Source organism: Pongo abelii, chromosome 12 (genome assembly GCF_028885655.2).
Source record: "Pongo abelii isolate AG06213 chromosome 12, NHGRI_mPonAbe1-v2.0_pri, whole genome shotgun sequence".
Lineage (NCBI taxonomy): Eukaryota > Metazoa > Chordata > Mammalia > Primates > Hominidae > Pongo > Pongo abelii.
In genome coordinates, this window is record NC_071997.2 from 126,023,200 (window position 1) to 126,167,378 (window position 144,179).

Consider the following 144,179-nt stretch of genomic DNA (forward strand, 5'->3'; position numbering starts at 1 on the left):
ATGGAAAACATAAAGCAAAACACCATATAGACTGAATTTGAATTTACTGTAATGTTAGAAGTCCTTATTTCTCCCCTTTAAGAGAAATTAACATTTGAATATTTTAAACATTAAGGCCTTGCAAATCCTCACAGTGCATTAGGTGGTGGGGGTGGGGGGGCGTGGTATGTGAATAATAGTGGATAAAACAGCTGAAAATGTATTTAACATAGCTTATAGTTTTATTTCATTTTACATTACATTCCTCTTTGGGGAAAGAAAAATACAGTTTCCCTCAGCTAGAAAAAAATTCATTCCAACTCAGAAGATTCAAACTTCAAATTCAGATTTGGTTTCAAATAACACTGATTCACTGATTGAATACCTGCTGTATATCAGACAGTGTCCTTGGGCTTTCACGTATGTGACCTTTCTTAGTTGAACTCTCTTGCTTTTTTTTTTTTTTTTTTTTTGAGATGGAGTCTTGCTCTGTCATCCAGGCTGGAGTGCAATGGCGCTATCTTGGCTCTGTAACCTCTGCCTTCAGGGTTCAAGCAAACCTCCTGCCTCAGCCTCTTGAGTAGCTGGAATTACAAGTGTATGCCACCATGCCTGGCTAATTTTTGTATTTTTAGTGGAGACGGGGTTTCACCATGTTGGCCAGGCTGGTTTCGAACTCCTGACCTCGTGATCCACCCACATTGGCCTCCCAAAGTGCTGGGATTACAGGCGTGAGCCACTGTGCCATGAGGATCAGCAAAGTGCACTCATGTTAAGTAAAAAATTTGTTTGATGTTTATGCTGATTATATGAAGGTCATCATAGCTTAGATACAATCAAAACCCATGGGGAACAACTTTATAATTCATTTTTCTCTTTTCTTACAAAAAAAGTAAATAGGTAAAATGGAAAATAGAAGACAACCTATCCTATCCTGGATGAGACACGCACATATTTAAATTGAATTATAGACTTAAAATTTAAGTAGGAATATTTTTTTTCTGAGAACCAAAGTCACAAAAACCAAAACTTTCAAAATCACCAAGTCTCGAAAACAGATTATGAAGCAGCATTTTTGGATGGTGCTTAATGACATCAGGCAACGTTTAAATGCCACCTAGTGAGCAACACTGAAATTGCAGCTAAATTAAAATGACCTTTTATTTGCCTGGACAACAAAAATTTTCCATGATTTTGCTTTTTTGAAATGATGATAGGAAATTATTTTTTAGGCAATAAGATACTAAGTGATATCAACAAACTGCATGGGATATTTCCACAAGGAGAGGATTTTGTTCCCTGATCTAGTTTACGTGACATTTTCCCTCATGCTTGCTTTCTCTGAGCTGACTCTTCTTAAACTGACCTAGATGGTACCTTATTTCAATTGACTCAGAGTTCATTCAAAAATATGATATGGTGACATGGCTTCACTGACATGAAATCCAGGCACTCTCTCTACTCTTGCTCACATTCTTCCTTACCCAAGTTTCCAGCGTGATTTTAGGATATCTTATGCCAACCCAGTGTACCGTCACTTCTCAGAAATGTAGGGCCAACCAGCTATTCAACTACACTCCTATTCTTTTGCTTGACAGCCTCATATGGCCAAATGATAGGCAAATAAAGCAGTGCAAGCACTGCCCCCATGTCAACTCCATCATCAAATGGAAAGCGCATCTTGGTTTTACTCAGGATCTTTGAAGAGAAAGGGAAACAACAGGTACCACACACATAGGTAGCCAGCATTCATGGAACAGCCACCGTGGGCCAGGCTGCACCACACCATCTTTCCATGTGTTATCTCTTTCTAGGGACTTCTTGAAAATTGGTAGGATTATCATATCATATGTTCTTGGAAACATCTGTTGGCTATTTCTATACTTCACAGTAAGAAGTACAAGACTGCAATGGCATAAAGGCAAAAAAAAAAAAAAGCATTATAACCAGCAGAAATAATTGAGGCAGATACTTTGTAATGTCTCAGATGTGAAAACTGGTATCTGGATATTTAGCAAAAAATATTGACTCTGTCAAATGAACAAACCTGGAACAAGAAATAGCTTCAAAACGGAAATATAGAAATCACAGTAAACATTGTTTAAAAAAATCAAATCCAAATTAAATATTGCCTCCACAGATATCACTAGAGCTTATTTCTTACAAATGCATCATTGAGCTAAATGTCAGGTCCTGTGTATAGAGGCCTTATCTAAGCTTTTTTGGGGTCATTATTCCTGTGTGTATTCCTTCTTTTTAGCTAAATCAAACTCAAAAACAGAAGTGCTGTTTCAATAACAACAAGGTTATAAGCCAATGAAGTAAAGTTAATGGTTTTCCATTGTCTCAGGATTTGCTATCTAAGTTATTCGTGTGTTCAGTGACCACAGGTAATCAGATGTCACGTGCAGCAGAAAATCAGGTTTTCAGCCATTGGGAAATACCAACAGGATAGTATTGCAGACAATGGCAGTCACTCTAGGAGTTTTCCCACTGGTGTGTTGAAGTCTCGTTCCACTTTCCGCTCTACCAATCCAGCTTCAGATCAGCCTTACTCCATATGTATTTTCCTCCTCGCTTCAGAAACATCTTTTCATCAAATCCACTGAATTTTATAGCTTCTTCTACACCAACATCCAGGATGGACTTGGAAGGTTCCTTCCGTCCCTTTCTACAGTTCAGAAAGCGCATCTAGAAAATTCATAACAGAAACTGGTAAATTTCCATGTGATGAATCCTGTAAAACTCTATCTAGACTATTAATCCCAAATAGCTTTTGATATTCCAGTCATGTCGACAGATATTTTTTGAAATCTGTGGCTGATATTGAACCCCTTGGACCCCATCTCTCTACTCAACCAGCTCATGATCTGGTGGAAGAGGCTGGGCTAAGCACAGTAGACACCTAAGCGCACAATAAACAGAATGATATGCGCCCCGCATGGGCAGATGTAGTTCCACTGGGGGAAGGGGTAATCAGGAGAGGCTTCCTCCAAATGCTGACATCTGAATTATGTGTTGAGATTTTAAATTGGAGGGAATGGTATCATAAAAGCACAGAAGTGTGATATATCATGATGTACCGGGGAAATGGAGTTAGACGGTGTTTCTGGAATAGTAACGATGTGCATGCATCAGTGCATGCATGCATATACGTAAATATTAACAAAGGCTTGTTTTGAGAAATGGAGAGAGGATGAAAAGAAAGGTGCTGCTGAGGCAGGCAGGTGCCAGATCAAGAAGAGTCTTCCATGGCAGGTGCCAGATCAAGAAGAGTCTTCCATGACCTGCGAAGGCTCTTTGTTTTAATCTTATTCCATCCATTTTTGTTTGTTTTATTCTGTCCTATTCTACTCTGTAGGCAGAAATGATTTCTTCACACTCCTTATGACCTACACTGAATGTTTCATAGGAGCTCAAGTGATACTTGTTGAAGCACAATGTTATTCAATTGGTAAAAGCAAATTTTGGTTCAACGATGTGTTTTCCAAATATGTGGAGACCAGCGAGTTTGTTGAGGGATGCTGGTCAAAATCCCTAGACAATCATAATAATTTCCACTCCAAAAATAAATTGTTTGAATTTTCCTCTCTACCTTGGACCCAGAAACTGAATATTTCCTTATCACCTTTTCCCTTATGCTCTATTAAGAAAGGTTATATTGTTAAGAAATGAAATGGGTATAAACAATGATTGGTTAACTTGAAAATAACAAAATACCGGCTGGGCATGGGGGCCCACATCTGGAATCCCAGCATTTGGGGAGGCCCAAGTGTTAGAGACCAGCATGGACAACATGGCAAAATCCAATCTCTACAAAAAATACATAAAAATCTAGCTGGGTGTGGTAGTGCACACCTGTAGTAACAGCTACTTGCAAGGCTGAGGCAGAAGGACCACCTGAGCCCAGGAGGCTGAGGCTGCAGTGAGCCAAGATTGTGCCATTGCCCTCTAGCCTGGGTGACAGGAAACCCTACCTCAGAAAAAAAAGAAAAGAAAGAAAGAAGAGCAAACATCAAAAGTGACAGTAAGCATTTCTCCAACAAACAAATCCAATTTAAATATCGAATTCAAGGTTGTTGGAGCTCATTTCTTTAAAATATGTCTTCAAATGGAATTATTTGTCCTTTTCTAGGAAGAGTGGCAAAGGTTATAGATCTAGAAAAAAAAAGACAGAGGAAAGGGGAAAGTGATTTGTTTTTCAATTTTGAGAAGGGTAGGTTTCCCTCTTCCTTTGGAAGGCAGTGGGGGTAGGAATAATATCAGTGGTGTTTGGAGCAGAAACATAAGCCTCTCCTTATGAAAGCCAAGGTTTATCAATCAGAAGACAAGCTGGCTGTGCCTGGTTTGTCCAAGATAATGAGAAGAGTGATATGGCCTTCCTCCAAAGTAGGCTGGATGCCCTATCTCAGGAGAGCCTCCAGCCCAGGACTACATAACAGACGACTCTGTTGTGTGTGATAACGGGTTCAATGTGACATCCACGGATGCATAGCTATATGGCAGAAAATATCACATGGTGCTCAGTGCAAATCAATGCTGGGACCTGGGTTCAAGCTTATTCTGTTCCAGTGTTTAGCTCCACATTTGATCCTGTGAAGTGAGGGCTCTGGCATAACAATAATCACTGACTATCAAACTGTGAAGTGCTAATTAAGAAGGACAAATAAGTACTAGATAGTTATGCTCATGGAACTCAACTCTGCCATCGCTGCTAATTAATTAAATGTTAATTTTATAACTCATTGGAAATACTCACATATTCATCCAGAATAAGATAGGAGTCTTTCATCTGCAAAGGAGAAGTTAATACAAATTTAGTTTCAGGTGCATTTCTCTGTATGTGAGCGCAACTGTCCACCTGTAGTGTTTGCATTGTATTGTTTTGGATCTAGCATTTCTCATTTCCCTTGAGTTGCCTTTGGCATGGCCCTCGCAAGACAAGGCTCTGTTTGTGTGCATTCGGTTTTCAACAGATCACAGCAGGCCTGTATTCTCTGCTCTTTGCTGAAAAGGTCAAACATCAGAACCTTCATCCTGAAGGCTTCCCTGACAGTGAACTCCAAGGCAATTTCCCCTTCCCTTCACACTTTGGGAGAGCCCTTTTCTTCTTTACGTGATATTTCCAATGACTGTGTCCACCATGTATCTAATTGCTCCCTTTTCAATGTATAAAGCAGAACTCTCTTGAATGCTATTTTTTGGAACTAAAGGGTGGATTTACCTGAGGATTTTATTATTACCCTAACATTACTTATAAATAGTTCTGACTTCTATAGGTATAGAGAAGCTGTACCTGCACTGTTGATGGGAAGGAATCCAGGCCTTCTATACCTATCCTTGTAGATAGGAGTCTGTAAAATGTTTTCTGTAAAGGGCCAGATAGCAAATATTTTCTGCTTGGCAGGCCACACAGTCTGTCACAACTAATCAACTGTGCTTTGCAGCCCAAAAGCCACCACAGATGATACATAAGAAAAATAGCTTGGCAGAGTTCCACTGAAACTTAAATTTATGGGCCCAGAAAACCAGCTTTTACATAATGTTCACAGGTCACAAATAGGATCCTTGTTTTGATGTTTTCCCTCATCAACTCTTAACTTGCATCCTGTACTACAACAGGTGGCAGGCCAGACCCATCCCTGGGGCCAGCGTTTGCCAACTCCTATGCAGGGATAGGAGCAGACCTGCTATTGAATGTCTAGTGGGGTACCAGTAGCATCAGCATCATCTGGGAACTAGTTCAAGGTGCAGAGTGGTGGGCCCACCTCAGACCCACTGAGTAGGGGTCTGCCCTTTCACAAGATCCCAGGTGATTTGATGAAGTTTGAAACAAACTGGCTAAAAGGTTCGTAGGTTTTGGGGTCATCAAAATTCAGATTTTGCCCCTGATACAAGTCAAGTAAATGAGTACCTACCACTCGGCCTCCTGGTGTATACAATGGGGATGATACAACCTGGCTCATGAAGCATTAGTGAAAATGGCAATGAGTCAAAGGGTTAACAGTCCCTCTTACAAAGGAGGTACTCAACCAGATTTTCTTTGATGTCATATTAACTAATTAAGATGGAGTTTTAAAAATCAAATAAAATAGTGCATAGAGGAAAACCTCCTCTACCCCCTTTCTCTTCTTTTTGATGGTCATCCTGTCTACCATTCTGGGATTTTCTCATTTGTGTTCACTTCAACATTACCTTTTAAACTTGAACCATTTACCTAGAGCCTCGGAAGTCTAAAGCATGAGGAATGAATGTCTGCTCTTTGAGTTCCTAGCCTTACTTAAGCATATGGGGTAGAGATTTTCCTGTATGTGTATTTTTGGATGGCAGATGGAGAAGCTGTTTTTAAAATAATAAAACTAATACTTAAGTTATAAAATTTTGAAGTTCAAAAAGTTATAAAGGTGAATAAAACTACTCATAATTCCACTACTCCAAGATAACCAAAGGAATATGTAGAGATACTTTTTTTTACACATTAGGATTAAACTTCAAATTAATTTTGCATATTGTTTTTTATCTGTACCTACTATTATATTATCAGAATTTCTCCTTGTCACTTAAAAATTTTTGGACTATGCTTGTTAGTCAGTGTAACATTTCATTCTGTGAACCTACAGATTTACTCATTCTCTGTATACTGAATGACAGGCTATCTTTATTTTTTTTGGTATTATTCTTTTTTTTTTTTTTTTTTTTGAGACTGAGTCTCGCTCTGTCGCCCAGGCTGGAGCGCAGTGGCGTGATCTCAGCTCACTGCAAGCTCCGCCTCCTGGGTTCACGCCATTCTCCTGCCTCAGCCTCTCGAGTAGCTGGGACTACAGGCGCCCGCAACCACGCCCGGCTAATTTTTTGTATTTTTAGTAGAGATGGGGTTTCACCGTGTTAGCAAGGATGGTCTCGATTTCCTGACCTCGTGATCCGCCTGTTTCAGCCTCCCAAAGTGCTGGGATTACAGGCGTGAGCCACCGCGCCCGGCCGGTATTATTCTTAATACTGCAGTAACATATCTTCACATAAATATTTCTCTACTTCTGTGAATATTTCTCATGTTTTAAGGTAGAATTTCTAAATTCAAATATGTGGCTATTTTAAAGGTTATAAAGTTAGCAATTCGTTTTCTAGGAAAGTTGCAATAATTTATACTCTTGCTAACAATATGAACTTGCTTCTCTTACTGCAACTTTATGCTTCATATTTTATTTTGTATTTCTTTGAATATAGACAATATCAATTGCTCTTAAAATGTTTATTCACCATTTTTTTTTTCTGTAAATTATCTATTTATGCTCATTGGATGTTTTGCTTTTTTGGTGTTAATAGATTCTTATTGATTTAAATAACTTTTTATATATAATACTTTATTTTATACAATTCAGTATATCATGTTAACATACTTCACTTTTAATTTTATGATATGTGTGACATATTTTTAATTTTATGGATTCAATTATACTATCATAATTTTTTTAAAGTTTGTATCTTTCATTAATAAGCAGGTTCCTTATTAATGGATTTTTTTTTTCTGTAGCTTCTGAGAACACATTTTTAGATACCCAGCTTCTAGTAATACCTGAAGCTCCACAATGTAGACATGCTTTGGCCAACCTTGTTTTATCTGTGTATGAAATTTGTGCTAATAGGATGGATCCAATTGTCATTACATTAGAAAACTAAACGGGAAACATTTCTTCTACATTCTATGCAACATAACAAAATTTTACATAGAGATTATTCAACTAAATAAAGTGATAATGTTGATATCAATAGAGTGGCATTCGTTAGTTCTTTCTATGTTTAGGGGCTATGTCATGCATGTATGACACATAAGGACATTATATGAATCATATAGCAGGAATATCTACATGAATCTATATACAATTGTATCATCTGCAAAGTACTACTCTATCCATCGTGGATACAGAAACTGAAGCTCTCTAAAGACCCTGCAGCTAGGAGGTGGCAGAGCCAATGGCAGCCCTCAGCCCTATCTGCCCTGACATGGCACTCCTCCCATTTCTCAACACCGAACCCTCTAAAATAACAATGTGTGGGGTCCTTGGCTGAGAGACTTCCCTTTTGGGAATCAATCTGAATGTGTGATGATAAAGAAAACAACTTTTGCTTTATACAACCTTCTGGTTAGATTCAGGCACCAAGCAGGACACTTCTTTGTGGCGCTCCAAGAATCTTTCAAATTCTTCATCATCAATAACAAATCTTTCTGCTTCTCTTAGAGCATCTTCTCCACAATTCTCACCCTCAATTAAGAGGCACTGGAACACCTGAAAGGCAATGGTAGTGTTTGCTTTGCAGAGAGCTTTCCATCGTGTTTTCCCCCAAACCTCACTCCCCCTTTTCAAGCTTCATCTCTTCTGAGCAAAGAGACTTGATGAGCTAAGGAACATTCTAGAAAGATATTACTTTGGGGAAATGAAAGCTAGCCCTGAAATTTAGGAATATGGTGTCAGAAGCACAAACATTCTTAAAATATAAACTTTCAAAAACTTGTCTAGATTATGTTTGATTGAGTCACAATATTTTCAGACAACAAAATAATGGGTACTTATTGAAAAAATATAAACTATAAAAGAGCATAAAAATAAATCATGTGTAATCCCATAACCCAGAAAAACACATTTTAAAAACATTGTTTTCTCTGCTGATTTTTAATATATTCTTATGAAGGCCTCTAGCATATGTCTGTTTTTCATGTAGTACTTAAGAACAGTTTTTCAAAATCATTAATATTCTCTTTCAACAGTCTTTTAAGTAAACAAATGTGTGTGTATGAGTGTGGACAGTGTATTATTCTATACATACTACCATCATTTGAAAATAAAAGTCAGTCCTAGAAAAGGCAAGAAGTGAAGAGACTTGCCCAAGGTGACAAAGGGTGACAGCCAACCCAACACAGAGCCAGGACAAACCCAAATCTAAAGGGTTTCCATGGAAAGGATGATTCTACACAGAATTTCACTAATATCATCATCTGAATCACTCAGATGCCACTATAGTCAGATGAGAAGAAATTGTCAACACTTCAATGTTGCCTTTTTTGCTCACTCTTTATTTTTCCTCTTCTTTTTTGCTCCTCGGTCTTTTGATATCTGCCTCCACCGGCCCCTGGTCATAGGATAATTTTGCTATTTGCTTTCATGGTGTCTTCCTTAATAGACTGTGAGCATCTTGGGAGGGGTTGTCACCCATCCCCATGCCTCATCCAGGCTCAGGGTAAGGAGAGGCCTGGCAGGGAGGGAGTGCCCTCCCATGTGGGTTTGAATCATGAACAGACTTGACTATCAAAGAAGACATACATCACAGGCATTTTTTTCCAGGGACTTTGACTCCAGAATCAGCCAGCTAGACTGGAAGGGCTTCTGCAGGAGAAAAGCAAGCCATAGGAGCTGGAAGGGGAACAATATTGAGGGCGTGGGATGGGGCATGGGGGCGTAGAAGAAGCCCTCTCCTCCCATGCTGCTGGAGCAAGCCTACAGGCCACAACAAAGCCTCCCAGTGAGTAATCGCATGCCCGGTGCTGTTGTCCCAGGGACACGGCTGGTGACACCTTCCAGCCCACAGCCTCACAGTGGAGGAGGCAGCCTCAGGAAACTAGGTTCTGAGTGCAATGTATGATTGGACTAAGAACAGGCACCTGATCCAGAAGCATCAATTTACATCAATTGGAAGCCTGCATACATCAATAATCTGGTTTTCCAAACAGGCAGAAACTAGCCTTCCACCAAAAGAGTCAGGATCTTGATGGCAAATCCACAGTGAATCAGATGAATGGAAGCCAGTGTAGGAGTCAAAATATCTGAGAGAAAGGCCATGAGATAGGAGAAAACCAAGCTGTGGGGAAAAAATACTTACACATCTGAAAAAAGGACTCCAAAAGAGAACAATGAGGAAGACAGTAACAGGAAACATGGGGAAGAGGAGAGAGGTGGGGACAGGAGAGGAGCAGGCAGGAAAGTCAATATGTCTAAGGCAGCTTAGCCCTCCAGCTGGAGCCTCCGCCTTCCTGGTGGATCGCGTCCCTGTTTTTCCTATCAGACCTCTCTCTTTAGTTTTTCTCCAGTTCCTTCTAGACCTGGGAATGTGGCTGATAATTCATGTCCTTATATATGTAACCAAAAGTTCAAGCTCAACATACCTATTAAAAATTTTTGAAAGTAGCATCTCCAGCTTCCCCTAACCCATTTCCAAATATTACAGGACAGCTTCAGGAAAATGATAGAATATCCCTTTCCCTCCTCCCTAACTCTATGTGGAATGCTGACATGGGATTTAAAAAAACAGCCAAGGCAGCTTTGAAGGAAAAGCTGTTCTTTGTGCAGGCAAAGCCCTCTAGTCTGGATGTGCCTTTCTTCTTCAGGTCTTTGCCACCTACGAAAATTCATTCCATTTTTCAGAGCATAGCCAAATGCTTCCTCCTATATGAAGCCTTCCACTTAAGCTCAGCCTGTTTTGCCATTTCACGGTATGGTAGCACACATAGCTTTCTATCATGTGACTTTTCCCACATCTTTTTGTGTGTTTGTGCTAGCACTGAGCTCTGCATCTTATCTTTCATTGCACCGGGACTGCTTGTTAGAAATACATGTTGTGCAAGCCCTCCCTGCTATGCTTGCCTTCACCACAGACCCTGTTTCAGGGCAGCAGATATGAGGCCCAAGAAGCTGCTTCTCAAACAGCCTCCTGATTTGATTCTGATGAGCAGTCAAAGGTAGAAAACTGGGATTTCAGTCATGCGTGTCTGCACAGAGTGGGAGCTGCACATGTGGAGCTGGCTTGCATGTGTGTGGACTTTAGGCTTTTAGTAGCTGGTAGTGGGGCCAGCCCTAAAGCATGAATCTGGGAATAAAGGTCCCATTTTGCTACAACTTGGGGATGACTTTGCCCCTAATGTCTTCTAGAAATTCACTGCATCAGAATTTATGAGGAACCGGTATCTGTCCATCCATAAGCCAAGAGTTTTAAAAATAAATTTAGACTTTCTATGAACATATTCTTCCAAACATTTCCAAGCACTGAGCATATTTTTTGATGTTTATCCTCACAATATTTCCAAAGGAAATCTTTTCAAGTTTTCAGAAAAAGGAAGTAAGGCAAAGAAAAGTATAGTTTTAATCTAACAGATCTGAAAGACCAAGAACCTGACTTCTGGACTGGCTTACGAAGTCCAGAGTTCTCTTGTATCAGTATTGTTTTCAGTTTAATTGAAAAAAGTCATTCCTGCATGTTTTCTTGAAGGAAAACAGCAAAAGTGATCTTGTGTACTTACTTTCCAGCGGATGGGGTTTAGTGCTTTGATCTGTTCCGTCATGTCCTCTTCCACGTTGAAACGATTAATGACAGAATTTATCTTGAAAGCAACTCTATAATCCCTACACCATGTTCTCAGCTTTTGAAGGTTTTCCACATGGTTCTTCTTTCCTTGGCCACGGCCAATAAGGACATTGACTTCCTCGTCAAAGCTGTCACAGGAGATAGCGAGAATGTCCAAATACTCACCTGAGGGAAAATGATCATCTTTAAACTTTTCTATCCAAGGACCAAGCCCCTCGGGCTATTTAGATCTCTTGTGATAAAATATATCTTGTTTAAATTTTTAAAAAGACACTTTTCCTTATACCCACAAAACTCACTGAGATATGAATTTTACTTTCTTCTTGTGTCAAACTTGAAAAACTATGTATGTAAAATAATGATGCAAATACTTAGTTGATTATTTGAAAACTCTGCACATGTATGTGTGTGAGCACTTACTGATATATTTAAATGAGGTTTTTCATTTATTCCTGCATACAAATTATGTAATTTCTGAGGCAGGTAGATATATTTGGATGCTTCTAGACTTATTTATGAACAATTATAAATTTACTTCTTTTTCTTTCCATCACACAGATAAAATTGCTCTGTTGAAGATCCCTAGTATTTTTGCTAAGTTCATCAGCTTCTTCTGGACATCTCCTTGATAGCTGGCTTATCATCTAAATATTTAGAGACATTCTATGTGATGTTAGAGACAACTGTGTTAGATGCCAAGAAAACCAAGAGAAAGGGAAGCCTGGTGTGGGAATAAAGTGTAAACAGACCCCTCCTTGCAACATGGTATGTGAAGAGCTGTGATAGCATATCGTTTTGGGAGCACAGAAAGTGTTCACAATTACCTTCGCTTTGGTTTCTGTCACACTAGTTTCTACTCCACCTCTCTTATTATCCCTCCAATTTCCTCTGCTCCTTCATGCTATCCACTTATCTCTTAAGTACAGGTATTCTCAATGGTTGAGCCACTCCTTGCAGTTGATTAAGTCTGAGTTTTCCTAGTTTTGTGACTTTTTAAGAGCTGACTCTTTTTCTTAAAATTACTTTCAAATTATAGAAGCTGGAAATTCCAAAAACTCTTTAAGCAACTATCCTCTAATATTATAAAAAGAGTCATTTTAACTCCCATTTTGGGCTAATTTTATTTTATCCATATGTAACATATGCCCTCAAAACATCTAGCATAAACTGGAGCCAGAATAAGGCAACTGTCCATGATTTAAAACAACTCAAAATGTTCTAAAAATTGATCTCAAATAAATTCCTAATGGCATATCACATTGTGAAAAGGCAAGTAACTGAGCACCTGATCTCCAAACAGACCAGAAATTAAGTTCAAAACCAAAAACAGAGAGACTTATCAGTTATACTAAAGACAAACCTAGTTGATTTCCAAGTCATCTGAGGATCTGTAAGTCAATTGCTATATTCTGCCCCCTTTCCAACTTTTGCTATATGTTCATGATAACTATCCTCCTGTCCTCAGCTTTTCCTTGCCAAAGCTCTTGGGAAGAAAGATTTAATGGAGAGATCTGTTTGCTCAGTCCCTACATCTTTCCAGGAAAACCTGGAACCATAGTGGAATCTTGGCCAATTCCTGCATATATGGTGACTACAATATTCTGTATATCATTGGTGAGGTGTATAAACCTGGAGCAATGGGGCATGTTGAATCAACTTGTCAAGACTTCTCAGGATTGTTTAACAAGATCCATGATTTCCTTGGTTGCATTGTTGGGGTCCTGAGTTTCAGTTCCAATAGCTGGTTACATAGCAGCATGTGCATGAATGACTAGCCCTGTATAAAGCCTCAGACCCTAAGACTCAAATGGACCTTCTTGTGCAAAGACATTCCAAATATGACCCTATAGTTCACTGCTAGAAAGAAAGTACAACCTGTGAGGCCTGGGCTGAAGAAGGACTCAGAGCCTGTGTCTGGACTCTGATGATATATGTCTTTATCCTGCTGTTTCTGTTCTGTATCCTTTACTCTAATAAACCCTAACTGTGAGTATAGCTGGCTATTGAGTTTTGGAAGTCCTTCCAGCAAATTACCAAACTTGTAGAGGTTGTGGGGCTCTAAAACAGCTCTCTTCATCCACTCAAGCACATAGACCCATCCTTGACCCATTAAGCCAGAGGTGGAAAATCAGCAGCTTATGGGCCAGATAGGCATCTATATACATTTGTTCCTCACAATGCCTAAAAATATTTCTAATTATTTGCAAATATTTATAATTGTAGAGTTTTGATCTATGTTTAATAATTTGAGGATCATACAAATTCTCTTGCTGCACAAAAATCAATGAAAACTCCTAGCTGGCTCTCCACTCATGCACTATAGGAATAGGGCGCGATGCTTCCCGTTCTCCGCAGTCTTCATGCTTTCCTATTGTCTCCATGCTGCTGACAATGTCTTTTCTTATATGCTTCTAAATTCACTAATTTATACCACTTTCTCCCACAAGCCTGAGAGATTTGACCTGGACATGCAGTACTGTCCCTACTCTGCACACCACAAGGACATCCTGGACAGCTGATCTTGGAGGAAGGGCATTGGCTGGGTACCCACCCAGAAAACCCCGCCAGTTAGTCTCCATCACACTGCTTCCTCAGTTTCTTTTTTCTCTCTCTGAGTATGGTTCCCAAAGTTCACTTTTGAATCTCAGACCCCCTGTGTGACAACATTTTGTAGCCTTTATACAGGGCTAGTCATTTATGCACCTCCCTTCACTACCGTTTTGGTTTTACACACTTGTAGGCCCTTCCTAATTCACCTGCACCTGATACCTTGACTCTTCTCTACCTGCTTAACCCTTATCAGATGGACCCTCCAACCCACATCCATAGCGTCCCTCCCCCACAGTCCATGTCTGCACCATCACAGATGGGGTATCAGAGATGTCTCAGCAACATCCTCAACAGATTATAAATGCAGCTTCCCTTTGAAAGACTTCAAGGCTCCAACAGCTCATACAAACAAGAACAGAGAATTGTACTGTAACAGGTTATACCTGTTTCCCAACATGACAGTCCATATAAGAAGAGCTAATGTTTACCAAGCTCTTGCTAAGTTTTAAGAACTGCTATATGGACATGACATCTGCAGAAAACTGAACTGTGAGGAATCTCAGCAGCCTTAGAATTCAGCGGTTCTTAATCCTGGCTACATGGTGGAATCCCTTGGAGCCCTCCACTTTGACCAATCCACACACCACGAGGTTCTGATAAAATTAGTCATGGATCCAGTCCAGTCCCAACAGAGATATTTTATTACAAAGCTGTCAAATGTGTTAATTTTCCTACCTAGTGTCTAAACTAAGGCCATAGATCTTGTATTTGCTAAATTGCAATGTACAAGATAGTCATCTCAGTAAAAGGTCTGTTATCTAACTTACCAAACTTGTTTACTGAGAGCCCTAAGGAACTAAAATTGCCATAACGCCGTGCACAGCTTGAAAAGCAATCAGAGTAAGCAAGATTAGTTTTTCCTCCTTTCCAGTTCCTCAGCAGGTCTGGCTGAAGGCCCAGGATGGAAGGAAATACAAGAACCAACAATAACAATAGCAATAGGGAGAGTTCCATCCCATGGAGCGCACCATAATTCTGGAACCACCTCTCCCGGATCAGGCTTCCATTGCTCACGATGCTCACGCTGGGCAGCCGCAACTCTACTTTGCAGAACTTCACCAACTTGCCCAGGTATTCTCCCCGGTCTTGAAGAAATGGCTCTCCACCTGAAAAGTTGATCTTCTCCATACCTGTGCAAGGTGATAAATGAATTTTACCATTTCACAAATATACATTATTATTTTAATAGCAAAAGTAGTATTTTCTCAATGTAAAAAAAAGAAATAAAACTTTATCATTAATTTCCCCTCCCCCAACCCTAGTTCCCAACACCAATCCCACCCAATGGGAATAGCATGTGTTTAATTCGGGGTCTAAACAGGGATGCAGGGAACTGGTTACACAGATGAATAGAATTGCTCAGACACCAAAGGGTACAATGAGGCAGCACCAGGATTTGCAAAGCAGAAAGCCACATCCCTGCCATGTGGCGTGACTGTCCACGGGCCAGCTGCCAGCCTGGGAATGACACTCCTCCTCACTCTGCGTTTCCCATCCCCACTCCTTGTCCTGGATTCTGCATTGCCCTCTCTCTTGGGCTACTCCCTTATTTTGGAGAATCCCTTTACAAGCTTCCTGAAAAAAAATGTAAAGCAGGAATTAAAGTGATACTTGTATGCCTCAAAATGCATTGGTGATCAATTGTTTGCCCAGGTATCACATTCTAGGTGAAGTCATTTTCACTCAGTTTTAAATGCTGTTGTTCAGAGGCCTGATAACACCCTCATTTGTACTTCTTTGTAAGTGCATGGCTTTTTCCCTCTCCAGAAGCTTTCTTCCTAATGTTTTGAAATTTCAAGACAGGGTGTCCTAGGAATCTCTCTCTATTCACCGTCTGGTCACCTGGAAGGCCTCAATCTCAAATCATAGCTCTTTATGTTATAAAGAAAAATCTTCTTATATTATTTGCTTGTTCGCACCTTGTCTCAATTTTTACTTTTTCAGCTTTCTGGAACTTCTATTACTGGAATATTGGAATTTTTAAATTTAACCACTATTTTCTTATCATCTTCCTTCCTATGTCTACCCTGATTTTTTGGTCTCATTTTGGTAAGACTTTACCTTTTTGTCTTTCTATTAAGATTTTAATTTTAGAAATGCCATTTTTCGTTCCCCAGATGCTTCCGTATTCTGACTATTCCTTTCCAAGCATTCTATTCTTGTTTCATATATGCAATTCTTTCTCTTATCTCTCTGCAATTACTAGTTATAGATTTTTTTGGAAGTTTTCTTCTTCCTACATCCTCTCTGTGTATTTGTTTTGGTGTCTGCCTCTTCTTTTGATGTTTTTATTTGTTCATTCAAATTTCAGTGTGGCACAAAATAGCAGAATGGAATTTCTGTGATGAAGGGAGGGGCTGGTCCAAAGGAGGGTTTCACTACAGAGAGACAGAGAGGGAAACTGGTTTATTCATAGGAAAACCTCCAATTGCTAATATCTTTGGTCTTTACTCTGGGGTCATTTTGTTTTCTCAGAGAAGAAAACATGTCTCTTGCATGTGTTACACACCTGCCTGCTTGAATTCTAGGAGGATGGGGTCTATCTGTTACACACCTGCCTGCTTGCATTCTAGGAGGATGGGGTCTATGTGTTACACACCTGCCTGCTTGCATTCTAGGAGGATGGGGTCTATGCGTCACACACCCGCCTGCCTGCATTTTAGGAGGATGGGGTCTATGCGTTACACACCTGCCTGCCTGCGTTCTAGGAGGATGGGGTCTATGTGTTACACACCTGCCTGCCTGCGTTCTAGGAGGATGGACCTTTGCGTCATACATCTGCCAGTCTGCATCTAGAAGGATGGGCCTGTGCATCATACACCTGCCTGCCTGCATTATAGTAGAATGAACCTGTGCAAACCTCTTTCTTGTCTCTCTTAATCTGTATCTGGCCTCACCATACATCACCCAAGGTAATATGGTTAAAGCTTTCAACCCTTAAATAACCCATGGGGAAGGAATTATTATCTGGTTTTTAGTGCAAGAATTGAAGGCAAGAAAGGTTAAACAACTTGCTGAAGATCATAAGGCTAGAGAAAAGTAGAGCTAGGGCACATGCCTAGATTCCAAAGCCTAGAGTCTTTATAAGTAGAGAAGCCTCCAGGCTGGTGTGCCTGGAACAGTTTTGGTTTATGGTAGACGAAACAATATCTGTGAGTGAGTTTTAGTGCCCCCTTTCACTCTCAGATGTCTCTATGATTGGACAGTGAGGCATTATATCACCTCACCTCCCTATTTATAATCCATCATGCTGGGAGGCAGTTTGAGTGACACTCATTATAACCCGAAAAAACAAAACAAAACATAATTACCTAACAAGTGTGGTGATGTAGCGGCAGATAAACTGGAGAAAGTAAGACAGGGTCCTGGCCAGTGGCACAGAACTGCTAACAATTTTGAGGAGTATATTTAGAAGGGATGGAAGAATAACAAAAGGGAAGGAATAGAATTTAGAGGCATAATTAAGATCTTAGACAAGGAGTAATTTATTTACAATAGTGTTAACATACAGGAGTGATCGTATTACAGCCCAGATCTGATGCTCATTATTTTTAACTCTATTCAGTCTTTCTGAATAGAATTTCAAAACAGTCTAAAAGCCAGGAAAGTAAATAATATATTTTAGAAGCATCTTTAGCCAGAATAGTAAATTTTAATTTTAAATATAATATATAAAAATATATATTAAAATTTAAATTTCAATGTGAATTTAAACCTTTAATTACCACTGACAGAGCAGGAACACCATCATCTCAGACAAACACCACCACTTTAAGTTCCAGCTCCCTTTCTAGCCTCATTCATTTCAACGAAATCACTTCTCTTCTAACTACAAGCAGCCAGAAAGAGCAGACAGTAAAACACAGACAAGACAGCTTGAGCACAGAGGGAGGTTGAGGGGAAGTCTCTTAGGTAACTGCCAAACTTCACTCTCATACAATGGGTCCCAGTGAAACAATGGGCCTTAATAAGCACATTAGTTTCTCTTCAGTGTTCTAAGATAGGGAAGCTAAAAGCAGATTCAGGGTGGGTATGCCTGCAGCTGAAGGAAGATAGGGAACAGACACACAACTCTCCCTCCCAGATAAGCACAACAAAGAGAAACAGAAGCAGTCCAAGTCTCTAATAAACTCTCCCACCCTAAATCCTTAAAACTCTTAGTCTGTAAGAGAGTGGGCTCTGAGTTAACTCAGCCAGAAGCCCCTCTCAGGTTTGTTTTCTCTAAAATAAACCTGTCCTTGACTGTGGAGCCACCTTTCGTGTTTCTTTCCTCTTTCTTTAATTCTTACAACCAAAAAAATAGTTTTCCTCCATTATCTAGAAATCTCTCTTACAGGAAAATACAACCTGCACTATCCTGTAAGCATTTCAATTAACTTTGGTTTTACTTACTTAAACCGAGAGGTTATTATATAAAAGTATTAATTATAACTATTAATAATAATTTATCTTTTATGACAAAAATACATGAACATTCACTTGTTTGTGCCTTGTACCAACTTTTGAGATTGGTTTATCAGTTATCATTATTATCTAAAGATAATTTTAAAGATCATGGAACTGATACTCAGAAAAGCTAAATGTCTTGACAAATCCAGTAAATGTTAGAGCAGAAACTCAAACCCTGGCTTTCTGAATGAAAGTAGTAATTTCACTCGACATATCTCCTTATTCACTCACTCATGCATTCATTCATTTATCTAAAACATTTCTTAAGCCTCTATTACATTCTAGACATTCTGTCAGGCATGAAGACACACAGGAGGGTAAAATTCAACCTTGGAATGCAATTTCTTTGAGGAACTAGACATTCAAAAAAAACTGAACAAAATAGTACATTTTAAAAGCTGCAAGACATATTTGTAGCAAGTGCTATAAGCTCATAAGTGAAAAGTAAAGGGCATAATTATGGCTGCAGAGGATCAAGGAGAATTCAAAGGAACTTTGAAAGTTCGCCAACAAGATTTGAGGACAGACATTCTAGGAAGAGACAACAATATGACCATCATTTTAACGATTTTGATGTTTGGAGAAAATGAGTGTGACGGGCTGTGTCTACAGCAGAGGGGACCCAAGCCATCAGGGTAGCAGAGGCTGAGAGCAACATTGAACTTCCCAGGGACCTTGACAACAATACTCATAAGAAGGAGAGTTAGGAGTTAAATCACCAAAAGTACACTTTAAAATAAGATCAGGAGTTTTCAATGGGGCAAGCAGAGACAGTGAGTTGAATTACAGTAATCCTGGTGAGAAATGATAGGAATTTGAGTTAAGCCACACTGGGAATGGGAAGTCAGGTTCTCATTTGAGCAATCAGCTTTGGGTAACTAAGCCAACGTAACGTGGAGCAAAGAAGTCAGATCCAATATAGGACACACTGTATGATTTCATTTATATAAAGTACAGGATCAGGCAAAATGAATCTGTGTGTTAGAAGTCCAGCAAGTGCTTACCAGGGTAGTGGCTGGAATGCAGCATGCACTTCTGGAGCTGGTGATGCTTTCTCCCTGAATCTGCAGGCTATTTACCTGGCTGTGATTGCTTTGTGAAATTCATCAGGGTGCACATCCAGAATATGTATAATCTGGTGCATGTATGCTATGCTTTCGTTAAAAAGTTAAACAAGGAAGGAAAGAAGCTAGAGATGTTGCTGAAGTTACTAGTTGAGAAGGTACTCTAGGAAAGACAGGAAGACAAGGACGGAAGAAAGAACAGATCTGGAGTGGAAGATGTTATATTCGAAGGTCACGTGCTGAGTTCTCTCCAAGATGCTGCCAGGCACTAACGTGGTGATGCTCAGTAAGCATTCTTGAGAGATAAGTCCTTGACTTATTTGTTAAAAAAATTTTAAGGTTTCCTATTAAAATAATATACATAAACTCAAATATAAGATTCAACTACTGCCATTTTTATGTCAAAGTTTTTGTTTTTGTTACCAACTTTCCTAATTATTAATAACTGTTTCTGGAAAACTCAAATTCGTTAGTGTTGTGGGCAAACTCACAAAGTAGTACAAACTTCCCAAACCACCTCTTTCCAAACACTGAGTGTAACAAGGACCTGCCCTTTGCATAGACCCCTTCTTGCTTCCAAGTGGCAGGAGGGACAGGTTTGCTCCACAAGTCCCGTTCCAGCCCAATTCTGTGATTTAGGAAGGACTAGGTGCCTACTCCAAAGTTCACTGAATTATTTTCTCACAGGACAACCTGCTCACTGTGCAATGGTAAATGGTGACCTCAAGTTTTGGAGAAGCTCCCAGCTTGTGTGTGCCCCCAGCCCCTTCTCGCCTTACCACACTGCCCAATGGTTGAGAATCCTGATTTCTGTCTGGGACCATGGACTCACCAGCTTCCTTAAGCAAAAGCAATCCTCTCTTTGCTTCCTCAAGGGGCAGCACAAAGGATGTTTTGGCTGTGTGGAAACAGAAGCCGCATTTGTAGTTGCACTGGCGAGTGAAGTGATAGTTGACGCTGGTTGGGGTGGCGGGCAGAGGAGGGTCCTCTTCCTCCTCTTTGGTCTCATCTGGCTCTCTCAGGACCAGCTGCTGCTTTGTCCTCTTGGTAGCTAGCAGCCAGAAGGTTGCCCTCAGCCAGCAGAACAGTGGGACCAGACTCCTCCACAGAGAGCTCAGAGGTTGCCTGAACACACTCAGGAGCTTCTCAGCAAAAGCAGCAGGTGTGAGCACCCACATTGTGGCAGATGCCTGGAGCAGAGCAGTCCCTGTATGCTGGGGACTCTCTTTATATAGGGATGGAAATCAGCAGTCTCTAAGCAACCTGTCATTGGGGAGCAGGACACACCTTCTTTGACTAACACTCAGCTGAGTTAGAGTTTCGATTTTTCCACATATGAAACTGAAAGTTGAAACAGGGCCAAGACTGAAGACTAGAGATCGGGGTGAGCATTCCTGGTTTCTCTATCACGGCTGCCTCAGTCCGCTTGTATTATAACAGTCTCTCTAGCTTGATGTAGTTACAGATGAGGATAGCAGTCTCTATCAATATCTAGCTCTCTGTCTGATAGAGATAGACACAGGTGCATTAATCAGCACGCTTTGTACTTGTTGCATTGCTTTCTCTTGACATAGCCAAGTAACAGTTTTTGCTCCATCATAGTGGAGGGGTTTCTTTTTAAAGCCAAATAATAAACAGACAGATTGACTGGTGGAGGATGAGTACAGGATCATTCACCTCAAGACCCCTTTCAGATCACAGTAAAAAGGCATGGAACAAAATTGAATTTAGGTCTTATTCCATTAGCTATTCAGCCTAATTTATGCAAGGTGACAGTGTTAAAATTTAGATATTTACGTCTTCCTGTATTTTGATATTATTTTTTATAGATGTTTTTAGTTAGAGAAAATCCAATGCTTTTCTAAGATGTTTCCTAATTGGTGAGAATTACTGCAACTCATAATTTATTTATCTTTACAGTTTTCTTAGAAAGCCTTGTTGACCTTTTTTACTGAAATCTTCCTTTTAGCCCTCTTTGATCAGAACTGTGTGTATGTGTGTGGTCTTGTGCTTTCGTGACACCTGTAGGAAGTTGGAAGAGTCCTAGTAGCTGAACTTCCAGAGTCACAAATCATGTAGCTGGGTGACTCTGAGTAAGCGACTTTATTTCTCTGGATTTCCATTTCTTCATCAGCAAAGCCATGTATCTCATGCGATTTTTGTGCAGAGTAAAACTGCTAATTTTTGTGAAGAATTCAGAATAGTGCCTGGCAAACTTTTAAGTGTTCAGTTAGGGTTAGCTCCTGTTATTCTGATACTGTCATATTCTGAATAAAAACAGAAATGACTTATTTTACTTAAAAAAAACATTAAACATGTTTAACTTAAGATTTAACATCTGCAAAATTGTACACTTAATGATTACCAAATATTCAACAGTAGATATATCTCAGGTCCTTGAAATCTCAGCCCAAAGTTTCTTAAACTCTCATGCCATGGTCTTGCACAATTGAAAACCACTTTTGGCTAGATCTCACTTCTTCATAAACATGTGATCATGAGAGGCATACAAGTACCTGTTAAATTTGAATCAAATTCTTTTGGGTTAACTTGGTTCCCCTTTCTGGCTGAAGCAACCTTTGAAGTCTCAAAGGTTAGGTCAGCACAATCCTAGTGGGGGTCTCTTGCAGGCATCTGTTAAAATAGGCTAGGAAAATCTTAAAGAGGTGCCAAATGCTTAGCCCAAACATGAGGAGGATCAAGACTTGTAGGGTGGCATGCAGAAGGAACCCTACTGCAGGAGAAGCCAGCTGGAAATATCTGGAGATCAGAAACTTAACCTAGAAAGTCCAGCCAGGAAGCTTTCTGAAGGTGTTTTTCAGAGATTTGGCTAGCCTTAAGATCTTAGATGTTTCAAATTCAACCTGCCTGGAAGTATTTACCCTTCAGAAAGTGGCAGCAACAGCACAAACATCACTGTGTGCAGGGAGGAGATAGTCTAAAGCAATGTGTTTGTCTAGGACCATATGAGCAAGGGAGTCTATGGACCTCTGTGGAACCCTGATGGCCTGGGTGGTAGAGCAGGCAATCCTGTGAACAGTTCAGGAAGGGTTTCTGATCATTTATGAATTCCAAGCAGAATCTAGTTTAAATTGGGACCCGAAAAACCTTCCTAATCTAGCTCCTTCTAGGGTTAACCCTTCTAGATGAATTATATCCTTGAGAGTATCCACAACTATTATCTTCATAATCTGAGGGATTATCATGAGTGTTGGATTATAGCTGTTAGAGAACAGGGTAGGTAGTGTTGGGGATAAGTGAATAGATGGGAATTTGGGTAAAAGCTATTTCCGTAGCCAAATCTCCAGGTGAGGATAACTCAAGCATTATTTCTCCTTTCTGGGAGAATAAACTATGGGCCTGGAATGTTTCTAAGAAGTCCCTGCCTAGGAAGTGTGTGGAAGCCCAAAGGAAAAACAACTGCCCATGATGGGTACTAGTTGGAAAACAATAGGTGAAGATTAGGAACCATCATAGGTTGGTTGGCTACTCCAATCATCTGGATGAATTCAGAACTCCGGGGAGGGTCCATGGAAAGCATGCTGGGGTTAAGAATGGACAGAGTAGCCCCAGTGTTGACCAGAGCTCTGATGAGTTTTCTCCAATCTTAATACCTAATTTCCCTAGTTGAATAATTCGAGTAGGGGAAATGTCCCGAGAGGCTCTATAGTTTTGCTTGAGGGAAGAGGGCTGGTAAACTTTATCAGGATTTAACTGTATCCAGATATTGTAGGAAATTAGGAGAACTCAGGATCCAGTCCAGTCTACAGGTAGAAAACCAGAACTTGAAAACAGTGCACAGGGCTTTAACCTAATAGTAGGTGCATGTTAGTTTTTCTTAAGAACATGACTTTTTCTCTCCACATTAATCATACAGGAACTTTCAGGTTTTAGAACCTCTAGAGGCTAGGAAGCCAAATCAAGGCAGGCTTTAGATTTTACTTAGGGTCTTAAGGTTCTTGGGCCTACCAGGAAGTGACAAGTTTTATGTATTCATTGTAAGGCTAGGAACTCTTGAAGTCAGGCATGTTATGACCCTTCTTAAATATGACTTTTCAATCAAAGCCTAGTAATATAATCAGTATTTCCAATAGTATCCTGCTTATAAAGGGAGAGCAGATTTTTACTGAACTTACAGAAATAAAATAAGAATGCTCACAAATAGTGTCTGAATTTTGGAGGACTCAAGTAGGGAGAAAGGCAAATGCTTCCACTTTTGTTCATAAAAGTATACTTCACCAAATTATTGCAAACTATAGCTAATGAAAGAAAAATTCCTTGAATCTGAAAAGAATATTTAAGTGTAGAATCAACATTTTAAATAAAAGTCATAAAATTATCCTTATCAATTACTTACTTTCAGTTAATTAATTTTGCTTTCCTTAATTAGTAATTTTGGGCTATAGCTGATTGCAAATGCTTCTAGAGAAGAATTTAAAACAATAATTGTGGATGAGAAAAATCCAGAACAGCTATGATCAAAACTCTGATGAGAGTTTACAAGGAAATTGTAAGAAATAATGTAGAAATAATTGCAAGAAAATTTAAAAGAAAATTTAGGTATTTTTCTGGCATACAATCATTAAAGAAAATAATCATACTCAAGACTGATAACACATATTATGATACATTAGTCAATTCTTGCACTGCTGTAAAGAAATACCCAAGATTGGGTCATTTATAAGGAAAATAGGTTGAATTGGCTCATTCTTATGCAGGCTGTACAGGAAGCATCATGCTGGCATCTGCTTGGCTTCTGGGGAGGCCTCAGGAAACTTACAATCATGACGGAAGGAAAAGGGGGAGAAGATGTCTCACATGTCCAGGGCTGGAGCAAGAGAGAAAGATGCTGGGGCAGGGGGAGGTGCTACACACTTTTAAACAATTAGATCTCACAAGAACTCACTATCCTGAGAACAGTACCAAGTTGATGGTACTAAGCCATTCATGAGGACCTGCTCCTGTGATCCAATCACTTCCCACCAGGTTGCACCTCCAACATTGAGGTTTACAATTTCAACATGAGATTTGGTTGGGGACACAAATCTAAACCATATCATATAACATCTCGTAATTTTAAGATCTCATGCAATTTGGAACACATATTAGTAACATATTTATATAAATATAACTTAAAGGGAGTTAAACATCATTTCTTATTTGATATGCTTCCCATATGATTTGCCAAATAAGCCTAATCCTTTAGTATCTCTACAAGATCAAAAAGGCTTAATTTAGGGTTTTGATATTGAGGAAACCTGCCAAAGATGTCAAAAGGTTAGAAATACTTGATTAACCAGAATCATATGTCACTGCTAAATAAACAAAGTGATAATCAGAAGACTTCAAAAAGAATACAGATTTACATGGATGTGAAAACCCTAAACTTTTTAAAGTTCAGTTTCCCTAAGTAATCAAAAGCCTAATAAAAACAACATGAAGCAAAGGAATTATCTCAGCAAAACACAGACTCTTAGTTTACTAGGCCAGTTACCTAATAGGTAAAGGGGAAACAAACCTCCTTTAGTATGATTGCTTCTCCTTATGGAAAGCCCATTCGCATAACCTGAAAGTTAAACCTGATGCGAAGGGTATTTGAATTTAATCAGGCACAGAAAGAATGTATCCAGAATTCCAAGCATATACTATTATAGAGAAATGTAAACAAGAAAACTAGTACGTTGAACATGGAAATCCTTGGTTCTTAGGAACAGCATAGGAAGCTTCCTGGTTACAGAGAACAATTCAGACACATTAAGAAAAGCCAAGAGTGTAAAATCAAGTTATAATGAAGGAAAACTTTGGTTTTCTAGATCTTCAAAATAAACATTTTGGCATCAGGCCATGACAGCAGTGTTAGAACCAGAGAAAAAGTTACAGGAGATGACGAAAAGGTTGAAGGAGATGGTTATCATTGTGGCCACGCAAAAAGAATTTACCTTTTCAAGGACCAAGAGAAAGAGAGCTGCATTTACAACCTGAAAACAGGAAAATTATATAGATCTCAGGAGGAAATGTGCCAGAAACAGAAACTGTTTGTAGTTTACAGGATTACTATTAAGGGAACAGATTTGCAAATTAAAAATTAAAACCTCTTGCAATTTTACTAAGAGCAAATCAGTATTTTAAGAAAACCTTGTTTTAATACAGGAGATCAAATTTTAAAGTTATGTATCAGTGTATTTTTAACATCAAAGTTTAATCCTGAGAAAGACGCATATACGATTTCTTTTCAATTGTAGCCAACCTGATTGCACAGAAAATTGCTTTTATAAACTCTTTTCACGCAGCTTATGATTTACTTAGACCTTTGATGACATGCTTCGACTTTCTTCTCTGTTCTATACTTCCTCTTTCTTAAATAACCAGTCATTTTACTGTAAGACAAAAATTTATCACACAAGGTTCTTTCTCATTTCTCTTTTCTTTTCAAACTTCCTTATCAAAAACACATTCTTCCCTTCTCAAACACTTGCAAACAGAATGCCCTCTGCCCTAGTAGCTTAATCACACACTTTAATCACCATACTATTTCTTAGCAACCCTAATTTTCAGTGAAAATCTGCCATACCAACAATCCAAGAATACACATTTTACAATTTCAAGAGACACAAGCTTTCTAACAGAACATCTTTTTAATATGAAAAAGGACATTTTTACTAACAGATCCAAAGAACTCTTGTTCTTCTGAATTAAGAAGCCAAAAGTATGTAAGCCTAAACTCATATTTAGCAATAATGTCTTAGTATTATCTTATTTCTAAATGATCTAGATATGCAATGAATATTAACCATTTAATTTAGCTCAGAAAAATTCTATAGCTGTAGTTACTGAAAGGATTTGGAGAAGCCTTCCTAAGTAAACATATTACAAAACATAACCATTACCAAAAGTTCATTTAAAAACTTTTACCCCATCTGCATCCACCCCATCTATTCATTTTTAATAATTACACCTGGAAAATTTCATGATACTTCAGGCAAATCTAGCATAATCTCAAGCTGTTTTCTATCAACCAACTTTATACTACTGAATGGCAGGCAAGTATAATAAAATTAAAAATCTTAATGTTAAATCTACGCATATTTTTCTGATAACTCAAAGACATAGCCATTCCCATCAAACAAACATTAGACTAGTCTTATCCACCTAAAAATTACTAAGTGATATGAACTTGAAAGCATTTTGACTTATTTGCTTAATTTATGAGTACCCATTTTTAGAAGCCAATCTGGTAGACAATATACTAACAGACATGTATACACACACACACACACACACACACACACACACAAATACAGGTAGGCACAAGTAATGATCTTTTAGCTTTAATTTTAAAACTTGAGCCATGAGTCAGGTAAAACCCCCTTGTTTAGAAGACAGTTAGATTCAACCAGCATTTCTGTAAATAAAATAAGTTGAAATGTATCTGTCCCATGTAGCAAAATCCCTTACCAAATTTTAGAGAAAAGAGGGTGGCAAATTTACGTCTCAAATACAGAAAGAATTTAAGCTTTCTCAAGAAGGAGTCTGTGTGTGCTAGAGGAGGATTAAAATTAATGCCAGAGTAACATAAATCACAGGAATTCATCACAGGACAAGAAAACACACAGATGAGTCTAGAGAAATAGTTTAGAACCTTTTCTTAAAATAACTAGGTGAAAACCTGAAAGAGGAAGGAGGGAATGAAGGATAAAGCTGGTGAAGAAAGGTGCAGAAGACAGGTAGAGCAACAGGCAAGGCAGCTAGTGGAAGAATGGTTTCAATGGTGTTTCTACAGCTTTGGTGTTGGTCCTGCAAGCACTAATCTTTCTATTTCACTAATGTGCTCACTCACTTTGTAGTTATTTTCCCTAGGAGAGGTGATGACTGCCTTGATTCCATTGAGGACTTTCAAAGTGCCTACTGAAAAAGGCTTCCCATTGTCTCTGGCAGGTTTGGTATTTTCTTTTTTCCAGTTGTGTGTGTAGACTGGCAAGTTTTGGAATTTTAAAGGATTCCCACTTTGGCCAGTAAAGTTTCAGATTATTCTGGGTAATTTTTGTCCAGAGACTTAGCTAATTACAACACCTCAAACCATAATTTTGGCTCATAAACCCAGCTGGAGTGCCAGAAGGCAGCTGACCAGATAGGAAGAACTGAAAGCATGGCCTACTCATTGCAGTGACCTGATAAACTTGTTCCTTTCAGTGCCCTTACTGTGAGCATCCCCACAAAACCTTACAGACTGGCATAGCCTGACTGAGAAGCCCTTCCTAAACCCTGGGCCAACAGGGAAAGTCCTCTCCAGGGTCTGGATGGAGGGAACTGGCTGGAAAGGCTCCCTCCTAAACTTGGGGTCAAGAGGAAATGTCCCCTTTGCAGTCTAGATGGGGGGACTGGCTGAGAATGCTCCCTTACCCAAGCCCATGGCTAAAAGAAGTTTCTCTTTGAGGTTCCAATAGATGGGACCTATGGGGGAAAAATAGTCTTCGAGACCTCATCCAAAGCATGGAAGGTATGAATTCAGGAAGACTTACCAGAGGACCTCTCGACCCTCATTCCCCCCACCTCATGGTCCCAAAGTTGTAATCGTGTTTGTGTGTCTGTGTATTTACATGCATGAAATGAAATATCAAAATACTCTAAAATAACAGTGAGTACTGTTCCTTGAAATTATTTGAGACGACTGAGCTCAAGGACTTCTTGGAGGCACAAATGAGTTGGTTAAGGACTGTGCTGGGAGAAAAATCAGGATTCTTTTCTTATTCCGCTTCTGACACTATAAATGTGAACAAAAGTTCTCTGAAAAGGAATATGGAAGAAAGAGATTTTATTCCAGTGAATAATTTGCACCAGCCTTCAGTGTGAAACAGAGGTGTTTTCCAGAGAACAAAAGGAAGTCCAGGGTTTTATAGCAAAAATCCCACCTAGGGTCCCAATCAGGTATATTTATGCAAATGAAGGATTGAAACTCACTTAGTCCTGATTGGGTGACATGGCTGCATCCTGATTGTTTTATACAACTGAGCTCTGATTAATCAATACCATTGTGTTTTGATTGGTTCATCCAGGAGAGCTCTCAAAGCCCTAAAGTTAGAAAGGGTGGGCTTTCCAGGAAGTCACAGTACTTGTGTGACCTCTAGTCAGCAAATGGCTACTTGGCTTTATTTTAAATTCAGACCTAGTTGGCCACTTGGGCTCCGTCTTGAAGGACTATTTCTGTTTCACATTTGTTCACATCACAAATTTGTAGGCCTGCTGTTCCTATCATTGTGGTTGTAATTTCCAGTTCCCTTATGACGAATGATATTAAGTATCTTTTCCTCTGTTAGCCATTTGAATATTTTTTGTGTGTGATGTGCTTGTTCCAATCCTTTGCCTATTAGGTTTCCTGCACTTTATCATTAATTTGTAGAAATTCATGGTATATTGTACACTTTGTTGGTGACTGTACACAGTTGTTGGTTGCAGACATCTTCTTTAACCTCTTTGGCTTTCCCTTTCACTCCTTCATGGGCCCAAAGTTGTATTTGTGTTTATGTGTCTGTGTATTTACATGGATAAAATGGAATATCAACATGCTCTGAAATAAGAGTGGGCTCTAATCTTGGAAATTTTTTTTTCTTTTCATGAGTGTGTATGTGTGTGTGTGTATGTGTGTGTGTGCATGTGTGGATGTCTCAAGACCACCTTTATGCTTGATAATTCACAAACAGGACTCATAAGACTCAGGAGCATGTTAGACTCCCATCTGGGCTTTATTCCTCTAAAAGGCTGTAGAGCAAGAACAATAGGAAAAAGGTGCAAGTCAAACAGTCTGGAGAGGGTAGCCAGAAGCTTTTGAGTCCTTCACCACCTGAGTTGCACAGGGTGTGCTCCCTCCAGCAGTGAACTACCAGGACGTGTTTGAAACCACTGGCCAGGAAAAGCCTGTTTGAGTCTCAGGGTCTGCCATTATATGAAGGGCTAGACACGCAGGCACATCCTGCCATGTGCCCAGCTATGGTAACCAAATCTCAGGACCCCAACAATGAATGAGGTGCACATCGTTAATCTTGACGTTTGTGCAAAATGATCGCAAGCTGGCATGTCATGGAGTATTGCTCCAGGTGTACATGACAGAATCACCAACCATTAATATAAAGAGCCTCTGGAGGGTCATCTTTCCAAAGTTTGGCCCAACAGCAATCATGGTTTGAGGCTCCTGTGGAGACATGCAAGGGGTGAGCAGCTGGACCTGTTATGGCAACTTTTCCCTCAAAGGTAGCTGTATCAACACCATTTCTTTGTGAGAAAACCAACTCCATAAGACAGTAGAATACTCTTCAAATTGTAAGCCCACAAATGTGCTAGAATGAATTTTTATTTAAAAAAGAAACAGAAGGTTACGCGGGAGAGAGCTTATCTGTTCCTTGATAACTAAGTGATCTCTGAAACTTGCTCAGTGCTTTTTAGCCCTTTCATTAACTTCTAGCCTAGGATTTGCATTACAGAGTTATAGACTCAACATTCTATCCTGGGCTCATTTTATTAATTCTTATTTTCTGAGCTCATCATTTATTTTATAATATTCACTTTTATGAATGTGGAATTGTTTGTAATATTCTCTTTTGGGTATCCTTTTGAACTTGTGGTTCTATCATCTCATTTATTCCTATTCTGATTTGCATTTTCTTTCTTTTCCAATTGAATTAAACTACCTAGAAACATATCTGTTTCAACATGTTTTCAAAAACTAAGCTCTTTTTCAAAGTGTTATTTTTTCATTTTATTATTTATTAATTGCTATTTATATTTTTAATTCTCCCATTCTGTTTCTTTTTTTCTTAGGAGGAGAATGGCTAGAAAAGTTTCACTTTCTCTTGTTTAATACTTTGAGTGTTGAAGATTATGGCTTTTCCTATGATACAGCTGTGCTATTCATTCATTTAAAGACACCTCTTTGAAGTATCTACCCAGCCTGCAGCTTCTCTCCTTTCCACCTGCAAGGGTGGGTGGCTACAGGCATGTTTAGTCAATATAAACATCCAGCTGTGGCTCTCAGAGTCTCTGTCCTACAAATTTGAAGGGGCTTGAAAATCTAACAGAAATTTTTCTTTATGAATGAAGATATATCTTCAACATCTTCAACACTTACACAATATTGACTAAGCCCAAATACTGCAGTGTTATTAACTTTACATCTCTTTGTAGGGTGAAGGTAGCTGAAAAATAGAGAGGAAAACTTAAATTAAAAAAAGATAGGATGCTTCATTTAGCAAACTGTGTGTCAGGTTTTCTTTCATTTGGAGGCTCAGAGAAAAGTTAGGAAGAAGCTGGTCTTCCTACTTACCCTCAAGGTGCTCAGTGGTGGGAAATAGACTGGCAAGTGACTGTGGAGTGCCAAGGTCCGAGGATACAAATAGCCTTGGTGGGGGACACAGGAGAGGCTACTAACCCAGATATGTGGGGAGTTATAGGCTATATCATGTCCCCCAAAATTCATGTTCAGCCCTAGTCCCCAGTGCCTCACAGTATGACTGTATTTCAAAATAAGGCTTTCAATAGGTGAGTACATTAAAATGAGAACATTATGGTGGGCCCTAACCCAATCTGACTGGTGTCCTTCCCAGAAGAGGAAATTTGGACCTTCAAGGAGACGCCAAGGATGCAAGCACAGAGGAAAGGCCCCATGAGAACACAGAGAGAAGGAGGCCGTCTGCACGCTAGAAAGAGAGGCCTCAGAAAAAGCAAACCCTGCTGGCAACTTGATCTCCAGCTTCTCTGGCCACCTGAACTTTGAGAAAAGAAATTTTCTATTGTTTAGGCGGCCCAGTCTGTGGTATTTCGTTATGGCAGCCAGGATAGACTAATACATCCAGAGAGGTGGATGGCATAGGGAAAAGGTCAAGCAGACTTGAGGATGCAGTACTGTCTTAGAGAACAAAACGGAGTGACTGGAAGACTCTTACGTTCATATACTACATACACATGAAACCACTGGGACATGCTAAATGTCCAAAAGTGAAATTCCTGATAGAGAATAAAAACTATTCTATTCTCAAAGAGCTAAAAAAATTTAAACTCCTAATTCTTCTTAGCCTATTAACCCACACTCCAACCACCTACCTATCTGTAGTTCACATTTGTTAAGACTTTTTTTTTCAGAATTAAACATAATCCCAAGTTTAAGTCCAAGACTATTAAGACATTAAAAAAAAAAAAAAAACTGCTTTCAGCTCATCTAATGTTTTCAATCTTTGTCTCAATTCTATTTTTTTGAGAGAGTTTCCCTGGAGAATATTGTCTTTTTGTTTGTTTTTGGTTTGCTTGACATCATTTTTAAAAGGCATGTTAATGAGTAAACACAGAATAAAATATCCAAATAACTGGGCAAACACTGTTACACTGTCAAGCAGTTACACTGTTAGGCAGCAACAGTGCTGATGCTGGACTGTGGCAGGCAGAGGGTGCTATCCTGACACACTTCACCTTAGTGCAGGAAACTTCAATTTGGTGGAAGAAAGGCGATTTCGAGGTGCCAATCTGGGCGACACTTCCCAGTTAGAGAGTCAGCAAAAGGGAGAGGGCAATTCCAAGAAGAGGGAAAAGCTTGTGCACAGGTAAGTGTGTGCACAGGTGAGTGTGTGCAAAGGTGAGTGTGTGCACAGGTGAGATAAGATACAGGAGAGGCAAGAGCCAGAACTGCGCCCTATTCCCGCAGGAAAGCAGCTCTGCAGGATTAGAGGGGCGGGAACGCGTGGTCAGAGCTAGGAGTTGAGGTCCGGGAGGGGGCCCATGGTCTGCAGGGCCTGGTCAGTCATCCAAGGGCAGTAGTGCGCCTGCAAGTGGGCGTTGAAGAGCCAGTTACACCGGGAAGGGACTTCTCTGTCCCTCTGTCCCTCGCGCGTGCACCCCCGCCCCCCTCCATGCACCCGGCATAAGCCGCAGAGGAGGAACTCAAACCAGGGTCGGGGACGCCAGCCACCCGCTGAACGCACACGGAGCTACCTTGGGGCCGACGGCGCGGGGCCTCATTCGGTGTCAGCCCCGGGAAACGGCGCCTGGGGACCGCGCAGGCCAGCGGAGCCGCGCACCTTGGGCCCCGGGGCCGAGCGTCTGCTCCCGAGCGCCGGCCGTTTATCGCGCAAATCTCGCGGCGAGAAGGAGAGGCCGGAAGGGCGCCCCAGCCCCAGGGCTCCCGCCCCGCCGGGGCCTCAGGCTTTCGTTTCCCCGCAACGCTTCGCTTTCGTTTCCCGCCGGCGCCTGGCTCCCTCCGGGTTTCGTTTCCCGCCGGCGCCTGGCTCCCGCCGGGTTTCGTTTCCGAGGCGGGGCCGAGGGCGGTGTCGCTGAGGAGCCCATGGCCTTCGCCCGCCCGCTCCTGCGCGGGCCACTGTCGGGGCCGCTGCTCGGGCGGCGCGGGGTCTGCGCTGGGACCATGGCTCCGCCGCGCCGCTTCGTCCTGGAGCTTCCCGACTGCACCCTGGCTCACTTCGCCCTAGGCGCCGACGCCCCCGGCGACGCAGACGCCCCCGACCCCCGCCTGGCGGCGCTGCTGGGGCCCCCGGAGCGCAGCTACTCGCTGTGCGTGCCCGTGACCCCGGACGACGGCTGCGGGGCCCGGGTCCGGGCGGCGCGGCTGCATCAGCGCCTGCTGCACCAGCTGCGCCGCGGCCCCTTCCAGCGGTGCCAGCTGCTCAGGCTGCTCTGCTACTGCCCGGGCGGCCAGGCCGGCGGCGCACAGCAAGGCTTCCTGCTGCGCGACCCCCTGGATGACCCTGACACCCGGCAAGCGCTGCTCGAGCTGCTGGGCGCCTGCCAGCAGGCACCACGCCCGCACCTGGGCGAGTTCGAGGCCGACCGGCGCGGCCAGCTGTGGCAGCGCCTCTGGGAGGTGCAAGACGGCAGGTGGCTGCAGGTGGGCTGCGCACAGGTCGTGCCCGCCCCGGAGCCCCCGCTGCACCCGGTGGTGCCAGACTTGCCCAGTTCCGTGGTCTTCCCGGACCGGGAAGCCGCCCGGGCCGTTTTGGAGGAGGTAAGAGTTCTGTCCCTTTCCAGCTCCCAGCGTGGCATCTGAACCCTTCAGACCAGAGAACTGGGCCAAGAGGCTGGTCTGTAAAGCCGGTTCTTGCCTGGGTGGTTTGTTTATTTCCGTTCACAAATCAGGTAGGGAAGGTGTCCTGTATGCCAGGCAACTCTTTTAAGATTCTTGTTTGCAAGGATCTTCCAACCTGACGTGGAACATAGACCTACACCAAGGCGCGCGATGCTTGCTGTAAAAGCATCCCAGCAGCAGTACAGAGGGAATAAAGAGGCTGCCGGGAGTGAGGGAAAATAATGTCAGCTGGGAAGTAATTTTATTTGCTGATGATCACCATTCAAGGATCTTGGGGTGAAAAAGAAAATGCATGAGTTTAGGGGGTTTAAGAAATTTAGACTTAAATAGTGTTTACCTGCCGACTGACTGGCCATGAACCTTGCGCAGGTTACTCAACTACTCTAAGTTTTGCCCTTTGACATGTACAATTCCCATCTTGCGGTATTGTCCTGATTAAGGAAACATCTGACTCACAGCAGGTACTCACAGAAAGAGACTGAAAATTCTTTTTGATCGCAGGCTAGGCAGATGTCTTCCTGTGACACAGATGACCCCTGAGGATGCCCCATGGATCTTGGGAATATTTTCCAAGCTTACGGGACAGCGTTGTGGAGCAGTTAAGAGTGCAAGATCAACCACGTGTATTTAAATTCAAACTCTGGCATTTATTAACTGTGTCACTTTGAGCAAGTTTCTTCAACTCTCTGCCTCAGTTTCCTTAATTCATATGGTGGGAATAATAATAGCACCCCCCCTCCCCGCCCCAGTTCAAAGCTATCACGGAGATTGGCAACTGAATACTTGTAAAGCACTTAGAAGATTGCCATGCTCAGAGCAAGCACATAAGTAAGTGTCTGAGCCTCGCTCTGAGATGCTGTGAGCATGTAGTGAGATAATGCGCACTGAGGAACTGGGAATTCCCAGGGGGACGCTGCTCTGCTGGCTTCCTGATTGCAGTGCTTGGCTCTTTATCTCAGCCTCCTGAATGGCTAGGAGAGGACATGCTGCAGATGAAGACTGCTCTCTCCAGCCCACTGTGTAGCTGATTTCCCATTCTTGTGACACAGTGTTCCCAGCGGGCCTGTAGTTCCATGGTTGCTGTGTCACAGGACATTGTGATGATGTGCCTTGCCTGGCCTTTCTCAAAGCTGCTCAGTGAAGGCTGCAGGCCACCAAGCGATCCAGACAGGGACAGCTGTTTCGAGCCTCGGCTACTCAATATCAAATAAAACACTCCAGTCCATCCTAGCATTGAAATACTCTGAATTCCCATGGCCTAGCACAGTGCTGAGTATTAACTTAGGCCTTATTAGCATGCAGCAATATTGTGCTCAGCAATTTAGGTGTGATTTCTGCAAAAGCCCCCTGGCTTCATTGCTGATGGATAGATGTTGTTTTGCAGTGTACCTCCTTTATTCCTGAAGCCCGGGCGGTGCTTGACCTGGTCGACCAGTGCCCAAAACAGGTCCAGAAAGGAAAGTTCCAAGTTGTTGCCATCGAAGGACTGGATGCCACGGGTAAGATAATATTACCTTTTAGTTATAGGCAATGACACTAACTGATTAGTTGCAGAAACAGAAATACTTCTTGCAAAGCCAAACTTTATATGGAGCCTCATGTGTGCCCCTACTGTGTGGCAGGCCCTGTGCTAGGCAGGCGCTGGGATGCAGAGATGAATAAGACCTTCAATATGAAGCAGCATGATGTGTGGGCGCGGACCCTCAGTGCTCTGGTGGAACACAGGAAAGGCACTGAATCTGGCCTCTGGGGGCTTTGTCGGGTGGAGTGCATGGTCAGGGGTGATACCTGGATTGTATTTTAAGTACAGATAGGAGTTGGTCAGGTGATGAAAGCAGGTAACATCCTCCAGACAGAAGAAATAGCATGGGCAAAGGTGCAGGGGCTTGAACCAGGGTGGTGTGTCCAGGAACCGCAGGCAATTCAGAGATTCTTCTGGAGCAAAATGTGGAAGAACTAGGAAATGGAAGGAAAAAAAGCCTTCTGAGCTGTCAAACTGAGGTCAGAATACAATGTGTGCTCACATTAGACCAAAGTACAAAAGGGGAGACATGCTGCTCCTGTGGCCCAGGACACACTGAGGAGAGGGTTGATGTTGGAGAACTAGCATCCAAGTGGTTCAGCACAGGAGTTTCTCCTCCTGTGTAAACTTGAGGAGTACAGACTTTTAATAATATAAAAGGCAATTTTCATATAGAGGCACTTGTGTACCCAGCTAGGGAGACGTGGCACAGGTGATGGCCCATGTTGACCATCCTGGCTCCATGCGAAGGATCGGGCCATGTCCTGGCCTTCAGGGAGACCAGCTGTCATCACTCAAATGTACTGGCTGTGCCCAGGACCCATCATAGTTTCTTTCAGCTGCAGAGGGAATTGTAACACCATCAGTCCTTCAGCTGATGTGTTTCGTTAATCATTTATTTTGCACCCCCAGCTAATTTAGATTTGGTGGGATTACAGGAGACATAAAAATTCAGCCTCAACACAAGCATCCACACATACAAATGTTACAAGGAGGTAGCACAGAGTGGCAGAAAGAACACAGGCTAGTGGTTCTGTCTGCCCTGCATTTGCGTCCTGCACCAAGGCCTGTCAGGAGGGTGAGTTTGGGTAAATATGTTAACTTCTCCAGTGCTCAGTTTCTTCATCTGTAAGATGATTAAATAATAACTGTTTTGCAGGGTCACTGGGAGAATTAGGAGTATAACGTGCTGAGTACTTGGCTCCTAGTAGACACTGAGAAATGGTGGCTACTGTTAGGGTCTGTCCTGACAACCCAAGAAAAAAAGAAAATAGATAGTTGGCAATAAAGTGTTAAGTGTAGGATAGAGAAACTTAAAAATAAATCGAAACAGTAGGCGCTCAGAGAAACTAGTGCACAGTGTGCTGGAGTAGATCATCTTCTCATCACCACCTGTCCTGAGCTCCAGGCAGCAGCTGAGAATTGTGAGATGGGCTCTGGGAAGGGGCTAATCTGTCACCCGAGGCTGTGCAGGGGGGAGTCAGAAAGTCAATGAGGCCTAAGCAGTGCCTTTGAGGAGAAAGCTGAAGCCTAAAGCAGATACAAAAGCTCTAAAGGCCAAGCCCAAAGGGGCAAGCACAGGAGTGAGTGGTAGAACCAGGGCTGGAAATTGGAAAGGGATTGCACAGAAGTGGAAGCAGGGTGTGAAGAAGGTGGAAAGAGAGGAGGGGTGAGAAGAGTGGCTATGGATGCCAGGTGTGGGTTCATCAACTATAGACAGTAAGAGGAGAGAAAGTCTTCAGGGTGGGGGACAAGGTAAGAGGGTGAGCAGTAGCTGGGCTGCCGGGAATAAAGTCACACGTAAAAGGGGCTCTTGTGTCTAGACTCCCAATATCAGATTTGATCACTAACCAGAATTTTTCCTCCAGGTTTCCTAATACCACACAGAGAAATCCTAACTTCCTATGGGTCTACAGCTTTTTATAAAGAATCCTGTTATTTAGTCTACTCATTTCATTTGCAGTTTGAGAGAATATCTGTGCTCTTTCTACGTCAATATTAACTTTTGGGCTGTGGTTAACATGTATATACTTTGTGTATGACCTGCAGGTAAAACCACAGTGACCCAGTCAGTGGCAGATGCACTTAAGGCTGTCCTCTTAAAGTCACCACCCTCTTGCATTGGCCAGTGGAGGAAGATCTTTGATGATGAACCAACTATCATTAGAAGAGCTTTTTACTCTTTGGGCAATTATATTGTGGCCTCTGAAATAGCTAAAGAATCTGCCAAATCTCCTGTGATTGTAGACAGGTAGGTATAACGATGCCTTGAATTAGGCATTTTCTCCCTAATATATAAGTGTGTGTGTGTGTGTGTGTGTGTGTGTGTGTACGTACATGTATATGCCAGGAAAAAATTGTGTTTAAGTCAAACTGTATTATGATAATAGGAATTCTGCTTATGAATTGTTAATTACCTATACCAGGCACTGGCATTTGCTAGAGAATTACATATATAATACTAGTATCTGGAACTATAACTTGGGTAGGTAAATGTTACATGTTATTCCCAGTTTACTGATGAGAACTATAGATCTCAGAAAGGTAAAATAACTTGCCAAGGTAAGCTGGGAATAGCATACCAGGGACATTAATGACTCTATACTTTCAGTCATTCATTTGTTCGTTGGCTTATTCAACAAACACTTATTGGACACCTCCTGTGTGCCAAAGACTAGTCTCAATTCAGAGGATTCAATGATAAACCAGTGTATTAGTCCATTTTCATCCTGCTGATAAAGACATACCCAAGATTGGGCAATTTACAAAAGAAAGCGGTTTAATGGACTTACAGTTCCATGGGGCTGGGGAGGCCTCACAATCATGGTGGAAGGTAAAAAGCATGTCTCACATGGCAGCAGACAAGAGTAGAGAGCATGTGCAGGGAAACTCCCGTTTTTAAAACCATCAGACCTTGTGAGACTTATTCACAATCATGAGAACAGCATGTAAAGACCTGTCCCCATGATTCAATCACCTCCCACTGGGTCCTTCCCACAACATGTGGGAATTCAAGATGAGATTTGAGTGGGGACACAGCCAAACCATATAACTCCACTCCTGGCCTCTCCCAAATCTTATGTCCTCACATTTCAAAACCAATCATGGCTTCCCAACAGTCCCACAAACTCTTAACTCATTTCAGCATTAACTCAAAAGTGCGCAGCCAAAGTCTCATCTGAGACAAGGTAAGTCTCTTCCACCTATGAGCCTGTAAAATCAAAACGAGTTAGTTACTTCCTAGATACAATGAGGCTACAGGCATTGGGTAAATACAGCCATTACAAATGGGAGAAATTGACCAAAACAAAGGGGCTACAGGCTCCATGCAAGTCTAAAATCCAGCTGGGCAGTCAAATCTTAAAGCTCCAAAATTATCTCCTTTGACTCCATTTCTCATCTCCAGATCATGCTGATGCAAGAGGTGGGTCCTCATGGTCTTCGACAGCTCCATCCCTGTGGCTTTGCAGGGTATAGCCCCCACTCCTTGCTGCTTTCACAGGCTGGTGTTGTCTGCAGCTTTTCCAAGGGCATGGTGCAAGCTGTCAGTGGGTTTACCATTCTGGGGTCTGGTGGACAGTGGCTGTCTTCAAACAGCTCCACTAGGCAGTGCCCCAGTAGGGACTCTGTGTCGGGGCTCCAACCCCACATTTCCCTTCTGCACTGCCCTAGCAGAGGTTCTCCATGAGAGCCCCACTCCTGTAGCAAACTTCTGCCTGGACATCCAGGCATTTCCATATATCCTCTGAAATCTAGGCGGAGATTCCCAAACCTCAATTCATGACTTCTGTGTACCTGTAGGCTCAACACCACATGGAAACTGCCAAGGCTTGGGGCTTGCCCCCTCTGAATCAAGAGCCTGAGCTGTACCTTGGCCTCTTTTACTCAAGGCTAGAGTGGCTGGGACACAGGGCACCAAGTCTCAAGGCTGCACACAGCAGAGGGACCCTGGGCCCACAAAACCATTTTTTTCCTCCTAAACCTCTGGGTTTCTGATGGGAGGGGCGGCAGCAGAGGTCTCTGACATGCCCTCTAGACATTTTCCCCATTGTCTTGGTGATTAACATTTGGCTCCTCATTGCTTATGCAAACTTCTGCAGCCAGCTTGAATTTCTCCTCAGAAAATGGGATTTTCTTTTCTGTCACATTGTCAGGCTGCAAATCTTCCAAACTTTTATGCTCTGTTTCCGTTTTAAAACTGAATGCCTTTAACAGCATCCAAGTCACCTCTTGAATGCTTTGCTGCTTAGAAATTTCTTCCACCAGTTACCCTAAATTATTCTCTCAAGTTCAAAGTTCCACAGATCTCTAGGGCAAGGGCTAAATGCCGCCAATCTCTTTGCTAAAGCATAACAAGAGTTACCTTTGCTCCGGTTCTCAACAAGTTCCTCATTTCCATCTGAGACCACCTCAGCCTGGATTTCATTGTCCATATCATTATCAGCATTTTGATCAAAGCCATTGAACAAATCTCTAGAGAGTTCAGCCTTTCCCACATTTTCCTGTCTTCTTCTGAGCCCTCCAAACTGCTTCAACCTCTGTCTGTTACCCAGTTCCAAAGTTGCTTCCACATTTTGGGTCTCTTTTCAGCAGCACCCCACTTCTGGTACCAATTTACCGTATTGGTTCATTTTCACACTGCTGATAAAGACATACATGAGATTGGGCAATTTACAAAAGAAAGAGGTTTAATGAATTTACAGTTCCATGTCGCTGAGGAGGTCTCACAGTCATGGTGGAAGTTACGGCACATCTCACATGGCAGCAGACAAGAGTAGAGAGCTTGTGTAGGGAAACCCCTTTTTAAAACCATCAGATCACATGAGACTTATTCACTATCATGAGAACAGCATGGGAACGACCTGCCCCTGTGATTCAATTACCTCCCACTGGGTCCCTCCAACAACATGTGGGAATTCAAGATGAGATTTGAGTGGGATCACAGCCAAACCATGCCAATGAGATAGATAATTCCCTACTTTCATGGAGCAAACTTAACATTATAGGAGAAGAAAAGTACCAAGTGAACAAATACATAAAATAATACATAAGATGAGGTAAGATAATATCAAAGCATGATAAATGCAAGGAAGAAGAAAAATCAAAGTAATGTGCTAAGAAATGGCTAACTCCCCACTAGATATGGTTTAGGAAGGCCTGTCTGAGAAAGCACCATTAGTCAGAGCCCTGATAAAAAAAAGCCAAATGTGAAAATTCCTGGGTATCAGAAAGCACTGTGGAGAAAGAAAACTACAAGAATGAAGCTAAAACTGAAATAAGCTAATGTATCTGACAACTAGAAAATTTTCTATGTTCTGGAAACATAGTAGATGAGGAGGTGCTTTGTGGATGAATGGGAAGAGGAAGGTTGGGGCAGATCTATAGGGCTTGTTGGCCATGCATAGAGTGGATTTTATTCTGAGTGCACTGGGGAGCCATTAGAATGTTTCTGATAAAGGAGAGACATAAACTGATTTATACCTTAAAAATTCACCTGTAAGAAATAACTTTAGGTCAGGTGCAGTGGCTCACACCTGTAATCCAAGCACTTTGGAAGGCTGAGGTGGTAAGAGTGCTTGAGCCCAAGAGTTCAAGACCAGCCTTGATAACATAGTGAGAACTCATGTCTATAAAAATTTTAAAAAAATAGCTGGGTATGATGGCACCCACTTGTAGTCCCAGCTACTTAGGAGACTCAGGAAGGAGAATCCTTTAAGCCCAGGAGGTCGAGGCTGCAATGACAAAGCAAGAGGATGACAGAGCAAGAGGGGCCTTGTCTCAAAAAAAATCCAAAAAACAGTAAGACAAAAAACACAAAAAAGAAGAAAAAAATAGCTTTGAAAATACTGTAAGAAAGGGGAAAGTATACGACAAGCAGGTCATACTGAACTTACATCATGATGACACAGGGATGAGAAGATTATAGTCACCGTGAGATTCCATTTACTCCCATCTGGATTTCATTTTACTCTCATCCAGTTGGTAAAACTACTGTAATTAAAAGTTTCCTCATATGATATTGATCAGTAGAAACTCTCATATGATGCTGGTCAGAGCATATCATATGATACTAGCATAATCACTTGGAGAGCAGTTTGAGAAGATGCAGTAAAGTGGAAGATTGCTCCTGCCTACTGAAGAAACACTCACAAAAGTTTCTTTCAGCTTCCTTCATACTGTTGCAAAATTTGAAAAATCTAAAGCCCATCAACACGAGAAAGCATAAATAAATACCAGCATATATACATAAGGTGAACCATACAGCAGCAGCGTAAATATGTTGTGCAGTGCATGAGAGTGCATGCATTATAAAACTGTAATGTTGAATGAAAATGTCAAGTTGCTGAAAGATGTTTGGTAGAATACGTGCACAGTTATCCATACTGCAAAGAGTAGAGAAATGAAAGGATGTTGAACAGCAGATTTAAGAAAGTTGTTTTTGGCCGGGCACAGTGGCTCACCCCTGTAATCCCAGCACTTTGGGAGGCCGAGGCAGGTGGATCACGAGGTCAGGAGATCGAGACCACGGTGAAACCCCGTCTCTACTAAAAATACAAAAAAAATTAGCTAGGCATGGTGGTGGGCACCTGCCTGTAGTCCCAGCTACTAAGGAGGCTGAGGCAGGAGAATGGCGTGAACCCGGGAGGCGGAGCTTTCAGTGAGCCAAGATCACACCGCTGCACTCCAGCCTGGGCAACAGAGCAAGACTCCGTCTCAAAAAAAAAAAAAAAAAAAAGAAAGAAAAAAAAAGGAAAGTTCTCTGGGAAGTAAAGATAAATGTGGTTGATAAGGAGTTCAGAAGGACTTCGATAGCGATTGGATTATTTCTTAACATTTCTTGAATATTCATTTTCTCCAAAGATTTACTTATTTTTGTAAACATAAGCAATTGCATTTAAGTATGGCATAGTTGGTAAAGAACATTAATCATAAATGTAAATCTCAAGGAATTTCAAGAAGTGAACACAGTCAAGTCACCGGTACCCAGATCAAGAATGAGAGCCTGCCACAGCCCCTACACGCCTGTTCTGCCCACACCCAGTCACTGCCCATTTCCTCCCCAGGGGTAGCAACTGTCCTAACTGCCATAGCCATATATTAGTTCTGCCTGTTCTTAAACTGCCTACAAATGCAACTATTTGTTAGGTATGGAGTTTTATTTGCATCTGACTTCTTTCATACCACATGTGTTTTGAAGATTGGCCTGTGTTGTTCTGAAGTAAATTTTATGCATTTTTGGTGCACATATGGATGCAGTTCTGTTGCATAGGTTCCCAGGAACAGAACTGCAGAGGCATGGGGTTTGTGGTTGTTCAGGTTTGGTAGGTGTTGTAAAAAGTATTCTAAAGGGGTTGAAAGCATGTTGAGTCTCCTTCCCTCCCCACAGCAGTATTTGCCAATTCCCTGTGACTAACAGCCCTGTTGACATTTAGTATTGCCAGGCTTTAATTTTGACTCCTCTAGCTTTTCCATTTGTTCCTGGTGGGTAAGCTGGTCACTGAAAAGCTGATTTGTCCTATCTGGACACAGAACTACTACTCCTTTCTTGAAAGTATATCTTTTTCTGTACACTTTTCTGTATGTCTGAAATATTCCATCAAGAGACCACCCTTACTGTATGTGGAGAATAAAGTGTGTGGTGGGGGAGGGGCAAGAAAGGAAAAAGAATCAGCTAGAAGGCTGTTGCTGCAGTCTAGGCTGTGATGGCCCATGAGTAGTTTTAACCCTGGGATGACAATGGGGATGGCAATGGGGATAACACAATAATAATTTCAAAGTTGGCAAGTTATGTGGAATCTTAGGATGAAATGAGAAGGATATGAAATCTTGTTCCTTTGTGGGAAGGCTTTGCCTGGAAAATGTTTTTGCCCTATTGTTAACATGCCTGATGTTATCATATGTGGTATCTGTATTAGTTCTTTCTCACACTGGTATAAAGACATACCTGAGACTGGGTAATCTATAAAGAAAAGAGGTTTAGTTGACTGACAATTCCACATGGCTATATGGGAGGCATGGCTGGGGAGGCCTCAGGAAACTTACAATCATGGCAGAAGTTGAAGAGGAAATAATGGCAACGAGAGAGAGAGAGAGAGAGAGAGAGGGGCAGGGCAGGGGCAGAGGCAGAGGCGAGAGAGCAGGGGGAAGTGCTACACATTTTAAACACCCAGATCTCATGACAACTCACTCACCATCACGAGAACAGCAAGGGGGGTGTCTGCCTCCATAAGCCAATCAACTCCCACCAGGCCTCATCTCCAACAATGGGAATTATTAGGTTGGTGCAAAAGTCACTGTGGTTTTTGATATTATTCTTAATGGCAAAAACCGCAATGACTTTTGCACCAACCTAATACACTTTGGCATGAGATTTTGGTGGGGACAAAGAACCAAACCATATTGACATCTTTTTTTGATACAGTCCCCTTTATTTCAAAGAGAAGGACTAAGGTTTTCCTAGTAGGGTATGACTTTCGAGGTCTATTATGTCCTAGGATGCCTGCGGGTCCTGAAGCAGCACTGGCCACTGTGTGCAGGCGGGGATTTCTGCACTCTGTCCCCCGGTTTTCTGATCTGTTAAGTGGGGATACTCATGCCCCCTTCCCTGCCTACTGTCAAGAGTTGTGATGAAGAGTCAGTGAGTGGATGTGTGTGGAAGTGCCCTGAAAATAGGAAATTGCTATTAAAATATAAAGCATTATTATATGAGCTGTGTATAATGTGTTGGCAAATTGCTTTTGATTTGAACTAATGTGGCTTCCATGATGGCAGGAGTGGAGAATACTAAATAGTGGGAAGCGTCTGAAATTGATGGGCTAAGGGTGTGATTATTTAAAACAAGCAGCCGTATTGTCGTCAATGGGAGAACTCTGTAGGAAACAGGTCCTTAATTCTTCCCTTGATTTGTCTTCTTTGTGTGTGTGAATTGTCTGCAATTTAGTTCTTTAAAGAAATGCTGCATCACCTTGTCAGATGAAAAGAAAAGAGCAGTTATTTGTTGTCTTTGTGGGTTTTATTCATGTTTAAAGATTTTAATGAAATCCATTTTAGACAGTACCATCATCTAGCTGAAAAATATGAGAGACAGTAATTTTTAACGGGGACTGTGGTTAAGGTTGGAGTCTTAATCACCCCTGTTACCTTTAAAAATCTATTCTTGCTGGTGATTTTTCTACAATAAAGAAGACTTTAAAAATAGGATAATATCAGTCTCTGTATTCATAGTTGGGTATTTAATTCAATGAATCTGGAGCATGTGCTCACCATTGTGTAAATTATAGTTTAAGTACCAGAAAAAGAAAACTGAGACCCTAATTGGCTTTTTTTGAGCTTGAGGGACAAAATCCATCTGGCAGAGAGAGTGAAAGTACAAGTTTGTGAGTAACAGGAGTTGGGTAAGTAACACATAGGAAGGTGTCCAGGCAGAATTCACAGGAGCTGGCAGTGGCCTGAAGCTCTCAGAGCACACTTTTGGAGGTGAACAAGGGCTTTGAAGGATGGATGGTGTTGAGATTATCAACTCCCAACTGAATTTTTTTTTTTTTTTTTTTTTTTTTTTTAGATGGAGTCTCACTCTGTTGCCCAGGCTGGAGTGCAGTGGTGTGATCTCGGCTCACTGCAAGCTCTGCCTTCTGGGTTCACGCCATTCTCCTGCCTCAGCCTCCCGAGTAGCTGGGACTACAGGCGCCCGCCACCACGCCTGGCTAATTTTTTTGTATATTTAGTAAAGATGGGGTTTCACCATGTTAGCCAGGATGGTCTCGATCTCCTGACCTCGTGATCCGCCCACCTCAGCCTCCCAACCAAGTGAATTTTTTACTTGTGTCCTTTTCAGTGCTGTCCTGTGTTCTGTTATCATAATTTGCAATGATCTGGCTTTAGTTATAACCAGTGTCTGATAAGAATTAGATATTTATCTTATAGTAACAGTGTGATACAGTTTTTTTTAAGCACTTGTCTGTATTTGGAACAACTATGGAAGGAAAACAAACCTTGCATGATCTCTGTGTTGCACATAAGGAGATGGAGGCTATATTAGCTTAGATGACTTTTACCTACATCTACAAAACAAGTGGGGCAGGGGGCACAGGCAGAACGATGTACAGTTCAGGTAACACAGGGAATTTACTATGTGGATACCACTGTGTACTTTTCACTGTGGAGAGGAGTTCAATTCTAAAATGATCAAAATTTTAGGATTTTAAAGAATTGGGCTGGGCATGGTACCTCACACCTGTAATTCTAGCACTTTGGGAGGCCAAGGCGGGTGGATCACCTGAGGTCAGGAGTTTGAGACCAGCCTGGCCAACATGATGAAACCCCATCTCTATTAAAAATACAAAAATTAGCCGGGCGTGGTGGTGCATGCCTGTAATCCCAGCTACTTGGGAGGGTGGGGCGGCAGAAATGCTTGAACCTGGGAAGCAAAGGTTGCAGTGAGCTGAGATCATGCCACTGCACTCCAGCCTGGACAACAGAGTGAGACTCCACCTCAAAAAAAAACAAAAACAAAAAACAAAAAACAAAGAATTGAAGGTGGTAATTTGAAAGTACAAATGAGGAGGGGCCCCTGGGTATCTCTACGTTGGAATGTTTATATCATAAATATTTATTGTGAGTGATGGTCCTTTTATATTGGATCTGAATTGTCCATTTAGTCCTTTAAAATTGGAAGATGGCATGAACAGGGCAAGAGTATAATAAACTATGCTGATAAATGAAATCGTTCTAATTCATTTATTCATTTATACACCCAAATAACATTCATTCATTGCATATCTATTATGTGCCAGACATGCATTACTAAAAAATATTTCCCACTCAAGAAATTACCTAATGGAGGAGACAATAGATATTACACTTATAACAAGTAGCTCTAATTTGCAATGGGGAGTTTTTCAGTAGAGTCACGTAGAAAGGGTTTTGAGAGCACAGAGGAGAAAACAATCAATTCTGCTTGGGGGCTTCCTAGGAGTCTGAAGGGAGAGGAGAGTTTTGCTGGCTGAGAAGCTCAGTCTCACCAGAGGAAAAGGTAAGCAGGTGCAGACTAGGAGGGATGTTCTATGTCTTACCAGAAGACCAAGCATTTCCTGTAGGTAGTAGGAAGCCACTGGGCATTTTTAAATAGAGACCGATTTGACTTTTGTTTATGGTAATAACTTTGTTTTCCTCCCCCAAAATCACTTTTTAAAACAGCCAGCAGGAGCGACTGACTTGCTTAGGGAGGACTTTCATGGAGCTGGGCAGGGCGTATTTGTCTCCCTGTCTCATACTGAGGCACCATCATCAGACTGGATAGTTGGGAGAAACAAAGAGGCTTCTACCTCAGGGGTCCCAGAACGTGAATTTCATTGTCAAGTTCAAGGTGAAAACAGCGTAGGAACTGACATGGCCTTTCCAGGATTTTAGTCTGCCAAGACACAGCCCTTAAATACAAATGAACTGCCAAACAGGTTCATTGTCCCCATCACCCTCCGTCCTTTCATGGAGGAACGCGGACAGCAGGACCAAAAAGATGCGATGACAGAGGGGAGGCCATACTAAATGGTAGTTTGAGATGGGTCAGTGGAGCTGTGTGAAGAACACACTGCATTATTACTATTGCCAATTTTATTTTTTAAACAATATTGTATAACTTTTTCTAGTTTATAAAATTTAATTTTATTTAACTTATGCAATGCTAGAAAAACTTCTGTAGAGCCAGCCCTGGTTTCATCATTCCCGGCTGCTGATTTTCAGATGCTACTTTGACTTCTTCTGCAGACGGAGAACTCACTACCCCATTCCTTCTCAGGTACTGGCACAGCACAGCCACCTATGCCATAGCCACTGAGGTGAGTGGGGGTCTCCAGCACCTGCCCCCAGCCCATCACCCTATATACCAGTGGCCAGAGGACCTGCTCAAACCTGACGTCATCCTGCTGCTCACCGTGAGTCCTGAGGAGAGGTTGCAGAGGCTGCAGGGCCGGGGCATGGAGAAGACCAGGGAAGAAGCAGAACTTGAGGCCAACAGTGTGTTTCGCCAAAAGTAGGTGTCCCGATGCAATGTGAGCGGCAGGCGTTCCTGAAGGGAGATGAACCACTGGCACTGGCTTTAGGATTGTGAGGAAGTGATATTGTTTCCAGTTTTCAAACACAAGAGGCAACATCCTCTAAGTTACTTCAGCCCCTTCCAATGGGCTTGTGACCACAGGGCTGCAGCATTGTTGTCTTAAAGCAAAGGTCATCGGACTAGGGATCAGAGCCTGCCACTGATCCTGGCTGTGCTAGGAGCAGCTGCACCTGGGTAGACAGTAAGTGGCTCTGTGCCTCAGTTTCCCCAGTCATAGTACAATCACACAGAGCACTAGATAACGAACTCATAGTAATATTTACCTATTAGATGCTTCCTGTGTGTCAGGCATTTTACTGATGTTATGTCATCCTTGTGAGGAAAACATTAGCCGTATTTTACAGTTTACAACTTTAAGGCTCAAAGGATTAAGTGATTTGTCTAAATGTACATAACTATTCAGTAGTAAAACCGGGATTAAAATCTTTCTGATTTTGCAGCCAGTGTTTTTGTTTTAATTAGAAAGTTATAAACATGGCGGCAGAAGAGAGTCTGGCCAGGCCTCCCGCCTCATGACTGAGTATGAATCAGTTCTACACCACTGCCTTTAAAAACTGAAGCAGAAATATTTTCTCTAACTAAACAATGATAGCCCTGTTATCATAACATAGTAATGTTATAAATAATGGTAGCTGCTGTGGGTAAAGATACTATGTTAAGCAATTTACTTGTATTAATTCAATTAAACTTCAGTGAACATTTGCAAGGAAGGTACGGTTTCAGTCTTCATTTTGCAGAACAGGAAACTGAGACACAGAGAGGAGAAGAGATTTGACCAATTCACTTGGCTAGGAAGTGGTCAGGCAGAGTTGTGAGTGCAGACGATCCACCTCGACACCCCTATTTTAACCACCGTGCTATAAGGATTCCATAAAGAAATAGGCACTAGTCACTCTGTATACACTTGAAGGCTAGCTAGCATGGAAAGGATATGTAGGTTTCTGGCAAAATATTAGAAGAGTCCCATGCATATATTAAGGACTCTGGCTTGTATGAAAATTATTCAGGGCACAGACTTGGGGGAAATTTGCCACTGAACAAATTACCTAAATTCTTTGAGCTTCAGTTGCCTTCTCTGCAAAACAGGGATGACAATAGTCTTCCCTCCTAAGGTTACTTTGAGAATTAAATGAGAAAAATCATGCAAAATGCTAATGCTTGGCAGAAAACAGGTATTCAACAAGTGCTAGCTATTAAACATTATTATTCATTTATTATTTATTAAAATGCATGAACGTCTTCTGTGGGCAAAGCTAGTTACAGTGAGATAAATGACATGGGAAGCTTGCTTCAAGCTATTTATACTATGGTAGGAAAAGAACATTAATGCAAATAGCTGTGTGAAAAAGTAGACCAACTCTTTGTGTTTTGCCTGTCCCCAGGGTAGAAATGTCCTACCAGAGGATGGAGAATCCTGGCTGCCATGTGGTTGATGCCAGCCCCTCCAGAGAAAAGGTCCTGCAGACGGTATTAAGCCTAATCCAAAATAGTTTTAATGAACCGTAGTTATTCTGGCCAGGTGCCATGTCTAACTAGATTAGATGTTGTTTGAAACATCTACATCCACCATTTGTTATGCAGTGTTCCCAAATTTCTGTTGTACAAGCATGTTGTGTGGCAGAAAACTGGAGATCAGGCATCTTAATTTTACTTCAGCCATCGTACCCTCTTCTGACTGATGGACCCGTCATCACAAAGGACCCTCTCATCATGTTCCAGTGAGAGGCCAGTGATTGCTTTCTTCCTGGCATAGTAAATATTTTCTTGGAACATGTGTTTCACTTAATCACTACCAAATATCTGGAAGACCTGTCTTCCTCAGACAGCACCAGGTGTACAGAAGCAGCAGAGAAGATCTTCCAGATCAGCAGGGAGCCCCCAGCGCCTCTCCATCTCCTACACTGGCATGCTGATGAGATCGTGACGTGCCCACATTGGCGTCTTCCACATCTGGTTGCACTCGTCATGATGGGCTCGCTGCATCTCCCTCAGTCCCAAATTCTAGAGCCAAGTGTTCCTGCAGAGGCTGTCTATGTGTCCTGGCTGTCCAAGGACACTCCCGCAGAGCCATTTTTGGGTAAGGAACACTTACAAAGAAGGCATTGATCTTGTGTCTGAGGCTCAGAGCTCTTTTGATAGGCTTCTGAGTCATATATAAAGACATTTAAGCCAAGACGCTCCAACTGCAAATATACCAACCTTCTCTGAATTGTATTTTGCTTATTTATATTCGTTTTCTTTTTTTCTAAAGTATGGCTCTGAATAGAATGCACATTTTCCATTGAACTGGATGCATTTCATTTAGCCAATCCAGTAATTTATTTATATTGATCTATACATAATATGTTTCCTCAGCATAGGAGCTATGATTCATTAATTAAAAGTGGAGTCAAAACGCTAAATGCAATGTTTGTTGTGTATTTTCATTACACAAACTTAATTTGTCTTGTTCAATAAGTACAGTGGATCTTGGAGTGGGATTTCTTGGTAAATTATCTTGCACTTGAATGTCTCGTGATTACATATGAAATCGCTTTGAGATATCTTTAGACAGAAAAAAGTAGCTGAGTGAAGGGGAAATTATAGAGCTATGTGACTTTAGGGAGTAGGTTGAACCAGGTGATTACCTAAAATTCCTTCCAGTTCAAAGGCAGATAAATCTGTAAATTATTTTATCCTATCTACCATTTCTTAATAATACATTACCCCCAAAATAATTCAATTTAAGGCTTTATCAGGTTTGCATATAGAATCTTAAATTCTAATAGAGTTTCATGTTAATGTCATAGGATTTTTAAAAGAGCTATAGGCAATTTCTATATAATATATCTATGTATATTAAAATGTAATGGATTTCATTTGAAAGTATTTTAAAGCTGATAAATAGCATTAGGGTTCTTTGCAATGTGGTATCTAGCTCTATTATTGGTTTTATTTACTTTAAACATTTTGAAAAGCTTATACTGGCAGCCTAGAAAAACAAACAATTAATGTATCTTTATGTCCCTTGCACATGAATAAACTTTGCTGTGGTTTACTAATCTATGCTGTCATCCTGGGTACGTATTGATTTGTCTGAAAAGTGCTTTCTCAGTTCCCCTTTTAATATTGTGATGTAAAGGAGGGAAATTTTGGTGAAGGAAGTTGAAAGGTGTGAGCTGGCAGGCTAAGTGGAATTTGTAGTCAGAGTGCTTTCAGAGAAAGGAGAGGGCTATTGTTTTATTTTAAATATCATTTCCTCATTACAAATATTAAAGATATTTTGTAATGCATTCTTTGTATACCTGGACCTTTTATATACTGATAGGTATATATGACTTACGAGTATTTGGTAAAATAGCACCTCCTACCCTAAAACTGATGGCAAGTAATCCTTTGCTTGGCTCTGCTCATCGCAAGACGAGCTTTGTTTTTGTTCCTGTGATAGACCATTAGTTACCCCAAAATTTATTCTTTCTTTCTTCCATGGTAATGTAATATTTAGCTTGGTACATGGGTGCCAATAATTCCTAGTGCATTTCCAAGCCTCCCTTAACAGCTAGAGGTGGGCGACTGGCTAGTTTCTTGCCAATAGTATGTGAGCAGAAGGAATACCTGAAATGTCAAGGGGATATTATCACTTACCCCTTTAACTCTTCATATCGGCTGTATTCAGAGGTGATAGTGAGCCGTCTAAGGACCAAGAGATGAGGATGACACTAAAAGGAATTAACTTGCCTTAGGTAAATAGCAAGGGAAGGGTCCCCAGAGAGCCCTCGGCCCACCGGTCAGTGCCTCACCCCACATAATGTGAAAAGCAGCCTGGGGAAAATATCAAGCTGCAGGCACTGATAAGGAAACTAGCATAGGTTGTTGTGCCTGGAGACATGCCTACGGCTTTACAGATAGGAGAGCCTCTGGCCCATTCGGATAAAAGCTTGCACAAACCTCTGGCTCACTCAGATGAGGGAACAAGTCCTGGCATAAAAACGACTTTGTCCTTTGTATAGTCAGCAGGCTCCCAGGAAAAAGCTTTTTCTCTTTTTGTGTGTGTGGGCACAGTGGGCTCCAGTGAGTTCCAGTGGGCACTTTCCTTGCCAGTTTTTGGACTGTGAGTCTAGCCTCTGTGAATCATAACTTCAGCCCCTGATTGGTCCCAGGCAAAGGTCGTAGGCCAGGCTTTCTGATTGGTCCTGGGCCAGGGTGCCTGGCCAAGCTGAGTCACGCCTTCTCCAAGACAGCCGGTAGACTAAGCACATTCATTCCCCTTTCCAGCGCATGAAACCCCCACAACTGGCCTCATAGTGGGCACCCCATTAGAGCCCCCGTCTCTGCTGGCAGAGAGCTTTCTTTTTTTTGCTTATTAAACTTTCACTCCAACTTCACCGTTGTGTCCACACTCCTTAATCTTCTTGGAATTAGGACAAAGAACTCTGGATATTATCAGACAATGGGAGACTGTTACATCTCAGTGCATTGGTAAGACTACAACACATTTTGATGCATTGGCCAGGAAGAAGGGAATTCATCAGAAGGATGATTAAGAGTTGACCTTTAACTTTCACCCTTTATTTGCATTTCTGAGGCTTCTTGTCTGTTCCAGTCTAGTTTCCTTTCACAGAGGGCCTAGCCGTCATGTGGGATTGGAAGGTCCCAGGGCAACTGAAGGTTTCTCGCTGGGGCTACCCCTCAGTGTTATCTGAAGGCCCTTGGACTAACTCCAGTCCCCTACAGCCCATCAGGGAGTCAGCACAAAGACTTGCAATCTTTTCCTATTGCATTTTCCTTCTTTCTTCTTGTGGCTATCATGTCTCCAACCTCTTCTTTCTATGCAATGTTGTGGGTGTTTTTGTAACCTAGGGATATAACCTTGCCAAGCAGAGTTAGTTGGTGTCTTAGTAATCAAGACTGTAATTCAAAGAGTTGTTGTTTTTGTGATTTCCTGGAAATAGGGAATTCAAGACTTCAGTCTAAATTTTCACCTAGTAAGGGCCTTTCTATCCCTCAATAATAGACATTCATGACACCATATGGGAGGATCTTTCACCCCGAGGGAATATCCTTGTCTCCTTTTGGGTTGTTTTTTTCTCCATATAATAGTTCAGCATTGTCCAGTTAATTTAAACAGTTCTTTTTTGAGAGAAGTTAATTTTCTTGTGGGGGCTTGCTATGGGGGCAACCTATCAAACCCCAAATCTGTCTTTCTAACTTTTCCCTGAAAAGAATTTGGAGTCAGAGTTTTTACCTAACATTTCTAACCCTACAATGCCTCCTAGTAGAAAGGAATTTTTCTCCCTGGGGAGCCTTATCATCCCTCTGCCCCAAACTTCTTGTTTCCCAATTCTTTTCCCTTTTATGTTCCTCTATCAGTGATCAGACCCCATGTCCTATTTATAGACCAAAAAAAAAAAAAAAATCTCCACTTTCAACAGCTGGGAGGTAGCCATCCTGATAAGACAAATCTTAGCTTCAATACTGTCCCCATCAAAGGAATAGCAGCCATTCAATTCTTACGCTTATTTGAGGCACCTGTTCTGCATTCAACTACAATGGGATTTTTTAAACGAGGAATTTTATGTTTGGAAGTTAATCAGTCCCATTCTGTGGAATTCTGATTTTTCACTGGGGCCATAGCAAGGGAAGCCACAGATGGTATTAGGACATTCCCTGCATTAAAGAGTCTTGCCCAAAGCCAACTACTACATAATCTCTCTTAGGCCTCTTGGGGTACCTTGGGAGCCTTTTGGGCTGAGTGGGTCTAGGAATCCAGCAGGGTGGAAAGCTAGAGCCTTATGCAGATGAGCATGACTAGTCCTGCCCTACTGGCTCCTCTGGATCCATGGGTGAAGGATACGCTTGCATCCATGGGGCGGCACCCTATGATGGCTGCGGGGACCCAGAGGAGAGACGGAAGGAGAAGAGGAATTCCTTCTCTCTCTTTCCCTCTACCCTGGGTAACGCAGAAAGGAGGAAGGGGACTGAGGGATGCCTTGTCTCCCATCTCTTATTAGATGGGTAACAAACCATCTGCAGTCTGTAATCCCCTCGAGTGCATTCTGAATCACTGGAACTCCTTTGACCCTGAGGCTCTGATGATAAAACAGCCCATATTCTATTCTACAAGGACATGGCCTTTTTACCATCTTGGGGATGAAAAACCTGGCTTTCTGAGGGAACTCTTTTTTTATATACTATTCAACAACTAGATATTTTCTGTAGGCAGGAGGGTAAATGGTCCAAAGTTTACTATATACAAGCTTTCTTTGCCCTGCAAGACAACCCAAATCTTTGTAAGCATTGTACAGTTGACCCCACACTCTTGGCAGCCATGTCAGACAAGCCTACAAAGGATACTTCCCCAAAATCAGAGAGTCAAACCCTTTGGGGAATCCTCAAATGCAACTTCTGGGTGCCTTACCTGCCTCACTTATTCAGGGCTCCCAATAACCAAATCATTAGTTCCTCTGGTTATGCCACTTAAGAAATTCCCAACTTTGGACAGGTTCTCTGATGACCCTGATAGATGTATAGAGTCTTTCTAAAATTTAATGTAAGTGTTTTATCTTACATGGAGAGATGCTATGCTACTTTTAAGCTAAACCCTAACTGTTTCAGAAAAGCACCAGGTGTACAGGAAGCAGAAACATTCAGAGATGAACAATATATCTCCTATAGCCAGTCTAAAAGTCTGGAAGGGAAGAAATCTAAAAGAAGGGAGGGCAAAAGAGAAAAAGAAGGTGAACAAGTAGCAGAATATTACCAATAGGGAGGGAGGCAGTATTCCTTGAAAATCCCAATTGGAATGCCAGTGATCCTATAGATGAGTTGAATAGAAAACACTTTTGGATGTGCATACTGGAAGGCTTGAGAAGGACCAGTACCAAACCTCTTAATTATTGTAAGTTGTCCATGATAGATCAAAAACCAGATGAAAATTTCTCAGCCTTTATAGAAAGACTGAGAGAGGCATTAGTGAAACATATCTCCCTATCTCCTGATGCAGTTGACGGAAAGCTAATCTTAAAAGACAAGTTTATTACCCCGGCAGCCCCTGATATCAAAAGGAGTTGCAGAAACTGGCCATAGGTCCAGATAGTACTCTAGAGAACCTCTTGAAAGTGGCTACTTTGGTCTTTTACAATAGAGTCCAGGAGGAAGCCCAGGAGAAGAAGAGGAAATATGAGAAAAAACAGAGGATCTACTGGTCACATTAGGGGCCTATAAAATCCACAATCCCCTAGGTGCATTTGCTAATCACTACCACTGTGGCAAACTGGGGCACTTAAAAGGGGTTGCCCAGACAGCAAGAAGAAGCCACCTCAACCCTGTTCACCCTGTGGTGAAGACAACTGGAAGTCAAACTGTCCCTGGAGACACAGGTCGCTAGGTCCCGAGCCAGTCTCCCAGATGGTCCAGCAGGACTGAGGGGTCCTGGGGCTCAATTTCTTGGCTTCAGCAACTCGAACTGCCATTACTATCCAGGATCCCTGGGCGATTCTGGATGTAGAAAGGAGAAAGGTAGACTTCCTTCTAGACACCAGAGCCAGCCTCTCTGTTCTCCTCTATAGTCCTGGCCTTCTCTCCTCCCATAGCACAACCATGGTGAGCATCTAAGGAAAGTCTTTAACCCAATATTTTTCATAGCCCCTCAGTTGTAGTGGGGGGAATTGCTATTTACTCATGCCTTTTTAATCATGCCTGAGCTATTTACTCATGCCTTTTTAATCATGTCTTTTACTAGAGATATTCTAGCCCCTATGGAGCCACTATCCTTATGGTTCCAGGACAGACTCTTTGTCTCTCCTTAGTAGAAATCAGTATTAGCCCAGAGGTGTGGGCAAGTCACAGGAAAATTGGCCAGGCTGCAACTGCTATCCTGGTCCAGATTCACCTTAAGGATCCCACCTCCTGCTCTAACTAGAAGCAGTACCCCCTAATGCAGTACCCCCTCAAGGACTCTAAGCCATCATTAATAATTTAAAAGCACAGGACCTTCATGGAACTTGTAACAACCCTTGTAACACCCCACTATTAGGGGTACAGAAACCCAGTGGGGAATGGATACTAGTTCAGGACCTCCATCTCATTAATGAAGATGTAATTCCAATCCATCCAGTGGTTCGTAATCCTAATACTTTGCTAACTCAAATGCCTGAGGGAACTAAATGGTTCACAGTGTGGGACCTAAAGGAAGTCTTTTTCTGCATGCTATTGCACCCGACTCCCAATACTTGTTTGCTTTAGAGGATCCCTCCAATCAGGCTACCAAGTTGACTTGGACAGTACTGCCTCAGGGGTTCAGAGACAGCCCCCACTTGTTTGGGCAAGCATTATCAAAAGACCTCTCTGAATTCTCTCATTCTCAGATTAAAGTCTTACAATATGTAGATGACATTCCCCTCTGTGTCCCAACTGAGGGACTTTCTCAAAAATGCACTGAGGCTCTTCTTAATTTTCTAGCAGGTAGTCGATATAAAATTTCCAAATCTAAAGTTCAGCTCTGTCAAACTTCGGTAAGGTACCTAGGTCTAGTCTTATCAGAAGGAACCAGCACATTAGATGAGAAGAGGATTCAGCCTATTTCCTCCTTTCCCCTTCCCAAAACCCTCAAACAGCTAAGAGGATTTTAGGGTTTCTTGCAGATTGTGGATACCTGGGTACAGTGAAATAGTTCACCCTTTATATCACCTTATAAAAGAAACTCAAGTAGCTAAAACTCACTCCCTGATCTGGGAACCTAAGGCTCAGAAGGCCTTTAATCAGCTAAAGCAAGCTTTACTTAAAGCGTCAACCCTCAGTCTTTCCATAGGGAGGGCATTTAATCTGCACATCTCAGAAAGGAAGGGGATAGCTTTGGGAGTCTTAACTCAGGCCTGAGGCCCAGCCCAGCAGCCATCCAGTAACCTCAGCAAGGAACTTGACTTGGTAGCTAAAGGATGGCCAGCTTGCCTCTGAACAGTTGCAGTGGTGGTTTTGCTGGTGCCAGAAGTGACTAAGTTGACCATGAGGAATGACCTGACTGTTTACACCCCCTATAATGTAGAGGGACTGTTATCCTCTAAAGGAAGTCTCTGGCTAACAGATAATCGCCTCCTCAAATATTAACTTTTGCTGCTGGAGGGATCTGCAGTTCAATTAAAGGCCTGTCCTTTCCTGAACTCAGCCACTTTCCTTCCAGATGAAATTGGAGAACCTGAACATGATTGTCAAAAAATAGTGATGCAAACCTATGCAGCCAGAGAGGACGTCCAGGAAACTCCTCTAGAAAACTGAGACTGGGCTCTCTTTACAGGTAAAGCTCTATTATAGAACAAGGAACCTGTAGGGCAGGGTATGCAATAGTCACCCTGGATGACATTATTAAAAGCACACCTCTCTCACCAGGTACAGTGCTCAATTAGCTGAATTAATTGCTGTCATGAGGGTGTTTGAACTAAGCAAAGCTAAGGCAGTTAACATATATATGGATTCTAAGTATGCTTTCCTGGTTCTTCATGCTCATGCCGCTATTTGGAAAGAAAGACACTCCCTGACTACTAATGGGTCTTTCATTAAATACCATTAGGAAATAGATTGTTGTCCTCAGTTTTCCTTCTGCAGGAAGTGGCAATAGTACATTGCAAAGGACACCAGAAGGGGATGGATGAAATAGCTGAAGGAAATAGGCTAGCAGACCAAACAGCTAAGTCAGCAGTAAGAAGACCCCAAAGTCCCAGCACACTTGAAGCCTGTCTAATTTGGGAGGACTCCATAAGGGAAATAAAGCCTCAGTATTCTCCTGCAGAGATAGAATGGGCCACCTCTCGAGGATACACTTTTCAGCCCTCAGGATGGTTACAATCAGAGGATGGCAAATGTTATTTGTCAGTCTCCAGTCAGTGGAAAGTTCTTAAGATCCTTCACCAAACTTTTCACTTGGGAAAGAATAAAACTCATCAACTAGCCCAGAGGTTGTTCTCAGGTAAATATGTACCAAAAACAGTCAAACAAATTGTTAATGCTTATAAGATCTGCCTCAAAAACAATCCCCTCAACAAATGGCGTCTCCCCATCCCCAGCAACACAAAGAATGGGAAATTGCCCAGGGGAGGACTGGCAAATGGATTTTACCCATTTTCCAAAGATAAGGGGAATTCAGCACCTCCTGGTATGGGTGGATACCTTCACTACCTGGGTAGAGGCATTTCTATGTCAAACAGAAAGTCCTCTAAGGTGATAAAAGCACTAGTCAATGAAATAATTCCTCGTTTTGGACTCCCTAAATACCTCCAAAGTGACAATGGCCCCTCATTTAAGGCAGCTGTTACCCAGGGGGTCTCAAAAGCACTGAGCATACAATACCATCTTCATTGTGCTTGAAGACCACGGTCTTCAGGAAAGGTGGAGAAAACAAATAATATCATTAAGAGACACCTCAGGAAGTGGTCTCAAGAAACTCACCTCCTCTAAACTGCTTATCTTCCTATAGCCTTAGTGCAGGTGAGGAGCACCCCTTCAAATTTGGGGTTGAAGAGGTGTTCCTTCGCCATTTTGAAATGGTATATGGATGGCCTTTCCTTACCAATGATTTTGTATTACATCAGAGAACTTCTGAATTGGTTAAACATGTAACCTCCCTGGCCCAGTTCTAGCAGGAATTAAAACAGCTATCAGAATTCCAACCCCAAGAACTAGGGCCACCTCTGTTCAACCAAGGAGACTTGGTACTGGTGAAGGCTTTTTCCTCTTTTTTCCCCTCTCTAGGTCCCAGCTGGGAGGAACCTTATACCGTCCTTCTCTCCACCTGCTCAGCGGTGAAGTTTGTGGGACTGGAATCTTGGATTCATCACACTCGAGTCAAGGCCTGGAATGACCCCTTACATCCCAGAAGAACATCCCAGATATCAGTGTGAAAAATTCGGGGATTTCAAACTGAAAATACGAAAGATAAGTAAATGAGGGAGAACTCTCTGTTCAGTTCAATCCCACACTTACCTTACCAGATACTAAAGTCATTTCTACCTTTCCTCTTGAGATTTGCTGTTAGATATTAGAACTTCTCTTTGTCACATACTTACAGGGAGATTTTGATTATCCATGGGATTCCATTCATAACCTCATAAACCACCCCCATGAAGAAATTATATATCTCGGTAAGATTTAAAGTGGAACTTTATTACTTCACACATATGGGAATTGTTGTACTCACCTTACTCTTTGCAGTAGGACTATATACTGTGGCACCTTCTAAGTGGAATATTGGGAAAAGAGTCTCAATTGCCATAATCTTTTGCTTAGTTATTATTCATATAGCAGGGATAGTAGTCACAGATAAGAGATAAACATGAAGATTTTGTTACTATCAAGTTTACTAGCATTCACTGTTAGATGTAGCAATGCCTCACATTCTTTAGCCCCTGCAATATCAGATATTACCGATCTGTACAACAAGACTGATTACTGGGTTTGCCCTGAACAATTTACTCAGTTTAATAATACCAATGGACTCTTTGATGACTCAGAACTCACTATCTTAGGGTTTCCCTCTGATGGCTTTACCTTAAATCATTAAGGGCCTAATAGGTATAAAGGGAACATGGTATGGGAGCATTTTTAACTCCACCCAGAAAGACACACCCCCTGAGGCTAAAACTCACACCCTTAGACTAGGTGAAGTTGATAGAATGATAGCCAATGCCCGTCTCTGCTTTAAGAGTAAAGGAAAAGGACCATACTTGGGAAACCTTAAATATTGCAACAGTATGCTTGTAACTGCTGAGAGCACAGAGATCTGGAGACTAAGAAGGAACAAGGGTGACACCAAACATTGGGAGAGACTGTGGAAAAATTTTAACAATCTAGCCAACCCTCCCAGGTGGAGTTCCTAATGGGAATGTCTACCCCAGGCAGAAATGCCACCCCTCGCCAACCTTATTATCAGGTGATAAATAACACATGGTCCTTCCCAAACATGCCCATACATGGAATCCTGGGCCCTTATATGATATTTGATAATGACAGTGATCTGCAAATCTGTGGATGAACAGGGGATGTCTGGACCAATAGCCCCTGTGAGGAGGGTTGTCTAAGATACTGGCTGGAACATATTGTGTCTCTGATCTTTTGAAACTATATTTGCCAAAAAGATTCTTCCCTCCCAGCATGTAAAGTTCCAAACAATACTGTGGATGACTATACTAAGTATGGATATCCTTATTCTAAAGATGCTTGAATTAGATGTAGGGAAGGCAACCTTATAAGGCCTGGACTAAACTTAGCTGGAACCCTCATAAATCACAACATAGAACCATCCCTTCAGGGAACAGGGCTTTACTTTCTCTGTGGCTCCAGGCTATGCTTAATCCTCCCCAGGCACTGGAGAGAAACATGCACTATAGTGGCAATGGTCCCCAATTTGTTATTTTTAAACCCCACTGATAGGGTAGCATCCTTGGGTGACATCCCCAATTTGGGCTCTTTTACAGAAAGTGCATTCCCTCACACATACCAAAACAGGAGATCACTTATCTCTATGCCATCGTATGGAGATTAAACTGAGAGAGAGAGAACTGGCAAGAATATGCACATGGCAATCCTATATTAGAAAAACCAGGAATAAAATATGCAATAGCCAGAGGCCTATTTTGGCTTGGCGGTGTTCCCCTTCTTGAAAGATCAGTGCTTAATATTTCTATCATGACGTAACAAGGGTGAAAGGTAACTGTAGGAGCCATAAAAGCCCAACAGCAGTCCATAAATTCTCTGGCCTCAGTGGTCAGGCAAAATAGACAAACTCTTGATGTCCTTACAGCTGAAGTAGGGGGCGCTTGTGCATTTGTAAATGAAACATGCTGTTTCTGTATCAACACTTCCAGTCAGGTAGAGGAGAATTTACCAGTGCTTAAAGATTCAATTAGAATCATTGACAAATTAGGTGAAAATGCAAACTCAGTTTGCTACAATCCCTTTTTAATGGATTCTAGTCTTTGTTTTGGACCCAGTTAGCTCCTCTACTAGGACCTCTTTTTCCTGTATGCCTTATGATAATGTTTGGACCTTGCATACTCAATGCTATAACCAGAGAGATGGAGAAAAAGATGAATGGTACTCCCATGTGGAGTGCGACCACAGCCCTGGGCCCTGCCTCCTTGTACATGTGATGAGCACATTTCTACCTGGTTTAAGCCATTCTTGATTTGGGTTTCTGATCCACACAGAGTTGAATGTATATTCTTTTACTTTTTGCACCAAAAACCTAGGACACCTTCACTAACATATGGGACTAAAATGTTGTTGTTTGAGACAGAGTCTCATTGTCACCCAGGCTGGAGTGGAGTAGCCTGATCTCAGCTCACTGCAACCTCTACCTCCCAGGCTCAAGCAAGTCTTGTGCCTCAGCCTCCCAATTAGCTGGGATTACAGGCATGCGCCACCATGCCCAGATAATTTTTATGTTTTCTGTAGAGATGGAGTTTCACCATATTGCCCAGGCTGGTCTTGAACTCCTTGGCTCAAACAATCCTTCCACCTCAGCCTCCCAAAGTGCTGGGATTACAGGTGTGAGCCATTGTGCCCAGCCAGTACTAAAACTATTTAAAAGGAACCCATGAGGGTGGGTGTAGTGGCTCATGTCTGTAATCCCAGCACTTTGGGGGGCTGAGGTGGGTGGATCACTTGAGGTCAGGAGTTCGACTTGTAGTCCCAACTACTCGGGAGGCTGAGGAAGGAGAATTGCTTGAACCCAGGAGGTGGAGGTTGCAGTGAGCCGAGATGGTGCCACTGCACTCCAGCGTGGGCAACAGGGCAAGATTCCATCTCAAATAAAATAAAAAATAAAAAGAACCCATGAGATATCAAATACTATGCATATTGAAGAAAATACTGAAATCAATTATATGCAATTATTGATTGATTGCTTAGAGCTTAACAGACTAGATCCTGTGGAGTTTTCTTTCTATCTGCCGGATGGGGGTGCCTCGAGAGAAGGAACCATGACACTTTCCTATGTAAAAGTTGTCATACCCCGAAAGTGGCAGGTACAAAGATGACAGTCAATTCATGTTTCTTCTTTAATTCTCAAAGTTATAGTCTAGACATAAGTTGCACTAGAGGATTGGAATATATAATAAAGTATGAATTATGTGATATGAACAATTAATCAATTTAAAATATTTTTGAAGCCAGGAGACATGCCCAATGCTTTTTGATGTCTCCCACAGCCAATATGGAGTTTGAATGTCTTAGCTCAGTGGTTCCCAACTCTGGTTATACATTAGAATCACCTGTGCAAGTTTTACAACAAGGGATGCCATGACCCTGCTACAGATCCATTAAGTCAGACTGTTCAGGAATGGTGTGTGTGTGTGTGTGTGTGTGTGTATGTGTGTGTTTTCCATTTGATCCGATGAACCGTTGGGATCAGGCACTGATCTGCTTACGCAAGTTGAAGGCACGTGGCCAGCTACTAACTCACCATTTTCCAAAGCATGAAGTTAAATCACAGTCTGTGAGGCAGACATGGAAAATAGCCAACCACTCCTTTGTGGAAAGGGCTGGGCCAGCTGAGCCCAGCACCACAATGTCAGTGCAATTCTGTGATTATCTCTTGTTCAATGTGCATTTTAAGGTATATATTATATGGGAGAGAGGTATTTGCAAATTTAAGGAGTCAAGAATATGTCAGGATTTAGTCCTCATAAATTTCATGTATTTAGAGGGTGACATAATGCTGTTTGTCCCACAGTATCTACTTACTACTTATTCTTGGTGACAGAATTTTAGCTGGATGCATGACTTCCTAGATTATGACTACATTTCTTGGACTGTCTTGCAACCATATGTGCCACTGAAGTATGGTCTAGCCAATGGGGTGTGAGCAGATAAATATGTACCTCTTCAGGACTGTTTTTGCTCTCACAGAGGGTTGTGCTCATATCCCATAGTCCTTTTCTGCCTTTCTGCTCATTGGAAGATAATAAGAATTGAAGAAGTCACTTTGACTGTGAGAGGGAAGTTATAGGTTGAGATGGTAGAGTCAGCTCACCTGCCCTTGCTGCTTACCTTGAACTGTTACAGGAAAGGAACATTCATCTCTATCTTGTTCAAGGCATGGTGATTTGGCAGTCTCTCTCTCTCCCTCTCAGAGAAAATAATGTTATATCTTAACATATACTTAATATGCTCATTTATGGTGAGTTTATATAACTGATCTCGTACTTTCTAACTTTATTATTCTCAAATATAAAAGTAAATATATAACAAAGGACTATTGGGTATGGCATAGGCAGTTGTGACATGAGTTAATATTGATATAAGCACACATTAGAAAAAAATTTATAGGGAAGGGAATGGAGCTTGGCTTTGAGAAATGGGCAGACATCCTTCAAATTTATTTTTGTTATATACAACTTTGTAAGTGACAGTTTAAATTATCTTAGAAAACAGACCAGGTCTTCAGAAGGCTCTGAAATATATGTCTTTCTTTTTCTGATGGGATCCCAAATGGAGTTTCTTGATTCTTGCCAATGTTAAGTCAGTATTCATTTTCACCACTGAATTTTGAGATATAGAATGCATTAATCACTTGTACAGAAGCAGAAAAGATATGAACAAACTCAGATTGAAAAGTTGACTTCATGGCAATTTGTTCTCTGAGTCATATTTTTCCCTTCTTTTATCTGGGTTCAAATATGTCATTATATAATTTAGAAACAGATGTAACTCCTCAGCTACAGTGTCTTCTGCTCAATGCCATGTTGTTTCTGCACCTGGTATGACTAAGTAAGCTCTTGTCATAGCTGTACTTCCTGTGGAAAACAACTGTCAACTCTGGAGAAAAAAAAATGTTCTGCAGGCAATATAAAGAAGAGAGGAAGATTTTAGAGTGGACTGGAAACTTGGAAGAAAGGAATGTCTTCGGTTTTTATTCTAATGATAGGCCCATGTCAGCTCCACCTTGGTGACTAAACCCTGATAGAAAAGACTTAAGGGTCTTTCTGTTATGAAATGAGACCACTGGGAAATGAAGGACAATCTTGCAAAAAAGATAGCCAAAAGGGGGAAACCCTAAATTTTGAGTATATACTCTGCCCAAATATCTGGCTAATTCACAAGTCATAGATGTGCAGGATAGATTTCAGCAAAAGTTAAAATATTTGTATGAGATTTGAGCTGACATCCAAAAGAAGATGTGCAGTTCTTGTCAAATGAAGCTAATTGCCCTCTAGAACTCAATTCTTTTTAGAGGACTATAACAGAATCCAGAGTCTCCACAATGTAATATACACAATATCCAATATACAATCCAATATTATGCAACATACAAGGAACCAAGAAAATATAAAACATTATCAAGAGAAAGAAATTGATCAATTGAGAATAACCCCAAGGTGACCCTGTTGTTGGAGTTAGCAGATAAGAAATTTAAAGCAGCTATTATAATTATGCTCAAGGATGTAAAGGATATGCGTGTCATAAATGAAAAGATAGGAAAGCTCGTGGAGAAGTAGAAACTCTAAAAAAGTATCAAATGGAAATTATAGAACTGAAAATTACAACAGCTGAAATTAAAAGCCATCACTGGATGGCTTTAGTGGTGTAATAGAATTGACAAAGGGAAGAGTCCATATACTTGGGGATAGATTAGTGGAAATTATCTGCTCCAAAATATAAACAAAGCATTGGAGATTTGTGATACAATATGAAAAGACCTAACATACGTGTAACTGGAATTCTAGAATGAAAAGAGAATGAGAATGAAATGTTTTTTAAATGTGAAGGAACCATATTTCCCCTTTTATGGGTAAATGTTTTCACAAAATGTTTCTCCGATATAGTGAAACATGAATTTACAGATTTAAAACATCTCAGTGAACCCCCATCATTGTAAATCCAGAGAAAACCATGCCTAGGCATATCATAGTTGTATTGGACAGTGACCTTCTAAAACTGATGTCCTTTCTGGAACTTCAGAATGTGACGTTATTTGGAAATATGGTTGCTGCAGATGTAATCAAGTTAAGATGACATCATATTGGATTAGAGTGAACCTTAATCCAATATGACTAGTGTCTTCATAAGAAGAAGAGGAGACAGAGACATGAAACACAATGTCATGTGATGATAGAGGTAGAGATTGGACTGATGCAGCCGAAAGCCAAGAACACCAAAATATGATCATCACTACCAAAAGATGGAAGAGGTAAGGAAGGATTCTATTCAGAGTCTCAGAAGGAGGACACCTTGATTTTGGACTTCTAGTTTTCGGAACTGTGAAAAAATAAATCTCTGTTGTTTAAAGCGGCCCAGTTTTGAGGGTTCTGTCACAGCATAACTAGAAAATTAATGCACTCATCTAAACACTTAAACCAAAGATAAAATCTTGAAAGTAGATGAAGAAAAAATACATTGTAAATATTTATATGAAAACAAAGATGTAAGTTATTACTGACTTTATATTAGAAACTATGGGCAAGAGAGTGCAACAAGATCTTTAAAGTACTGAAAGAAAAATATGCCAACATAGAATTCTATGTACAGTAAAAATGTGCGAAATAAGGTGAAGTAATGACTTTTTTTTAAAAAAAAAGGTAAGAAAATTAATCACAAATAATGCTACATTAAAATGTATGATGTGGCACATTATCAACATGACAATTAATGTGATTCATCAAAATGTTTTAGATTTTGAGCCCCACTCTGAATTACTCAAACAGTTGAATGTTTGTTATGGACTGAATGTTTGTGTCCCCCCACCTCCAAATTCTTATGTTGAATCCCTATCCCCTAGAGTGGCTGCATTTGGAGATGGACCTCTAAGGAAGTAATTAAGATTAGTGAGGTCACAAGGGTTGGGTTCTGATCCAATAGGATTTGTGTCTTTATGAGATCAGACACAAGAGTGTTCTCTCCCTTGCATGCGTGCACTCTCTCTCTTCCCCTCCCTGCCCTTGCCTCCTTGCGCCTGCATAAAGAAGAGGCTATATGGGCACATAGTGAGATGGTGGCCTCCCATGAGCCAAGAAAAGAGGGCTTAAAATGAATCCTACGTGGCTGGCACCTTGATCTTGGACTTCCTAGCATCCAGAAATGTGAGAAATAAATTCTTTCTCTTTCTCTTTCTCTTTCTCTTTCTCTTTTTCTCTTTCCCTTTCCCTTTCTCTTTCTCTTTCTCTTCCTCTTTCTTTTTCTCTTCCTCTTTCTCTTTCCCTTTCCCTTCCCTGTTTTCCTTTCTCCTTTCCTTTCCTTCTTTTCTCTTTCTTCCTTTCTCTTTCTTTCTCCCTCCCTCTCTCTCTTTCTTTCTCTCTCTTTTTCTTTTCTTTCTTCTTATTGGGATGGTTCTCTATTTCCCAGGCTGAAATAGCTCACTGCAGCCTCAAACTCCTGGGCTTAAGCAATCCTCCCGCCTCAGGATCCTGAGTTGCTGGGATGGCAGTTGTGAGCCACCATGCCCAGCTTGTGAGAAATTTCTGTTTAAGCCACTAGGCTGTGGTATTTTCTTATGGCAGCCTGAGCAGATTACTGCAATGTCCTTTAAGTTAAAATAAATTTTCCCTAAGCACAGCAAGCATTTCTATTAGTAAGTAGGAGGCTCAGTCAGTCTTCACGTATGCAAAAGTATTAATAGAATAGGCTTGGGAATGAAAGTGCCTGGTGTTCTATCTCAAACAGTCTACCCACTCAGGGAAACAGCTGTGAAGCAGACACAGCACTTCTCCATTGTCTTCCTTCCTCAGTGGTACATGCCTGGTTTTGTTTATTTTTTTCTTAGACTAGACTAATCTCCTTTTGTGCTGATCCTTCTCTCTGTAAAATCTCTTTTCTAGGAGCAATTATATAGTATCTTAAAAGTGTTTGGACGCTTGGATCATTTTGGAACATACACCAAGAAAATAATCAGTGGTACACTTAAAAAGGTTTTATTATAACTATTATCTTTAAATAATCAGAATATATTTATGTATGTGTATAATGTGTTTATTTATAATACACACTGGTTAAATACATTGAGATAAATCCTTCTAATATAATGCTAAGCAGAATGCTGAGCACCTAAGAAGATGTAAATTATCAAAAATACATTTTTTCTCAGTGATAATCTGTGACTTTTTTAACATCTTAAAAATTTTCCCTATTTTCTACAACAGCATGGAAAATTAGAAATGCCATCTTTAGCAGCTTTATCGAGGTATGAATGGCTTGCAGAAAAGTACACACATTTAAAATGTACAAGTTAATTAATTTTGACATATGTATAATCTCATGAAACCATCACTACAGTAAAGACAGTGAACTGTAATGTCACCTCTAGAAATGTCCTTGGGTCTTTTTGCAATCCCACCCTTCTGCCCTCCCTGACCTTTTTATTCCCAGGCAAACACAGGTCTGACTGTACAGAAAATTATTTTTTATTTTCTAGAATTTTAGATAAATGGAATCATACAATTTGTGCCATTTTTATTAGACTTTCTTCAATTAGCAGCAAAATGATTTTGAGATTCATACATGTTGGTTTGTGGATCAATAATTTATTCCATCCTCTATATTTCTTTTTTAATTTTGTTGAGTAGTATTTCATCTTCTGGACATGTTATCCTTAACCTGGGTTGGTCCCAGATTTTAACGGTTGCAAATAAACTGCTTTGGGCACCGTGTGCAACACTTTCTGTTGTTTTTCATGTGTTTGTGTAAATCTCTATTTCTGTCTAATAGTTTTTCTTCTTTTGAATGACTTTCTTTAACATTTCTTACAGTGAGTCTGCTGGTGGGTGATGAATTCTTTCAGCTCTTGTATATGTAAAAATGTCTATATTTTACCTTAGTTTTTGAGAGAGATTTTCCCTTCGTGTAGCATTCTAGGTTGCAGAGTTTGTTTGTTTATTTCTTTTAGTACTTTAACAATGTTGCTCCAATGTCTTCCCACTTGCATTATCTCTGACGGGAAATCTGCTGTCCCCTTCTGGTTGTTCCTCTGTATGTAACCTGTATCATTTCTGGGCTGCTTTTTTTCTTTACCTGTAGTTTGAATCATTTGATTATGGTGTGCTTTGGTGTACAGTTATTCATGTGCTTGAAGTTTGTTGATCGTGTTTGATCTGTGGATTTATAGTTTACATTAAATTTTGAAAAAGAAAAAAGCTCAAATAGTTTTTCTGTCACTTCTCTCTTTTCTCCCTGGGGATTCTAATTACATATGTATTAGATTGACTGAAGCTGCCCCACAACTCACCAATTGTCTTTTATTTATTTTTTTGCATTCTTTTTTGCCCTGTGTTTTTTTCTGGGTAGTTTCTATTGCTGTGTGTTCAAGTTCACTAATCTTTTGTAGTGCTCAATTGCAATGGATCAACCTAATGGACTATAAAGTTGTATAGTCTGGCTAGTAAGAACAGACACTAGGCAGTGTCTGACCCTGATCCTGGGTTCTAGTTCCTCTAATCTTTTTGGATGTTTCTTCACCTGGCCTTAGGTAGCATTTCTCACTCTCACGGTTCAATGCTCAAGGAAGACTCTCTATAGAACTCAAACATGCTCTCTGTGCATCTCTAGCTCCAACTGCCTTGGTCTCCTGGGACTCCCAGCTCTATCCCTCTACTCAGGGAGTCTGTTGGATTCTTCCTGTTTATTCTTTCAGTCTGCAAACTCCCAGAAGTCAGTGTGCTCAGGCACTTGTAGGGCTCACCTCATTTCTCTCTCGTCACAGGGACATTTTCAATTGTTACTACTGTTTCATAACCTTGTCTGATTATTTGGTTTCTTCATGTTGGGGGATAAAGCTTTCTATTACTCCATCTTGGCAAGACGCAGAAGTCCCTAGTGTGGTATTTTAAACAAGCAAAACCACCTTATCTTTCCCTCATAGGTCACTTTTTATATCTTTATTTTGTAAGATTTCTTTAACTTTGTGTTTAAATCTTCTACTAAGATTTTCATTTCTGCTATCAAGTTTCTAAATTCCAAAGCCCCTCCTTTCCCCCCTTTTCTTCTTTCCTTTCTGTCTTCCTTTTCTTTCTTCTTCTCTCCCTTCCTCCCTTCTTTACTCTTTCTTTTCTTCCCTCCTCCATTTACTCCTCCTCTGCATTCTCTCCCTGCCTTTCTTCTTTTCCTCCTTCCTTTTTTTCATCTTTCTTTTCTCATTATTTAAGCTTCTTTTAAAATATTTTTTTCTTGGTTGCAATCAATATCTGTACGTATTTTTCTGCCACTATTAATTATTGCTTCACTTACAGTGATTCCTGCAAACTTTCAGTCTTCTCTAAGGTGGGGCTTTGTTTATTTATTTTATTTGCATCTTCCAGGTGACATGGTTTTCTGGTGCCTTGGCCACTATTCACGATGCATGGGAAGACTAAACACTTTGTGCATAGCATTCTGTCTCATCTAGTGAAGTCTTCGTCTGGATTATTGAAGCAGACACCTCCAACCTCTTAATCTGTGTATGTAACCTAATCACTCTTTTTTTTTTTTTGAGACAGAATCTCACTCTGTCATCCAGGCTGGAGTGCCGTAGCATAATCTCGGCTCACTGCAACCTCTGCCTCCCAGGTTCAAGCCATTCTCCTGCCTCAGCCTCCCGAGTAGCTGAGATTACAGGCATGTGCCACCATGCCCGGCTAATTTTTTGTGTATTTTCAGTAGAGATGGGGTTTCACCATGTTGGTCAGGCTGGTCTCAAACTCCCGACCTTGTGATCCACCCGCCTCGGCCTCCCAAAGTGCTGGGATTACAGGTGTGAGCCACCGCACCTAGCCGAATGTTTGATATTTTTAAGAACCTTTTAGGTGTGGTTTTGCTTTTTCACTCTTTTCATGCTTTAAAGCACACATCTTGTTACAACTCTTCCATGGAAAATCTCTGTCTTCCAGGGCTAAGCAAGGCTGTCCTTGGTGTGGCTCACAGACTGAATTCAGCCAGCATGGTGCTATTTGATTTTACTTACAACAAACAAACAACTGTACAGATTATTAGACAATGGAATGTGAATACCTTTGGAGTCACAATTTCTCCAATTCGCTGTGTCTCTCTGTTGCTCTACAACTGTAAGGAGAGAAAAATAATAAGAAGAGCCTCCCTCAATAGAGAGGCAGACATACACACCTGGTGATCATCACTGTGGTCCTACCCACCCTGGCACAGGTGGGTCAGACAAACCTGGTCTGATTCTGATTTACTTTGCCTGAGGGAGTCAACAAAGGTTTCAGAGAGAGGGAATCAGAAAACCCTCATGTAAAACAGATATAATACATGTTAGACCGAATTACAATGGAGTAAACATTTCTTTCTTATTGATGTTGTTAGTGCTGTGTTTCTTGTCCTATTCAGTGACGTGCTTTGACCTAGTAATTTTGTACATGGACTGATTTTCAGATGCATGTGGGCATAAATTAAATACCAAGCATCTAATGTGGACTTGTGTATTTCTTTTTTTTTTTTAGACTGAATATTGCTCTGTCGCCAGGCTGGAGTGCAGTGGTGCGATATCAGCTCACTGCAACCTCCGCCTCTCGGGTTCAAGCAATTATCCTGCCTCAGCCTTTTGAGTAGCTGGGACTACAGGCACACGATACCATGCCAGGCTAATTTTTGTATTTTTAGTAGAGACAGGATTATCACTATGTTGGCCAGGATGGTTTTGATCTCTTGACTTCGTGATCCGCCCTCCTCGGCCTCCCAAAGTGCTGGGATTACAGGTGTGAGCCACCGCACCTGGCCTGGACTTGTCTATTTCATTTGGAGACCTTCAATTGATCTAAATCTACTTTGCAGCTTTTCATCGTTAATTTTGAATTTATTTAAACAAGTAAAATATTTAAGACATTTGTGTGGAAAACCTGTAACAAATTGCATTTGGTTCAATCCCTGATTATGTTTTAGATATGCCAACTCTTTTTCTCTTTTTTTTTAAAAATTTGATAAATACTGAAACCAATTCAATTTATATCAAATACATTACATTTCCACTAGAGGGAGGAAAAGCGCTAATTTTGAACCTTTATGAGGGAACTGTGCTTTTGCCGAGATAATCACTTCCCTCATTACACACAAACTGTGCCTGGAAAAACAACAGTAGTTCCTTTCATTTTTATTTAAATGTCTTCTCTAATGGGAAAACAAAGGACAAAACAGGGAACATTTCTAGGTCAAAGTAGCAAATCTTTAAAAGTGGCTAATTTCTTGCTTCAAGAATTCTAAATACAGCCCCAGGGTCAGAAAAATATTCAAAGGAAAACCTTAGTGATCATGGAACGCAATCTCTTTCTTTAATAGTTGTGAAAAATGAGGCCCACAAAGAGGTCTGCCCTGCCTAGGGTCATATAATTTGTTAGTAGCAGATGCACGCGACAATAGAAGTTCTGCAGTTCTTTTTCTGGTGCTCTTTATAATGCAGTATGGTCTCAGCATATCTGATATAGTAAATGATATGTATATACACACACATTTTTTTAGGCACATATATATGGATGCATATATTTTCTTCCATGTGAGGTAATGATTTGAAATTTGGCTTTAAGAGACATTCTGGGGATTCTATGTGTCCTTGTTTATTTGCTCTTAAAACCTCCCTACCCCCTCGTCATTGTAGAACTCTGGATGCACTGCTTATGTTGGATACAGCTAATGGGTCCTGCAAGGCCGAGGCTCTTGTAATTATTGAGCAATCGCCAAAATACTGTGGTTTAGAAAACACATCATAAACTTTTCTGTGGAGTCTCCAAAATTTTTATTAACATGCATGACATTAATGGTTGTGCTTATTTTGCCATAATTAAGGGTGTGTCCCATTTCTCTCAAATAAGAAGGCATCCAAGGGAGCTATCAAATTTCACTTTTGGCTGAACCTGGTCTGTAAGCTTCTCCAAACCTAATGCATTTATGCTCATCTTTGAGATTGAAAACATTATTTTCTGTGTTTTAATTGAAGAAAAAGAAAATCCAAACACTCAAGTTCTCCATTCTGAAGCTGTAATTAAGAAAATATCCATCAATAAATGTGTAATTATTTTAAGCCGTAATTTTTTTTCAATATGTCCTGTTGTAATAACTAACGATTGAAGAGTTTTCCTCATGCCTCCAAATATCCTCACTAGTATCTCTAGACTATTTCTACCTGAAGACAGCTTGCATTAAAAATTAGGGTTAGAGTTAGGGAATTTGGAGATACATTTATAAGGTGAACTTTGGGCAGAACTGTGGTCATTTTATTAATTTTAAAAATTATTAATTCTTCCTCTTCTATGTGCATACCTGAAAAGTAATGAATGAAGGAACTTCTGGCTGCAAGCAGTTGTAGGTACCACTTCTAACTGAGTTTGTGACCTCTGACAAGTTATTCATCTCTGGACTTCAGTTTTTTATTTGCAAAATAAGAAGGTCAGACATGAGGAGGACCAAGAGCCCCTTTCTAGTGGGCCATGACTTTAATTGGCCATGACAAGTGGAAGTCACTTATAGTCTTAAATGCCTTATAATTTTTAACAGGATCGTAACACAAGATATGCTGTTTTATGCCATTCTGTTACTATTCTAATAACTTGGGAAAGCATGGTATTGGTATATAATGTGTTCCATAATGCATTGGTTCCCTCAAAACCTTCAAGTAAATCAGTCTTTTGTAAAAAGACTTCACTTTATGTTTCCTAGGGAAATCGAAGTGACTTCTATGATGACTAAGGAATGACCATTTCTGTCACTCCCTTAGTCCAGCTCCCTTCATCTCCCATGAGAACCAGAGTCATTTCCTCCCTGATCTTCCTGCTGACACAATGCTCTACCGCCCCCTACAGTCTATTCTTTGAGCAGCACCCAATACCATCCCTACTAAACTTAATTAAAATCAACTCACCCACCTGTTCATCATGCTTAGTGCTTCATTCAGGCCTTGGTTCAGGTCTCTATTCAGCATTGCTCTTACAAGGGGCCTTCTTCACTACTCAGTCTCAAATAATGCCTTGCATCGTTCTCCTCCCCTTGGCTCTACCTCCTTACTATTAATACCTACCTCTGTCTATGTCTATGTCCATGGCCATGTCTATGTCTGTATCACATCCATCATCATAACTGCATCTCTGTCTCTGATTACACTTGTATCTCTATCTATATGCATAGCTCTGCCTGTACCCACGTGCATATCAATAACCATGTCTATATCTGTAATATGCCTGTGTTGATTTCTGCTCCTGAACTGGAGTCTGCACTCCATGAAGGCATGGACTTTGTTTTGCTCATTACTGTCATTTCAGCGTTTGGAACAATGCCTGGTATATACCAGATTGGTGCAAAAGTCATTGTGGTGTTTAGCCAAAACACCACAATGACTTTTGCAAAGGAGCTCAATAAATATTTCTCAAATATTTATTGAGGTAGAAATGTGGAACATTCACTTGAACTGTCAATCAGACTTGACTGACATTCAGATTGGGGCCCTTTTAGCTGTGTGATTGTGGACAAGTTATTTAATTTCCATGAGACTTCATTTTCTCATTTATAAATCAGAAATGTCATCATTTTTCTCAAAGGTCTTTTGTGAGGATAAAATTAGATATTATAATGAAAAAGAGCCACCTCAGCCCTGGCCAGGAAAAGCTCCAAGTTGAGGTCAATCTCCTTCTCCTTCCTGCTGTCTTGTTGAGAACATCCAGAATTTTATGCATTTTCTGGCTTCAAAGAGAAGCACACCTATTAATATTCGCTGCTGGTTATCTTGAAAGTTGGAAAACCAAGACTTCCCAGCTGCAGGAAATGACATTAGATAAACATAAACATGACTTTCCACAGGAGGGACTGTCCCAGTGCAGAGCAGACTTACTCGACTTTAAGCATGCTGACGGTAAATGTTCTCCCCCAAGGTCAAGAGTGACAGTGGTTTATTATTTAATTTTATTAGTAGACAAAAATGGACACTTAAGGACTGTATTTTTGCCACTAGAGAGCATCACCTTAAGCATTTTCCCCATCACCTGACATAAGTGATACTGTCTTATGAATTAAAACTTTTAAAGAGGCCTCTTTCTTTTTGTGGTTAAAAACCAAATACTTTTCCAATGGAGAATGCATCTCCCTTGGAAATCGTAAACATTCTAGTCAAGGAAAAGATGACCACAAAGCATCTGCTATGAGTTTCATACACATCATTGTGCATATTGTTCACATCAAACCAAGCATCAGCTGCTGCATTGATGTCGCATAACCAGCCCCAGGTCATGTGGCTAATTACCCATGGGTCCTGGAATCCATCTCATGTCTGTCTGACTCTGGAGCCAGGAAAGGGTGCTCTGTGATGCCTCAGGTGATGCAGAGCCAGTCTCTACCGATGGTTCTATCAAAAAACAAACAAAACCAAAAACTGAGAGGCAGAATCCCAAGTGTGTATAGTGTTATATTTGTGGAGCTCTTTGTTGTTCACTAATGGCTCATTTATAAATCATTTCAGTTTTTCCCAACTATAAAGTCACAAGATTTTATATCACTTTTCAGAGAAAGCAGAAGTTGTATGACTCTACTGAAGGTCCCAGTTAATAAGGAGCAGAGACCGGAATTCCTCCTTCTGATGGTAGACCCTTACTCTTTCCGCCATTCTCTGTGGACTTTCTAGAAGAAGTTTCATCCCATAGTTACAGTCTTACTTATGCTTTTGCTGAGTATTTTCTAATAGACAGTCACTCTAGCAGCTGCTGGGAACAGACAGAGCCTAAACTAACGTGGACAAAGTCTCTGTCCTCGCACAGCTTTCATTCTGAAGGACAGAGACAGGCAATAAACAAATAAATGTGTCTTTATAGTAGAATGATTTATAATCCTTTGGGTATATACCCAGTAATGGCATTGCTGGGCCAAATGGTATTTCTGGTTCTAGATCCTTGAGGAATTACCACACTGTTTGAAGTTCTAGATCCTTGAGGAATTACCACAATGGTTGAACTGATTTACACTCCCAACAGTGTAAAAGCGTTCCTATTTCTCCACAGCTTCACCAGCATCTGTTGTTTCCTGACTTTTTAATAATTACCATTCTGACTGGTATGAGATGGTATCTCTTTGTAGTTTTGATTTGCATTTTTCTAATGACAAGTGATGGTGCGCTTTTTAAAATATGTTTGTTGGCTGCGTAAATGGTTCATTTAATGTGTTTAAATGTACAGATTTTGTAACACTAAGAAGTTGTAATGCTATAATAAAAGGATATCTTAGGCTGGGCGTGATGGCTCATGCCTGTAATCCCAGCACTTTGGGAGGCCAAGGCAGGTGGGTCATTTGAGGTCAGGAGTTTGAGGCCAGACTGGCCAACAAGGTGAAACCCCATCTCTACTAAAAATACAAAAATTAGCCGGTCGTGATGGTGGGCACTTGTAATCCCAGCTACTCAGAAGGCTGAGACAGAAAAATTGCTTGAACCTGGAAGGTGGAGGTTGCAGTGAGCCGAGATCACGCCACTCCAGCCTGGGCAATGGAGACTCCGTCTCAAAAAAAAAAAAAAAAAGGCATATGTACATAATGTGCTTAGAATTTCAAAATTGTAAAAATTGTTTTCTTTTAATTCAAAGACATCTACATGCTTTTAAAATCAGTAAAGTTGCAACTAGCTGAAAAAAATGCATAAGATATCAGGTGGTGTAAATGCCATAGACAAGTCAAGTTCATGAGGGGATAGGAGTACAAGAGGGACAGGGTTGAGGTTTTTAATTGGGTGGTGGGAGAAAGCTGCTTTGCTGGAGATGTTTGGGCACCTGATGGAAGTGACAAAGCCAGCCAGGGTTAGAGCAGCAACATCAGCACAATTATTTACAGCATCAACAAAACATGTAAAGAGCTGATTCTGTTTCCTAAATGTGAGGAGCTAGCTGCTGCAGATCCAGTTGTGTTCCCTGAGAACAGGGAAGTGCAATGGAATGAACGTCAACCCCATTCCTTGAAGAAAAGCCTTCATCTGAGCATCAGGAAATGGCCGAGCTTGTGTGTGCTCTGCAAAGTGAATCTCACCCTGCCTGCTCTCTAAGACCCGGACAAAGCATGCTTTTGGTTTAAAGTAGTTTCTCTCAAAAGACTGCAATCTTCCTGGCAGATATCACGCATTTTTATCATATTTCCCAGAACAGCTCAGATTCTCAAGGACCATATACGTGAATTATCTATAGTGCAGTTAAATGTCATGAAGTTGTCTAAGCCTTTTTAATTAATAGGATTCATAAGTGCTCACTGGAAGTCAGTACTGTGGAATTCATTTTTTTCCTACTTGACATTTATGTAGCACTCTTTAATATTTAAAATATATTATCTCATTTTATTGTCGCAACAAGCCCATGAAATAGTTGAATAGGAGATATATTATCTGTTTTTTCTACCTCTCTCCTTCCTTTCCCTTCCTTCCTTCCTTCCTTCCTTCCTTCCTTCCTTCCTTCCTTCCTTCCTTCCTTCCCTCCCTCCCTCCCTCCCTCCCTCCCTCCCTCCCTCCCTCCCTCCCTCCCTCCCTTCCAAAATGGAAAGTTAAATGGTATTTGATAGGAAGAAAACTGCTGGAATTCTACTGACTTAAAAATAACAGGATATACTTTCCAATCATCAAAATTAACAAACGTTTATAGAAAACATAATGTTTGCTTGCTGAGAAGAGTCTGTGAGACAGCATCCCCTGCCATGGGAATGCAAAAAGATACAAATCTTATGGAAGCCCACTTGGGAAAATGCACCAGGAATTTTAAAAATGTGTTTACCTTTTGACATCAAAATTGTACTCCCCAAAGACATCATTAGAACTGCAATAAAAGTCAATAAGCCAAAAATATTTGTCCCAGCATTACTTATGAGAGCAAAACTTTGAATAAAGCAAATTGCTTAACAATAGGGAAAGGTTAAGTAAGCTGTGGTACCTGGCTTTGATGGAATAGGATGCACTGGGGACTACATTGGGGATATTCTACTCTCTGGAGGAGAGGTTAGAGATAACTTGACTTTCTGGCCTCTTACTTTTTGCCAAAACAATCTCCAAATCCCAGCAGTGGGGGCCAGTTTGGAGATGCATGTGGGCTACATGTACTGTCAGCGGCCACAGCAGGCTAGACTTAGAGACAGGGCAGCTTCCTCTGTTTAGTCTGGTGGAATTTCTCAAGAAAGAGATGTTAGCAGGAGGCCAGGCAGTGATGGCTCCAGGCGGGATAGGGTGGGGGTCCTGGCTGCATCTACAGGTGCTTCATGGAGGCTTGTTTTCCTCTACAAGGGAAGAATCTGGAGCCCAGGGTTCCAGGACCAGGCAGGTCATTAGCTCGCTGAATAAATGTGAAGAAACTAGTTTACCGCACACCTCTGCCATTTTCTCATCTGTGAAAGGACTGATGGAAAAGAGTGTTAATGTAAGCAATATTTCTACAGCTCTTAATTTCTGCTAGTCATAGTTCTAAACACATTACAAATAGCAGCTTGTTTAATCATCAGGACAACCTTGCTAGGTAGGTAATGCTCTTCTCCCACCTTACCGATCAGGAAACTAAGATGGAAGGAGGTTAAGTAGCTTGCTGATGGGGTTCAAAGCCACGCTTTTAAACTCTACACTCCACTGCCTCTCAATAAAAGATTTGTAAGTTCCCTCTCAGCTCTTATATCCAATGACTATAATTTTATGAGGTGAGTTTTCAGCCAGTGTAGAAGAGTCTTGTTCTAATCCCTTACATTGCATTTTGATTTCACTCGTCTCTTGTTCTTCCTTCTCTTAGGACAGATTTCCCATCTGAAATCCCATTGTATTAGTTACAGTGGATGTGGGTCTGCACACAGAAGGGAAAAGTCGGGTTCTAGCTATACACGGAGCTCATGAAAGATATATTTTAGCTCCTCGAGGCCTGCAGAAGCTGAGGGGGTGACAGACTGGCTCTGGGCTCCCCTCTCCTCAGGAGCTGAGGAGTGTGATGGTTAATATTGACTGTCAACTTGATGAAATTGAAGGATGCAAAGTATTGTTCCTGGTGTGACTGTGAGGGTGTTGCCAAAGGAGATGAACATTTGAGTCAGTGGACTGGGAGAGGCAGACCCACCCTTAATCTGGGTGGGCACCATTTAATTAGCTGCCAGTGCAGCCAGAATAAAAGCAGGCAGAAGAACATGGAAAGACTAGACTGGCTTAGTCTTTTGGGCTCCATCTTTCTCCCGTGCTGGATACTTCTTGTTCTCGAACATGGGACTCCAAGTTGTTCTGCTTGGGGCTCAGACTGGCTTCCATGCTCCTCAGCTTGCAGATGACCTGCTGTGGGACCTCATCTTGTGATCGTGTGAGTCAATTCTCCTTAATAAACTCCCCTTTATACATAAATCTATCCTATGAGTTCTGTCCCTCTAGAGAACCCTGACTAGTACACAGAGCAATCCTGGAAAGAGCCTCACTGCCTCACCACTCCCCCTGGGAGCCTTTTCTTTACTTCCCTCTTTGACTTGCACTCTCCCCACTGGGCCAACCAGGCTTCCCACTGCCGGGGCTCCTCTGCTACCCCAGGGACACTCAGGGTCTCACCCCTTAAGCCCGTGCCTCTCATTGTCCCTGCTCATCCCCACTTGGGCTGCCCATCTTCTCTCACTCCTGCCCCGTGTTGTTTCAAATCCCTGATCAAGTCTGCCTTCTGAAATGAACCCTTCTTCAGTCCCCTGGGCCCACTCAGCCTTCCTTCCTCCCAGTGTTCAGGGAGGAACTGAATCAGCCACAGTTTAACCTTTTGTTGGCCTTTGTTTCACATCTATTCATTATTTTAGAAATGTTGTGTTGTCGTGTGAAATAATGCATCTACAGGCTAAAAATTAAAAGACAGTGTAAAAAGTATGCTGTGAAAAGTGAGTCTCCCTCTGTCTGAACATCCAGTGCCCATTCCCGGGGCTGACATGCACTGTTCCTTGTGTGCCCTTACAGAAAATGGCCATGTGTGAAGTCACTATGCATATTCTATTTTTAGTTTGTTACTAAAGCACACAGCAGCTTACAATGCAATTTTTTTCTATACTTGTTTTTCTCTCTAGAATATTTAAATATTGCTTGGAAAATATACATATTTTGGGATTTTTTTTCACCTGAACATATAGCTACTTCACCTGTTTTCACATCTGTGTAGTGTTTCATTGTATAGATCAATCTGAATTTATTGAGTGGATTATTGACTGTTGTTTCCAGTTATTAGCTAGAATCATCAATGCTTCCAATGAACACCGGCATGTGTGTATGTGTGCCTATATGTGTGCATACATGTATTTGTGTATCCCTATGAGCATATCTGTAGGATAAATGCATTATAAAGTAACCACTGAGTCAAAGAATACATTCATTTTATTTTTCATTTGTCCACAATTGATCACCTTGGCATCCAAAAAAAGTTACATTAACTTAGTCACAGCAACAGTGGAAAATATCCTCCTGTTTTAATTTTCATGAGTTATATAAGCAAACAATCCCATAGCACTGTTTTAATTTGTATTTTTTAATATAAATGAGTCTGTACATTAGTTTCTGTTTCTAAGCCTTTTGTATGTCTTCTGTGTCTTCACATACTCTGCTGATTACCTTACTGGGTCACTGTCCTTCTACAATATCGATTGGTAGAGATTCCTTTATATATTTACATGCAGGTCCTGTGTCTTTTGCGTTGTACAAATTTTCGAAGCGTGGCTTTACGTTATCTTTTTCCTGAAGAAGTGTTACATTTTTTATGTAGAATTGAAACATATTAACCTTTTCCTTAATGGCATCTGACTTTGATGCTTGGTTTAGAAAGTTTTTCCAATTCCAAGATACTTTTTTAGTCTTAATTTTCTTCTAGTTGATGATTTCACTTTTTACTTCTATTTTGTAATCCATCCAAAATTATTTTAGTGTTAAAATATATGCTAATTTTTCCCTTCACCTGTCTCTTATGAGTTGTTTTGATGGCAAGAGCTGCATTTTGCATTTGAAATCTACTGAAGATGCAGTAACATGTTTGGCGAGTACATGGCACTAAATACTTACTTGCTGTGATGACACATGTTTGCTTTAATTGGTATTAAGCAGTACCCCTACATGTAGGCACTGCTAGCATAGAGATAACTTGCTATTCACTGAAAACTTACCATATGCTGAGCAAACTCTCTAGAAATTTTACCCATTTTAAATCCCACAACCCTGCAAGGTGTGTATTTTTATCTCTATTCAATATATAAGAGAAAAGAAGATCCTGAGGTCACACATCTTAAAACTAGTCTCACTGAAACAAGACCTGAACATAAGTTCTGTGTCTTCGGAATGCTGAGGTTTTCCAGTCTCTGTTCCTGCCAGTAAGGGTGGAAGCAGGGGTTGGATGATGCATGGATACATGGAGTAACCTCTTTTCGGTCCACTAACTGGAATTTATAGTCCTAAAGGTTCAGTCTTTACATTAAATATTTTTCTGAATTGGATTTAAACCTCTTCACCATCTACTGAGCCTGATGAGGTAAGACTCATAAATGTTACATGTTGGCTTCTGTCCCGGTGCAGTAGATATGGGCACTTCACAGTGATAATTTCCTCCTAATTGGTTGTAACTAATGCACTGCCATTCTGGAATTTGTCACTTACCGAAATGTACCTTAGCAAATGGACCGTGTTCTCCATCTAAATGTAAATTGACACACACTAAAACACAGCTCAGCAAGAGGCAAGTGGGATTGAGAAGAAAAAGGGGACCTGAAGGATCTGCCCGAGTGGGCAGTAGTTGACCTGGTGAGTGGGCTGCCTCCTGCTAAATCTCTTCTGGGTGAGAGAGGACAGCAGAAAAAGCCTGGAGTTGGAAATCCAGAGACTGCTGGAGAGGCAAGCCAGTGCTAAAAGTCAGTGTGGTCTCCTGCATTTGCCTTTCCTCTTCATGGGTCTATTTTCTCATAAGAAAAATGAAGAGGCTCCATTAAGTCTATGGTTTCAAACTCTGCTCTGCAGAGGTCACTTGGGGTCACTGTAAAGAAGAAGGACCCCACGCTGGCAGAGATCGAGTCCTCTGCTCTGACCCACCTGCACAGCTGTCCGCTTTACTTGTTTTATATCTTAAGGCTGCATGGATAACAATATCCTAAACACCAAAATCGGGGCTCTCCCTGGTGCCTCCAGCTCTGACATCTGAGATCTTCCTGAACAAATGCTTGTGCTCCAGCCACAACACCAAGCCTCACTGTGCTCCTGCCCTGATGAACAGTGAGCACGACAGACTCAGCGTGTGCCCTGCCTCCTGGTTTCCAGACCCTCCTTGCCAGCCAGGAGATAAAACAGAGGTGCAGGAGAGGTATCAAAGTCAAGACAAGCCAGTGGGAGCAGCCTTGGTTAGTCTTGGCACCCACAGGAGCAGGTCAACACACCCTCATGGGGCAGCCAGCCCATCCCCTGCGAAAGGAACTCATGTAGCAGAGGGTGATGGGGGCATCTGTGTCCCTGTGCAGAGCTTCCAGGCCTGGAGGGGGCTGAGGACATGTGCAGCACCTGCCTGCCCCAGCTGGTGGACTGCGGGTTGCTGTCCTGGGTTGGAGAGGCATCCATATCCAGGCAGGGTGGGAGAGGAGAGCAAGCATACTGAGGAATTGAGATGACACATGACACTTTTAGATGGAGGAGATCTTTGCTTTCTTTTTGTTAAACAAACCAGAATGTCAATGAACTCATCTCTCTCTTTCTCTCTCTGTCTCTGTCTCTGTCTCATCTCTATTCTCCTGAGCTGTGATTTAAGTGCTCCAAGGGTCTGAAGGTTTGCACACCATTGTGGTAAAATGGCACACACAGTATTTATGTTGGGATTAATTCTCACTGCCTTGGGGCCAGGCTGAAACCCTCAAGCTTGAAAGAGCCAGACTTTGGAGGAGAAGCACACTTGGAAGTGAGAGAGTGAGAAGAAAATGAATTCAGAAAGATCTGCAAGGAATCTTGTCTCTGCCTTTTACAAGCTGGTGGGAAGTTACAAGCTGAAGTAATTTACAGGCAAATTACTTCACCTGTCTAATTGTCATTTTCCATATTTGTGCAAAGGTGATGTAGATTAGCTTTGGATCCCTAATGGTAATACGAGTATCTACCTTCTAAATTTGTTCTAAGAATTGTTAGAAAACTACTTGTCTTAGCTAACACATCTGAAATATTTGTTCATTAGATGAAAGCAATTATTTTGCCCAGGTTAACATACCCTCTAATGGCTTTATACATGTGTGTTGCCATTGTTATTATTTAATATTGTATTCTACTTCCCCTCGGCAGACGGCACCCACCATGCGCACACGGGGTGTGTCAGCATGTAATTTCCGTAGACTCGTGAAAAGGTCAAAGAATACAATTCTGGAGAAAAAGTTAAAATAACTAATTAAGTCTCAAAGGGCAGAAATTGAAGTCTACCTTCAAAGTCTTATCTTTCCTCACTGCCTTTTCCATGAACTATCCAGCGTTTAAAGGAAACCTTTCCATATCAGAATTGAGAAGTATGTGTGGGCACCAGAATGAGAGCTTGGACTCTATCACTCATTTCTTTAGAAATGTCACTTCCTGTGGGTCATTTCTTCTCCTGAGAGGTCCACCTTTTCAATGTAATGATTCTGAAGTTCATTCGTTTCCAAAGTAAGTTCTTTGATTCTCTTGTATCTGCATTCTGAGTCCATGGTTTCTACATGAAAATCAAGAGACATGGTTTGATGAGTCCAAGCTTATGATGGAGAAAATGGGAAGAGATATTTGAAGTTAAAGTGGTCTATGGTTGGGACCTTTCTCAGGATCTTTCTGATGACTTGAGTTCATTTCTCAGCCTATTGTAATGCCCTACATGCCAGTTTGTATTTTTTTTTTAACTTTTATTTTAAGTTCAGGGGTACATGTGCAGGTTTGTTATACAGGTAAACTTGTGTAATGGGGGTTTGTTGTATAGATTATTTCATCACTCAGGAATTAAGCCCAATACCCATTGGTTATTTTTGCTGATCCTCTCCCTCCTCCCACCCTCCACCCTCCACCCTCTGACAGGCTCCAGTATGTGTTGTTCCCCTCTATGTGTCCATGTGTTCTCATCATTTAGCTCCCACTTATAAGTGAGAACATGCAGTGTTTGGTTTTCTGTTCTTGTGTTAGTTTGCTAAGGATCATGGTCTCCAGCTGCATCCATGTTCCTGCAGAGGACATGATATTGTTCTTTTTTATGGCTGCGTAGTATTCCATGGTGTGTATGTATCACATTTTCTTTATCCAGTCTACCACTGATGGGCATTTAGGTTGATTCTATGTCTTTGCTAGTGTGACTAGTGCTGCAGTGAACATACAGGTGCATGTGTCTTTATGATACATGATTTATATTCCTTTGGGTATATATCCAGTAATGGGATTGCTGGGCCTAATGGTATTTCTGTTTTTAGGTCTTTGAGGAATCGCCACACTGTCTCTCACAATGGTTGAACTAATTTACGCTCCCACCAGCAGTGTATAAGTGTTCCTTTTTCCCCACAACTTCACCAGCAGGCTGTTAGTTTTTGACTTTTTAATAATCACTGATCATTAGAGAAATGCAAATCAAAACCACAGTAAGATATTTACCTCACCCTAGCCAGTTTGTATTTTCTGTGTTGGAAATTCTATACTTCTAATTTTCCAAATACACTTTCTTTGGGCAGTGTGTGACGCAGCCCCAGTGATATGTGTGTCGTGTAGTGCTGACACGTGGTGCTGACAGGCAGGCTCTGGAGGCAGGTGCTGGGGCTCTATTCAAGACATCACCATTTTCTATGAAACCAAACTCATTTAAGGCTGAGAAAATGTTTCTGCTAAATTTTCAGTTTCAGCTATCATACACTTAGTATCCAAAGTTTAAGTTGCTCTCAGAATGCCCCCTGTCATTTTTAAACGAACTTTAATTGTGGGAAAACACACATGAAAAAATTACCTTCTTAAGACTTTGTAGGTGTTAAATTCAGTCGTGTTAAGTACATTTCAAAGTGCTGTGCAACCAACCCCCGGACCTCTTTTCATCTTGCAAAACTGAAACTCTGTACCCATTAAGCACCAACACCCTACCCTCTTTCTATCCTCAGTCCGAGGTGACCACCATTATACTTTCTGTCTCTGAGAATTTACATCGTATCAGTGGAATCACACAGCATTTGTCTTTTTGTGAGCGGCTTGCTTCGCTTAGCGTAATATTGTCCAGGTTCATTCATATTGTAACACTTGTGAGAGTTTCCTCTTTTTGAGGCTAAATGCTATTCCATCGCATGCATGTTGCATGTTTTGTTCAAGGACAAAAGCTTGGGTTGTGGCCGGTTCCTGCCACTGTGAGGGGTGCTGCTTGAGCGTGGTGTGCACCTGCTCTGCTCCCCACCCTGCTCTTCCTCTGTGGATGCAGCATCTGCTTTGCTGCCTCTTCTCTAACAGGGGATTTCGTGACCACCTTTCTGTCCTTTCAAAGAAGATATTTTTCTTGTCCTCATTCTCTCATTTTTTAAGGTTCCTTTTTTTCACTTTTTTTCTTGTTTCTGTCTTTCCTTGTTTCTTCTGCATGGGTTGAATGCTGGCTTTCATAAAGGTAAATTCGAGTCCTAACCCCTAGAACCTGTTACCATATTTGGAAAAGGGGAATATGCAGACATTAAGCTAGGGATCTCAACAGAAGATCATCCTGGATTATTAGGGTGGGTCCTAAATCCAATGACAATGCCCTCAGAGGATGCATGGAGAGCAAGGAGGAGGTCACCTGGAGACAAAGGCAAGGACTGGAAACCATGGAACATCCAGAACCACCACAGCTGGAAGAATCAAGAAACAGATTCTCCCTTAGAACCTTATGGGGGAGTCGGATTCTGGCCTCCAGACTGACACCCTGATTAGGATTCTGGGCTACAAAACAGCAAGAGAATATATTTCTGTTGCTTTAAGTGACCAAGTTAGTAGTCATTTGTTAAGATAGGCATAGGATACTAACCCTTCCTTCCTTCCTTCCTTCCTTCCTCCCTCCCTTTCTTCCTCCCTCTCTCCCTCCCTTTCTTCCTTCTTCCTCCCTGCTCCCCCCTCTTTTTTCCTCTCCCTCTTTCCCTCTCTCTCTCCTTCCTTCCTTCCTTTCTTCTTTCCTTCCTCCCTTCCTCCCTTTCTCCTTCTCTCCCTCTTCCTCCCTCTCTTCTCTCCCTCCCTCTCTTCTTCTCTCCCTCCCTCTCTTCTTCTCTCCCCCCCTCCCTTTCTCCTCCTCTCTTTTCCTCCCTCCTTCTCTCCCCCGCTTCCTTCCTTCCTCCCTCCCTCTCTTCTTCTCTCCCCCCCTCCCTTTCTCCTCCTCTCTTTTCCTCCCTCCTTCTCTCCCCCGCTTCCTTCCTTCCTCCCTCCCTCCCTTTCTCCCTCCCGTACACATCTAATCACATGTAAGTGTGGGGTAGAGCAAGCAGATGGCAGCTCTCAGGATGGCTGTGTGTGCTCCTGTGTGGATGCAGTGGGGTTGTTTTGTGCTGCTGCTGGGGACTGGGCAGGAACCTAGCTGTTTTGTCCACAGAAGCGTCCTCCATCTGTTGCCTGATCTCTGGTCAGGGCACGGATGGCGGGGCCCCTTGCTCTGTGGGCAGACTGTCATGGGCTCCTTCCATTTTGTGTGTGATGCCTTCTGCTCGGTGGGGCTGCTGTCCTGGCTCCAGGCTCCTTTTGTTCAGCATCTCTAGTGACCCCCGTGTTTTCACAAGGGTGGGGCAGGGCAGCTCCCCTGTAGCTGAGGTTGGAGGAAGGCACTGGGAGCCGCATTGCTGCTTCTATAAATTCCCAGTTCAACTGCCTCTCGCTGTAACTGCCCAACGGGGCTTCAAGTCCACAAGCCTCCTCAGGGGGTGAGTCCTGGCCCGCTGGCTCTGAGCTGGGGTCTCAGGTTTCCTGCTTTGCTGAGTCAGGTGCTGCTTGTTGATGCTTCTCAGCCTCTAAACTTTTCTCTCTTTCTGATGTTGTCTTCTCTCCGGTTCCCTTTGTCCTTTAAAGTCTATGCCTTTTAGTTTTATCTCTTTGTGGTCATTTTAATGGGATTTTAGGAGGGAAAGGATGTTCAGTCTGCCTCTTTAACCCAAAGACCTGAACTCTTTTTATAAAAGCTAATTGGAATCCTTTAAACTGAATAAAAGGAAGTAGCTAAAATTAATGTTGAATTTGATATGGGAACGATAACTGTACAGAAGGGGAAATGGTAAAAATCGAAAGCATCTGGCCTTATGATTGCTTCACAAGCATCTCGGAATTCTCATCCCACTTAGGAAAGAGAAGCAGGGAGTGGAAAACGACACAAGGCAGAAAAAATAGACTCACACTTGAAGAAAATTGATAGGTCTGAAAATTGATAGGTCCTACATAGGAATATACCTTTAAAAAAGAATTCAAATGCTGCATGCATATATCCACCTCGAGAGGTGTGTTAGGGCTGGCTGGTGCTGGTGCAAAACTACTGAGCACTTCCTGGCTCCTGACTTGGCACCTGGAGCATTTACCTCACAGCAGTGAACAAATGTGACAAAGGAGGGTTCTTCCATCCCCAGCCAGCTGTTAAACATTTACCAACACATAACTGCATGTAATGTGTAAACAGACACACACACACACACTCACACGCACACATCGCTCACAGGGCTTGAGTGTAAGTGCGTGAGCATGATCTTTCTTGACGACTTCTGCTTTAATTGACGTGGGCTTTCTGGCTACACAGGCCCTCATCATTCACACCTCTGAGGATGCCTCCTGTCCACCTCTGTCTGTTTCCAGCCAGTGCCCGGGCTTGCACTGACCTGGCAGGTTTCTCTGCATTGTTAGGGCCTGGCTTGGGGATCTTTTTCTTCAGGGACCCTCCTTGTCATTTTCAGGCAGAGCATGGGTCTCTCCTCTGTGTAGGCTCTGCTCACCTCTCTCCGAGGCCCTGTATTCTGGAATCTTGTGGCTCCCTCTCGGATCCTGAGCTTCCTATGGCACTTGTCCCCAGTACTTGGCAGGGATCCTGTTTCTCAACAGTGCTAGGGGTCGATTAAAGGAAGAGTGAGCACACAATGGTCCCATGGATCAAGTGGCAAATACAGAAGGAAGACCCACCTTGCCCTGGGGTAGCCCAGGCATTGAGGTCGGCTTTTTCCCAGGAGATGCCTAGAAGGCTCAGGGGAGCCCATGCATCCCCTGTCTTGGTAACTGCCCCATCCCAGCTGGTCCCCAACAGCACAGACCTTGGGCAGTTGGCACTGATTTCCTAGTCTGCGACCTTCTGTCCGCTGTGTGGTCTATGCAGCCAGCTTGGCCAAGTCCCTCTCTGCAGGCTCTCCCTCTGGGGCCCCCGTTGTCCCCTGCAGCCTGTGCAGAGTGACACCAGCCAGGGTAAAGACATGGAGAGGTGGCCGTGCAGCCCCTGCTGTCACACAGAGGCTGAGCCCCCTGAGAATGGTGGTGACAGGGAGACGGGTCGGATAAGCAGTGACAAACCATCTCCAGATGTGGTGGGGAGCAGGAGCCTTGGTCCAAGGTGCACTGACCACTGTTCTTCTCTCCAAATGCTCCATTCAGATTTTGAAGTAAAACATTGCTAGGGATAGTTATTTGTAAAGTGAAAACTGAATATTAGCTCTGAACGGAAAGAAATACATGGAAAACAACTTGCTGCTGACCTCACTTTTCTGGGTCTCTGCCTAGCAGGGCTTCCCAGATGGCCTGCTTCTCACACAGCCTTGTCGCCACGCTCACTGTGCTGCTCTGCTGCTGTGCTGCTTATGAGATGCCCTGTACAGCAGCAGACAGCCAGGGCCCCAGGACAAGGCCACCTGCTGCCACGGCTCTGGAATAGAGTGTAAAGCCATTGGAACCAGTTGTCCCTTCAGAGACCTGGCACTCACCTGCGTGCAGGTGACTACAACATATGGGGTGCCTTTGCTGGAGGAACAAAGCGGACATTTTTGGGGGTCTCCAGAAGAGGCATTGGTGTTTGCCTCATGTTTTAAATCATTTTCTATAAACTCTGTTGTCATAATCTTTCTTTGCATCTTTCTCACTCATGAGTGTCCATAACCAGTCTTCACAGCCCCCTGCCCACACAGACCCTCTCCGATGCACACATGTATCTGATCTTCCCCACACAGGGCTACCTATGAATACAGGGAGAGTGTATTTCAACTGGAAATATGAGGATAGCTAACATTTGTGTAGCACTTTCCATGCGTCAGGCATTTTGTAAGTCCTTTACCTCTATATACTCACAAATTCTTCCAGCACCTCTACGAGCTAGTACGATTCTGATTCCCACGTTACAGATAAGACCCCCGAGGTGTGGAGAGGCCAAGTCACTTGCCAAAGGGCAGCACAGCCGGGAGAGGCTGCACTGGCTTAGAACCCGGGCTGTGTGGCCTCAGAGTTTCTGTTCTTCACGTCACATTTCTATGGTCATTCACTGAGTGTCCCAGCTGATTGTACCCCTCAAAAAGATGTAGAAGCCCTAGCCCCTAGGACCCGTGCGTGTGACTTTATTTGGAAATAGGGACTTTGTAGATGTAATTAGTTAGCATGAGGTAATTCGTGTGGGCCCTAATCCAGTAGGACTGTGTCCTTACAAGAAGAGAAGACAGAAGCACATAAGGAGAAGAGGGGCCATGGGACAGCAAAGGCAGGGAATCAGGGGGAGGCAGCTGTGAGTTCACTGCCAGACAGGGAGAGGCAGCTGTGAGCGCACTGCCAGTCGAATGACAATACAAATGTGATGTGAAGAACCCAGATTCTGAGGCCAGACAGCCCGGGTTCTAAGCCAGCGCGTGGCCACTCCCAGCTGTGCTGTCCTTGGCAGGTGACGTGACCTCTCCATACCTCAGATATCTCATGCCAAGGATTTCCAGCAAACATCAGAGGCTAGGACAAGGCAAGGAATGATTCTCTTCTATGGGTTTCAGAAGGAGCAAGGCCCGGCTGATTTCAGACTTCTGGCCTCCGGAACCATGAGAGGAAAGATTTCTGTTGCTTAAGCCATCCAGTTTGTGGGACTTTCTTACAGCCATCCCAGGTAACTGACATACTGCGGGCTGCCCTGAGCCAGGTCCTTTCCCACTCACAAAGTCACCTGACCACCAGAACACACCTGCAACTTGACTACGTCCTCAGCCCCATTTCACAGTGAGGAAGGTGAGGCACAAAGTCACCCAACTTTAAAAATTTGAACCAAAGCTTGACTACTTCCAAGAACTGTGCTTTTTCCTTAATGTTCTTTCACATTCTTGCTGTGTTACTCTCATTGAAATAGCTCTTTTATTATATGTGCTAGTAGAACACCCACTGAATTTTCATTCTCCAGGATAATTTCTTTACTCTTCACTTAAAATTTATTGATCATTTCTTATGTGCTAAGCCTGTTATGGGGATAAAAGAAGCAAAGAGATTGTCCTTTCCTTCAGGAGGTCATAACCTAGCTGGGAGACAGACCTACAAGGCACTGACAGTGCCATGGTGATATTGCTCCCGTGGAATCGGGAATAACTAACTCATGCTAAGAGAGAAGAAGAGGCAACTTTCACGAAAGATGGAGGACACACCCAGAAAATGAGTAGCCCTTGAGTTTTAGACAGGAAGATGGATTTAGGAAGACAGCCTGGAAAATGGACTTAGGGGATGCCAGTGGGTGGAGTCATAGGAGCTCATGGTGTGAGTGGGTGCTGGTGGTGCCTGGTGTGGCTGGAGAGGGGAGAGGTGGACATGGAAATACCACTGTGTCCTGGATGCCTTCCAGAGCCACGCAAGGTCATTCTCAGGTATTCTGTTGGTCGGGCTTTTCTGGGTGCACTACTCTCTAACCTCTCCTGGGGCTCCTAAGGAGGGAATGTGAGAGGTGTTTGGCAAAGAAGAGCCTTCAGGCAGGCAGAAAGTCAGGTCTCTGGCCCACCTCCCCAGCCAAGCACAGCAGCCCCATCTGGATCTAATTTTTTCCAGCTTCTGCTGCAAGTTTTCTCCTCCTTCTCCTTTTTCTCTTCCTCTTCCCTTTTATTCTTATTTCTCTCCCTTTCTCACTCTTCCTCCTTGCACCTCTTCCCTTCCTCCTCCCTCCTCACTTCTCCTCCCCCCTCCTCACTTCTCCCTCCCTCTCTCTTCCCTCCTCCTCCCCTTTCTTTTTTGCCAAAAGAGATTTTTGGTCTAATGGTCTAACTAAATAAAAAAATAGCATTCCTCCAGTTTACAAATGAGTGTCACAGAGCATGACGGAAGACTTCCTGAGTAACAGAGATGTTCTAAGTAGCACTTTGAAGCTGCTCATTAAGCTTTTATGTCATGGTCCATTGTACACATAGATCACTACAGCTCCTTACGCTAGCCTCCCAATTCTCTGCTTTTAACCCTAATGTGTTCTGGCTCCTTTCTAGATGATAGTTTTTTGGTTGTCATATGTGAATGACATCATTAGAAAAACTTTGACAAGAATTAAATTTCTATATCTGTCTTTACTATATACTACTATATATACTACTATATCTGTCTTTGACTACTGAAATGGCCCAGGGGTGGGGTTCCTGGATCGAGCATGTGCAGAGCGAGGTTGGCCCTTCTGCTGTGGATCTCATGGGGAGGCCATTAATCACATTCCAGACAAATCCTGGATAGGAGCATTTCTTTTGGGCCAAGGTAAGAACTCCATTTATGTGCTTCCTATGTTCATGCACACTTTCTCATTTAACCCCATAGTGATAATGCTAAGAGGGCTTTATTTTTGTTTTATGGATGTGGAAACTGGATACAGGAGTGCTCAGCAGTGAAGGTCAGATGCTGCGTATAATAAGTGGGAAAGTGAGAACCCGAGACCATGACTCTGAACCTGAGTCTCTGCTCCCCGGCATCCTGCTAGGCCTGATCTTTTCTCTGTCCTCCCCTTCCTATTCACCCTAACCTGGTAGAAGAGTTCCATCATTGACATTAAGAGCACTTTTCACAGCTAATCGAATATTGTGACTCACTTTGATTACCCCTTACCAGATGGAAGTTTCACACTGGAAATGGCAAAAGGCGCCCTCATCTTGGTAACAAGGTTGGGATGGGGGTGAGGGCTGGGGGCGTGGAGGTAAAGGGGGTCAGTCCTTGCTTCTCATATTTTACTTACAGAAGGCAGACTATGCTGTGCTTTGGGGTTCAGAAAATTTGGGTCCCTTATTTCCAAGTAAGATTGTTAACCCACAGGGACTTCTTGATACCAAGACCCCTAAGCCCATTCAGAATAGTCTGAGCTACCCTCACCAGGCAGGAACAATGAAGTCCTGTGGACAAAACAGAGGCTTTGGGACCTGCAGAGTGAGGTTCCACGGACCCCAGCTGGGTACTCTGGGTGAGTCATTTTATTCCCCTGAGGCCCCATTTTCTCATCCATAAAGTTGGGAGAATAACACCTGTATTCCAGAAAAGCTCAAATGAAATGAGTTAGGGGATGTGTCTGGCCCAAAGTAGGCAAAAATACACTTTTCCTCCCGGTCATACTTGTAAACAGTGTTACAGGGAGGTCCCAGGTAGTGCGTATGGATCCGACCTCAGGAAACACATGATCTGTTTAATATGATTAGATACCTGCTCTGAGAATGTTCGGAATTACAGATTTGAGATCAGAAAGTTCAAAAGAGTCCATGTTATAAAATTTTTGCTTCTTTCCAAACTTGCCCACACAGGGACAAGTAATTATTTAAAAAGATATTGGGATTCTGAGTCCAGAAGACACATTTCTTTTTTTTTTTTTTTAGCTTTTAAAAAGTAATTTTTTATTTGTATTTGTATTTTATTATTATTATTATTATTATTATTATTATTATTATAATACTTTAGGTTTTATGGTACATGTGCGCAATGTGTAGGTAAGTTACATATGTATACATGTGCCATGCTGGTGCGCTGCACCCACTAACTCATCATCTAGCACATTTCTTACTCCGGGGCTTACTGGAAGAGGAGCCGGTTACCTACTAGCCACTGAGGTTTCAGGTCATTTGCCTTTGGAAGACAGCCCCATTGGGCTGATTTCTCCTCATTGAATTTCGTGGTGCATCCAGTCCCTGCACATCCTCTGCCTCCAGACCCTTGAAGGGAACTGGGAATCTGCCAGTGGCAAAAGAGGGAGGTCCTTGTCCATCACAGCCTGGCTATCTGGGGAGGAGGGAGAGGCAAAGGGTGTCCCTCTGGGTCTGGGACAGGAAATGTGACCCAGGGGGGCTGAGCCAGCCCAGCACCAGCTCCTCTCTGCATGCCTCTTGCCCCCTCTTTGTAAGCAGGCATTCATGAAATCTGAGAGAGCCTGTTAGGCCAAAAATACTAGCAGTGGAACGCGAGGCTTAGAGAGTGATTACTCTGTAACCTATGGAAAATAGGTGTGCTCTGCATCCCTCCCATCCTCTATCCTGACTGGGAGACTTGGGGCAAGTCCCTTTAAATGCACACGCAAGGCAGCCCACACAAGACAGCAGGGACCAAACAACTTGCTGGGGCCTGACCATGACGCTGGCAGCCTCACTGGCTTTGTCCAATGAGTGAGCCGGCTCTAGTCTCGGGATACAGAGACTCATTCATTTATTCATTTCATTTCATCCATTTCCTTTCCTTAACAGATATTTTCCAAACACTCATTGTGACGGCACCTAGAAATAAGTGAGTAAAATAAGTAAAACAGAGCCTGTGACCCCAGGAACTTACACCTAACTGGAGAAGGCAGAAAGGCAAATACATCCTCAGAAATCAATCTAAAAGTGGAATTTTGTGTTACTTTGAAAAACAGGCAATGGAGCTGTAACTGTCTAGGGAGGAATGGGAAGACTTCACAGAAGAGAGGTAAACTGCCTCTGAAGGAGACCAGGGTGAAGGCAGAAGCAGGAAGACAGGCTGGGCAATGTAGGGAGTTTCAAATCACTGGGGGTTCCCACCTGAGCCAAGGGTGCAGCCTTGCCGGAGAGGTAGATGAGAGATGCAGGGCAGGGTCAGATTCTGGAAACCTTTGTGAACCATGCTGAGGAGGTTGTTCTTTGCTCCCAAAGAAATACTTTAACAAAAGACACAGAGGAATGAATACAATTTCCCATTGAGCACTGAGTGCTCTGGCTAAAGAGTGGCCATTTACGGGGTGGGCAGAGGACCTGAGAGCCCGGCGAGGAGCCAGTCACAGTCTAAGAATGGCAGGTGAGGCTCGGCCCCCTAACGGAGGTATAGTGCAGATAAAGGCAGGCATATTCAAAATGTCTTAACTGAAAAAGGGCACATATGTTGACTCCATACTTTGCCCTTAGCTTTGAAATTTAGATGTGTGGATGTAACATTTGATCAAACGTAAAGAGTGTTGTCTATTTAATTTTTCTAGTTGGAAGTCCTTTTGGCTCTGAGCATCTGAGGAAATGACAGAAGGACATGAAGCTGTTACTACGATAGACTGCATAAAAATCTCATTAATTTTGAACACAAGAAACCAGACAATGGATTTGAAGTTAATTAGATTTGCAATACATGAAAATATTGCTCAGAAATATAGGACATCTTGTTGGCTGAGGAATCCCCATTTATTCTATTAATCAATACAATATTTTAGGTAAACTGATAATGACAATGATACTTCTTATATTTCTGGGCAAATGATTAGGTGGTTTGGGAAATATATTACTCCATGCTTGGTTACATTGGTGAAATTTATCAGATTCTTGCCTGTGTTGATAGCCTTAGATTGTATCTTGGCACCCATCAAATTCTAGACTCTAACAATGTTTTTCTTTCCTTTTTGAATCTTGACCAACCTGATGATTAGTGAGATACCCCATACCTTGCCCTTACATTGACTGATTCCTAAAGATGCATTATTGTTATTATTATTTTTCACTTCAAGATCTTTCATCCTTCCTTCAAAAGTGGCTTGTGTTCATTAGAGAGCGCTTGACTTCATCTTTTTTTAAGACTTTTTCATTTGCATTCCATTTACCACTAATACAATCATTCTAATAGGTTTCCTTGACACTGGGCTTCCCTTTAGGTGTGTTCTGGCAGCCTCAGCAGAACACCTCTCTCTGTCAGTTTTGGTTGCTGCAGCATGACTTACTGCACATGTGGATAGATATAAGAGCAATTATCATGTCTGTGCTTATTAACCTTTTCTTTCTGTGTTAGAGTCAGTTTAACCTAAGGCTTTGAGATGATTAAGCTGTAATGAAATACTCAACATAGCAGGGAGGAAAGTGTAGCACTTTCAGAAGTGGAACAGTGAAATCTAGAGAGGGAAGAGGAGGGTGGTAGAGAGTGCTTGGAGTTAGGGGACTGAGGGTGGGTTTTCTATTTTCTGACTGATTTCCTAGAATCAGAAAGAAGGAGGGAGAAGAAGGCCAACACAAAATAAAAGGTGGTTGATCTTCATTCTTTATTTTTTAAATTAACCAGTGGGTTGGGAAAATTTGCATATAGTTTGCAGAGTGAGAGGAAAGGAGCTGAGAGAGGGAAAAAGCCTGAAGAGCAACAGAAAGAGCAGAGTTGAAGCCCGGTCTTGAGGAGCAGTGGAGAGGGGTTGTGTGTTAGTCTGTTTTCATGCTGCTATGTAGAAATACCCAAGACTGGGCAGTTTATTAAGGAAAGAGGTTTAATTGACTCACAGTTCCACAGGGCTGGGGAGGTCTCAGGAAACTTACAATCGTAGTGGAAGGAAAAGCAAACACATCGTTCTTCACATGGCGGCAAGAAGGAGAAATGCTGAGTGAAGGGAGGGGAAGCTCCTTATGAAACCATCAGGTCTCATGAGAACTCACTCACTATCACGCGAACAGTATGGGAGGACTGCCCCCATGATGTAATCACCTCCCACGGGGTCCCTTCCCTAACACGTGGGGATTACAATTCGGATTACAATTCAAGATGAGATTTGGGTGGGGATACAGAGCCAGACTACATCAGGAGGTTCCAGAAGGCTGGAAGGAGAGGTTAGGCTGGGCAGCAAGACACACACCTCCTATTGAGAGAAGAGAGAAGGAAAGAGATAATCTTTATGTGGAGAAAAGTGATATTAGGGTTTATGTTTATCTTATTTTAAAATCTAGGATACTTGATCCTTTATTAATTTATCCTGAACTGTCTTTCAAACACTTAACTCAAAATTATTAAATTTTTGATAATTTCCTTGCTGTGGGCTACTGGCTCTCAACAGGGGCTGCTTGTCCTATCCTAGAGCAGGTTCTCACTGTTTTACCCAGGGCTAGAGAGGGAGGGATGCTTTCCTGTAGGTCTTCAATGAGTATCCAGTGGCCCCTTTGATTCAGAAAGGGGAAAACAGGCTGCTCTCTTAGTCTGAAGAGAGAAGGGTTCTTATTGTTGTTAGAACACATTCTATATTGAAATGCTAATTTCCCGTGCTTTTTCACAGCCTAGAAATAATATCTTTTGAAAGCAGAGAAAGAAAATCTATCAAGCTATTGATTAAATTTGCAGGCTCAAGCCCTCCCTGTGGAAGGGAGGTCCACTGAAGAATGCAGGGTGGGGATTTTAGCTTGCAGCACATGCCTCAGCTCCTCTTGCCTCAGTTTCCCTTCTTTGTAAAGGGAGAGATGTGTAGTTCTACAGGGTCTTGAATAGACAATCCTGCTTATGTATCATTAACTGAATCAATTTAAGCCTCCTTCTGGCAATGAGAAACTGTTAGTACTGGCTCAAATTTAGTGTGAGAACAATTTCTCCTTAAATTTTCCAGAGCCTATGACTGAGGGCTAGAAAGGAGCACTCCTTCTGCTACGCTGAAACATCCTAACCTCTTCTTCACCAATCCTCCCCCTCCTCCTCCTCATCGTCATCATTCCTGGCATCTTCAGCTCCATGGTCTGTGGCCACAGCCATGACTCCTCAGCATTGGCTGTACATTGCTAAGCAACCCCCTTGGGTTGCTCTGAAGAGCATTTGTCATGTCTCCTGGCCCGCATCACTGCCTATGCCTGCCGTCCAAGGAGCTCCTTGCAGGAGGCTTATTGCTGCCTTGGCATCAAGTACCCATGGAAAGAAGTCCCATGTCTGTGCAGATGAGCCAAGTGCTCCCGAGGCCACCAGCCAGGTGGAAGGGGTGCCAGAGAGGTGTTGGGACCTGGGCTAAGGCAAAAGAATGACCTCTCCCCTGACCCAGTGCCAGTCTCCATTGGTTGGCCCCTAACTGTATTTCTTGTTTCCAGACTCATAAAGTTTCTAGCAAAGATCTGTCTTTCTCTGGCTTTACCTCTAACCACCAAAAGTCCCCCTCAACCACCTCTCTGTACTCCCAGTTCTCAGTTAAACCCAAACTCCTACTTCTTCTTTCTACCTCTCGAGTCTAGATAAAAGCTCCATCTGCATCAATTCAGACACATAAACCCAGTGAGATTGCACTGTCTACACTGGCAGCATCCAGGGAGGCTCTGTAGACTTCTAGCACAAAAAGCCAAAAAATTGGTAGTCCTTAAAGTTCCTTGAATAGGAAGAAATTGTTTTCTGAACAAGCAATCAGAAAACCTGCACAGATAAGTTGACTTATGGGACAATGAGATAGAGTATTTGTAATCAGGAGTTTCTCAGAAAATTCTGAATACTGGATTGATGCAGCTGAAAATCCTGACTGCTCTAGGGAAGGAACTAGGCTGAGGCATACGTGGAGAATGGGCTGAGTTTGGACACAGCGAGCCTTAAGACAATACCAATGATGTTGACATGCTGACAACATACAATCATCAGCTACATGCCAGATACTGTAGGAGGCACTGTGTGTATGTTAACACCAACCTTGATAAAACTGTCACAGAGCTAGTACCATCTTCATATGAAGCTCAGTGAAGTGATTTGCCCCAAAACACGCTGCCAACATAGGGTGTTGATGTGATCGTAACCCTGTTCTGATAAGTTACAAAGCTGGGGTGCTTGTCACATAGCCACATGTAAAGTACATGTCCTGGCCACCTGGATCCCTTTCACGGTGCAGGTCATTGTCCCAGGACCATGTGGTCTGTACCCAATAAGGACAACATTTAGATATCTCAGCCCTCCTCCCAGCAACATTACTGCCTCCTTGTGCCTCTTCCTTAACTTTGGTTCTCATCTTGAATTTTGTTTCCAGATGTCCCCTGTTTTGGGTTTTGTACTGTACCCCCTCCCTCAACTCTGTCTTACCCTTTTACCTGAGGACACATTCGCCTTTTCTGGTCTCTCTCAAAGTCTCAAAGATCCACCTATCCACCTGCAAGAAGGTTCTGGCTCACACTGGATGCCTCTGGCTCCTGTTGCCACAGCCCTGGGTTCCAGGAACCAAGCCTGTCATTAGCCATCGTGGCCTCCAGGCCCACCTGTCATTAGCCATCATGGCCTCCAGGCCCACCTGCATTCTCCCTGAGACGCTCCTGCAGTCTCAGGAGGCACTGGATGTGAAGTTGGATCCCTCCCAGAAGCATCTAGAAGACAAAAAAACATAGAAAGCAGCCAGAGCTATGCTTGGAAGCACCGGGGTGATGCACTTGGCGATGAAGTGGGAGGAGAAGGGGCTGATCGCCCAAGCACATCCCTGTTCCTGGACCTCAGTCAGCATAGGGAGCCCTCTGAGAAGGACAGAGGTGACGGTTACTGGGAAACAGTGTGAACCACCTTGGCTGCACTTTACAGTTTTATCAGTCAGTTGTATTCCACGTGTCCTAGGAGGTGGCTGAGACAATGATGTCCTTGCTATGTCCCTGTAGATGTACTGCCCCAGCATAGCCTGTGATGTTATGAATGGCTCACGTTGAATCTGACCCCTTAAATGCTGACTTTTAGCTTTTGCAATTTGCCTGGTAGAAGGAGAGAAGACCAGCTATTTCAGAATATGCCAATAAAATTGCTCGTGGACTGAAAGAACCACTGGTCCTTTTGATTTACATCAGCATACACTGCTGTTTGTCAAATGTACTCATAGGTTCTCTTGAAATTTCATGCTGTAAATAAGATGGCCGCATTTGCCTAGGGAATATACCTGCCTCCATACACCCATTTTGATAATTAGTATAGTAAAATCAATATGGTGGAAACTGAGGGCCTGACAAGAATGAGGAATAGGGTGGCTAGTCCTCTGATTTAACTTTGGCATACATATTGCATAGGAGGCCCTTAGATGCCTAGGTAGAGGTGATTTTAATAGCTATTTGTAAACAACTGATAGATTACTATTTAAAAAACAATACAGGAAATACTCATGTTCTCTGTGGCTCCAATGGGAAGAATAAAACCAAATTTATCCAACAGTTGAGGGTCAAAAGTTTCAGCTCAACACAGTCTCCATTCAGCAAGGGCGAGTTTGCTTTTGAACTGGGTGACCTATCAGCAGAGATCTCTATGCTGGATGTTTCTAAGATGAGTCTATTGTGGGCTGTGCGTTTGGATAAGAGGACCTCAAATGTCACTTTAATCTTTAAGATGCTCTAATTTTTTTTCTAGTCACATTCCATAGATGAGAGGACAATGATGAGCAAGACATGAAGAGATGTGCTTTGTTTTTTCTTCTATATTTTTTAATCAAGAAAAGCAGAGCCACCCTGAAGAATTCTTAAAATATGTATGTAATTAATACATTCATAACACCATGAAGAAAATGTTTTAATCTCCCATAATCTTACTATCCTCACATAACAACTATTTTAATTTCTTTATATTCATATAAAACTTACAATTTTCAGGGTGCTTGATTTTTGTGCAATTATAATCGTGTCTCAGAGAAGGTTTGGTGAGAATCAGACTTTTTAAACTTGAATTCAGGTGATTAGGAATAGAATCATTCCTTAGATCTCACTGTAAGTGGGTAGAGTAATAATAACAAATATTATAGTACTTTCTAGTAAATGTATATAAATAATGAAATTTTGCACACAGTTATGAATAAATAATGTTAATCTTAAGATGTGTCCATTTCCTGCTAGCAATCTTTTTTGCTTCATGCTCTTCACTGCATATTTTTATAAATATGTGGTCCACACAAGGGCTTCAGAGACACTGCGAAAAATGTGAATTTGTCTATGAATTTTTGCAAGGATGTCTGTATGCTATTTTTTCCCCTGGGAGAAAGATCAGTGTTTTATCAGTTTCTCAAAAGAGGCTATGACCCCTAATCTCTTATGCACTATTGCACCCAGGATGAAGCCCAAACTTCTTAGGTAATTTATTCAACACCTCCAGACCTCTGCACAGGCACATGCACACACACTGTGCTCCTTGCTCTAATCTGTTTCTCATTTCTCATCTCCTCTTCCTTCGTTCTGGCTCCTTTGTAGCTTTAAAAAAATTCTCTCTGTTCCCCCAAAAGGTTATGATTTCCACAAAAGGCATGTTTCAGAGTTTTAACAAATGATTCCCCTAGCCTGGTAAAAATGCTTTCTCTTTGGGGATACCATCCTCAGCTTCCTTCAGCAGAGGGCCATCCTCTGCTGCCTATGAGACAGCACTTATCCATGGGGGCATGGCTTGGGTGGAGTCTTATTCTACCAGGGAGCTATTTCCACAGCTACTGCAGTGCCTTAGGGACTACGGTTGCTTAATCCATATTTGTGGAAGAAAGAAAGGATCTAACTAGATGGCCATGGTCACCATCCTCTAAGTGTTTTTCCTGAAATGTACATCCCCTTTCCCTACCCGTTACTCAGCACAATCAGCACAGCCTACCTCTTCCTTTGTAAAATGACAGAGGGCAAATGGAGGGCATTCTTACCTTCGAGAGTCCAAGCCACATTCCACCTCCTGACCACTCCACATGGCTATTTTTACGTTTCATGAAGATTATTTGCTCAATCATTTAATAATTTGGTGTGTGTTATTTTGCATGTTTTTTGTACATCCTCAATTAACTTTCTATTTAGCATTTGTTCAGATACATCCCATTGGTTTGTAGTAGTCAAAGCTCATTATCATGCCTTTTTTGAGAATAAAATATAATTTAATCATTACTCTTTGATTCATGTTGATGGTATCCATTGTTTGGGACCATGCTTTAGCTCTGGCATTTACAAAACATTCCCATTTCTTTATCTGGCAGAAACAGTTGATGTATCTTCTGCATGTACCCTTGTTCCAGGCTTGACCAGCATTCCCTGAGGAATTTAGGAAGGGAAAAACAGAAGTTTAACAGTGAGGACTTGTGCCTGCAGATGGCTGGCATATAAACTACAGCCTTAGAAAAATGAATGAGGTCAAAGCCAAACCTAAATACAAAATAAGCTTACTGTGATTGGTAGTTGTGTGTTTATGTGTGGGTGTGTGTGCATGCGCATGTACACACATGCACACTGGTGGTAGGGTTGTGTGAGAGAGGACAAGAAAAATCAGAGTAGCCTCGATTGGGAGAAAGCAATGGCTGGTTGGTTCAATTGTACATTCTCTGTTAACATCTTAAACACACACAGGTGTGAGATGGCAAATGTTTTGCATTGCTGAATTCATCTCATAGGGGATGAACAAAATTGGTTGCTGATAGGAGAAAAATTAAAGTCTAAGAATTGAATTGAGAACTAAGAGACTATGAGGAGCTGGCTAATAGGCAATTGGGTAATTCTTGTGTCCCTCTCCAACTATAGACTCCTATTTTTACAGAAGTCACCTCCTTAGAGTCCTATTTTTACACAAGTCTAAAGACTCCTTACTAGGAAACTAGTCTTGGCATCGGTAAACTAAAGCTAGTCAAGTGCTAATATTTACTGAGGATTCTAATTAGTGTTCTAATGCAGGGCCCAGCATGGCAACGTGATTGGCAATGCTCGATGTGCCTGCGTGTGCCGCACATTCGGATTCTTTCCCATGGTGACACTGTGTGAGCCTAATCAATCTCCTTCCTCCCCTCCTCATTTTGCTTTTCCTGGGAAGTGAGAACGGACAGGAAAATGGATTATGGGCATGGTTTTTTCCCTTAGTATGACATGTCAAACAGTTTGAATGTCACTCAGGTGATACAACCTCGCAACGACCTGAGAACTGTCTTGGGAGAATGGCAATACAATCAGGATTAGGCTGAAACTGGCAAGAGGGAGCAGGAAACATTCTTTCCACTGCTCTTCTCATGAAACTGCAGAATATTTAATTCAGAATTCTGGACTTATAGGACGTATAGGTGCAGAATCATAAGAGCAGTGGAGGTTGGTCTTTGGAGAGAGGACACTGGGCTTCCTGTGGAATTTCAATAACCTCAGGATACTCTGTGGGTGAATGTGCTCTTCCAAGCTGAGGAAGCTATGCCTTCACCACCACGCCTGGCCAGCTGTGGCCCAGCCTCTGTTTCTGACCTGCACCCTCGACCACTCTTTCTGCTCTGGCCTTTGATGTTGGGCTTCACCGAGGCCAGGCCTGTTTTGCTTTCTTTTCACATCTTGTCGATCATCTAAGACTCACAGCACTTGGCTGTGGTGAGAATTAAAGGACATTATGGGTAAAGCACTTCTGGAAGGACTGGCAGTGTAAGACCTTGATAAGTGTCAGCTGCTCTCCCCAAGTTTCTCATTTTTAAAATTTTTGGTGCTAAAGTGCAGAAAGGCCCCATCCCAGGTCGGGTATTTGTGGCTCTTCTTTCTTTGTGCTTAGTGTCTTAAAAGGGCATATGCTGTCCACAAAAACACATGTAAGAAGCCCATAAGAATCCAGCCCAGAATGCTGCCGTCGGACTCCTGTCCCTCTTCTGATCTGCAGTTCCTGCCCTGCGATGAGATTTTCGGACCCTATCGGTTCTGCCCCTCGGCTTAAGAGAGTCTCTCCTGCACCCTGTTTGGATAACACGTTTGCATGTACTTGTTTAGCTCAGTCTTTGGCCTTTACCCCTACATGAAGTCAGCTGCTCATCACCTTGCTTGAAAGGCTCAGAGAGCCACAGCAATCTTCACCTGTTTCTATTTTTCTCTAATATAAATTGTAGACATTTTCTCATCTTCTGCAGAGAGCCCTGTGATAATGTCAAACCCCCTCTTCCAACCAGTTTGCCTCTTCCAAGGCCATCTTGCATAGGAAATTTGGAGCCAATCTCTGAGAAGTAGAAACTGTTGGCCTCCATCTCAGTGGCAGGGGACTAACAAATATGCTTGCACCGACCTGGCATGCACACCTAGCTTCCCCAGACAGATGAGGCTGGACACCTTCTCTTCCTTCTGCACTTGCTGCTCTTATTGGGTTGCGCTTTCATTCTCTCGTTCTGCCTCTTTCTTGGTGATTTGATCATAAACATTGTGTGCTGGCTGTGACTAAGGCTCACAAACCTGGGATTCCATCAGGCAGAATCCTGCCTGCAGGAGGGGGCAGTTGAGGATGCTGAGGGTGCGAGCATCTTCCTCTGTTGTCTCAGCATCTCTTTTTGAACCCGGGCATAAGAGAAGGCCCTGTGTCATTGATAGGTAAGTTAAGACCAATAAAAGTATAAACATCTTAAAAACAGTGATATATCCTTTGTTTCTGAGAAAATACAGAGATGGGCTTAGAAAGGCTCTTGCACATAGGATGAAGCCTAAGCTGGTTTTAAAGCAAAGTGGTCTTTTTGATCATTTGAGAGAAGGGTGCTATCCTGGGCAGAGGAATGGTATGAGCAAAGACAGGGAGGCTAGAAGCTGAAACATGTTGGGAAAGTGGAATAGGGAGCTACAGAAAAAAGGTAGGTTGTTTGGTTAGTGTGCATGAACCCAGAGTCTGCCACTCCCATGTTCCCCGATCTTCTGGAGATTCCCTTTCTTTAAGATCTACATGCAGTGACCGAAGTGTGAAGCCACTTCCTACGGGGAGCATCCCCTTCTGTCCGAGGAGGCCCTTATTCTCATGGCCGGTGCTCAGGCCCCTGGATTCTTGCCCACCCACGTCATTGGTTCCCTGCCCACAGCTAGCATTTTACTCCTCGCTCCCCTCGTTCTTTAAACTCCACCAACACAGGCTTTGGAGAAACACACTTTGCTGTCGTTCGGGAGCCATAGAGTGGCCCCATGAGAGAACAGGCAACAACTTATGAACCACCACTAGAAATCCAGTCCAATCCACCCCAGGCCATCCTGCCTGAGCTGCTCTCTCTTGAGCCTGCCTGACCCCATCACATCCTGGCCAAATCTCTCTCTCAAAACCTCTCTTCTCTCCCTCTGTGTTTTCTCCTTTGTCTAATATCTCCACCAAGAGCAGGCAACAGTTTCTGTTATTTACAATCAGAAGAGTTCATTTTTTTTTTCCTAAACGTTTCTCGTTTTGACCCAGTGCACCTTGACATTCACTGCCACACAGGCCCACTGAGGTCTTTTTCTTAAATAAAACATCAGCTTTTTCCTAAAGAGGCATTTGTGTTTCTTAGACCACTATTCTCCATCCTGGATGTGCATTATGGTCACCCGGGAAGTTTTAGTAGCATCACCACCTGGGCTGCCATCTCTAGCGATGCTGATTTACTTGGTTCCAGCTGGACTTGGGCATAGGCATATATTTTGTTTGCTTTGCTTTTGTTTTTATTTATTTATTAATTTTTTTAAAAATGGGATGGGCTTGTTGTAAAACTTCCCCCAGGACATTCTAACAGGCAGCCATAGCTTAGATCGGGACTCGGCATCCTTTCTCCGTGAAAGGCCAGATAGTGAATATTTTTGACTTTGTGGGCCACATCAGGTCTCCGTCATAGATTCTTCTTCTTCTTTTTTGTCTGTTTGTCTTTAAATCCTTTACAAATGTAAAAACCATTTTTAACTTGGGCCACAGCAAAGATAGGCTTTGGGCTTTTCTGACTCCTATTTTAGACCAACAAGTTCCATCTTTGGCCTTTCTTCGTATAGTTATATTTTCTTCTCTTTATGGAAAGTGGGTTTCAGGAGACTGGGCATTTTTAATAATTTGTTTCCTTATCTTTAATGCAAAGGGATTGAATGTATGATTGCCTATGCTCCCTCCAGGGCTGAACTTCTCTGATTCTATTTTGTAGAGACAGCTGTGGTGAGCTCTTCTCAGGCCATGAGGCACGTGTGTCCTGGGCCAGGAGTTCATCACAGCAGCCCACGAGGGGTGCATGAAAGATTCTAAGCTTTCAAGTGAAAAGATCTGGGTACCAATTCCAGCCTATTGTGTATAAGGCTCCCTCACTGCCCCATCTATGACTAGGATAATAACAGCGACTTAACAGGGCTGTTGTGAAGATTAAATAAGATGACGGAACCTGTGCAATAAAGTGGAAACAAGGCAGCTCCTTCGTCCAGGTGCCTCAGGTACTTGCTAACTGTGTGAGTTTGGGCAAATGCACCGCCCCAAGCCACCGTTTGCTCATGTGTAAAATGGGGGATGATTATATCACCGCTTCCTTCAGAAGGTTGTGACAGTTAAATGGAGCAACCCATGTAAAGTGCATTAGACAGAGGAGAAGGCACTTAACAAACAGCTGCCATTAGACTTGCTGAGATAAAATAACCAGTTCAGTCACATGGCCCAGTGTAGGATCACGATCACATGGTCAGAACATCAGCGAGAAGCTGAACAGTACTTTTCTGTTGCTTCTCTAGGGTTTTTCCAACACATGTACGAAATCAGCAAAAATATATATAGAACCAAGGAGGCTCAGGGAAAATGACAGCCAGACATGCAGCTATTGCAAATCCGTGATGTGCCAGGCCCTGGGTTTCTTCCCGGAAATAGAGACATAAATAAGACCCAGATGATGATCACCATCAAGGGTTCAAGGGCAGTGCATAGCTCTTTGTTCAAATCCACAGAAATACGACTCAAAGAAAGCATACGGCTGGTAGAAAAGATCTTGCAAATCAGCCCTGTGCTCTTTTGTATCACAGTTCAGGAATGTCTCTTCTCCATGCAGTTTCATGGCACATCAACGAGTGTGACTGGGGAGTGCTGGCAAATCTACAGTTGAGCTGCCTAATAATTTGCGGCATGCAGGAGACAAACAAAATGACTTAGACCTTCTGTGTGATCTCACGAGGGTCGTGTTGTAGGGCTCCTGTAATAAGGTGAGTTATTGTATCTGTGTAGTGCCGGGCAACACACCTGGGCCTGCATGAGCTCCTCCTCTGTTCTTGGTCTCTCATTTGACATGAAGAATGAGAAGCAGACCTTTCCTGCAGGCACTCACGTCTTCTGAGATCTATGGATCTCTGCTTTAGTTCTTCCCAGTTTACTATTTGATGAAGGAGAAAAAGAGAAAGGCACTAATAGGCACTAATCCTTTAACTTTGACCAGTCTGTTTAACCACTAAAACTGCTCCTTGGAGGTTGACGTCATCCTCAGCATTTTACCTTTTTACTAATTTAGAAAACTAAAGTATAGAAGCTTTAATTTTTCCGGAGCCTCTGATCAGATAGTGGGAGAAACAGCTTTTAAACTCTGGACTTTCTGCACCAAAAATCAAAGCCCTTTCACAATCCTACACAACTCTCCTACTTACCTCACAAGTAAACCAGCATGGCACATGTATACATATGTAACTTACCTGCAGGTTGCGCACATGTACCATAGAGCCTAAAGTATAATAATAATAATAATAAAAATAAAAAAAATTTAAAAAAAAGAGAATATTTATAGAGTCCTTGCCTTGTGTGCTTACTTTATATACCGGAGATTCTCATGCTCTCAGGAGGGAGGGTTTGTAAGTGACCACGCCTGTGCTACTTCACAGGCTAGGGAATTGTGTCACAGAGCAGAGTTTAGAAGCTTGCTTAAGATGATGCAGTTAATAGGTGGGAGAGTTAGTATTTGAAGTAGCCAATGGGCCTGTTGTTTTTAAGTGCTGTGCTATAGAATCTCTCTTTGCTTGATTTTTGTCTCAAATCTTCTTGGTCTGGTCACAAGTTGCGTATCTATCAACAAATTGAAGCAGTTATCTAGAGTTTTCTGCCCTGGATTTTTAATAATTCATGCAAAGACCTTAGTCTGTTACTGAGGATAAAACACTTGCCATGTGGAAAATGAAGTAGGAGTCCATTCTTTAAAAATATGTGCTCCAAAGAGCAGATCCTCAATCTTTTCTTCCTGCATTCATCTTTGCAAGACTTGAGACTAGGGAGACCCTATTTAAAACACTTGTTTATAGCTCTGTATCTCTTCTATCGGTTGGCATTCCCTGGTTAAATAAAATTCCCAGATGGACTTTATTTTTTCCTTCACCATTCCTCAAGTCAGAGAGTGACAGCACAAATTGAATGTGAGGCGTGATTGGAAGGATCCTCATTTCATGTAATTTAGAAGCAGAGACAGTCTGAATGGCTCGCTGATTTAATTACAGGATGTAAAAGTGGGTGAGACATGGCACAGCACTGACGGCTGACAGAGGCCTCCACTGTATATCCTTGTTTTCATCTCCCACAATTATTCGGACAAATCTCATGGGGAAATTTTGATGTGGCAACAGTAAACAGACGCTTTTCTTTAACTGCCGGGGTAAATTACCAGGTAATTTTGGTGGAAACGTGTGTCAATACAACATGGTCTCTCTTTCTGTCTGTGTTTCCTTCTTTCTTCCTTCCTCCTCCCTGTAGCCTTTCAAGACTGTCTCTGTTAGCAGAGAAATGGAGAGAAGCAGAAACCTTCTCTTTCATAAGGTATTTTCTGAGGATGCAATTTCTCCCTTTGCAGCCAAGTGGCATTTCTGAGCAGGATGTTAATGAGCCCAGTGCAGCCCTTGGTAGGCAGGAGCTGACCAGCACAGCTAGAAATTTGCCCTCGGCTTTCAGAGATATCTCCAATGATGCTTGTAGCCACCAGTTTTCCAGTTTGGTGGTGAAGCTGTGACTCAGAATTGAAGCCTATGGTAACTTTATCTCATCTTTCATTTTGGCCTCAGCCCTAAAAGTTCTGAAGAGTTGATTTCAGACCGTGGAAAATCAAAGAACAAAATCTCATTTTATTCTGGAAACCACAGCAGGACCATCCACACCACTGCCCTGGCACCTGACCTCATGCAACACTCCTGGCCTACATGCTTGGCCTGGCACTGCCGCCTGGTCCTTCTCACCACACCATGCTGGGTTGGTGACCTCAGCTGAGGCATTCTCTTAGAAGTGACTCAATGTGGTTCTTCAGTTTGCGCATTTATCCAGCAAGGAGAACATAGCTCTACGGATAACCTATGGATCAATGACTCCATGGACAATGGTGGTTATGGACTAAAGTGTCACCAATGCCACCGAATGAGAAGCACTGGGATGATGTGGCAGAAGGAACTTCCAGGGGAGCTGTGACAAATCGCAGAGGCAGTTGTCCTCATCTCACCCTGCACTTTATTTGCAGAATCTCCAGGATAGCTGACTGGCTCACTTTACTTCCAGTAATTGCCTTCCTTCAGCCATCAACTTAAACTTGATCCTCTGACGGCTCCCTCTCCATGGGCAGCGGGTCTCCCTAGGCTGCCACCTGTGGGCCAGTGTGGGTCAAGTCCTCTCTGACTGTATCTCTTTGCTCCTGCCAAGCTGTGCTGCAGCCGCACCCTCTGTCCCATGATGTTGGCATCCTGGTTCTCTCTGGTCCCTTTCTAGGGCCTCCCTTCCACCCTCAGGTGCTGTCATCATAGCTGGAGAAGGCATCCAGAGCATTCTTCAGGATGCACACTTTCCTGTTTGGTGAACCCCAGTATCTTTCTCTTTCCTCAGGAAGTCGCCAGAGTCTTCCATCCTCCTGGAAGCTTGCGTTAAGCTCTCCACCCACTTTTTTTCTTCTTCACTTTTTTTTCCTCTTCTCTCTCTCTTTCTTTCTTTCCTTCCTTTCTTTCTCTCTTTCTTTCTTTCCTTCCTTCACCTCCCCTCTCTTTCTCTCCTCTTCCCTTTGCTTATCTCCCTTTCTTTCTTTTTTCTTTCTTGCCTGCTTTCTTGCTTTTATTTTTTATTTTTATTTTTTTCTCAGAGGCTCACTCTGTTGCCCAGGCTGGAGTGCAGTGGCACAATCTCAGCTCACTGCAACCTCCACCTCCCAGGTTCTAGCGATTCTCCTGCCTCAGCCTCCTGAGTAGCCAGGACTACAGGTGCCCACCACCACACCCAGCTAACTTTTGTATTTTTAGTAGAGACGGGGTTTCACCATGTTGGCCAGGATGGTTTCTTTCTTTCTTTTTTGACAGGGTCTCTCTCTATTACCCAGGCTGGAGTGCAGTGGCATGACCTCAACTCACTGCAGCCTCTGCCTCCCAGGCTTAAGTGATTCTCGTGCCTCAGCCTCCCAAGTAGCTGGGACTATAGGAACGCACCACCACACCTGGCTAATTTTTATATTTTTTTTTTGTAGAGAAGGGGGTCTCATCATGTTTCCCCGGCTGGTCTTAAACTCCTAGGCTCAAGCAATCCTCCTGCTTCAGCATCCCAAAGTGCTGGGATTACAGGTATGAGCCACCCTGCCCGGCTGCTCAACCCACTTAACAGTAGCAACTTCCACCATTGCCATTTACTGTCCTCATATTAATACTGTGGCATAGGTATTATTATTCCCATTTTGTGGGTAAGAAAATAGAGGTTCAAAAAGACTATGATTTGCCTAAATTAATAATTCGGTAATAATTAAAAATAACAAGCTTTAAGTGCTTATGTGCCATATAGTGGGTTAAGTTCTTCATATAGATCGTCTCATTTAATTCTTTAAGAACCCCATGTCAGACCCCATTTGACAGATGAAGAAGTGAGTCTAAGAGAGACATAATTAATGACAGAGTGGGATTTGAACCTTATTGACTATATTTTAACTGCCAGCCTTGCTCCATATTTCATTTTCTGAAATATTATCCCAAATAGTTCAGTAACAGGCAGCTATTATTATTGTCATTTTAAAAAAAGTATTAAAAATTTGGGGAAAAACTCCACTTTATTCCCAGTCTGGCCCCTAAGGCTTGTTCTTTTATTTTTAATTGGCAAATAATAATTCCTCTTCTTTCTTGAAAGGAAACTAGATATTGTAGGAGGCAGCATCAGTTTGCCTGCCTTTCCCAGGGATAAGACCTCTGAAACGCATAATTTGTGCAGGTAAATACAGATTAAAAGCTGACTAGATGATAGTAAAAATGGAAATAAATAAAATGACAATTTGTCTCATTTCATATTTGTCTAATTACTGCAGTTGAGATATAAATGTGTCACAAAAATATAGCTTTTACTCACTCATATTTTGCATCTTAATTTCCCAGTTCAGCTTTTTCTGCCCCTAAGTATGTAACTCTTATATACTCCAGTGCTTTAGTAATAGCCTTATCCAAGCTATTGACATGAAAATAAGGAGTAATGTATACTCAATTGTACATAATAGGGTTGTAATTCCATGGAGAGATGCCTGAGTGCTTTGCTAATGCCATGAGAAATTCAACGTGGAATTCCAGGCTTGAGTTAATGTGCAAGAGAATCGGGTTGGTTCATGTGCAGCTAGATGAGCTGACTTTTCTGCAGGATGCTACTACCAATGCAGCCCCTGTAGAGAGCAATGCTGAAGGGGAAGTAGAGGCTACAGTGAGGCCATCCACTCTTCATGATGCATTAGGATGTCCTGTTCCTGACATAGTCTGGCTGGCTTCATTACGCTCATCCTGCTATAAAGAATAAGACTCCAGGGATCTTCCTGATGTAAAATGCATTCAATGGAGATTGACATTTCCAAATCATAACAACACAGTGCTCTATTCAATATGAGACATTTGTCAAGATTTTTATTAGTGATTAAAAATTATGAGCTAGGCATTCATACTCCAGAAGAACATCTTGCTCTAATTATTAAGGGCTCTCATTTTTGGCCACAGTTGTATCCAACCAGTACTAAATGACTTCATGTGAATGACCATGCTAAGCTGTGGTGGTCATCTAGGTGTCCCCTGTACAAGTGCCTCAAAGGGAGCCCCATTGTGAATGTTTTGAGGGTACATGAACCTGGGTATGTAGATCTGTGGGGGCTGGAGCAGTGTTGTTGGGTGATAGAGCCAGAGCTGCTGTCAAGAGGAGCCAACATGCAAGCTAGAGCTGCATGAAAGGTTTGGTGGAGAGCTAGGAATGGATATGGAAGAAAAAGGAGCAAGGATAGAAGATGAGAGGGTTGGAATAAGGATGGACTATGTATTAGTCCATTCTCACACTGTTACAGAGAATTGCCCAAGACTGGGTAATTTATAAAGAAAAGAAGTTTAATTACTCACAGTTCTGCACAGCTGGAGAGGCCTCAGGAAACTTACAATCATGGGAAAAGGGGAAGAGACACCTCTTACATGGTGGCAGGTGAGAGAGAGGGTGTGCGAACGAGAAGGGGAAACTGCCTTATAAAGTCATCTGGTCTCGTGAGAATTCACTATCACAAGAAAAGCATGGGAGAAACTGCTCCCATAATTCAATCACCTCCCTTCCTCGACACATGGGGATTACAATTTCAGATGAGGTTTGGGTGAGGACACAGAGCCAAACCATGTCAGATTGACATGGCTTAACTAGTCTGGGATTATGATTCATGACCAAGGATATGGAGGAACCCTGCAGCTTCCCTTAGGAGTACTTGATGCAAAAGAGTCCCATGAGGGCCAGGTACAAAGGAAAAAGTGATGATTCACAACAGTAATAATTTATATTTTACAATTTACAAAATATTTTCACCTACATGATTTCCTGCAATTCTTACAAAATGCCATAAATTATAGGGATAGCACCTTAGGTCAAATAAGCTAGACCAACGGTTCTTAACATGGGATCCAAAAATATCTTGAAACTCCCATCAGGCTTCAGGGTGGTGTTGTGTAGGCGTTAGGAGCCTGGAGTTTGAGGCTGGGACATGCGCATCCTGGCTCAGTTGTGCTAGCTGTGTGATCTTGGGCAAGTTACTTGACCTCCCTGGCTCAGGATCCTCATCTTCAAAACTAGAATCTAAATAATACTTATTATGATAATTCCTCCTAGCGTTGTTTAGATAATGTAGGGCCAAGGGGAAACTTCCGCTTTGCCCTATAAAGGTTCATTGAACATCAACTTTAAAAAGGCAGATTAATAGGAGAAAAGCATACAAAACTTAATTTTAATGTGTATAGCGTGGAGAATCACAACAGAATTGTTGCCCAACAACCCAATGGGTACAGAAGCTTATATTCCCCTTTGCATAAGGGGAGGAGGAGATGGGGACTGGGGATTTTTTTTTTGAGGGGCAGCAAATAATAATTATGGAGAATAAATGGACAGAAATTAACTCTTAAATGATTCCTTTTTTGGAATTTCAATGAGCCAGAGACACGGAAACCAGGTGCTTTTGCATTCCTCAGTCTTCTTTTCCCAGGTAGACAATGAGATTTCAGGAAGGAAAAAAAAGCAATTGTGTTTCTTTTGGAAAGAAGCTTTCTTGATCAGATGAGGACATTCCAGGAGTTGCTCCATCCCTCCATGTGCTTGCTAGGGTCGTGGGTGAATAAGGCAATGTTAGAAGGACCTTGATTCTGAAACAGCATATCAGCCCTCTCAGCATGGGAAAGCGCCATTTCTGAGGTACCACTTTCTGAGCTCCAACAATAATTAACTGACTTAATACTAAGGCACATAGTAATCCCTGTATGAGTTGTTCTCATTGCTCAATGCAGTCTTCCTGCCTACTGCACAGACAAAACCAAGTCACTGAGACCGTGGTACCGAAGTGAAGAAAGAGTTTAATTAAGGCTCGGCCAGCCACATGGAAGAACTGGAGTCTATTATTCAAACCAGCCTTTCCAAGAACTCAGATGTTGGGTTTTTATGGCTAATTTGGTAGACAGGGTGCTGCTGATTGGCTGGGAGTCAGTCATAGGGGTGTGGAAAATGGTCCTCATGTACTGAGGTCCTCAGCTTCTGGGTGGAGACCACAGGACTGGTTGAGTCATGAGTCACAGGTTCATAGTTGATTACTAGAAGCAAAAATCATGGAGTTGATTGCTAGAATGTAGAAATCTAAAAAATATCTCAAAATACCAATCTTAAGTTCTACGATGGTGATGTTATCTGCAGAAGCAATTGGGGAAGTCACAGATCTCTTGACCTCTGGCCACATGACTCCTGAGCAGTAAGGGATTATAGAAACTATGCCTACACTTGAGCAGAACTCAAGCCTCTCTCATAATCCCAATCTCGTGGCCTTTTGTTAGTTTTCACTCACTGAGCAAGGAGGGGGTTAGTTTTAGGGAGGGACTATTTTCCTTGCATCCAAGTTAAACTATCAACTAAATTCCTCCCATGGTTAGCTTGGTCTATACCCAGGAGTGAGTGAGGACAGCCAGCCTGTAAGGCTAGAAGCGAGAGGGAGTCAGCCATGCTAGACCTCTGCCCTGTCGTCATCTTCTTATGCACAGGCAGTTTCAGTCTGAGGAGTTTCAAAGCCATGAGTGCAACTGTTGGAATCGAAGCCCATGTCGTCTTTCTGTTTCTCATCAGAGAGGCTGAGACAACTTCAGTGTAGGGGCAGTGTTTGAAAAGGGACTTGAAGGATCCTTCAGATTTGGAAAAGGGGAGATATGGGATGCAGAAAGGGAGTGGGATAATAGGAACAGGGATTGCAGGGATTTGCTGAGGGTGGTCCTTTAGCAAAGCCCAGAGATGTGAAAGTGACCTTCAAAGATGTGGGAGTCATCTGTGCCGGTTTGGGATGCAGGAGAGAGGAGAGAGTGGGGGAGCAGGCACCTTTTCTTTTCCTTCTTATTTTCTACTTTGCTTCTCTCTCAGTGTCGTGATTTCATATCTCCTGCAAACATAACCCATCCTCCTGGGTCTTTGGGCTTTAGATTATGAAGGAGGTGAGGGGTGTTTACGTGGGGTGGGAAACTGAGAGAGCAATGGGACTTGAGAATTTATTCCAAGATCAAGTTGCAATGGAAGGAGTCACTGGGACAAGGCTCCTGGGCTTCTGCTGTGTGCCTTTTTTTCCGAAAAATAAGTCTTGGCATGGTCAGGGTGTCAGGGCCCCTCAGCGTGTGGCCTTGTGCTCCTAGGGAGGGGCTGGCTCTCCCCTGGCTGGGCTGCTGCCATCTGGACCAGGCATGTCCACACATGGGCTGTGGAGGTCTAGTCCTCAGCCGGTGTGTATTAGGTCCCTTTTGCACTGCTATATAGAAATACCTGAGGCTGGGTAATTTGTAAAGAAAAGATATTTAATTGGCTCATGATTCTACAGGCTGTATATAGAAAATGTAGCACTGGCATTGCTTCTGGGGAGGCCTCAGGAAGCTTAAAATCATGAGGGGAATTCAATGGGGAGCAGGTGCATCACAGGGCGATAGCAGCAGCAAGAGAGCATGGGGGAGGTTCCACACACTCACAAGAACTCACTGACTATTGTGAGGACAGGACCAAGGGGATGTTGCCAAATTATTTACAAGAAATCTATCTCCATGATCCAATCACCTCCCACCAGGCCCCACCTCCAATACTGGGGATTAAAATTCAACATGAGATTTGGCGGGAACACGTATTCAAACTATATCACCATGTGAGCTCAGAAGGCCCCTGTGTGGAGCCAACTGCAGCAGACGCAGACTTCCTGTCCCTGGCCCTTTCCTTGGGCCTTCCCTTCCCACTTGGCACGTATCCTGCCTCCCTGCTTCCTCCTCACTGTGCTCTCACACAGGACTGTGGGGAGGGCTATGTGTCAGGGCTGCCTATACACTGCAGAGGTTCATCCCAAACAGAACCCTAGGAACAGTCATGAACAGATGCTTTCTATTTGGGTATTGGCTAAGTTTGTGTATCAACTTGACTGGGCTGAGAGATGCCCAGGTAGCTGGTAAAACTGTATTTCTGGGTGTGTCTGTGAGGGTGTTTCCAGAAGAGATTCACCTTCAAATTGGTGAACTGTTTAAAGAAGACCCAGCCTCACCAAAGCTGATGGGCATCATACAATCCATTGAGGGCCTGGCTAGAGCAAAAAGGAAGAGGTAGACTGAGTTCGCTCTCTCTGCTTAAGTTGAGTCATCCATTTTCTGTCTTCCTTATGCATTGGAGCTCCTGGTTCTTGAGCCTTTGAACTCAGAGTCTTACACCAGCCTCCTCCATTCTCAGGTCTTCAGACTCAACTGAGAGTTACACCATTGCCCCATCCCCCAACCTTCTACCCATTTATCAGTACTCAGGCCTTTGAACTCAGACTGAATTACCTCATGATCTCATGAGTCCATTCTAATAATCAATCAGTCTATCTATATTTATCTATCCATCCATCCATCATCCATCTATATCTATCTATCTATCTATCTATCTCTCTCTCTCTCTCTCTCTATATATATATATACCTATCATCTGTATTAGTCTGTTCTCATGCTGCTAATAAAGACATACCTGAGACTGGGTAATTTACAAAGGAAAGAGGCATAATTGACTCACAATTTCATTAGCTGGGGAGGTCTCACAATCATGGTGGGAGGCAAAGAGGAGAAAAATCTCATCTTACATGGTGGCAGGCAAGAGGGCATGTGCAGGGGAGCTCCCCTTTATAAAACCATCAGATCTCGTGAGACTTACTCACTATCATGAGAACATCCTGGGAAAAACCCGGCCCCATGATTCAGTTACCTCCCACTGGGTCTCTTCCACAACCCATGAGGAGTATTACAATTCAAGGTGAGATTTGAGTGGGGAAACAGAGCCAAACCGTATCATCCTCTATCTTTCCTATTGCTTCTGTTTCTCTGGAGAACCCTGACTGACGTGCAAAGTTCAAGCTGTATGGATTAAGTCCTCTTAATTGCCTTCATCATGTTTGCCCAGATTGCCTCAAGCAATGATTTCATAATCTTTGTTGGTAAATGAGGTAATCCTTGGCGGGAAGTTTTAGCCTTACTGCCTGAATTTCCTTCTCAAATGCTGTATTGTCCCTTTTGTGGTGTTTGCCACCATTTTAGCTAACTCTTCTTGACATTTTAGAGTTTATACTGTGAGCTTTTACAGTGAGGAGAGGTTCCTCCCTTCTCTTTATCTCTCCTGGGGTCATATTTGTAACTTAGCCTGTGAGAAAACCACCTCTTCTTATAGTACTCTGAATTTTTCAAGTGTGTCAAGTGTGTTAACCTCTTCCCTTGGGCAGAAGCGAGGCAGTGGAGCACTACATTTTAAGGAGGTATAAAAGGTGGTGCACAGATCCGTGGCCAAGCTTGCCTGTTTCCCTGCTTTTGCCTGTGTGACTTTACATAGGTGATTTAATTTCACTTTCTTTGTATGTAAAATTAAAACAAAAGCAATTTTACCACCTTGCATTGCAGTGCAGAGCAAGTGAGAGGCTACGTGGAAAACACGCACGCAGGTCGACACACACCGAGCCAGCACCGCACACCGTGATCCCTTCCCTTCTCCTGCATCTTCACTGGTGTGCCCTGGCGCTTCCTCTTTCTCACTCTCTTTTTCTCTCTGGTTTTTATCAGTTTGTTTCTGTATAGCTGAGAAATAATGATAGAGCACTGATCTACCATTTCATTCAAGTATAAAACCAGAAAATCAGTTCTTAACACTGATATACCAATTTCTTATACTGACATGCTGATTTATTACATTTGTTAAATATTTTATAATTTGCAAATGCACTCATTTCTTTGCTTATTCATTGAACTCTTCATTCAACAGAGGGTTTATGTTTGCACTGTGCCTGGCATCTTCTTCCTTACTGTACCCGGCAACACCTTCTGAAGTGCCAGAGTGAGGACGTTCCCTTTGCAAGTGTAGATGCCCAGATGAGGGATGCCTCAAGGTCATGCAGGACTTGAGGTGGGCTCTTCTGACTCTTGGTGCGGCGCTCTTTCATCTCCTACAGGCTTAATGGATCTCATTTAGCATCAGAGAGCACATTGGTCAGGGAACCAGGGGAAGCTAAGTGCTCTATAAAAAGCCTGTGTGCCTCCCAAGGTATCCTCTTTTCATTAGAATGATTTACAGTGGGATTTTCATTCTAAAAACCTGCCACCTCCTGAATGATATTTGTAAAATGTTTAACCCCATGGGGATTCCTTCTGATATGCAGGAGAAGGTACCATAAATTGTTTTGTTTTCTTTTTCAAATGGGAAGACATTAATTATGTTCTTAGGAGATATTCCAAACTAAGTGCACAGAACATTTTGACTAAAAAATGCAATAGACCAGCAAGGTTACTATTTCTCTCTGTTCAGAGTTCCCTGGAGAGTGACTGGAGCTCCTGGCTGGGTCATAGGCCAACTAGGCTAATTTCAGGTGGTTTCTGAGCAGGAGGTGCAGTGCCTGAGTGCAGATGGAGCCTGATGGGGCAGGAGGAGGGGAGGTGCTCAGGTGCATGCTCGCGCATACCTGCTGTGCAGTCAGAGAAGCCAGGTCTACTAACAACCAAAGAACGAAACAACCTTGGCCCCCAAGAGGAGGAAGCAAGGCCCATGTGAGAGCCTGGTACAACAGCACGAGGGACGGGGCCAAAGGCCCACGTGAGAGCCTGGTACAACACCACGAGGGACGGGGCCAAGAAAGAAGCAAGGCCAGCATTCTTGGGCTCCTTACCTGGGCATCCGGCCCGGTGGGCTAAAGTGGCCTTTGCTGCACACACTTTGCTAAGTGGTTGCTGTGAAATTTGATGGTAACTCATGGGCACAGAATTTAGGACAACCTGTTCCTCTTTTTGGATGAAGCTGAATTTATTCACATGCCACTTTGAGAAAACAGAAGAAACACAAAGTTCCCAGAAAACATTGTTTGTTCTTCCCTAAAGTCTCCTGAAATACTCCGCAAACATGAATCCTAAAGCCACCCTATCAGGGAACTGGATGCATCTCCAGGAGACAGCCCTGCTTCCCAGTCCTAAATGTGATGCTGATGCTTGTCTCCAAGGGAGGAGCTGGGAAAGACCACATTTCCCGAGGTCCACATTTCCACTGATAAGTGGAAGGAATTAAGGATGGACGGGGTTACCGGGCCTGGGTTCTCGCCCGGTCTCAGTGCTGTGGGACGTAAAATCAGTCCTTTATATAGGTCTCCTAGGGGCCGACTGTGGGCTTGGTACTGACATATGGTAATTTATTCAGCACTAACTCCAATCCCACAAGTTAGGAATTGTTGTCTCTGCTGTGCTGGTGGTCAACCGGACTCAGATCAGTTTCCATACAGCACGTGTTTGACAGGCATGTGTTAACTGGGGAAACGTGTAACCCAAGGGTTAGCAAGAAGAGGGTGTGTGACACCCCCTGAGCTCCCACCTCACAGCAGGATGCTGGCCCGGACTCTACGGCATTTGCAGTGTGTGTGGTATGTGTGTATTGTGTGTTTGTATGTGTATTGTGTGCATGTGTTGTATGTATGTATGTATATGTGGTATATGTGTGTGTATGTGTGTGGTGTGTATGTATTGTATGTGTGTGTGTACGGATGTACGTATATGTGTGTATTATGTGTGCATGTGCATATATATAGTGTATAAATTGTGTTTGTGTGTATAGTGTGTATATTGGGTATGTGTGTATATTGTTGTGTAGAGAGTGTGTGTGTGTATTGTGTGTATATGTTGGTGTGCACATGTGTGCTTGCCAAGGAAGGGGCCGCTCTCCACTGCCCCATCCTCAGGTGCAAGTATAAGGAGGACTGAGTTGCTTGGAGTAAACAGGGAAGGGTCTGACCCAGGATGTCTGTGGGTAGGGAGCCCAGCTTTGCTGGAGTATTCTGTAACTGGCGACCTTTGGCAAAACGGGGTTCAGGCTGCTACAGAACCTGCTCCTCCCTCCCCTGTCCCCTTGCTATGGGGGTCTGAGCTCAGGGCAGCCCTCCAGCCAATGCACCCATCCTGCTCAGCCACTGCTAAGTAATCTGGACCTACAGGGCCGGGCTCTCCCCACTGGGCTGGAGAGGACCTTGAGGCTCCCGAGGCAATGCCTGCTATCATGAGTCAAGTGCACGATGGAGTGAAGATGCACGCTCAGGTCACTTAGATCGCACATTTTACACTCTTCTCATCATACTCTTTTTCTTTCTTCTAGTATCCCTTCTTTAGCAGCCTTTGTTTCTCAGTTCTAAAAAGCGGCTAGTACTGAGTGAGCTGTGTCATAGCAAAGTAACTCGGCTGGAACCTTCTCATGAAACTGTTGTCCAAAGGAGAGAGGAAACACACACACACACGCGCACAGGATGGGGGATGTATTGATTGCTTTTTACAGCCATACTCTGTATATATTTTATCACAATTAATCTCCACGACAATGCTGAGAGGCATTCATTCTATTTTATGTAAGAGGAAACTGAAACTAAGAAAGTCAAAGTAACTTCCTCACATATACACAGCCGGTGCCTGCTACCATGCGGAAAGATGATGCCAATCTGGCTGGCAGCCGGAGAGAGAACATCTGTTTTAATAGACAGGAAATGCTGAGATGCTGTGAGAGCCTCCGTAAGAGCCAGGTACTGGAAGCAGCTGTTTCCAGGCGTTGTTGCCTTCCTCGGAGCAATGCACACAGCTGCTTCTGATGGAAGCCACCCTTGGCAATGGCCCCGTGGTGCATGCAGCAGGAGGAGCTGGTACTTGGAGCACTGCCGGTGGAACCACCGAGTGAGCACCACTTAGGAGTGGATTCCACAGGAGCTGCCCCTTCCATGAACTTTGGATAAAATGTGCCCCTTAGAGCCACTACGTGTCACTTCAAGGTAGGGGATGGAGTGCTTAGACCCATGGCTCGGAGGCCTCTATCCCACCATCTTGTTGGGCTTTGCTAGTGGATGTTTCTCTCCTTAGAGGAGGCAAGAGCTCACTAGTCTTTCAATGTGCGTCTTTCTGAGGAGTGGGACCCTGGATTTTTATTAGGGCCTCTGGTGGAGTGCAGACCAGGACACTCTGGTAGTGAGCCCTTCCAGCCACACATGATAGAGTGGAAAGATTCTCAGTGTTGGTGTTTCAATGGCTGCAAAAGCTGCCTGACCTTCAGTGAAGTCCTTGATGATGCCAGACCTCCATTTCATGTGTATAAAATAAAGGCACTAATGCCTTGCTCATGGGGTTGTTGTGAGGAGTATTTGAAATAATGCATCCAAAGCACCTGATGCAACATTGAGAGATTTACTGCCTTCTTGGCCAGAAGTCGTTTTCCTTCCCATCCTTCTGCTCTTGGCTTGGAGGCCACATTCTCCAATAAACTTTTCCTGGCTCCCAGGTCTAATTTAGGTTCCTGGAGAGTTTGGAATGCTTTTGGTTACAAGTGATGGAAGAGATGAGAAAGAAGAAAGTTATATTGATGAGAAAGAAGAAAGTTATATTTTACAGTCAGTTCCACCGTAACAAGATGCAAATGTGTCTAAAAATCCCCATCCTATGCAACACTGGACAATAGAAACCACAGGGTTGATGGGGAAAAATGGGACTAGGGACACAACGTTCTAAATTTTTGTCCATGACGTGAAGAATGGTGACCTAATAAAAACAGTAGTATAGTTTTACACAGGTTAAATGATTAACATATGCATAAATACTACAGAAACTATGGTGCTTAACCTTGAAAAAGGCTTGAAGCTTGCTTGAGAGTGTGGGTACTGGGGTTGCAGCTTGTGCACTGTGGTGAAATGGGGGGGAGTAGGAGGCTATGGTCTGAATGTGTGTCCCTCCAAAATTCATATATTAAAATCCTAACCCCCAATGTCGTGGTATTAGGGGGTGAGGTCTTTGGGAGGTGATTAGGTCATGAAGATTTCATGAAGATTCCACCCTCATGAATGGGATGGTTGCGTTTATAAAAGAGGCCTGAAGGAGTTTGCTCCTCCCCCTATGTGAGGTCACATAGGAGGGTGGCATCTATGAGGAACAGACCTTCCCAGACATCAAATCTGCTGGTGCTTTGATCTTGGACTTCCCAGTCTCCAGAACTGTGAGCAATAAATTAATTTTGTTTATAAATTACCCAGTCTAAGATATTTTGTTACAACAGCCTAAATGGATTAAAACAGTGGGTGATCTGGATTGGGAGGGAAAGTTGTAGCACCAGAGGTGGGTGGTGAGGCTCCTAACACGTGAGGTGAACTGAAGGTTGGAAAATGCTGGGGTGTATGTGCATGCACTTGTGCATTCCTAGTCTCAGATCAGCTGCGTGCAGTTCTGTGTTCACCTGGCATTTCTTGCAAATCACACATACACAAACACAAAATTTGCCTTATTGTCAAATTGTTCCCTAATATCAACCTCGTTGCAACAAATGCGAATGTGAAATCAACATTAGAGCAGAAACACCTGCACCGGTGTGCCCTGGTGCTCTCCCTCCACTGGGGCAGATGATCTTCCCGGGGAAGACAGAACCGACCCTGGGGCAGGTGGTTGATGGCGGTGCCCCATGTGCTTCTGTGTGTTCAGTGTCATGAGCTACTGCAGTTTACTTGTCTTTGGCAAAGTGCATTTATACATTACTTTATTTTTAACTCTGTCAGCCCTCCAGAATGGATAGATACCTTAGAAGTATCCTTGCAGTAAGCAATGGATTGAGATTAATAATAATAACAATAAACAATAATATTGCCAATACAAGTGAACACAAATAAAACAGCTGGCGTACGTTTTCTTTCTGAAGCAAGTTATCCACTAGTTATAACTGGTTTAAAACAAAAGTCATCTCATAAGATTTGACAAGAGCACAAAGTTTAATAGTATGTGAAATTATTTGAAACAATATTTTCATCCACTATTATTAATTCACTCTGTTTGTGCATAGGAGGTATTAGTTAAGAAAGTACAAATCCAACACAATTAGTAAGACCTTTAAAACCCCAGTATCCAAATATGAAGACAAACAGGTATCACATTTTTGGAAATGCTAAAATTTTTACATGATTCAGTCCTATACATTGCAAAACTCCACTCACTCAATGGGAATTCTCTAGATGCCCTCTTTGAGTTTTCTTTCTTAATAGAAAAGAACAAAGAGCGATATCAATTTAAAGCACTTTTCCTTCCTACTTTGCTGAAATAATTCACAAAACAAGGTGGCACATACAACATCGTGCCCTCCGCCTTCAAACACTTTTGGAAGATGAACAAAAATATTACTGAAGATTGAAGGGCACCAATGTATGAATAAATTATTGAATTTGAGGGGTTTTCTACACAGCTGAATTTAAGTACAGATGTTTCTAACATGCCCAACATTCTGATACTTGCAAAGTTCAATTTCAATAATGAAATACACAAAGAACAACTTCTTTGTGATTTACAAAAGAAAGACCTATCAGAAACAAGCTCCATTCTGAACAGCAAAGCATTCATTTAATGAAATAATATTGCATGGAAAAAATTATAGAAGGGTAATCAGTGATGCTTTGTGCAATTAACAACAACAGTTATAATACAGCAAGATCCGGTCAGGTATCAGTCATTCACAGGGTTATTCCTGATAAAGTGTCATTTAAAATGTGCAATATCTTTTAAAGACAAGGGAAATACATATGAAAATATTTCATAGCACACATATGTTTGCTGTGGATCACATGGCAAAGTACTCAGAAGAGCTGTCAAATTTAGAAATGAGTTATGAAAATTATTATTATTTGAATGCAAGTGATCCATGGGGGACACAGGTGCTGAGTGCTAGTTAACCGCAGATGCTACCAACCAGGTATTTTTTAAATTACTAAATTAAATATAAATAAATTCACACATACAAAAATAATTACCTAAAGTATATAATGTCAACTCACAGGTGATTTATAAACAACAAATGAGAAAGTGACTGCTTTTTTGAGAGAAACGTAGGCTGTGGAGAGTAAATGGGCAATTCGAAATTAGGTGTCTGGAAGTGATTCTATGATAATGTGAATTTATCATCAAAACATATGTCAGCAATGACAACAAAACTCTCAAATCTGTACATTATGAAAAAGTACAAAAACATGTTTAATCTATTTTAAATTTTCTAAAATAAGAGTTATAGTGTTTTGAATCCATTTAATAAAATTTAAAGAGTGCCCTAATTTCTTAATTCACTTGGAAGAACAACTCACTTACATTGAAGAAAAAGAAAATTCAGTAGATGTATTTTAGTAACAGCAACAGGTCTAGGTATAATTGTTGAATGGAATTGAAATGTGATACCAAAATGTAAAAGGCACAGTTGATAATGCCCTTCTGTTTGGATTTATGCACTTTTGTGATATGCACTTTTTAACTGTGATTTAGTACAAAAAATGAACTGAATTTAGAGCTTCACCTTTATTATATCCCAAAGCGTCAAAGCAACATAAAAAATCGTATGTTCTCATTAAAATTATTATTGATAACATATTTCTTCATTAAAGCACAGAAATTTGTATGTTTACTGATAAGCAAAAATTAAAAATTGATTTAAAACCTTATTCATTTTCCCTTAACTCATCCTTTAAGGTGTTTTTTTCTTTTTGTTTTGTTTTTTTTTGTTCGTTTGTTTTTCCCTTTTGTTTTGTAAAGCAGTGATCCTTTTTGGCACCAGGGACTGGTTTCGTGGAAGACAATTTTTCGAAGGACAGGGTTGGGGTGGTAGTGGTTTTGGGATGAAACTGTTCCTCCTCAGATCATCAGGCATTAGATTCTCATAAGGAGTGCGCAACCTAGATCCCTTGCATACGTAGTTCACAACAGGGTTTGTGCTACTGTGAGGATCCAATGGTGCTGCTGATCTGACAGAAGGCGGAGCTCAGGTGGTAATGCTCGCTCACCTGCTGCTCACCTGCTGCTCACCTGCTGCCATGGTGCCTGGTTTCTAACAGGTCAGAGGTTGGGAATCCATGTTGTAATGTATTCATCTTTTTCAGTAGTACGTGTATATAATTACATAATTATTAATACATAATTAATTAATACATAATAGGAGTAGATTCTTTATGTTCTCAGATTGTCCTACTAAATAAATAATCAGAAAACAAGGGAAACCACTGTTTTAGACAATAAATGAGACCTATTGCAACACACCCTAATCATATCAGACAGCCATTGTGAGGACAAAAAGCAAGTGAAAACGGAAAATCCCTTACGGACATCAGATGTTCCCATCACCATAAACCTGTTTTAAAAAATATACAAACACTTGTAAAATGATCGTGGCGTGTTGGCAGTCTGCCAGATAGGATCTCAAGAAATCATTCCTGGGTGTATTTGGAGGAGAAAATAATATTGACACCACCAGAAATTCTGAACTCCAGCATCTGTAAAGACTTTCCTAACATTTTTTGCCTTCTTATTCTCCACACATTTTAAAATTGAAATGATTTCATTGTATTTAAAGAAGAACCATTCATTCACAGAGACATATTTTTTTAAAACCATTAATAATCCTCTCACCTTTACCCCTTTAAAATGCTTCCCTTCTGAGGTCATCAAATGGAAGTTTGCCCGGAACCCACCGCTGCTGTGTTGGTCACTGTTTGTTCGTCTCCTGTGAAGAAGTGTGTCCTGTCAGAGTGTGGGGGGCATTCTGCATTGGCACTGATTGAGCCTGCACTCATCCTGCAGGGCGGTGATCATTGTCCACATTGTACAGACAGTCAGGTTGAGGCTTGGAGAAGCTGAGTTACTAAGTTACCAACCTTGTTCTGCCCCATAGGGGAGTGGTGCCAGCCAAGCTTAATCCAGGAGGGAGGGTGCCAAGCTTAATCCAGGAGGGAGGGTAGGCACACTTTTTTTTTTTTTTTGAGACGGAGTCTCACTCTGTCACCAGGTTGGAGTGCAGTGGCGTGATCTCGGCTCACTGCAACCTTCGCCTCCTGGGTTCAAGTAAGCCTCCTGCCTCAGCCTCCCGAGCAGCTGGGATTACAGGCACGCGCTGCCACACCCAGCTAATTTTTGTATTTTTAGTAGATATGGGTTTTCACCATGTTGGCCAGGATGGTCTTGATCTCCTGATCTCATGATCCACCCACCTCAGCCTCCCAAAGTGCTGGGATTGCAGGCGTGAGCCACTGTGACCAGTCGGCACTCTTATCTCATTTTATCTTATCTGTGCTCTGTCTTAATGATCTCTCCTGATCATGGCGTAATTCTCTGAGTTCATGTGTGTTGGCCTGTCCTGGTGTTTCCAGGACACTCATGTGCAATTGCACACCATCTTCCTGGTGACATTAGTGTATGTATGCGTGTGTTTGAGTGAAAGGCTGGAACTGCACGTGGGCCAATTACGTAGGTGGTGATGTGTGTGTATGAAAGATGACAGCAGAATGAATCGGCTAAAGCCATGTGCTAGAACTCTGAAGAATGGGTTCAAATCCCAGGTCTGTCAGTTAACAGCTAGATGGCTTTTGGAAAATTTCTGAAATCTCTTTAAGTTTCATTGTTTCTCATCCTTAAGTGGGAAAGAAAGTTCCAAAGATACCACTTCACAAGATAATATGAGCATCTAGTGAGATAACGCATATGCGTGCTTAGCATGTACCTGGCAACAGGTAAGGGATCAATAAGAGGCAGCCTACTGGATAATTGATTCATAGCCAATCATTGACTCATGCTCTTCCCATGCATGGTTTCCTTCAGGCTCCAGCATATTTTTTACAACAAGGTGGTACAATGATAAAAACACCACTCTGCTGTTAAACCATGGATATCAATCCTTTGTACAGCCTGAGAGTTCTGATAATCCAGGAGGCTGGGGGCCATGTTTGTCACTCAAATTGCCCTGGTGCTGAAATGCATCACGTATAGTGGACACTCAATTAGTGCTTGTGGGCACCACTGAGTGACTATAACTGAGTGATTTAATTCTCTGGAAGAGCTATTTTAGGTTATATCTTATGACATGTTTTCATAGTTGTTAATTTTTGGCCAATAAAAACAGCAATTTTACACAATTTAACCTAGTAATTTACAGGACTCACTAAATAACTTTCTGAAATAACACACTGTGAGATTTTTTAAAAGGCATCAGTAAGTAATTAGTTGAAAACTTGCAGGAACAACAACAAAAATACTGCAAACCTTTCCCCAGCCCAAACTTTTATTTCATGGATGAAAACAAAACAAAATAACAGCCCTCTACCTAAATCAAGGGATTGCTGCTGTTGATTGGGAGAGATAAGGCCAGATACAGAGAGATGAAGTCAGATCCTGGATCCAAGTATTTTGCCTTAAGAGTCAGGTCCTGTCTGCCTTAACATTCAGGTTTTTCTAATTTGAAAACAAGCCAATTCACTAATAAGGGTTTCTAAAGCATCCAAAATGTGAGGAAAGAGCTATGGGGAGAAGAATACAGGAAAATACAGAGATCCATCTTGACAACGTGATCAATCAGAAAACCTAGAAGTGAGAATCATCAGCATTCACGGAGCGTTTGGAGAAGAGGCTTGCTGGCGCAGGAAGGCGGGGTCTGCGTTGCGCTTACAGGTCTGTAAAGAGAGAAAGGGGACATTTAGGGGGAAAGGTACAGTGGAAATGGCATTAGGAATAGAGGCAGGGGTTCAAAAGGAAGCTGGGTGGTAACAACACTCCCATTTCTTTCGAGTTCATCAATTAGAATCACTTTCTCTGCAAATTTGACTTCACAGGTGATCCGCTTCACAGATGAGGAGGCAGGAATGCCCACAGGGGACTCACCCATCGTCATCAGCCACACGCGGTAGATGTAGGGCCAGATTTCTCCCTCCATCTGTGTGATCCCCAGTCCTGTGACATTCCTGCTTCCTTTTCCCGTCTTGAGGTGGGGGAGCTCCCCCTAAATGGAATTTCAGTTGCTTAGATCTTTGAATTGAATGGTACTACCTATGCTCACATTAATTAAACAATTAAGTCGATGCATTTAATTTTATTTTCCCCTGGAAGATGTAATCACCAGTATCGTTATTGAGGAGGGAGGAGGGGAGAAGAAAAGCCCAAACAGCAGAAAACATTCCTGAGTTCTGTGCGCACTGCCTTTGATGGGTGTGCTCAGATTTTTTTCATCAAGGTGGTTTTGAATCAATTGCAGGCCTTCTTTCATGTGGGTAACTATTTAAAGATGTGATATTCGGGGCAAGCGTTTCTACCAACTCATTTTCTCTCAGTCTTCTCCCAGGCGGCTGAGGACCGCACAGGGGCGGGCGGCGGCATTGCGAGGGGTGACCACTGGGTGGCACTGTTGCTCCATGGAGAGCTGCCAACGGCGTCCCCGGGGACCGGCCACGTTGAGCACAAAAGGTGGGATTTCTAAGGTGTGCACGGTGATGAGTTTCTTAATGAATTAACCTCTTTTATGGAATCTCCCTCTGCAGCGTCTCCCGCCGCCCGAGGCCAGTTTCTGACTGTGGACTCTGGGTTGAGCGCATGGGGTCAGTGCGCGTGGAGCTTGCACTGCCCAGACCCACAGCCCCAGGAGCAGCCACCTCCCGTGTCACCCGGGCGTCGTCCTGACGACATCACTTAGAAGATTAAAAATAAATTGAAGCACATGTCACCTTAAAGGGGGCACAAAAAGGACATCTGCATGATTTGATGCATCCATGAGAAAGGGCTGCTGGCTTTTGATTTAAACTGTTTGGAAAGGATTTTAAAGCTTGTAAACTGCTAGTATTTCCAAAGGAATGACTATTTTTTTTTATTTTTTTATTATTTAAATTAAAAAAGCACTTCCCTGCTTCCCTGTCCCTACACTTTAATTCTTCTTGGCTTTGATTTGGGCGATATTGTAGTTCAGGCAGCTTTCTGCTCCACGGTGAAGGCCTGCCCGAGGAAGGACGGGGAGAATCCTGGGGAAGATGGGGGAGGCGGGGACCGATTTTCCAGCCCAGAGCTGGGGTCTGCAGAACCAGGAGCCCGGGCCAGGCTGGCCTATCAGCCATGACCATCTGTGCACTGTAGCCACCTACTCACAGCACAGCCTCAATCTGCAGATCCACCTAGGACTCATCCATTCCTGACTGGTCTTTTGTTTCAAAACCCGGCAGCCCCGGCCCCTCCCAAGCCTGAAGTCACACACACTCCCATCCTCCCATCAGTCACTTCATGGCTAATGGGGACTGAGGCCCAATCATTCTCGTTTTTCATGCCTTGTCAGAGGCCTGAACACAGAGACAGAGGAAGGGAGAGAGAGAGAGAGGGCAGCTCTGGAGGAGGCGCAGAGTATGGGCAGATGTTCTCATGAAAAATTTACAAGGAATAATCAGAGGCCCCTTCTCTTCCCTCTGGCCAAAGTCCCCCTAGGCTTGTTGCCCGGGCCGCTGTGAGAATATTGGAAAAGTCTCCCTCATTTTGAAGGCAATCTGGTTCTGAGGGGTTAATGCCCAGCGTTGATGCACTTGGCTGTCCTCTTGAGACCGGGTTGCAAATGCAGTTCAGGCGAAATTGATGAAGTATCAGTTAATCTGAGGCTGACAGTTTAGAGAGGTCACAGCTGTGAGGGGCTGCCAGGGTCTCCCAGAGACAGGACTAAGAAGAGTTAAAGCCAGGGAGGGCCTGGTGAAAGGAAGCATTCATCTTCTTCGCCTGGGCATTTCTCAAACATTGCTGCCTGCCAGGATCCCTGAACCTCTCTCCAGGTGAGCAGTGTGAGTGGGGAGGCTTTCACTCTGGTGCGCACAGTCATGCCTCCTCCCAGACAAATCCAAACCCACATGCCTGGTGTTCCTGGCTCCTTGGGAAGGAAGGAGGAGGGAGTTGCTGCTCCTAATTGAAACAGGCAGTTAGGTCTCCTATGCAAATCCCCTTGCTGTAATTGGCACTGTGAGTGCCGCCTGCTCATTCCTCCATTTCCCGCTAGGGGAAGGTCATCTAGGTAAGAGATGTGTCCACACAGGGTGGGCTCTGAGCTGCTCAGAAGGAACTCTGCCGAAGTGGCGAACCATTGACTCACACCTTTCCCATACATGGTTTCCTTCAGTCTCCAGCAATTTTTTACAACAAGGTGGTACAATAAAAAAAATACCGCTCTGCTGTTCGACCACAGATTTCAATTCTTGTGCTTCCTAAGAGTTCTGACAGTCCAAGAGGCTGGGGGCCATGGCCATGTTTCTCGAATTGCCCCGGAACTGAAATGCATCATGTGTAGGGGAGACTCAGTGTTTGTGGGCACCACTGAGCGACTATAACTGAGTGATTTCAGAGACAGAGAAGAAGGGATGCAAATGCACTTGTCTTGAGTTGTTTTCTAGGGGACATGCTCAGGGCTCTGGGACCCAACTAGTCATCTCGCTGCCTGGAGAGGTGGCTGCTTGGCCATGTTGTCTCCATGCCTTCTAAATTAGGATGCAGCTTTAGGTTTACATTCATAAATAATTGGGTTTTATGGGATAGGAAGCAGCAAGGGCTTTGCGATGATGAGCCCTGGGTTGAGTCCTGGTCTCCCTAAGTTTTGAGAATGATTTTATCATCACCACTGCCTGCTTATGGGAAAATAGGGCGGGAGTTAGTCGTGGAGTCCCTGTGACAAAGTGGCAGGTGGATGGCTGCGCCGGGGGTCTAACCTGCCCTGTCACACTCCGTTCCCTCTTCCTTTCAGTGGCAAGAATGCAAGTAACAGTGGTGAGAATTGTGTGCTCAGCTGTGCTGGGCTGAGCATTTTATGTGCATGAACTCATCTCTCCCTGCGAACTTGTGAGAAAGGTATTATTATTATCATTATTAGTATTATTATTACCGTATTATCTCTGCTTACAGACAAGAGAGACTGAGGCGTGGCAAGTAGGTAGTAAAATCCACCTTCTGCTTCTGTGAGGTTTCTCCTGTTCCCAGGGGTGTGGGGAGGGTGAGTGGTGGATGGGTGGGGTCTTACAATGCAAAACTGCTGATTTCTACATCCGAAAAAAAATCATGAATATGAAGGATTATAGCCAGATTGAAAGTATCATTATTTTCAGTAAGAAAAAGTACATCTATTAACAGAAAGTCAGGTATTTTTCCCCAAAATCACAAGGGAAAAGTGTGCAAATACAGAACAGCCCTTCTAGGAAGGAACTATTTTCTCCGAAACAGGAAATTGTTGTACATTCAGACACACTGTAAATACACGTCTAGTTTGTACATGGCAATTCCAGGGTCGGAGGCTCTTCCCTCCTGGCCCTAGAACGGCGTCTCCTGCGCTGTGGGCTTCCTGTTGAGGCAGGCACCGAGGAGGTGGGAAGCAGAGGCTGCGATTTTGCTTTACCACGATCACAGAAGATGCGCTGTTCCAGGGGCCTGGATGGGAGCACCCCAGGAGCCTGCGTCTCCCCTCCTCGGCCCTGGGAGGCGGCTGGACTGTGCCGCACGGGACGGGTGCTGAGGGACCGCTGGGTGCCCACCTCCCTGCACTCCTCCTGCAGGGGTCCCTGCCAAGCAGCCTGGGCACTGCCATCTGGAAGATGCGCTGTGCCGGTTCTACACGGTGTTCCGTTGCTCCAGGCAGAAAGGTCAGTCCAGGCTTCTCACTCCATCGTGGCCAGAAGCCAAGTCTCATGGCATGAGATTCAACCAAAGAGAATCTCCTGGAGCTTCTTTTCCTCATCAGACTTATATCCCACACAACACACACACACACCCATCCATAAGTGTGTGTATGTATATAGCACACATGTAAACACGCACATGCCACACACGTGCACACCACACACACAGAATGAATACACATACACCACACACACAAACACAGAGCTATCACACACATACACCATGCAACACACAAACATGCATACACATATTCCACACACAGACACCACACATATACACACAGACATGCATACAACACACACATAAACACACAAATGCCATACACCAACACAGACACTAACACACACACTATACAAACATGCACACACATACACTACACACAAAAATACACAGATACCACACACATACACAGACACTAACACACACTACACAAACATGCATACACATACACCACAGATGTAAACACACAGATACACACATACATACACACACACCAACACACACACCAACACCCACACTACACACATAACCACATGCATCATATGCAACACACATTACACAGACTTATATGCCACACAACACACACACCCACATTCAACACACACACTTGCTCACACCCCTTCCCACACAACATAAACACACCCCCACATTCAACACACTTGAATTCAACACACACACATGCTCACACCGCTTCCCACACAACCCAACACACACACACATACTCACACCCCTTCCCACACAACCCAACACACACCCACACACGCCTCCACATACATCTTTTTATGGTAGTTATTTTTGGTAAGTAAAATACTTGTATAATATCAGCTTATTGTTTGCCATAGCGTAACTTAAATTAAACTTGTCCAACCTGCAGCCCATGTGGCCTGGGGTGGCTTTGAATGCAGCCCAACCCAAATTTGTAGACCTTTTAAAAACATCATGAGATTTCTTAGTTATTATTGTCTTTAGCTCATCAGCTATTGCTAGCGTGGTGTATTTTATGTGTGGCCCAAGACAATAATTCTTCTTCCAATGTGGCCCAGGGAAGCCGATAGGCTGGACAGCCCTGACTTATGTGGTTCTCATCCTAGGTGATTTTGCCCCTCGAGGTAGCTGGAAAGTCTGGAGACATTTTTGGCGATCACAGCTGGAGGGGGCTCTTGGCATCTAAGGGTGGAGCCAGGGTTTAGGGTGTTTGCAGCACCCTAAAGGCTCGATGCCTCCCCAACACCAAAGAACCCTCTGAGCCCATAGTGTGGAGACCCAGAAACCCAAACGCAATTTCCTAGTAAAAGAAAACGGAAATGAAAACGACAAAACAGTCCCGTGTCTTCTCTCTTCTCGGTGCAGCTGTCTGGATGGGTGACTCGGAATTCTGAGTCTAGGCCTCGCGCTGATTTTCCCCCCTGACATCTGGGAAGCCATTTCACTGTTTAAAACCAGAGATGCTAAGTGGCAGCTGCCACCAATTGGAAGGGGACAGGAGAAAGGGATTTTTATGAAGAGCCTGTGTGCTGTGGATGCTGCAGGTGGAGACCTCTGCAGTTTGTCCAGCAACTGCCTGCCAGAGATGGGCCAGAGAAGGGCCAAGCAGCTCCCTCCTATCTGAGGGCCTGTCAGGTCCACGGATGGACCCCCACCCTAGTCTCCATCCCCAGTCTGCGCCCCAGTCTCTGCTGGTGGGGAAGCTGGGGAGCAGGCCATGCGTGTAATTCCGGGAGCTATTGCATGGCGAAGTCTACGTGCCCTCAAAGCCCGGGCACCTCCCTGGCCCCACAACTGCTTCACACAATCCTTGTGTTTCTGTACGTTCTATGTGAAGTTTCGGGAAAGAATCTGTAAGTGATGTCTAAAGCAAGTTTCTGAATGTTTATGCTGTAATACCCGGCCATGAGCATGCTGGCTACTCATTTCTAATCCTACGACAAATGCACAAGGGCAGGTACTGGGAGAGTGAACTGTTTCCCTGGCCAGGGACCCAGCACCACTTGGGGCATCAGAAGGAAGCCCTCTGGTCTTGGCCAAGGAAAAGCTTGCACTGTTTTACTAGGAACGTCCTATGTGAATCCATCCTCTGTGATTCCATGAGTTTGTATGACTTGCATGGTGCTTCCAAGGATGTAGGGGCTGAAGGGTGGGGCATGTTCTGTGTACTTTTGTCATGGGAAAGCTGGCTTTTGGGAAACCCCCTGGCCCCGCAGTTGCTCCCAGAAGCCATACTCCGGGAAGGGCCTGGGGAATGTTCCCAGAGGGTCATGTTGCCTTGATTCATCCTGATGGGGATGTGGGGAAGGGCGAGTGACACCATTGTGACTGGGTGTGCCCAGACTGCCTGTCTGCCCTGCTATTTAGAAGCAATATTAGCTAGGGCTTTAGTTTTTTTTTTTTTTTTTTTTTTTTTAAATCAGTAAAAATGAGTTCCTAACTTTAGTTCAGAGCCTTAGTTAGGTTTCAGTTTCAGAGAACTCTTTCTAAAAAGGGAATATGTTAGAAGGCCTACAGTGGCCCTTAATGATTTTGAATTAGCTTTAGAATGAGACACCTGATGGCAGTGATTCTGAGTGGAGACCCTGGGCCAGCGTCCCCAGCACCGCCTGGGAACCTGTGAGAAGCGCAACTTCTGGGCCACACCCTAGAGCTGCCTTTACATTTTATAACTCTTCAAACACCGCATATTCTCACTCGTAAGTGGGAGTTGAACAATGAGAACACGTGGACACAGGGAGGGAACATCACACACTGGGGCCTGTAGGGGGGTGGGGGGCTAGGGGAGGGATAGCATTAGGAGAAATAACTAATGTAGATGAGGGGTTGATGGGTGCAGCAAACCACCATGGTACGTGTATACCTACGTAACAATCCTGCACGTTCTGCCCTTGTATCCCAGAACTTAAAGTACAATATAAAAAGAAAAAAAAATTTATAACTCTTCCAGCAGTTTCTATCCATAGCACATAGAACTTGTGTTTTGGTTTGGTTTTGCTTAATTTTCACAAGCCTACAGTTGAAAGTGAAATGAGATGAGGTTAGCAAAAAGAGGCGGGAACTCTGGAACCTTAAGGTCCTACAACTTCAAATGTGTCACTGGCAATAACCTGGCTGCCACTTTGGTTTTGTCTAAATGAAAGCAATGATCAGTTAGTGTTATATAAGATATAAACATTTAAAATGTTCAAAATTCCCTAATCTTTCAGAAATGTAAATTGAGACAAAGAAAGATCAGGGGTTCCCCTGGGACCACCCATTGTCCCCCCAGATCAGACAAAAATCCAGTCTTCTGAATTCCCTTTGCAAAGTTGTGTTTGCATCACTGCATCTTCATCCTCCTCCTACTGCAATGTTTTAATTATCTAAAGAATAAGGGTATTAGATATGAGGGATAACATCATGAAGGATTTCCAAACAATTCGGTAGCCAGCGAAGATCACTGTTGGCTTAATTTCAATTGAGAGACAGGTCCATCTTCTACAATGAATGCATTTTACACATTTTTAAATGTTTGCCTCATTTATGACATGTTTACCTTAAAAAAATTTAATAAATGGTTTCAGGCCAGGCGCGGTGGCTCATGCCTGTAATCCCAGCACTTTGGGAGGCCGAGGTGGGTGGATCACGAGGTCAGCAGATTGAGACCATCCTGGCTAACACAGTGAAACCCCATCTCTACTAAACATACAAAAAATTAGCCGGGCGTGGTGGCAGTTGCCTGTAATCCCAGCTACTCGGGAGGCTGAGGCAGGAGAATCGCTAAAACCTGGGAGGTAGAGGTTGCAGTGAGCCGAGATCGTGCCGCTGCACTCCAGCCTGGGTGACAGAGAGAGACTCCGTCTCAAAAAAAAAAAAAAAAATGATTTCATAAAGATGGATTTTCTCTTATCCTGCCCAATCTTAACAGATGTTTGAAACCGACTCCCATAAAAAGTAGGCTTTGTAATCGAGTCCCAGAAAGTCTGAGGCTGCCTAGGTCTGCCAGATGCTCCTGTTCAGTGACCTTGATAGTAAACAGGAAAGGAAAAGGCAGCTCCATTTGCCTGAAGGCTTTTAACAGAGCTGGTGAGGGGCTGCTCCACTGCCCCAGACCCTGGAAGAGAGTTGGGGTCCAAGCCTGGGCAGAGGCCTTTCTGAAGTGAGAGGCTTTGTGGTAGGCACAGCCAGACACCATTGGTGGAACTGAATTTGTCATTTTACCTGGTCTAGAAATGAACCCTAAACAAAAATCTTCAAGTATCAGTAACCTGAGGAGGAAGCCACTGGGGCCGTTGAAGTGCTTGGTGTTGAAACGTCTACATTGGAGGGTGACACCGCCAGGTGTGCCTGTTGGCTTGGTTGATTCTTCTTGCCGATATGCAGCCTGGACTTTTCAATGCAGAAAGCAGAGGCTCCTGACTCTAGAGATATCTTTCAGGCAGTGATTTCCTTTAAAAGAAAATAAATAGTTTCAAAATATAGTGAATAAACTTGCATGTGAATAAACTTGGAAAGCACATTAGCCTATATTACCAAGTTGTATTTGAGGACACTCATTTCAGGGAGTAAATTTTTAACATGTGTTCAAGGGTGATAAGAATTGTGACTATTCTCTGACTTCTCTATGTACATAAATTACAGGATAGTCAGGTATTGACATGGAGATCAGGGACAGAGCAAACTCAGTTTCATCATGGGCTCATTTACATGTCAATGCCAGACCAGGGCTGTTTGATTACTTTGCTCTTGTCTGAGATCCCAGGGCAAATAAGAACAAACAGACGTATTTGTGGATGTAGAATTTCTTTCTCTTACTCATATGTACATGCATATGTATATGTGTGTATAATTTAACAGATGATATATCAGAATATGAGCATTCTAGAACTCTTATTTTATAGTGCATTTTGTGCAGTAGTGACTGTAACGATGGTTTAACATTTGGATAGCGATGTGAAATAATGAACAAAACGGTTTATGAGGCCTTGGGTGGAATGTCTCCAATTATATTTATCGATTCCAAAGGAAAATATCTAAACCATTTCAACTGTGTTGATCCTTTTTAGGCCAAATCTTCTTCTGGCCCTATTGGCTCTACCGAACCAGATCAACTCAAGGTGCAGCCTCAGTTGGGCACTGTCTCCTTGTGGCTGTGCTCCAGGGGAAAGGCATCTTCTTCAGCTGGGACAGTTGTCACTATTCACATTTGGTAGCAAGTGAGAAAACGGATTTGTCCTTTAATTGGACAAGCACTGTTGACAGGGTGATAGATTTGCTGGCTGTCTAAAGTGCACATCTGGTATTTTCCACTGCCTGGCATCCCTTCCCATCCTCTTCTGGACACAGCACTTTTTTCCTAAGGAGCAATGCCTCTTCCACTCCATAGTGTGGTCTAAGATTGGCCGTTCCCTGTTTTCCGTCTTCCTGGCTGGAGTGGTTAACACAGAGGCAAGCATAGGCCCCAGGGGACTATGCTCTGGGGGGACTGTGGACTCTGGGAGGAAGACCATCTCTTTTTCTAGATTCACCAGGCCGAGAAGATGAAAACTGGATCTTTTGGTGGTCATGCGTCACCCTTCCCTGCTGCATGAAAGAAAGCTGTCCATATTATCAGAAAATAGTATCAGCTCATTGAAAGAACAGATGCTGAGAGATACAGAGAAAATTTTGACTGGGTCATTTGAGTCCCTCGACTCTAGAAGTCAGCACCAACTTTAAACTTCCCACTTAGTGTGAGCGAATAAATTCTCTTTTTGGCTTAAGCTAGTTTGGGTTTTGCTGGGCACTTGCTACTGAAATAATTCAGGATAATACACCATGTTACAGTATCACTAATAGTTGTGCATATCATGTTTATGACACTATTTAAAATCATCAACTCTAAGTACATTGTGGACATTTCTAGAAACCTCTAGAAGAAATCAGTAGCAAATTTTCCCATACTCTTTCTTCCCTTCTCTTCCTTTTTTCTCATGGTAGATATCAGAATATTGTCTGCAAATATCACCAGCACTCACCACCCAATTCAAATCCATCTACTTAGAAATATATGTTCTTTTTTAATGTAGGATTTTATTTTATTTTATTTTATTTGAGACAGAGTCTTGCTCTGTCGCCCAAGCTAGAGTGCAGTGGCGCAAGCTTGGCTCACTGCAAGCTCCACCTCCCGGGTTCATGCCATTCTCCTGCCTCAGCCTCCGGAGTAGCTGGGACCACCACAGGTGCCCGCCACCATGCCCGACTAATTTTATGTATTTTTTAGTAGAGACGGGGTTTCACTGTGTTAGCCAGGATGGTCTCGATCTCCTGACCTCATGATCCACCTGCCTTGGCCTCCCAAAGTGCTGGGATTACAGGTGTGAACCACCGCGCCTAGCATAATGTAGGATTTTTAAAGACAGCAAAGACAGTGTATTACAAAAAAAAAAAACCAGTATATTAAGTCATTCACTTAAGGATTTTATAAATGCACACAGTAAAAAACTGTTGTAAGATCCAAGCTTTTTCAATCGGTATTATGTCAGGGTGCCCCTAGAATACTAAGTCCTGCCTTGGCTCAATCACTGACCCCCCTGTAAGTGAATTCTAAACTGGAGGAGGGTGAGAGGTGCACCTCACCACTCCATCATTATAGCCGCCACCACATTGGAGTCAAACCTCAGCGCAGGAGCAGAGTAAACTGAAGAATTTACTTCCCTTTTGTTAGTTTAGTTTTTTTTCTTCTTTTTTTCCAAAAGCACTGAGTGCCTACTGCTGAGTATTGCCATGCCAAATTTAAAATTGAGCATTTTCACCTTGGATGATGTAAATTACATGCTTTGGAAAAGTGCCATCTGAACTGCATTTCTGTTTAAATCTAGTTTTCCCCTCATATTTGTTACACTTACAATCATTCATGAAAGTGTTCAGGGTTCTTGCAAGGTTGTGTGTTTGTCAGAATGATGAAACTCTGCCTCGTATCTGTCTGTGTGTTGTATACAAGTTCTACCTCAATTAGAAACAACACAACAAGAGCAACTACAAATGCACACTTAAGGGCAGTGTGTCCCTAATAAGAGAATTTGCAGCTGGCTTCTTTAATGAAGTCACCCACAGCTTTTGGGTTTGGGAATAGAGGGAGGCATGTCATTGGGCCCTTCGCAGGTCTCCTCTGACTCCTGTCTGTGGAGTCTCCCTCTTCTCTCATGAATACACTGTAACTTAAACCATTGCTTCACAAGAGCCTTGCAGTCAATAACACACCTATCTGGACCTCAGCAAGATTCCAAATTAGTCCATGGCATATACTAGGAAGCTATAAAAGGGAAAATATTTAGTGAGCATTGGAGAATTAAAAATCTTTTTTCTTTGTCGTCTGTATTAGTCAGGATTCTCTAGGGGGACAGAGCTAATGGGATGCATGTGTATATAAAGGGGAGTTTTTTAAGGAGTGTTGACTCACGTGATCACAAAGTGAAGTCCCACAATAGGATGTCTGCAATCTGAGGAGCCAGGAAGCCAGTATGAGTCCCAAAATCTCAAAAGTAAGGAGACTGACAGTGCAGCCTTGGACACTGTCTCCTTGTGGCCATGCTCCTGGGGAAGGGCATCTTCTTCAGCTGGGACAGTTGTCACTTCAGCTGGGACAGTCTGTTGCCGACAGCCCGAGAGCCCCTGGCAAACCACTGGTGGAAGTCCAAGAGTCCAAAAACTGAAGAACTTGGAGTCAGATATTTGAGGGCAGGAAGCATCCAGCACGGGAGAAAGATCAGGCCAGAAAACTTAGCTAGTCTAGTCCTTCCACATTCCTCTGCCTGCGTTTATCCTAGTTGCACTGGCCGCTAATTAGATTGTGCCCACCCAGACTGAAGGTGGGTCTGCCTTTCCCAGTCCATGGACTCAAATGTTAATCTCCTTTGGCAGCACCCTCACAGACACGCCCAGGAACCATACTTTGCATCCTTCAGTCCAATTAAGTTGATTCTCAATATTAACCATCACAGTCCTGTCTTTCTTCTTCTTGTTGCTTAAGCATTGTTCATGAGACTTTAAAGTCCTCTGTCTTTCAATATCTATGAGGTTAGGCAACCTGGTGATTATTTGCGACCATTGTAGTCTTGAGACATATTTTTCTTTCCTTCACTTGTTTATGTGGGTGCTGTACCTAAAATGCTACTGAGAGCCAAAGAAGGGATTTTTGCCACACCTGCTATGTGTGGCACAGTAGACTCTTAGCTTTTCTAGACATCTAAGTGTAGGTGCTAGATATCTAAGTGTCTAGCACCTACATTTAGATATCTAGAAAAGCTAAGAGCCTACAGTGCTTATGGGTGGGTGCTAAGCTCCAAGAACTCAAATGCTGACAAACAGAATATAGAGAGGACTTCAGATAACTAATCTTTCTACATGGGGAACAAGTTGCTGAGTGTCTTCTGCTGCAATCATGATTGGGGTAAGGAGGGTCCTGAAACTGGGGGAATATTAGGAAGTATTGTGCAAGGGAAGGAGATAATTGGAAACTATTGATGTGGTGGACAAATATGTCCCCCTTTAAGAAAAGTGTGAAGCTTCACGTTACCTGTCCCTCAAACAGCTCTTGGGTATCACTAGGATAAAAATATCTTGCAAATCTACAACCAGATTGGCCGTGGCCTTTATGGGTTGCCCCACAGTTTAGATACGTGCCCCAGCAGGGGTTCAGGGTGAGTTAACCATGAACATTATGTCCGTGAACACCTGGCCTCTACTATAGGAGCAAGATTAGAATGATTAGTTTTTTTAATAGATAAGCAAGACCACTTCACAGACATTGAAATAATCTAACAGGGCTATTTAGTCTGCAGAATCAAATCCTTTTAAAAGGAGATCCTGAAAGGAGCTTCAGGTAAGACAGACTCCAAATCTGAATATCGTCAATGGTATAGTGAACAAACCTCTAATGCCCTGAATACAAGGGCCCTGGATCTTTCCAAATCTAGCTACCTAATTTTGTTATGTCATGTTTTTGCTCGCCAGGACCTACTGTCTTATAATGTCTGGGCTTTCCCTTTTGTCCTTTTCTTTCTTTCACTGGCAGCTTCTCTCCCCTCACCAGCTTACTCTCCTCTCCTCCATTGCCCCATTGCTGAAGGATGGGGTTACTCAGCCTAGTCTTGGACCCTGCTCTCTATTTGTCCTTTTTGGGCACTATCTTGTTCACTCTTCTGTCTGGGAAGCATGCCTGGCACAAGCTGGCTTTCAATTACCTGGGGGAATGAATGAGTGAGTGAATAAAGGCAAGAGAGTTCCAGAGCTGGGTGATCGTTAGGAGACAATGCAGCCATAGAGTATGTGCATGCACGCACACACACATACATGCACACCACACAGATGTGCATACACGTCACACATGCATGCACACCACCTCCTCACATATCACACACCACACACACATCACATCCACGCACACATACATGTACCCTCACACTATACACCTCCTTACACCTCACACACCACACACATGCAAACCACATACATGCACACCACACACATGCACATACTCATCACACATGTGTGCATACCACACAATCACACACATGCACACACACATGCATACATAAGCACACTCACACTACAACACACCATGCACCTCCTCATATATCACACACCACACACATCACACCCACACACACATACATGTGCACTCACACTATACACCACCACACACTGCACACACCACACATACATGCACACATACACCATACACCTCCACACTTCATAAACCTCACAGCCATCACACCCACACATACATGTGCACACACACCATGCAACTCCACACACACCACATACAACACACACATATGCATACCTACTCTATGCACCTCCACACACACATAACACACACATATACACACATACACACCATGCACCTCCGCGCACATCACACACCACACACAGAGCACACGCCCACATGCACACACACACCACACACACCCACAAGCACACATGCACCACGCCTCCATATATGCCACATACACCACACACATGCACACAAACATACCCCTTCACACCCCACATACACACATCCCACACACTCACACCCACACATACCACAAACACACACCACATACACACCACACAGACAAATCCCTCCCCCCCCACTCTCACCTCACACACACAGAGCTGTCACTTCATCACTAAGAAGAGAAGTTGTGTTTTCTGTACAGCCTTTCCTTTGCACTGTGAGAATGCCACATCTAGAACTTTCGGATAGGGGACCCTCAATACCACATAAATCTGTTGACAGATCAGAGGGGCTTACAAAAGAAATCATGACGAAGGGACCAAAGAGATGGATTTATCAGCCAAATTAAACATGCTTGATGCATCCAGCTTTCCCAGAACGCTGTGCAGCATGAGCAAGAGAGGCTGTATAGAACCTGGAACATAGAGTTAGGACAGAGGTGAGTTCCTGAACGGTGTGCATGGATTGGTGAGTGGAGGGCAGAGCCTGAATGGAAGCTTGAGGCCCGTTAGCCTGAGGAACTGCCCTCCCGGGGCTCTCATGGCGGTGCTTTAATTGTTGGATGGGAAAATCTACCAAAGGCAGATATGAGAATTAGAGTTTGCTGCTTCCAATATTTCTTAATTTTCAAGTGAGGTCCATATTCTGAAAGTCTTTGAAAGAGGGGAGGAACTTGCTGGAGAAGTGTTATTATTTTTTAATGTTTATTCTCATTTCTTACTAATCATGAGGCTCAAACTCAAGTTTCTATGAGCCTCAAATTCAGCATAGATGGTCAGAGGTTCAGATGAAATAAAGTTTTTCAGAGAATGAAGTGTGAATGGGTAGTTTCCTCCATATCTATACTGTTTTAGTTTACTATTGCTGCTGTAGTGAATTACTAGAAGCCTAGCAGTTTAAGCAACACAAATGCATTATCTTAGTAGTTCTATAGCATAGAAATAGGGCACTGGTCACACCGGGCTAAAATCAAAGGGTTGCTACAGCTGTGTCCCATTCTGGAGGCTCTGGGGAGAAATCCACTTTCCCACCTTTTCTAGCTGCTAGAGGCTGCCCGTATTCCTGGGCTCCTGGGCCCCTTTGTTCATCTCCAAAGCCATCAAGCTGCAGCTCTCTGTGCCTTTCTTGGGTAGTCACATTTCCCTCTGCTCTCACCCTCTGCCTTCCTCTTCCACATTTAAGGGCCCTTGGGATTGCAATGGCCTCACTGGATAGTCCAGAACAACCTCCCTATTTTAACGTCAGCTGATCTGCATCCTTGATTCCATCTGCAACCGGAATTCTGCTTTGCCGTGTACCGACCTCTTCACAATTTCTGGGGATTAGGACGTGGGCACCTGTGGGAGGGGCATGACCCTATTGACCACATCCATTCTGGAAGTCTACAGGGAGGTGAGCAGATCCAGGCAGAACAGGGCCTTTCAACAGCTTCCCAGCTCTGGACTGGAGGGCCAGGCTCTCCAGTGACCTGTGCCATTTTGAAACCCATATTGAGTTCATATTAGTCTTGAATGCTCAGACTTGGCCTACATTATCTTAGTTTATTTCACTCACACACTCACATCCACACAAAACAAAAACAAACAAACCATAAAAACACAGTGTGGCGCAGTTCTTCACAGTCAGGGTTCCAACAGGAAAGGAAGGCCGGTTCCAATTAGGAGTGAGTCTTTACCAACGGACTAAGCTCTGATCTGCTCAGGGGGTGAAGGTTCCAGGTTCTAGAAGCAGCTGGGCTACCACCACCCAGAAAGGCTGAGGTGAGGACAGATTGTCTCAGTTTTTCAGGAGAGAACGTCGTTTGATGCAGGGTGCCTTGAGAGAACAGTTTCTTTGAAGGGACACATTGAGCCCAAGAACCTTCACAGGGAGGAAGCCAGAAAGCCGAATTCTCAGATGCCACTCTCCTCTGTTACTCTTATCCATTTAATCCAGCTGGAAGCCAGGTCATGGCTTGGCCTGGAAGCAGAGTGGCCGCGGGCAGGGACCTGGGGGCACCCAAGAGGCCTCGGGTGCATCTCAGAGATGAGGAAACCCAGGGACAGAGAAATGAGGTCCATTCCTAAGGTTCAATAGTCAGGATGTCTGGAGGCTGGGGTTGGAGGCCCAGCAGTTTAATTCCAGAGTGTTGGTCTCTCTGGGGTATCACATCAGCCATAGGAGGAGTCCTTTTTTGTGCATCTGTTATAACAATGGGAAGGAGACAGAGTGCGGCAGGAAGCACTCTTCCCCCAGGAAACTGAGAAGGTGCCCAGTGAAAGCCAGAATCAGAGTAAGAGCTAAGGAGCAGCGAATGCGGGGAAAGGACACTTTGGGGAGAATCCCTGCATCAGAAATGCATGTGACAATCAACAGAGGCAAAGGAGCCTGTGGGACTCACATTCCCCTGCAGTGATCGGAGCACATTGCAAACAAGGTGACAAAGGGCGCCAGTTCTTCGGTTCTGCCTGGCAGCTGCAAGGGCAGGGATCGATGAATGCCCTCGGTTGCTCTGAGCTGCAGTGTTCAGGGTGGGGACACCTGGGTAGCCAGGGCTGAGTGGGCCCAGAAGGGACTCCGTTTCTAGCAATGGCCCTGACTTAAATCTTGGGTGAGCAACTCTAGGAAGGTACCAAACCCACATGACTTTAATTGGCAGCGACCTAGAAAGTGCTTATGAAGACTTGGGGTCCTCATATATTTACGATTCTTTAAACAGATTTGAAGCTCCCAGCAAAACTTCTGCAACTGTACACAGTATTAATAAAATTGTACTCCGATCACAAATTAAACATGGGTTTGGATGGAAGAGCTCTAAATAATTCTCCATAATGACCTGATTAATTATGAAATGACCTGTTGTGATATATCTGGATAAATAGCACCTCTAGCTCCTGGAAACTTAACTTTCATCTTGATAAAATTAAAACAATAAAAAAAATCCTGTACTTCTATGATCATGGATGTCAAATAAAAAATTTCAACATTTCGAATCTGAAAGGCAACATTTAGAATTTTGTGGAAGGGCCTTCCTCTTCCGGCTCATTTTATGAGTACATATTCCATAATGAAAAGAAAATGTCATGCTCCTATAACAACAATAATCTTTCTGCATATTTTCTTTTTTCTTGAGCCTGTTTGTTTAGATTGAAGGTGTTTCTAATAAGCTATGTTTGATATGAATATCTGGAAAGATCAATGCAGCTTATCTCCTTGCATTAAGATTCCATATATGTGTTCCCCCTTCTACTGAATAAAGCAGTTTAGGCTTTTTCCTAGTGTAATCAATAAAATGAAATCTAAAAAAGAGAAAAAAATTACTAAGATGTCCTTGTTTAGCTGCTGAATGCAGATGACTTTTCTTAAAGCAAGAGAACGTTCTTAAAAGCAGTTTTCATTGATTTCTAAAAGCAAATATATGTATTTTTTAAGATGGAAAAAAATAGCATGACCCAGCCAAGTCAATGACACTATAGTGCTATGTTATTTATAAGATCATGTATCCATTCATTCCCATGAGTAAGGCAAAAATATAATCTAAGGTGCTACTGCTCCTTAGGTTAAAAAGGGGGCATACACCAGCATGCATGGGGATTGTCTGAGACTATACAATGCCTGACATCTGTTTTCTTTCTTAAAAAATAAATTCAATATATTTTAAGATTTCAGCAGTATTAAATGCAAAGATGGCTCATATTTCAAGGTGAAAGCCCTCTGTTGACTAAAGATGCTTCCATTTTTATTGCAATTGTGGTTCTTGCCTTTTTTGGTAAACTTTTTCCATCAGAAGCTGGTGGATGGAAGTATTTATAGTTCAGTTTCATTTAACTATGTTCATTTGTACTGATCTGAGACAGATTTATATGATCATAGATTTCTGGTGTCACTGTTGTATTATTTATATTTCTATAAATTAAGGCCATTATTATCAAAGATGGCCCCTGACAATAGGAGGCGGCTGTTGGAAATAGTGTTTAATATTTTCATAGCCCTGATGAATTCTCTATGGATTGTATCCTGATGCAGACTAAGAAATCATTGTCTTTGCTGGAAAAAAGGAGATCTTGAGTAATAATAATAAGTCACTAATGAAAGACAAAAATTTCAGGGCTATTTGTAGACACTGGTTTTTAATCTTCCTAATGATAGCCCCTGACGATAAATAGATGAGTGGGATAATGTATGGCTGAGAACACCAACAAGCCGAGCTTCTCTCCCTCCCCCTGCCTGAGATTAGCCTCTAGGACACATTCACATCATGCATTTTCAATCTTCCTTTTATCTCTGTATTGGAGTGCGACGTCTCCACCAAGCAGTTTTAAGCAAGGGCTTTATGACAGATGGGGTACAGGAAAGGCTTTAGCTCTCTGGCACCAATAAAACAATCAAACTTAATTGGTGACTTCAGTATAAAACAGTTTATTTGTGACTTAAGGTTACTGCAAATTAATAATTAGGTTTAGAGGATGGGTACAGAAGAGACTAAGGAAAAATGGTTCTGTCAGACTGCTTTTAAACATCTCTTGATAGAACCAGTCTGGCTGGAAAAGCTTGAATCCTGGTGCTCTCACGCCCTAGTTGTGTGATATTGGTAAGTTGCATAAACTCAGTGGGCCTCAGCTTTTCTGTCTGTGAAATCGGCATGTTGATGTCACAGGGTGAGGAGCTTAGATTCTAAAATAAATTAATATGAATTAAATTAAGATTGCTAAAATACATTCATTTACCAGTTGTCTATCTAGCACATAGTAACACAATGAGCTTTTATGAAAACATGAGAATATTTGTCAGTGAAACAATTAGACTTGTGAGCATAAAACTTGTACTACGTGTTTGTTAGCTGTCGCTAACAGTTATATCCTAAAAAAAAAATTTCTATATTATCCAAATTGGCTTTCTTTCCTATTTAGGTTAAGCTACATGAGTGATCATTCATAAACATGCAGCAACACTCTCTGGTATAAATGTTGAAAACATCTCAACTCTGTAAATAAGAAGAAAACCTAATATATTTAGTGTTTATGATTTAGTGTTCGTTAAAGCACCACTTACCATTACATGAATTGCAAGCAGAATAGGAGGTGTGTATCCACTGGGTCAAACGGCTCTGGTTTGAGAAAGCAAAGACTAATGACGGTACAGGTGCTCTTGCCCAGGGAGACACACAGGCTAAGGGAAAGGTCTGGGCTTCGGTGTGAGGTGTGACTGCATCCTAATCCCAGCTCTGCCTCTAGCAGCCTTGTGCCCCTGGAGAACATGCCAGGCCTGTGATGGATGCCTGCTCTCCCCGGCCTCTCCTCCCCCACCATCACAACGCAGCTCCAGAAGGCTCTTGCAGTCCTGTTAGACCCAGGGGAAATTTGAATGTCCTGCAAAGGTCGTGCCCAAGAGGTAAGAGGTGAGGGAGATCCCAGGGCCGCCAGAGTGCTGCCTTGCAGACATACCCTCTCCCAGTCCCAGATGTGGCCCCAGACTTTGTCATCTCAGGTGTACCCTAAGCTCAGAGTAAAAAAATGATAGAAAGGAAAGGGGGCCATGAGTGACAGTCTGTCTCAAAAGAGACAGGTTTAGATTTTTATGTGGGAATCTGAGAGAAACTAAAATTTGTGTTGAAACATTCTTATTATGGAAAGCTGGACCCACTGCTTGAGGCTGGAAACCTATGGTTTTGAGACAGTAGCAGAAGAGACCCCCAGGTGGCTCTGGACTCTACCTCTCCTCCGCAGCTGTGCCCCAGAGCAGCCAAAGAGATGGCAATCGCTCTCATTCAGTCACACCTATGTGTGAAGCATACGAATGCCTTGGGAAATATGCTGTATGATGATATCTTTTTAGCTATAATTTATTTTCATCTTAACATTCTTCGCAGTCTGAGACTTTCCTTCCCTATTAGGTTATGGGTCAAGATCTGCTAGAATTAACTCTCTGGAGGATAAGTTAATATTTAGTCAGAAAAAAATTACTAGAAAAATGGGTAAAGATATTGT

General features: G+C 42.6%; 2 protein-coding genes across 9 annotated transcripts; one reads left to right on the plus strand and one right to left on the minus strand.

The window, feature by feature from the left end:
- Nucleotides 1-452: 452 nt before the first annotated feature.
- Nucleotides 453-20,656, minus strand: RSAD2 (radical S-adenosyl methionine domain containing 2). Its single transcript, NM_001135534.1, is given in 6 exon segments — nt 453-2,670; nt 4,739-4,771; nt 8,115-8,264; nt 11,267-11,496; nt 14,910-15,071; nt 20,287-20,656. Coding segments are annotated over 6 exon segments (1,086 nt in total). The 5' UTR covers nt 20,633-20,656; the 3' UTR covers nt 453-2,505.
- An 11,274-nt stretch (nt 20,657-31,930) lies between these two features.
- On the plus strand, nt 31,931-69,524 carry CMPK2 (cytidine/uridine monophosphate kinase 2). Of its 8 annotated transcripts, none has more exons than XR_010136148.1 (8): nt 32,652-33,450; nt 34,916-35,030; nt 37,103-37,304; nt 46,848-47,081; nt 48,548-48,632; nt 57,888-66,309; nt 68,420-68,557; nt 68,987-69,524. XR_010136148.1 is itself a non-coding variant. In XM_054546146.1 (6 exons), exons 1-6 carry the CDS (start codon nt 32,776-32,778, stop codon nt 56,359-56,361), a joined length of 1,350 nt encoding a protein of 449 aa, XP_054402121.1. In that variant the 5' UTR covers nt 32,652-32,775; the 3' UTR covers nt 56,362-56,438.
- Nucleotides 69,525-144,179: the final 74,655 nt, after the last annotated feature.

Coding starts and splice junctions, on each gene's coding strand:
- CMPK2 (XM_024241954.3), top strand. CDS start 32,776: ATGGCCTTCGCCCGCCCGCTCCTGCGCGGGCCACTGTCGGGGCCGCTG. Junction 35,031..37,102: donor CGAAGGACTGGATGCCACGG/GTAAGATAATAT, acceptor TATGACCTGCAG/GTAAAACCACAGTGACCCAG. Junction 47,082..48,547: donor AACAGTGTGTTTCGCCAAAA/GTAGGTGTCCCG, acceptor GCCTGTCCCCAG/GGTAGAAATGTCCTACCAGA.